At 41.3% G+C, this 136,385-nt stretch overlaps 2 protein-coding genes and 1 non-coding gene across 3 annotated transcripts; all 3 read left to right on the top strand.

Annotated features, from left to right (window-relative positions):
* Positions 1-13,154: 13,154 nt before the first annotated feature.
* On the top strand, positions 13,155-39,029 carry LOC122738176 (lipase member K-like). The gene is made up of 11 exons (XM_043980243.1): positions 13,155-13,173; positions 21,991-22,103; positions 23,346-23,463; positions 25,304-25,502; positions 26,985-27,094; positions 28,754-28,890; positions 33,334-33,480; positions 36,478-36,549; positions 37,064-37,135; positions 38,498-38,762; positions 38,857-39,029. The coding sequence occupies exons 1-11, from the start codon at positions 13,155-13,157 to the stop codon at positions 39,027-39,029; spliced, it is 1,425 nt and encodes a 474-aa protein (XP_043836178.1).
* Positions 39,030-58,171: 19,142 nt separating this feature from the next.
* On the top strand, positions 58,172-58,278 carry LOC122744839. The gene has a single exon (XR_006355181.1). It is a non-coding gene; the product is annotated as a U6 spliceosomal RNA (small nuclear RNA).
* A 23,174-nt stretch (positions 58,279-81,452) lies between these two features.
* On the top strand, positions 81,453-112,146 carry LOC122744515 (lipase member N-like). Its single transcript, XM_043990026.1, has 9 exons — positions 81,453-81,557; positions 82,042-82,159; positions 92,220-92,418; positions 94,492-94,601; positions 95,891-96,027; positions 103,512-103,658; positions 104,867-104,938; positions 107,554-107,625; positions 111,913-112,146. Exons 1-9 carry the CDS (start codon positions 81,453-81,455, stop codon positions 112,144-112,146), a joined length of 1,194 nt encoding a protein of 397 aa, XP_043845961.1.
* The last annotated feature ends 24,239 nt before the right edge of the window (positions 112,147-136,385 follow it).

Here is a 136,385-nt window from a genome sequence, read left to right as displayed (position 1 = left end):
AGGACTCAGGGGCAGCTAGGTGCACAGTGGATAAAGCACCGGCCCTGGATTCAGGAGTACCTGAGTTCAAATCGGCCTCAGTCACTTAACCCCAATTGCCCTGCAAAAAAAAAAAAAAAATATATATATAATATATATATATAATATATATATAATAGGACTCTCCCTTGGCTCCAGGATACAGTCTATTCTAAATATATAAACAGATATATACCCACAGATAGATAGATATATAAAGATTATATACACACACATATACACGTGTACACACATGTGTGTACATGTATGTGTTTATGTGCAATATATACATAGATATGTGAATGTTCCCTATGTACACACACATATACATGCACACACATATATACATATATATATATGTCTACATATCTATAGATATAGATATAGATCTGTATATCCCCCTAATTGCTTTCCTAAGTATGGTTTTAACAAAAATAACAAAATCATAGAACAGAAAGGAATACCAGGGGCTCTCTATTATCATGCACATCCTCAAAAGGATCCTGCTACAATATTACAGCTTATGGAGCCCCCGTTTTCTTCTTAATATCCTCCTCAGGGAATGGATCCACCATCTCCCCAGGCTGCATTCACTTTCAGAAGTCTTTCATCAGGAGTATCTGGGTGAAACAGCAAGTAGAGCCTTGGACCTGTGTAATTTAAGATTCTAAATGTGGATTCTAATCTGTTCCCCCAGTTTGGGGGAAACTGACTAAAAATCACTGATAAAATGAGTTTAGGTTTTTAAGGGTTTATTGGAAAATAGAAGAAAAGATTGAGAACAGAATTCTAACAGCCTGCATTCCTATGTTTCCTCAAATTTCCTGTGAAGTCTCTGCCGCCACCACCACCAAGTCCGGAAGCCAAAAGGGCTAGCGCTCTCTGCGCAGGCTCCCTTTCCTCCTTCCTGTCTCCTCCCAGACCATAGGAGGCTCCTCAAGTTGATTGGCTGGTAGCCTTGATAGACAGCACCCATGAGCAAACGTCATTTCCTGACGCCAAGGAAAAGCCACAATTCCTCTGAGGCATTTTCCTCATGGTGGAGCTTTTCCACAGCAAGTCTCTAGTAGGTGGCGTCATTCCAATCATTACAGTCCCCCCTTTTGTTCCTCAAGAAACAAAATGTTTCCTTGACGGAACAGTAAAAAGAATATAATAACTATTGCTAACTAATAATATGTGAACAACAATATAGAAAAGGAAGAGAGGAAAGTTTTGTCCAGAGGGGCGATTTTTTTTTTTTGTCCTCATGAACCAACGCTTTGACATTAGTCTTGCAAAGGGAGGGCCTCTGCATAGGGTACATGTTACAGATGATGTATATTATAACAGAAAGGAGATAGTAAAAACTAACAAAACAAAACAGTTCATATAGAGTCTCTGATTTCTCTTGTCTTCTTGAAGTGGTAAGATGTCATCAGGAGGAAACTGGATTCTGGACTCTGGTCTGGATTCTGGATTCTGGACTCTGGTCTGGAAAGCTGGATTCTCTTCTTTAACTGTTTGAATTGCTGTATTTTTTACTAAACCTTAGCATAGCATTGTCAATGATCAAATTAGTAAATTCCATTACATTCCCTTCTTTATATCCTTAGACTTCCAATAGAGGGTTGAAGTAGTTTTGCAATCAGTAACACTTTTTACCACCATGTGTCTGGATCAAAGCCAAATTTAGTATGTGTTCATGACACCTGAAAATGTTATAGAAAGGTTATCATACCATATCTTATGGTTCCGAGACAGCCAGTGATTGTGCTAGGCCACAGGTGAGTTCAACAGAGTGAGATAAAAAGATAAATAAGTTCAGTTAAATTAGGTTAAATTAGGTTAAATTGGGAGGGAGAGAGGATGAATACTGGACTGTGCCTAGTAATTGTGCTCTACATAGTCACCATCATAAGCAAACCATGGACTTACGTATACCTGTCTCTCCTTTTGTTGCACATATATTCTCTCCAGGGCCTGCATCAGAGTTCACAGCAAGTTAGTCTCTGAAATGATAAGTTTCCATATTTCTGAAATCTCATTAATTTCACCAAAGACAGTATGATGGTAAAAATGCATGCTATGCTGCATAACTGAGAATATATTAGTGATATATACTTAAAATTACAATATTTTTTTCACATCCAAAAACAACACAGCTAAAATTAGAAAGGAAGTAGGAAGTTGAAGAAAAATACCATGTAATTTCTAAAACATATAGGGAATTGATTCAGATTCATAATAATAACCATCCCTTAAACAATAAATGGTCAAAAGATATAAATAAGCACCTATCATAGGAAGAAATCTAAACTCTCAATGGATGAAAAATGCTTGAAATCACTAATAATCAGGGGGGGCAGCTAGGTGGCACAGTGGATAAAGCACCAGCCCTGGATTCAGAAGGACCTGAGTTCAAATTCGGCCTTGGACACTTGACACTTACTAGCTTTGTGACCCTGGGCAAGTCACTTAACCCCTATTGCCCCATAAAAAAAAGCAAAAAAAAAATCACTAATAATCAGAAAAATGCAAATTAAAACAACTCTGAGGTTTCATTTCACACCTATCAGATTGTAAAAGCTGACCAAAATAGGGAAATGGCAAATATTGGGGGCGGGGGGGTGGGGAGAGGAGGGAAGACTGTAGAGAGAAAAAACACACACACTAATGCACTATTGATGGAGCTGTGAACTTTGGAAATCAAGTTTGAAACTATGCCCCACATCTATTAAACTGTGCAAACCCTTTCACCCCGTGATACCACTACTAGTTCTCTACCCCCAAAGAGAACAAAGAAAAAAGAAAAGGGTCCATGTGAGCAAAAATGTTGATAGCAGTTCTTTTTGTGGTGGCAAACAATGAGGGGGTACTCATGAAGTGGGCAATAGGCAAACAAGTTATGGTATATGAATTTGATAAAAGACTTTTGTGATGTAAGAAATGATGAAGGGGATGGTTTCAGAAAAACTCATATGAATGGATTCAGAGTGAAGTAAGCAGAACCAGGGAAAGAGTGTACAGTGTATACAAAAACAATTTTGTAAGAAGAAACAACTTTGAAAGACTTAGGAACTCTGACCAAAGAAATGACCAACTGCAGTTCCAGAAGACTCATGATGAAACATGCTGCTCACATCCTGATAGAGGCAATAGGCTCAATTTGGATTGAGACTTTTTTCTTTTGGGGAATGTCCAGTGCAAGGACTTGTTTTCCATGACTATACATATGTGTGGCAGGAGTTTTGTTTTTCTTCTTTCTTCAATGTAGAGTTGGAAGGAGAGAATAGAGATCTTAGTTTGAAACTAAAATGAAATTTCATTTTAAAATATGTGTTAAATGAGGCATAGAGAGGCTGTGACTTGCCCAGGGTCACTGTGCTAGTAAGTGTCAGAGGCAGAGGTGGTTTTGAATCCTGACCTGGCTGAGTCTATGTCAAGTTGTTTATCACAAGCACTACAACCTCAGTCATTTATGGGTAGTTGCTAGTCTTTGAGCAGCTCTTTCTTTAGCTCTCTTGGAAGCCATGGCCATGGCACCACCTCATGGGACCCTTCTTCCTTTGACCTGCAGGGCTTCCTCAGAGAGTTCTAGATGAACACCACAGTTCCTCATCATCATCATGGGAAGGTCTTGCCTCTTACTAAAGGAAACTTCTATCTGCTCAAGGGGAATCGGGACAGTCAGTGGAGAAGGGGTTGTATCTGCAAATAAAGGACCAGGGTTTCAGTTCTGGCTCTGTGTACCCTTGGGTGAGTCATTGGTCCTTTCTGGCTTCAGTGTCCTTTCTAAGACAAGGGGACTAGGCTCAATGATCCATGAATCTCATCCTAGGATCTAAGAGTTTAGGATGGAAGGTGAAGGAGAGGAGTCATGAGAATTGAACTCTTCTAAGAAGGCTAAAGTGGAGACCCAAGGGGAGTCAGAGGATCCATCGCTGGAAGGAAGCTCAAAGATCTCCCCAAAGCCTTCATTTTATATAAAAGGAAACTGAGACCCAGAGGAGGGAAGGGACTTGCTTGATGTTTGCCCTAAGGCTCCCTGTAGCCCATCTAGACAGGAACAGGCTTTAGACTTTCATCTTGCTTCTTTGACTGACTTTGGGCTAGGACTTGGTACCCATAGAGTTCTCCAATATTTAAAAGCTTAAAATTATTTATTCATTCATTCATTCTGCAAGCACTTATTAAATACCTGCTGTGTACTGTGCTACATCAGGTGCTGGGGATAAAAAGACAAAAAGAGACTCTGACTTCAGTGAGCTTACATTTGACTTGAGGGATACCACATCAGATCCCAGATTTAGAGAAGAAGGGACTTTGGAAGTCACAGAGATTGGAAAGGGAAGGTGGAGCCCAGAGCTGGAATCCAAAGGCCCAAGGTAGAATATCAATAACTGCTCAAGTGATCCTTTCAAAAGAATTGTGATTGCAGTAGCAAAGGTCATTCCCATTTTGTTGATGAGTGAATCAAGGCCCAGATTGATGAAAGGCCTTTTTCCAAGGTCATACAACCAGCACCAGATCTGGCATTTGCTCTTCTGAGTAGTATACTTCCCACTAGACCCCAGCTGCTTTGGAGACGACTGTTTTATCAGTAAAATGAAAGGATGGATTAAAAAGTCTCCAGAACCCAAGACCAGGGTTAACAGTTCAGAATTTTTAAAACTTGCCAACTTTCCCCTCTGAGTGTTATTTTTTGACCTTTTAAAATTATTCCAACCCCCTCCTCTGGGGAATTTTTAGTAAGGGTTATGGGAAGGATTCGTGATTTTTTCATCATTTGACACTCGCAGTATGACAAGTCCTCCCACCCAAGTAGATCCTGTAACTCAGTAGGGAAGTCCTAGGGCTTTTTCTGAGGCTACAGAGGACAAACGATTTTCCCAGGGTCATACCACTCACAAGGGTCAGAGGTGAGATTTGAACGCAGGACTTCCTGACTTCAAACCTAGTACTCTCTCCGTTGTACCTCAGTGTTTCTATTTGAATAGTAAATTTCCCATAATCTTGCAAACCCAAACCCCAGTTTGCCAAGTAGTGGCAAAGACTTGGACACATTTGTCTCTCACTTAGCTACCTCTCACCTTTCTATATTCCCACTCTTTCCTTTTCTTTCCTCTGTTCCAGTTTCACTTCCTGCCCTCCTTTTCCCAGCTTAGTAGAAGTCACACTTATTTGCTAAACCCAACCGTAAACCATTCTTTTATTTCCACATAGTGTATGTGCATATATTTTTCAAAAAGCTTTAATCATTCCCCTTCCATAGACTGCCTCTCCTCCTGCCCAGTCTGCTCCCCTCCCCTTCTCTTTGGTTCTATTTGACTTTCAAGTTTAACCTCATTTCACCTTAACCTCATAAGCCTAGTACCTGATATGGGCAGGGAAAGGGGCAGAATCCCTAGTCTTATTCACTGATCACAAGATACACCAGGCTTCCCCTGTGGCTCCATAGTTTGGTCAGTATAGGTGAGTTATCTCTAGGCTAGAACCACTTGTTAGCAAATGCTGGTACAAGAGCAGTGGGGATGTGTGTACTTGACTCCATGTCCAAGAGTGCCCCCATTAAAGGTGTCCTCTGATACCTTGGGGCATGGAAGGGGTAACCCTGGTGTCTGCTCAGTTCTGACAAATCCTACAGAACTAAAAAGGTCTTGAGAGCAGGTCTGGTGACTGTGGGCCAAGGACCAGCCTAGTAGAGTAGACTAGTAGCCTGAAGAGGAAGCATACCATTCACTTCCTGCTCAAGAAGCAATCAACAAAATGCAAAGAAAGACATCCATTTTTGGTCATGGCCAGTGGAAGAGTTTATTTGCTGGACTACAGATGTTTGTGATCAGGATTTCATTTGGGGAGAGAGAAGCAGTGGAAGGCACAAATTATAAATACATGGAAAAATCAAGGTTTATTTTTTAAAACAGAGCGATATGTACTAGACATTGATGTCCTGAAACATTCGCAATATTTAATAAATATTTGATAAAGTGAATTGAGGCATTAAATAGCTCTCCCATATTTCCTTCCCTGTCATGAAATCCCCCCTTGTGTCTTCCTTTAGCTTAAGCCATTGCAAACTTCTTTTAAAATAAAATAGAGGGGCAGCTAGGTGGCGCAGTGGATAAAGCACTGGCCTTAGATTCAGGAGTACCTGAGTTCAAATCCAGCCTCAGATACTTGACAGTTATTAGCTGTGTGACCCATGGCAAGTCACTTAACCCTCATTGCCCCTCCAAAACAAACAAACAAACAAGCAAAATAAAATAGAGCATCTACTATCTCGAAGTGGAATAAACAACCCCAACAACCCTGAAGCTTTATACAGATTCATTTGGCAGGACTAATGGAATGGGACATAGAGTGGATAAATTTAATATAAAAGGAAGAACAATGGAAGAATGGAGAGGTCTTAGCATGTGGTGGCATTACCAGAATGGGCGAATAAGGGCAACAGCTCTGAACAGCCAGGTGCCGACATGAGGGGGCTGTGTGTGCTGGGGGGGGGGGAGGCGGGGTAGAGAAGGGAGCATGGTGTCTAAAAGGCTCATCAAACACAGACTATATGAGTTTAGAAGATAATCTGAGAAAACTCACAGAAGAATGTGCTGAAATCATCTTCTAACCAAGAACAGCTTGGAGAGTCAGAAGGAGGGAGCTGCTGTGCTGATACAGGAGTTGAGCCCAACCCCACAATCACCCTGACACAGATCCAGTCTCAGGAAGTCCTCACCAGAGAAGGAGACCCCCAGAGCCTCTGAATCAGCTGAAGCACCAATGTCGTCTGGAACTAAGCTCACAGTCTGGTGAGAGGGCTGAGCCCTGGGCAGGGGAGAGACTACAGGGGTCTATGCTGGTGCTGAGGCAGAACTTGGATTTTACACCCCTACTGAGAACCAGATGGTAGGCTCGAGTAGAAGTGGCCCAGGTGGGGGAGGGGCACGGGCTCCTCAGAGCTAACAACCACAACACACAAAGCTGGTTGATTGGCAAGTTGGTCTGGGGTCATCTAGGACCAGGAAACAGGCCGGGCGAGGGAAGAACCTGATCCTCCTTAAATCATACCACCTGGGACTTCTTAAGCTTGGGATACTGCAGCATGGAAACAGTGCCCCACTTTAAGGAGCTAAAAGTCTAGTAAAAGAAAGGCAAGATGAGCCGACAGAGAAAGGTGAGGACCATAGAAAGTTTCTTCAGTAACAAGGAAGACCAAGGGGCACCCTCAGAGGAAGATGTCAACATCAGGGCCCCTATATCTAAAGCTTCCAAGAAAAATACGAATTGGTATCAGGCCATGGAGGTGCTCAAAAAGGACTTTGAAGATAAAGTTAGAGAGGTAGAGGAAAAAATGGAAAGAGAAATGAGGGTGATGCAGGAAAGACATGAGAAAAAAGTCAACAGCTTGAAAAGTCAAATGGAAAAGGAGGTACAAAAGCTCTCTGATGAAAATAATTGCCTAAGAATTAGGATTGAACAAATGGAAGCCAGTGACTTTATGAGAAACCAAGACACAATAAAGCAAATCCAAATGAATAAAAAAATAGAGGGCAATGTGAAATATCTTCTGGGGAAAACTGCCAACCTGGAAAATAGGTCCAGGAGAGATAATTTGAAAATTATTGGTCTACCTGAAAACCATGATCAAGGAAAGAGCTTAGACACCATCTTCCAAGCTATTCTCAGGGAAAATTGCCCTGAAATTCTAGAAGAAGAAGCTAAAATAGAAATTGAAAGAATCCACTGATCACCTCCAGAAAGAGATCCCAAAAAGAAAACTCCTAGGCATATTATAGCCAAATTCCAGAGCTCTCAGGTCAAGGAGAAAATATTACAAGCTGCCAAAAAGAAAGAATTCAAGTCCTGTGGAGCCCCAGTCAGGATAGCACAAGATCTCGCAGCTTCTACATGAAAGGACCGGAGGGCATGGAATATGATATTCCAGAGGGCAAAGGAAATGGGATTACAACCAAGAATCACCTACCCAGCAAAACTCAACATTATCTTTCAGCGGAAAAAATGGGACTTTAATGCAAAAGAAGACTTTCAGATATTTGTGATGAAAAGACCTGAACTGAATGGCAAATTTGACTTTCAAATACAAGACCCTAGAGAACCATAAAAAAAAAAAAATTGGAGCTGGGGGACATAGCTGGGGTCATACAGTAGGCGACTGTCTTATGTCTGAGGCCAGGTTTTGGCTGGGATCCCCCTGGGTCCAGGGGTGATGATTTGTCCACTGTGTCACTCAGCTAGATGATAACATCTTTAGGGTTAAATTGAGGGGTGAAGGGAATTCATTGGGGGAGGGGGAAGGGCAGAAGCGAAATCCTACATGAAAGTAATAGGAAAAGGCTTATGGAATGGGGGAAGAGATGGGAGAGGAGCAGGGTAGTAAATGAATTTTACACTCATCAGAAAAGGCTCAAAGATCTTAATCAGAGCTGCCTCAAGGAGGGACTAATAGACACACCCAACTGGGTAGAGTAATCTATTTAATCTGGACAGTAAATGAGCCTAACACTCATCAAAATTGGCTCAAAGACCTCAATCTCATTAGAATTGGCTCAAAGAGGGAATAATGTACAGACTCAATTGGGTGGAGTAATCTCTATAACCCTGCAGGAAAATAGGAGGGGAAAGGGATAAAAAGAGAGGGGCAAAAGAAGGAAGGGCAGAGTGGAGTCGGGGACAGACAGAAGCAAATCCCTTTTGAAGAGTGATAGGATGAAAGAAGATGGATATTGTTCAATGAGCAATTGTGAATGACTTAACTACTCTCAGCAGTACAATGATCCAAGACAATCCCAGGGAACTAATGAGGAAGCTTACTATGCACCCCTATAGAAAGAACTGATAAAAAGAACACTTGTGGATTGTACATATATAACTTGATTGAGATCTTGTGGAGGGGGGAGGAAAGGGAAACAGGGAGGGAGAAAAATTTGGAACTCTAAATTTTATGAAAATGAATGTTGAAAACTACCCTTACATGTAACTGGAAAATAAAATAAATGTTTGTTGAAAGAAAAAAAAAATATTCAGAAATCTACCTCCCTTATACTTCTCTAAGTTGGACACCATTGTTGCCTTCATTAGAAACCAAAAAAGGGAAACCCAAAGAGCTTTTGTTCTAGACTAATAGGGAGAAAAGTAGGTGTGGGAATTAAGAAAATCAAAATTGTAATCACCAACAAACCTGCTTTATTCATTCTAACTGCCATGACTTTTTATTTAATTCTAGTTCTTTGATACAAATTTTGTCATTTAAATAATTTTAAACGCTATTGCTGAGTCAACCAGTTAATATTCCTATATAATATAAATATTTGCTGTATTATCTATCAAAAAAAGAGAAGATAATCTGACATAGCTCCCACTTCTGCCAAGATGCCTTGAGTTTTGTCAAGTAACTGACCTTCTCTGGACTTCAGGGTCTTCATCTACGATCAATCAGACATTTGTTGGGCATCTACCAAGCTAGCCACAAAGTACACAAAGCAAAAAGAGAAGTACTCCTTTCCCTCCAGAAGCTTACGGTCTATTGGAGGACATAGCTTACATGTATAGAGATATATCCAAAGCACATACAAGCAGACACCAGGTAATTTCCCAGTGTAGGGAGAAGGCACTAGCAGTGAGGGGGACGAATAAAGCAGGAAGTGTCTCATGTAGATGTCAACTCTTGGGCTGAGTCTTAATGGAAAAAAGGATTCTACAAAGTGGAGATGAGGATGGGAGTCATTGAAGGGAAGGAGAAGAGTCAGTGTAAAAATATAGGAGATAACAGGTGGAGGGTCATATATGGATACTTCTAAGGTCTTCCTTTGGAAGTCTAAGATTCATCAGTAGGAATGTCAACACGGCTAGACATGAGAGTAGGTGGAGAAGAGTCATGTGGAATGTGGAAGAATAATATTAGGGTCACACAATTTTAGATAATTGAAATTAAGCAATGCACCAGGCCTAGCTAACGTGTACTGAGCCTCAATATTTACAAGCTGCCAGTTGGCAATGAAAACAAAAGAGCCTACGTGCAAATTGGAGTGTACGCTCTAAGATATCATATGACATTAACATTCTGTCAATGTGATAAGATACGAGTCGGTTCATTTTTTCTCATAAAATTGCTCTTGTTTGAATCTTGTAATTTACATTGTTGTTTCTTCTGTTTTGAAATCCTTGAAGCTGTAGGATCCAGACTGTTCTGATTAAACATTCCCAAATGTAACTTTCATTTGTTTTCTCTTTCCCTTTCATAAACTCTCTGTCCCCAAGTTGTAACATTGTAGAATCCAACACTGTGAGGGAATTTCCAGGAGGGTTTCCATAAAGAGTATTTAAGACCCAGATTTCTTGCGTCTAACAGCCACATTGGTGGATTAGAGAAGCATCTCGATGAACAACTGTCCTAATGGAAGTCTGAATTTTAAAAATCAATCTTCTAATAAAAGATTGTTGCTGTTAGATCTACTCACTAGACACAGTGTCAAGAGGTCTCTTTATTTGCTTTGACACGGGAGCATCTTGGACTCCTGTCAGTTTCCCATAGAGTTTAGCATTGACCCAACCACCTTTTCTCCACTGAACCTCATGGATGCAGTTATCAAAGGTAAGAGAACTTCATTTAAGTCACCAGTGAAAAACTGTCTATATCTACCTTACTGTGCTCTGATTTGTTCTAGACCCATGTCTGGAAGATATTACTGCATCTGCTGGGTATACTATTTAAACAAGGAGAAGGGGTATTTTAAATTTTAATTGAACAGGATATAGAGTTAAGCACTCCTAGTCTGATAAGTTTTCACTAAAGTAGGATAAGATTAACCAGGTTTTAATATAGATAGTCAGTAAATATTCCCCTCAATTATTTGAGTTTTCCTTAACTGGTAGGAATGGAATGGAATAAGCATTTATGAAGTGCCTATTATGTGGCAGGGGCAGATAGGTGGTACAGTGGATAGAGTACTGGGCTTAGAATCAGGAAGATATCTTTAGGAGTTCAAATTCAGCCTCAGACACTTACTGACTGTGTGATCCTGGTGTGTGGGACAATTATGGATTTGAGTCAGATTAAACTCTGAGGATGGAGTATGAAGGATACCTAACCCCGCCCCCCCCCCAATAGCTAGCCTCTTGCTTTGCCTAAAAGTTAATTGCTTGTCAAATTCTCACTGTCTCCTTTAAGTTTTATTGTTGAGATAATGGACTTGGGACAGTTCTGTAAACTTTGGGGATGGGGTCTGGGAGATATCCAGTCCCCCAGTAAGTTTTATTACTTGTCACAGTTCTACCAATTAGCACTATTTACTTTACTTTTGCTTAGCTCCCACATGCCAGCTACACCTTAGTTTATGGCCTGTAATAAAAAACTCCCCTCTCACATGTCAGAATCCCAGTCCTTGTAATGATAAATTGCAGTCAGATAAGGGAGTGATTTCTGCCTCCCTCTTTCTTTGACATTCCTCAGACTTGTACCTCTTCCCCTTTTCCCCTTTGTTCTTGGACATGTCTCCATACATGGATCACGAGCTGGGTACACACCTTGGATGAGACAGGATTGGATGTTAGATTGTGAGCTCATCCACCCTAGGTGTACGTGGGGACAGTCCTTTTCAAGATTACTATAAAAACCTAGAGGATTGGGCATATCTTTGCAAGACTTCAATGTGTAATTGGGTTTTGCCCATCCTCGTGAGGGTGTAATAAATCTGTCTCTGCTTGACTTGGTGGTCTCCTCGAGTTATTTGGATAAATTGAAGCAGTTTGTCCCAAACACTGGGTAAGTCACTTAACCCTATTGTCTCAGTTCTTCATCTGTAAAGTAAGCTGGAGAAGGAAATGACAAACCACAGTATCTTTGCCAAGAAAATATGAATAGGGTCACAGAGTCAGACATGAATTAAAAATGACTGAACAAAAAGAACAACAAAAAAATATGACTGAACAGCAATTATGTGCCAGGCACTGTGCTAAGTGTTTTACAAAAATTATTTCATTTGATCCTCAAAACAACCCTGTAGGTAGGTCCTATTAGTATTCCCCCTTTTACAGATTAGAAAACTGAGGCAGACAGAATTAAAATGACTTGCTCATGGTCACATAGGCAATGTCTGAAGCTGGATTTGAACTCAGATCTTATTAAGATCCGGCACTTTATCTACTGCATCACCTATCAAGGTGCCTCAATTTCATGGTGAAAGATATCTTTCCAACCCAGTTTTCTTGCTCATAAGCAATCATGAACAAATTGAGTTCAGAAATGGGAGTTTCTGGGTATGGGACAGTACTAGTAGGAATCATGTTTTCTCTGTATCAATTAAGATTATATATTTACAAAATCATGAATGATTGACTCTTTCCAGTATGGGAATTAATGTGTCATTCCTGAAAGTCATATTTCCTTTGGTAATATAGTAAATCTGGCAACCAGATCTAAGACACCTATCAATGCTAGCCTCACCCTGTACCTCCCATATGTGAACATAATGTTTGGAAGCAAGGGAGACTAACAGAACCTTAGGATCCGATAGGAAGAGAAGTTTTCCTTACTCATTCCCTTAAAGTCTACATGTGGAGTCTGGTACTGATTCTGAGTTAAAGGTGAGGAGAAGCTCTGACTTGATTTTCTTTTTTAGCACTAGACCCTGAGAGCTTCTTTCACAGATTATACCAAGTAATATGATTCCCTCTTCACTGATTTGTTCTCTGAAAGCCTGTTCTAAATTAAGAACGATAATAATAATAATTGTATAGTAATGTATATGTGTGTGCATTTATGTATGTTTGTATGTATGTATTTGGAAGTGAAAGGCTGCCAGTTCAGGTAGGGTGGAATTTTCTCATATATGATGCTATTGCTTAACAGTGACCAGTATGAGGTAACTTTGACAGATACAATTAGTCTTTTGAAAGTGCACTTGGGACCCATTGTTCTAAAAAGTGAGGTACACATTGATGCCAAGAGGAAATTTCTCAAAGACTAGAGTCTAAATTTTGTAGTTTAAAATCTCCTGAGATAAAATAAAAGATCAATTAGAGGCCTAAAACCAGAGCCTTGGTAGTCAGTCTTAGGTATGAACAATAGCTCTGTTGTATTTGCAGTTGTTAACATCTCCAATTAATGTTTGTTTTTAGAATAGTCAGTCTGGAAAGGTAGAATGGATCCAGTGATGAAGAGTTTTAAATTCAAAACAGAGAGGTTCCTATTTGATCCTAGAGGATATAGGGAGTTTGTTGGGTAGGGGAGAGGTATGACAGGGTCAGCCCTGAGCTTTAGAAAGATCACCTGGGCAGTTCTACAGAAAATTGGTTGGAGAAGGAAGAGATTTGAGAAAAAAAGATCAATTAAGAGTATGTTGAAAAAGGCTCATCTGTGTGTGAGTAGAGAGGAGACACATAGATAAGATGTTATAGAGTCAGAAATACAAAATCCGTCAACTGAATGGATATGAAGGGTGAAAGGGAATGAAGAGTTGACAATGGTGATATCTTCAACAGAAATGTGTTTGTTTGGAAGAAAAGAGGGTTTGGGGAAAAGGCAAAGAGTTATTTCATGAAATTATTTGTATGCAACATAGCTATCAATTTGTTTTTTCTAAGTTTCAGTGGCCCTGAACAGAAAACAAATGTTGCCCATTCCTACTATATCAGATGAAGGAAGTCCCAACTCCATAAAGGCAGTGGTCACTAGTACTGTCATAGTTATAAGCTCAACTGAGGCATTTAGAAATCCTGCCCAACCTCCCCCTCTGACCTTCCATTCACTTTGTATAAATATGTATATATAGAGAGAAATAGATGTGTACATTTAGTTTTAACAATTTTTTTTTCATTTTGAGTACTTAATTCTCTCCCTCCCACCTATTGAGAGGGCAAGAATCAATAATACATATTAAATCATTCCAAGCATAGTTTCATACTAGCCAAGTTGAAAAACGAGGAGGAGGAGGAGGAGGAGGAGGAGGAGGAGGAGGAGGAGAAGAAGGAGAAGAAGAAGAAGAAGAAGAAGAAGAAGAAGAAGAAGAAGAAGAAGAAGAAGAAGAAGAAGAAGAAGAAACAAAGACAGTGAACAATTATATTTAGACTCCATTAGCTCTTTTTCTGGAGGTAGATATCAATTTTCATCATAAATTCTTCAGAATTGTCTCAGATTATTGTATTGATCAGAATAGCTAAGCCATTTCACATGTTGGTCATCATGACAATATTGTTGTTATTGTGTACAATATTCCCCTTGTTCTACTCATTTCATTTTGCATGGGTTCAGAGAAGACTTCCTAGGTTTTTTCTGCAACCATCCTGCTCATCATTTCTTGTATCACAATAGTATTCCATCACAACTATAGACTACAACTTGTTCAGCCATTCTCTAATTTAATTTTCTGTCTATTGGCCAATCTGAAAGGTATTAGATGGCATCTCAGAGTTGTTTTAATTTACATTTATCTAATCAGTAGTTGTTTAGAGCATTTTTATATGATTGTAGATAACTTTGATTTCTTCACCTGAAAACTGCCTGTTCTTATCCTTTGACCACTTATCAAATGGCGAATTAATTATGTTCGTACAAACATGGCTCCGTTCGCTATACATTTGAGAAATGAGACCTTTATCAGAGAAACTTACTGGTAAAAGGTCCCCCCCCCAGTTTTCTGCTTTCCTTCTATTTTCAGATATATGGGTTTTATTTGTACAAAACCTTTTTAATTTAATGTAACCAAAATTATCCAATTTACTTCCTGTAATGATGTCTATCCTTGTTTGGTCAGAAATTCTTCCCCATCCCTAGATTTGTCAGGTAAAATAATCCATGCTACCCTAATTTACTTATGGATCACCCCATTCTGTCTAAAGTATGTGTCCATTTTGATCTTATCTTGGCTATATGGCTGGAGATGTTGGTCAAACTGCTTTCAGTTTTCCAGCAATTTTTGTGAAATAGTGAGTTCTTGTCCCAAAAGTTTGGATCTTCTACATTATCAAACATGTATTTGTTATGGTCATTTCTACATGTGTATTGTGTACCTAATTAATTCATTCCATTGATCCACCATCAATCATCCATCATAAGTAACAGATTGTTTTGATGATCATTCTTTTGTAATAGAATTGAGACCTGCACTGCTACACCAACAGCCTTCATATTTTTTCATTGATTCCCTTGATACTTTTGACCCTCTATTCTTCAGATGTATTTTTATCATTTTTTCTAGCTCTATAAATTATTTTTGGTAATTTGATTAATATGGATAGCACTGAATAAGTAATTTAGGGTAGTAACTAATTTAGGTAGTCAAATTGTCACTTTTATTATATTGGCTTGACATACCCATGAAGAATTAATATTTCTCCACTTGTTTAGATCTGTCTTTAGTTGTGTGAAAAGTGCTTTGCAATTATAATTATAATTCATTAGTTTCCGTGGTTTATCTTGGCAGATAAATTCCCAAGTATTTTATATTATATGCAAATATTTTAATATAATTTCTCTCTCTCTCTTCTGCTGGATTTTGTTGGTAATATATAGAAATGCTGATAATTTGTGTGGGTTTGTTTATATCATGCCACTTTGCTGAAGTTGCTAATTTTTTGACTAGTTTTTTTACTCAATTTTCTAGGATCCTCAAAGTTATACCATCATATCATCTACAAAGAGTGACATTTTGATTCCTCATTACCTATTGTAATTCCTTCATTTCTATTTCTTGCTTTATTGCTATAGCATTTTAGTACAAAACTAAATAATAGTGGTGATAATGGGCATCTTGCTTCACCCCTGATCTTATGGGAAACCTTTAGCTTATCTCCTTACAAATAATACTTGCTGATGGTTTTAGATACATACCATTTTTCATTTAAGGAAAACCATTTATTTCTATACTTTCTAATGTTTTAAATAGGAATGAGTGTTATATTTGTCAAAAGTTTTTCAAAATCTATTGAGATAATCAAATTATTTTTCATTGTTACTGATATGCTCAATTATGTATAAAGCTTTTTCAAATATGAACAAAACTTGCATCCTGATATAGGTAACACCTGGTGTATGGTCTTTGTTATATATTGCTGCAACCCCCTTGCTAGCATTTTATTTTTTTAAATTGCATCGATATTTACTAAGAAAATTGGTCTGTAGTTTTCTTTTTCTGTTTTTTTTGCTCTTCCTGGTTTATGTATCAGCACCATATTTTTATCATAAAAGGTATTTTGGTAAACTCCTTCTTTTGGCCTATTTTTGCAAATAGTTTACATAGTATTGGAATTCATTGTTCTTTAATTGTTTGGTATAATTCACTGGACCTGGGAATTTTTTTTCTTAGTTCATTGATGGCTCATTCAATTTCTTTTTCTGTTATGATTACTTAAGTATTAAATTTCTTCTATTAACTTTGGCAATTTAGATTTTTGTAAATGCTTATCTATTTTATTTTTGTTGTCAGATTTATTGACATATTGTTGGGTAAAAATAGCTCCTAATTGTTTCAATTTCATTTTTATTGGTAGTGTATTCATTTTTTTTTTCATTTTTTATACATCATATTGTTTTATTCTTTTGGAAAAATAAAATTTAATGAATGACATTTTTATTTTATTTTTTTCTAAGAAGCCAGCTTCTGGTTTATTTATTAGTTCAATGAGGTTTTTTAATTTTCAATTTTATTAATCTCTCATTTTGATTTTCAAGACTTTTCAAGTGTGTGTTCAAATGAGGCTTTTTCATTTTTTCTAAGTTTTTTTTTAATTGCATACCCAATTCATCAATCTGTTCATTCTCTATTTTATTTATGAAAACATTTAGAAATATAGTTTCCCCTAAGTACTGCTTTGGCTGCATCTCACAAACTTTGCTATATTGTCTCACTGGAGTTATTCTCTTTAATGAAATTATTAGTTTATGGTTTGTTCTTTAATGCACTCATTCTTTAGGATTGTTTAATTTCCAGTTAATTCTTGATCTTGTACTTTTGACTCTATATATCGAGCAATAAAATATTGATCTATGTAATTTTATTGCATTATGATCTAAAAAAGATGCACTTAATATTTCTGCTTTTCTGTATTTGGTAAGGTTTTTTATGCCCTAATACATGGTTAGTTTTCGTTGAAGATGCCATGTACAGTTGAGAAAAAGGTACACTCCTTTCTATTTCCATTAAATTTTCTCTAGAGGTCTAACATATATAATATTTTCTAAAACTCTATTCATCTTTTTACCTTCTTTCTTATTCATTATTAATTTTTTTGGGGGGCCAGGCAATGAGGGTTAAGTGACTTGCCCCAGGGTCACACAGCTAGTAAGCATCAAGTGTCTGAGGCCAGATTTGAATTTAAGTCCTCCTGAATCCAAGGCCAGTGCTTTATCCACTGCGCCACCTAGCTGCCCCACTTTCTTATTCATTTTATGGTTAAATATATCTAGTTCTGGCGGGGGGGGTGGGGGGGAATGGACGTCCCCACACTAGTAGTTTTATGTCTATTTTCCTCCCATAACTCATTTAACTTTTCCTTTAAGAATTTGGATGCTCTGCCATATATGGTGCATATATGTGTTTTATTGACATTATTTTATTGTCTATGGTAACTTTTAGCAAAATACAGTTTCCCAGTTTATCTCTTTTAATTAGGTTAATTTTGCTTTGCTTTGTCTGAGATCATGATTATTAACCCCACCTTTTTTTTTTACATAAGCAGAAACACAATAGATTCTGTTCTAGCCTTTATTTTTACTTTGTGTCTATGTCTCTTTTGTTTCAAGTGGTTTCTTGTAAATGACATATTGTTGGATTCTGATTTCTCATCCATTCTGTTATTCACTTCCTTTTTATATGTGAGTTCATCCCATTCTCATTTATAATTATGTTTACTAAATGTATATCTTCATACATCCTATTTTCTCCTGTTCTCTCTCTCTCTCTCTCTCTCTCTCTCTCATCTCTCTCCTCTCATCACTCTGTCCCTTCTCAAAAACCTGTGTTACTTCTGACCACTGCTTCCTTTAATCTTCCCTTCCCTTCTATGAGTCTTCCCCTTCTCTTATTTCCTTCTATTCCCTATTTCCTTGTTAGGTAAGATAGAGTTCTATATCCAACTAAGTGTAGTAATGTTATTCCATCTTTGAACCAATGAGTGAGGTTTCAAACATTGCCTCACCATGACCCATTTTCCCCTCTACTGTTAAAAGTGCTTCATTTTGTACCTCTTCTTATGTAAGATAATTTCCTTCACTTTTCCCACTTCCTCCTTTTTCCAATGCATTCCTCTTTCTCACCCTTTAATTTTTTTGGAGTTTAACCCATTATAGTTAACTCACACTTATACCCTCTGTGTATGTATACTCCTTCTAACTGCCCTAATAATGAGAAAAGTTCTTAGGAATCACAGGTTATATTCCCATATAGGAATGTAAACTGTTCAACTTTGTTGCATTCCTTATGGTTTCTCTTTCATATTTACCTTTTCATGCTTCTCTAGAGTCTTGTATTTGAAGCAGATTTTCTATTCAGTTCTGGTCTTTTCATCAACAATGCTTGAAAGTCCTCTATTTCATTGAACACCCATTTTCTCCTGAAGGATTACACTAAGGTTTGCTGGGTAGTTTATTCTTGATTGTAATACAAGCTCCTTTGCCTCTCCAAAATATCATTTTCAAGCCCTCTGCTCCTTTAATGTGAAAGCTGCCAAGTCTTGTGTAATCCTGACTGTAACTCCACAATATTTGAATGATTTCTTTCTGGCTGCCTTACAATATTTTCTCCTTGACCCTAAGAGATCTGGAATTTGGGCTATACAATTCCTGGGAGTTTTCCTTTTGGGACTTTTTTCAGGAGGTGATCAGAGGATTCTTTTCACTTCTATTTTACCTTCTGTGTCCAGGTTATCAGGATACTTTTCCTTGATAAATTCTTAAAATATGATATCCAGAATCTGTTTTTTTTATTATTATGACTTTCAGGTAGTCCAATAATTCTTAAATTATCTGTTTTAATCTATTTTGCTAGTTAGTTGTTCTTCCTATAGAGAATTCACATTTTCTTCTATTTTTTCTTTCTCCTGACTTTGTTTTATTGTTTCTTGATGTCTCTTAGAGTCATCAGCTTCAACTTGCCCCATTTAATCTTTAAGGAATTATCTTTTTTAGTGAGCTTGTGTACCTATTTTTCCCACTTTTTCAATTCTGCTTTTTAAAGAGTTCTCTTTAGTTAGTTTAGTTGCCTTTTTTTTACCACTTGGGTGGCCAATTTTTGTTTGGGGTTTTTTTGATGCCACTTTGACCAAGCTGTTAAATTTCTTTTCATAATTTTCTTGCAGAACTCATTTCTTTTCCTGGGTTTTTCTTCTACCTCTCTTATTTGATTTTAAAAATCTCTTTGGGGTCTTGTGTTCAATTCATTTTTTGAGGGTTTTCTTGTATTGTTTTGACATCATCTTTTCCTGAATTTGTATTGTGATCTTCCTTGTCACAATAGTAGATTTTTATCTTCAGGTGCTTTTTTTTGTTATTGTTTGCTCATTTTTCCACCCATTTTTTTTTACTTTTAACTTTATGCTAAATTTGGACTGTGCTGATAGAGTGGAGAGGGTTTCTGTCCCAAGCTTCAGGATTTTCATGGTGCTGTTTTCAGAGCTGAGGGTCTGTAATTTTTTGGTGCTTGTAAGTTGGTATGATCCAAGAAGAAGTGAGGTCACTGCTCTCTTGTCCTGTGCTCTGGTCTTTAACTAGGACAGTACCATGCTCCCCTGCAGTCACAAGTGCTAGTTCTCTTCTGAGCCCTGTAACTGCGACTATTACCCATGCTCCTCTGCAGCTATAAGAGATATCTTCTTTCTGACTTGGAATTGGACCAGGACCCCTACTGCCTTGTGAGAGGTCACAAGTGCTTTTCTTGTCACCTGAAACTGTTATCCTGAACTATATATAGGCAATGCAATAGTTGTCCTGCCCCCATTGCCAGCAAAGGGTCCCCTGTAAATCTCTTTCAGACCAGTTGTCCAATCCCCTTGCTATCTCTGGACTCTGAGCCCCCAAAAGCTATTGTATCCATTGTGGCCCACCTCCAAGGCCCACTGCTGGTGCTACTGACACATATGCTATACTCCAGGTTTAGCCACCCACCTCACTGTCACAGATCTCTCCTGCTAACCTCCTAAGTTATCTTGGACTAGAAAAACATCTCACCCTGACCTTTTGTTGGCTCTGCCACTCCAGAATTCGATTTGAGGCATTATTTTAAAGTTATTTGGAGGGGAATTGTGTGTGAGTTCAGCTGAATTATTGCCTGTTCATCATCTTCGCTTTACCCCAATTTAAAAGTATATCTTATTCAATCTTGTCAATGTAACTGTGGACTCTTCCATCAAAGGTGAGCTCCTTACGTGCATCAGCTGTGTTTTCCTTGCCCCCCCAAATCCTCATTGTTTAGCAGAGTGCCCGGGCACTTCTGATTGATTGGTAGGGGGAAGGAGAAGAGTAAATCAAAAAGTATGACCCCCCCCCCTTTTAAAAATAAATAAAGTTAACTTAGGCAGTTTATCTAGGGCTACCTGGCTAGTAAAAAAGGACAATTAGGTAACCAGAAACCAATTCTTCAGGTACTTAGCCCAGTGCCTGTGCTAGATATATCTCTATTATCTCATATAGCTGCCCTGTCAATGAAAGGTGTGCACTCCATTTGCTGGGAAGGTGCCTTCTTCCTTTAATACTCCACAGTCACTGTAGCTATGAGTGGCCCTGTGCTGAGTGAATCAAGATTCTAGGCCTCTGGTTTGTTGTAGCTTTCTTTAGAGCATATTACTTGAAAGGGCCAAACTTGACATTGCTATTGTGAAGAACTATGGGACATCTTCCTTCCCATGGGAAACTTTGCTTCCCTGGTCAAACAATTGCCTGATTTTCTGTAACCATATCCTGTTAGTATGTTATTTGTTCCCAGATATGTTCCAACAATATCAGGCACTGTGCCTGCTTGATCAGCTGTGGGTTATCCTCGTGATTCTGTCTTCTCAAATGAATGTGAAAGGTTATTAAAAGTCTCCAGAAAATGTTAAAGCACCGGCCCTGGATTCAGGAGTACCTGAGTTCAAATCTGGCCTCAGACACTTGCCACTTACTAGCTGTGTGACCCTGGGAAAGTCACTTAACCTCCATTGCCTAAAAAAAAATAACAAAAGTCTCCAGAAAAGAACTAGACTATCCCACCCAGACTCTGTGGTCTGGGTCTTCCCCTGCAGCTTCAAGAATAAATATACATGAAATGCCAAATACCTAGTTCACACTTGAACATTTGTGAGGGATATATAAATATATCTGAATGAAATTTTATATATACATATATACATAATTACACATCTGTGTATGTACATACATACATATACATATGTGTATGTGCATGCATACATATGTATACATGTGTGTGCACACACATATATTATATATATTCATTCAAATATTTCAGGATAAAAAGTCAGGAGCTGAAGTATTTTGTAAATATTTGCTATTATTTCTATTAGGAAATGTTTCAAATTAATCCAGCTAGATGGTATTGTGAATAGAATGCTGGACCTGAAGTCAGGAAGACCTGAGTTCAAATCTAGAACAGACATTATCTTGATGTGTGACCCTGGACAAATCATTTAACCTCTATTTGTCTTAGTTTCATCAACTGCAAAATGGGGATAATAACAGCATCTATCTCGCAGGGTTGTTGTGAGGATCAAAAGCTCTTAGCATAGTGCCTGGAACATAGAAAGCATTACATCAAAGCTGATTCTCTTCCTTTCCCTTCCCCTCTACTATTATTTATTATTTTTTGCAGGCAGTGGGGGTTAAGTGACTTGCCCAGGGTCACACAGCTAGTAAGTGTCAAGTATCTGAGGGCCGGATTTGAACTCAGGTCCTCCTGACTCCGGGCTGGTGCTCTATGCACTGCAGCGCCCCCTAGCGGCCCCTGCCCTCTACTATTACTAATCTTGAATCATCCTCTATTTGTCTTTCAGGCAGACATGAAATTTGGTGGCTTTTAGCAGCTGCCTGTTGGATGATTGTTGGACCTGCTAATGGTGGCACTAAGACTAAAACCCTGCAGAATCCAGAAGCTAACATGAACATTGTAAGTCATGTTAATGAAAATGTCAAACACTCTGCAGTCCGGCTTCCAACCCCATAATCTCACTGAAATCCCTCCCAAACTCCTAGAGCTTTCCTCTTTCGGTCCATTCTCCACTCAGCTATCAAACTGACCTTCCTAAAGAGCTAGCCTGACCTCAGTAAACCTCCATAGCTCCCTATCAGCCTCAGGATCCAATATAAAATCCTCGAGCTTCTAAAACCCTTCAAAGCTTAGCCCTTTCTTGCCTATCCGGTCTTCTCAGACCTCGGTCCTCCTCCCCTTCCAAATGCTCCTTGGTCCAGTAACACTAGCCTCTGCTTCTCCTCAAATAAGACACCTCCTGTCTCTGGGTATTTCAGTGGCTGTCCCCTATGTCTGTAAAGATCTTCCCCCTTGTCTCTGCCTCCTTCATTCCCCAGTTTTCCTCAAGTCTCAATTTATATCCCACCAATTCCCCCTCCACCTTCCACTGCCCATTTATACTATATTATCTTTTCTGTATGGAGTTGTAATGTCTCCCCCAGTAAAATACGGGCTCTTTGAGAGCTGGCGCTGCTTTTTGCCTCTCTTTGTATCCTTTGCACTTAGCACAGTACTTGGCACATAGTAGGCACTTAAGAAATGCTTGTTGACTTTATCTGACTTGGTCAGGCTCTCCTGATAATTTCCTGGAATACTGAGCAAGACTTTAATTCCTTTAAGACCTTAGTTTCCTCCTCTGTAAAAATTAGGGGCTATCCAAGGTTCTTCGAGGTTTAGAGTGATGATCATACACATGATCTAAAGTTCGTTGTTTACTGCTTAGGCACCCAATGCCAACACAACTGCGTGTAGCCAGAAGCTCTGGAGAAGTGGGAATGTAAATGATTCCTGGCACATGGCTTTACCCCAACTTGGCCACTCATTACCTTGAGACCTGGGGCTAGTTGCCTCATTGCTGTTAGCCTCAGCTCCCTAATGGGACATTGTTCATGGTGTTGCTATGAAGGAAGTACTTTAGAAGCCATGAAAAGTTTCCCAGAGGCTGTCCTTACTATTTCCTGTTGTTCCTCCCTCAGCCTTTATATGACCCCTTCTCTATGCCTGGTAATGATGTTTCCTTCTCTCCTAAGGCTGGCCCAGGGTCTTCCTCTCTTGCCCCTGCTTCTTTCACTGTACGCTCCAGGAACATTTTAGGTTCTTTGCTTTAAGAAGCACCAGCCAATGGCACCAAAGTGAAAACTTTTTCTTCCTTCCATATAGAGCCAGATTATCTCCTACTGGGGCTACCCCAGTGAAGCATATGATGTTGTAACAGAAGACGGCTTCATTCTTGGGGTTTACAGGATTCCTTATGGGAAAGGACACTCTGAGACAACAGGTAGGGGGGCACCATGTTATCAAAAATTCAACACAATGAGACCTAAAATTCAGATGAGTGAATGCCTAGAATTCACCTGGGTACTGGGTAACTTGGATGTGGTGAGAAGGAAGAGTTCTGTGCCTAGCAGGAGCAGATGCTCAAACCCCAGGTCACTTACTTGTTGTGTACATGTCTCAGTATAGGTTTTAGGAAGGTTCAGAATATCAATAATTTGGGGGCAACATATGTAGTGCAGTGGACAGAGCACCGGTCCTGGATTCAGGAGGACCTGAGTTCAAATCTGGCCTCAGACCCTTGACACTTACTATCTGTGTGACCCTGGGCCAGTCACTTAACCCCAATTGCCCCACCCCCCAAAAAATCCATTGGTTTTGGGACAGCTAGGTGGCACAGTGGATAAAGCACTGGCTCTGGATTCAGGAAGACCTGAGTTCAAATCTGACCTCAGACACTTGACACTTACTAGCTGTGTGACCTTGGGCAAGTCACTTAACCCTCATTGCCCCACCAAAAAAAAAGATTATCAATAATTCAGCACAAGGAAACAGCACAAACAAGACAGTAGAGTAAGTCACCTTTATTGAGAAGACATGATATGAAGGACAATCAGGGAGAATGGTAGAAAAAGGGCTTGTTTGCTTGACTCGGAGTGGAATTGGGGGCACAAAACCATCAAAGTATACTGGGATTTTATAAGGTTCTTATCTGGGTCAAGAAGTCCAGGCATTAAGGAGAAAGAGTGAGGAGTCTGGACCTAGGGACTGGTGCTGATTCATGATAGTTGGGGTTGGTGGTGAGGGAAGACTCTTGGAAAGTTGGTCGCTGTTTGATACGATTCAAGCTACCCATAGGCAGGAAAGAGGCTTTTGGCCTTTATCCCTGGTCATACTATCTCAGGGTAGCTTAGGCAGGTCTTGCTCACGGAGTGAGATGGGGAAGCTGACTGGGGTCATTGCAGTGAGTGACCTGAGCAAATCATTGGATTTAGAAGTAGCGTGACGGGGGCAGCTAGGTGGCGCAGTGGATAGAGCACCGGCCCTGGATTCAGGAGTACCTGAGTTCAAATCCGGCCTCAGACACTTACTAGCTGTGTGACCCTGGGCAAGTCACTTAACTCCCATTGCCCTGCAAAAATTAAAAAAAAAAAAAAGAAATAGCGTGACACAGTGGGTAAGGCGCAGTGTTGGGAGTCATAAAGATCGAGGTACAGACTTTGCCTTGGACACTGGCTAGCTGTGACTCCTCATCTCGGACAAAGATTCTGAAACTCTAGGTCACAACCCCATACCGGGTAACATGACTGAATGCAGGGGTCACGAAAAGTTTGGCAACAGTAAGAAGTTACATATTCTATTCTGTGTGCCTATATACCCGGGGTCACATAAAAATTGCTTAGGCAAAAAGGGCCATGAGTAGAAAAAGTTTAAGAAGCCCTGATCTAGAAGATGAGGGGTGGTATCTAGAACACGTGGGGTGGGACCATATGACCACTAAAGTCCCTCCCAGTACTGCAAAAGAATATTTAGGCATTTAGGGGGCAGCTAGGTAGTGCAGTGGATAAAGCACCAGCCCTGGATTCAAGAGGACCTGAGTTCAAATCCAGCCTTAGACACTTGACACTTACTATCTGTGTGACTCTAGGCTAGTCACTTAACCCCTCATTGCCCCACCCATATATATATATATATATATATATATGTATATATATGTATATATATATGTGTGTGTATATATATATATATATATGCCTTTAGATTTCCTTAGGAAGCCAATGGCAGAGGAGATTTGGAAATGCTTTTTGAACTGGATTATGAGCCATATCTCCTTCATTTTGCAGTTCCGAGGCCCATTTTCTATCTGCAGCATGGCATGTTTGTGTCTGCTAGTATCTGGATAGCGAATCCACCCTACAGCAGCCTGGCCTTCACTTTGGCAGATTCAGGATGTGACGTGTGGATGGGGAATAGCCGTGGGAATGTCTGGTCTCGGAAACATGTGCACTATTCTGCGGAATCACCGGAATTCTGGGCTTTCAGGTAGAAAAGGGTTGGTCTTTGAAGATAAGATCCCACTGGGTTTCCTAAATCTATGGAAATCCACTGAGGTTTTTCTTCATTCCCTAAGGGGGACAATTATTATAATTAGTGGGTATGGGGGCAGCTAGGTGGTGCAGTGAATAGAGCACTGGCCCTGAAGTCAGGAGGACCTGAGTTCAAATCCAGCTTCAGACACTTAGCACATAACTAGCTGTGTGACCCTGGGCAAGTCACTTAACCCCAATTGCCTCACCAAAAATAAATAAATAGATAAACAAATAAACAAACAAATAAATGAATGAATGAATAAATGAGTGAATGAATGAATAAATAAATGAGTGAATGAATAAATAAATAAATAATGACTTATGAGTGGGTACGGGTCATGAGGAAAGACTTTTTTGGAGGAGAGTTTAAGAGACAGATAGAAATTCAACAGGAACAAAGGGGGAGGATGGTGATGGCAAAACTTAGCATCAACAACACTATTGATCAGGTACTACTTGGGGGGAACCTGGCCTGTTTTACACTACAGGCAGACCATGCACCACATACAGAGGATCCGTGTGGCCTGGACATGAGCAAAGGGATAGACACACCTGATGGATGCCCCCTTCTTGCCCTGTCCTGTTTGGGGTTCCCCTCACCAGGTGACAGAAGCATTGTTTTTGGCTTAGGACCTGAATGCCAAGGACCAAGACTGCACTGGCCAGTAACCTCTAGTGAAGGAATGCCCCAAATTAAGGCCAACACTTCTCCAACATGTCAGTGATAAATGGGGAAATGCTTGTTCTGAAAGCTCCATGATTAAGGACTGAGGACTGCTGGTCCTCAGAAGTTGTAGCTCTTAGTTTCTTCCATTAATCTCATCCACCATTCATTAAGTTCCCCCTTGGGCAAGTCAATACTAGGCACTGGAGGGAACTAAACAGAACACCAGGATGAATAAGGAGACCCTGCCCTCATGGAGTTTGCAGTCTAGGAGGGGCTCAGGAAATCTCTCTGAGAAACTTGAGGGCTATGAAGTAGTCCACAAACATGGACATTCAGAAAATTAAAGTGACTCCTTCACTGATATCCATCTTTCATTGTGGTGTGGAGGTCACCTTGGACTCTCAGGGGTGCTGGGAGAATATCCCTAAGACTCTGATGAACCCTACCAACCACAGAGACTCCAGAAGATGGCTATTTATTGTCTGAGGACCAGTACAACCAACTTCAACAAGTTTCATCCTTAGAAGGTGGCCTCCAGGCAATGATTTTTATTTTTTGGTTTTTGGACACAAAAAAGTATTTCATAAGACCTGGGGTGGAGGGGGTGGAGGAGATGGAGGGGGTGGAAGGTGAGGATCTGACTCAGTTCAGGGAAGGTCTATCCTGTTGGACTCATGAATTCTTGAGGTACTGAAGTGTATATGTGTATATTTCTTTTAAAATAGCAGCTACAGTCAGTGTCTGGCTTCTTTTCGCTCTCTTTTGCAGTTTTGATGAAATGGCTAAATATGACCTCGTGGCCACTTTGAACTTCATTATAAACAAAACCCAGCAGGAGAAATTGTATTATGTGGGTCACGCCCAGGGCGCCACCATTGGTATGTATAGATCAATGGGCATCAATCAAGTCAACAAGTATGAATTAAACACCTACTGTGGGCCAGGCATGTGCTAGGTGCTGGGGAAATCGATACCAAAGATGTGAGTGAAAGAGAGCGAGGGGTCCAGGGAGCCAACTGGAAGGGATGGTGGAGACTCCAATGGAAATTAACAAGTTTGGGAAAGGGTTTGTGTGGACAGATAATGAGATCTATTTGGGACACACTGAGTTGGAGATACTACGGGATAGCCAATTAAAAAGGTATGCTAAGGGGCAGCTAGATGGTGCAGTGGATAGAGCACTGGCCCTGGATTCAGGAGGGCCTGAGTTCAAAGCCGGCCTCAGACACTTAACACTTACTAGCTGTGTGACCCTGGGCAAGTCACTTAACCCCAATTGCCTCACCAAAAAAGGTATACTAGGCAGCTGTGGATGGGGCACAAAGCTCGGGTGGAGTGGCACAGATTTAGGAATCATCTGTTGAGAGATGATAATTAAATCTGATGAAGCCACCCAGAGAGAGGATTGAGAGAGAATAGGAGGGGACCCAGGACAGAGCCTTGGGAACACCCACAATTCTAGGGTGAGATAGGGATGGTGATCTGAAAGAACATGGAGAAGAAGTGGTCCGGGGGGGCAGCCAGAGAACCAGGAGACAGCATCCAGGAACAAAGGGTAGCCAGCAGGGTGAAATGCAGCAGAGCTCAAGGATGAGGCTGCAGGAAAGACCCGGGTTTGCCAAAGAAGAGCTCATTAGCACTTTGGAGAGAGCATTTTCAGGTGATTTGGTAGGTGATAAGCCAGACTGCAAAGAGCATAAGAGGCAATGAGGCTAGATCACTTTTTACCCCGAGAAGGGAAGGAGACATACAGGAAGGTAGTTTTAGGGGTGGTAAGATTGACTGCAGGTTGTTTTTCTAAAGATTGAGGAACTCTGGGAATGGTTCTTGGCCTCAGCCCTAAAGAGTAAATGTGAGGATTCCTGGCTGAAATGGGTTCTGCTTGTGACATGGAATTTGCTGCATCAAAATAAAGGAGACATGTATGGAATTGAGTTCTGGGAGCCCGATTCGTGAGGACATGAATAAGCTGAAAAGGGTCCAGAGAAGGGAGTCAGATGGGGGAGGGTTTCCAGACCAGGCCACATGAGGAGCCGAAGAAACTGAGGTGGGTCAGCCTAGAGAAAAGAGGACTTGGGGGAGGGAGAGAGTCAGCTGACAGCTGCTTTCAAGTATTTGAAGGACTGTCGTGTGGAAGGTGAGATTGGCCTTGTTTGATTTAGCTCAGGCACAGCTGGGGTGGGGGTGGGGGGGTGGAGGGACATAGTGCACAGAGCACCAGGCCTGGAGTCAGGAAGACTCACCTTCCTGAGTTCCAATCTGGCCTCAGACACTTACTAGCTATGTGACCTTGGGCAAGTCACTTCAACCTGCTTGCCTCAGTTTCCTCATCTATAAAATGAGCTGGAGAAGGACATGGCAAAGCACTCCAGAACCTTTGCCAAGAAAACCCCCAAGAGGACCACAATGAATCAGGCATGACTGAACAACACCCCCTCCTTTGGTACCCCCTTCTCTACTACCCTTGGTTTCATCCTCTGTGGGTACACCATAATTAGAAAAGGACTGCCATGAATGAATCGCTTGCTCTCCTCCAGCTTTTGCAGCATTCTCCACCAATCCAAAGCTGGCTCAGAGAATCAACATGGTTTTTGCCTTGGCGCCAGTGGTTTCAGTACAACACAGCAGGGGCCCCCTAAAGACCTTGATGTCCATTCCTCCATTCTTATTAAAGGTAAGTGAATCCTGGGATTTCCAACAATAGACCACAAAATAACCTTCACTGACATCATGCAGGGCACAGGGAAGGGCCTCAGGATGATCCATAACCCATCAATGGGAGATTTCATATTCCTTAGGACCAGCAGTTTCTTGTGAAGGTCCTGTGCTCCAACTCTCCTCACCAGTATTACAGGAACATCCATTTGAAATTGGATTTAAAATCTTAAAACTCAATTAGTCAAAAACAAAAACAAATTTAAAAAAAACTCAATTAGTCCAAACAATCTCTATCTCTCTCTCTCTCTCTCTCCCCCTCTTTCTGGTTCTCTCCCTGTCTCTCTCATAAATCCACACATATACACAAATATGTGTGTATATACGTATGTACATATATATATATATATATATATAATGTTCATCTGTTTTTATATCAGCTTCACTTCTGAACCTATCTATTCCCTACCCAGTCTCCTTCCTGTGATCCCTTACCTCCACAAGGGAGGGAAGGACACACGTTTTTAAAAATCTCTTCTGCAGGTCTGAGCTTGGTTATTATCATGACATAATGTTAAATTTTCTGACAGCCTCTCCATGTATACTGTTGCATTCACTGAGCGTAGAGTTTTCCTGGTTCTGCTTGCTTTACTCTATATCAGTCCATATTGATCTCTCCATGCTTCTCTGGATTCTCCACATTCATCATTTCTTATGATCTAGTTGTATTCTATTCCATCCATATACCCCAGTTTGGTTAGCTGTTACAAATATTTTGGTCTAACCTCATTTTCTAAATGAAGACACTGAGACCCAAAGATGAGGGGACTAGCCTAGGATGGCAGAACTCATAAGCAGCACTTCTGGGATTGGAGCCCAGACCCTCCAGTTTCATTCCAGTTCTTTCCAGGCCACCAGGCTTACCTCTTAGAGCAGTCTGAATTCTTCCCATTTTTGCAAATGGAGATGGTACTGATCTGTAATTTAGCCAAGGTTAGAATCCTAGAAGTGCCTTCATTTCAATGTCCTGCTCCCTTTTGTGTATGTGTTTTTAATAATTTTTCAATTAAGCATTTGTCATCTTAACCCCCCACCCACTTCCCCCAATGGAAAAAAAGAAAAACCCCACTTCTGTCTAATATGTGCTATGTGACTTTTGGTCCTAGAAGCTTCCTACCATAAGTCTAGTAGGGCTTGGTGAGGCAGCTGAGGATATATGCCCGGAGACTTGGCAGAAGCAACGAGACTTTCACCCTTTCTTTCATTCCCCATCCCCCCTAGACACTCTCAGGGCAGAGACTCAGCCCTACCCCAATCACAGGGAAGGTCTGGAGACAAATAGCTGCCAAGACAAGCAGCAGATCTTTTTGGTTCAGCTCTGCAGTCCCATCTTCCATTTCTATCACATCCTTGGGCTTGCAAAGCACTTTCTTCACCACCACCACTCTAGAAGGCAGCTTGGACAAGTGCATTTATTCTCACATTACAAGTGAGGACATGAAGGCTAAGACAGGCAAAGCCACTTGGCCAAGGTGACCCAGATGATAAGTGAGTCACTGAGCTGATTCTACCTCAGGTGCTCCTCAGTTGTCAAAGCCAGTGACCTTTCCACAACACCCTTGGGCTTCAGAAACAGAGGCTATGGTAACTTCCCAGCTTTCTGTGGGTCTCATTGTTTTCAGCTTCTGTAGTAACAGCTGGTGATCTGTGACCCAGCACCCTGAGTTCTGGAATTGTACAAAACTAGGTCAGTTTTGGAGGCGGCCTCCCTGAATCATTTCCTTTTGACTTACTTTACCCCCACTCAGAAATTTCCTTGGTGAACCTCAGATTATAGATGTATCTGGGCTTTCACCGATGTGAGCAAACAGTATCCCAGTTCCTATGCAAATACCCAAGGTATCAATGCTTATTGAGGATGGCATTACCTTTATTTCTCCTTCCCCCACCTCCAAATAGAATGAAAGCAAAAGACCATGAAGATTGACAATAGGTAAGAAGTTCTTGGTCCTGCAAGGTCACCAGCCTCACTCTCCTCCAGAACCATTTGGGTCCAGTGAAAAGATATACATCATGATGACTAGAGATGGCCCCAGATGTTTAAGGCAATTAAGGTTAACTTGCCCAGAGTCACAGGGCTAAAAAGTGTCTGAGGTGAGATTTGAATTCAGGTCCTTCCAACTTCAGGGCCACTGCTCTGTCCACTGCACCACCTAGCTGCCCCAGTATGCAGTAAAAGATCATTATGAAGCCTCCTTCCTCTTGGGTGAATACTACCTCTGACCAGAAGCCAGTGTAGTTCTCTGGACCCTTGGCTCCCCCTTGTGATTTTGTACTCTTCTTGTGAGGAAAATGAACTTTGATGATGCTAGAGATAACCTGAGATCATCTGGAGAGTTGTCCATTCATCCCCCAAACCCGTGGGAAGGGTCTCTATCCTCATGGCACTGCCCTTAGGGTATGGAATCTCTCCTAGAATCAAACAAACTTGTGGATTCTGGTGAGGCAATGTCCTAACATTCCACTTAAGTCCTTCTTCCCAGGAACTTGTAAAGGCCTCCAGTCTCATGGTACTGTGTTATCTGAGCTACCCTCAGCAGGGCAACACATCAGGGGTGGCCAGGAAGGCAACCTCCCTTTGGAAAGCTCTGATGATCACAATTAATTTTTTATCTATTTGTAATTTTTCCTTATATTTTTCCTCTTTGTAACTTCTGTTTATTTCTCCTAGTTTCCCCTCTGAGACCAAGCAGAGCAATTGTAATTCTTCCTTCAGACACTAGGAGACACATCTTATGTCCCACTCAGGACATCTCTTCTCGAGGTTAAAAACTGCCATTTCTTTGAACCAAGGACTGATGTATGGCATGATTTTAATGTCCTTCAATCTAACTGCCTAGTCTTTGGAAACTGACCTTTGATTTCCTCTGGAAGGGTGGAGCCCCCAAATGAATAGAATACTCCAGATCTTTTCTGATTAGACCATAAGTTGAGCTGTCCAAAAGATAAATGAAGGCTGGCTGGGGAGGCCCTGGGTTCTCCTGCACTGGGAGTCTCCATTGCAAAACTAGATGTGTTGGGGATGATTCTTACTCAGATACATATTGGACTTTGAGAGCCCTTGAGATTCCTTCCAAATCTGAGATTCTGGGGTCTTTTTGTCTATGGTTCTTGTTCATCTCTCTTGGCTTCTCATTTGCTTATTCTGGGACCTGATATATGACATAATTTTAGCTTGTTTAACACTTCTCTAGCCCCTGAAGTCTACCTAGTATTCTGGAACAATCCCAGAGGGGGCAGAATAATCCTGATGCTTCACCTCAAAATAATGAGTTAGGTGATAATTCCTCCTCCACCTGACCTACTCTCAAAGGTCTATGGCTACCACAGGTGTGGATTCTAGCTGATTGTGCAACATTTATTTCAAGGTAAAATGAGGGAGTCATGATTGATCCCTGAGTCAAAGCATAGAGATAGCCCTGCAATGGGTAGTTCCTCTGCAATGGGAATGGAATGGGGCGAGGTGGGGTGGAATGAGGTGGCCCCACCCTCATTCACTCTGTTGGGGATGCTGGGCTACCTGAAGGATCCTGGTCCATTTCTTTCCTCCTCTACCCAATTCATTCATGGTCCATGGTCATCAGGCACTGATAACCTTCAGTGGATAGAGCACTAGACACGACTGGCATAATGACACGGGCAGCCTCGGTTTCTATGTACGCAAAATGAGAGGGCTGACCAAATGATCTCTAAGGTCACTCACAAGTCAGGAGAGGCCTCTTACTTTTCTGGGGTTTGGTTCCTTCATCACGTTACAGCTTATTCTTTTAGCCTGATTCTGGGCCTTGACTGTCATTCTTCTGGTTTTAACTTCAGGGTCACCTGTCCATCAGTTCTCTAGGTACTAGAAGTACTGGGACTGATATATGTACGATGGCAGGCCTAGGCCCAGATAACATCGCTGCGTACTATGTGTGACCTGGACCAGGAGCTTACTCCTTCTGGGCCTCCATTTCCTCCTTGGTCAAATGAAGAAATTGGACTAAAGGATTGTTAAGGTCCTATGCAGTTTTAGAACCGTGGTCACGTGATTCTATGAATTTCTCCCAGCTCTACCACTTACTACCTGGGAGATGCTGGACAAGCCCTGTATCCTCTTTTCTGCTCCTTGGTTTCCTTGTGTGTAAAAAGAAGAGTTTAGTCTCAAGGTCCCTTCCAGCTCAGTATCTATGGTCCTAAGACGCTCTGATTACTTTCCAAAGTGACTACCAGGAGAGAGGATTTGGGGAATGGGAACTAAGACAGAAGAGACTGAATGAAAGGGCAAGGAGAGGGGTGGCCTAAACATATCTCCCATCTTGCATCTTTCCCATCTCAGTAGTGGGCAGTTCAGGACAGGTCCACTTGAGGGCTGCTACAGTCCCATTGCTTGTGGTTTTGTTGTTTCATCTCATTTTTCCAGGTTATCTTTGGGAGAAGGGAGCTCTTCCCAAAGTCCGCCCTGAGTCAGTTCCTTGGCAGCCAAGTGTGCAACCAGAAAGGGTTCGATCACCTCTGTACAGACTTACTCTTCCGTGCATATGGATATGACCGGGAAAACATTAACATGGTAGGTGTCCACTTTTTCCCCTAGAAATAGAGAGGAACTCCCCTGCTTTCCTTCTCACCTTTCTTAATATAATTGTTATTTTTATTTTATTGTATTGCATTTATAGAACCTTACTAAGATGCAGTGTGATATAATGGACAGAGTACTAGACTCAGTCAGGAGACCCTGAGTTCAAATCTCACCTCTGGCATTTGCAAATTATGTGACCCTGAGGAAATCATTTAACCACTTAGGTACCTCCAGACACCATTAGAAATTTCTAGGGGCAGCTAGCTGGCGCAGTGGATAGAGCACCAGCCCTGGATTCAGGAGGAACGGAGTTCAAATCTGGCCTCAGACACTTTACACTTACTAGCTGTGTGATCCTAGGGAAGTCACTTAACCCCAATTGCCTCACCAAAAAAACAAAAAAAATATAGCCAGTGGATATCTGCATTGGTGGAGGGAGTTCCCACACTGAAAATACTCCAAAGTGACAAAATGAGAGCACTTTCCAAAAATTACTATTAAGAGTTACTGGGGGGACGGCTAGATGGTGCAGTGGATAGAGCACCGGCCCTGGAGTCAGAAGTACCTGATTTCAAATCCGGCCTCAGACACTTAACACTTACTAGCTGTGTGACCCTGGGCAAGTCACTTAACCCCAATTGCCTCACTAAAAAAAAAAGAGTTACTGGGACATATACAAGGGGTCAAAGTAACACAGAGAGGAGAGAATTTACAAGACTTTAAAATTCAGAACAGTGACAAATAGTCGTGGGATTTTAGAGTTAGCAGGCACCTTTAAGATCATTTATTCCATAGACTAGAAAACTGATACACAGAGTTTAAGAGGCAGCTAGTACTCCATGAAAAGAGTAATACGTTAAGAGATTGAAGAGAAGTGAGATGGAGAGAAGCAATGAAAACAGATTAGCTTCTTCTAGAACCCTGTCTGTGAACAGGGAGGAGATAAAGGGATGATAAGCTCAAATTAAAGTGTGTGTTGTTAATTTTTTTTTTTAATAATAGGGAAGACTTGAGTGCAATTTAAGCAACGGAGAAACCAAAGGATGAAATGAGATGAAAGGTTACTAAAAATAAGCAAGCGTTAGACTACATGGTTTCTGAGGTCCCTTCTGAATCTCAAATTCTGTTATTCGCAAAGAAAACAAGCTTCCTAAGGAAGAGAAGGGACGGCATCAAAGCTACGGGTGGAGGGGCCCTCCTCAAAATGGAAGGGAAGGAGGAGAGAGTTGGAAATGATGTTGAGGAGGTCTGAGCTATAGTATTAGGGAGAACAGAGAGCTCACAACAGACTGTGAATTCTTTTTTCTTGGTGGGGAGGGTGGTCAGTGTTAAAGTATGAAGCAGGGACTTTTTTTTTTAATTAATTAATTTTTTAGTTTTAGTTTTTTAGTGAGGCAATTGGGGTTAAGTGACTTGCCCAGGGTCACACAGCTAGTAAGTGTTAAGTGTCTGAGGTTGGATTTGAACTCAGGTCCTCCTGACTCCAGGGCCGGTGCTCTATCCACTGCGCCACCTAGCTGCCCCCAGGGACTTCTTCTAATAGGAAATAATGAGGTGATGTAGGTAGTGTGAAGGAGAAAGTTAAGGTCTGGAAGAGATTCTCTGGGGAATACAACAGAGACAATTAGGAAAGAGCAGAAAGGATTCCTGTGAATCAGAGAAGGTGCCGCTGAAATTAGCTGACTCCACCAGCGGGGATGTGTGATTTCTTCTAACATTTCAGGAGCACACGCAGCCCCTCTTAATCTCTCAGGTTGAGTTCCTTACGTTTTGGGGACTCGGTTTCCCCATCTGTAAAATGAGGAATTGGCCTCATGGATATGGGTGGAAAGAAAGCTGGGTTTGGAGTTAGAAGTTCCGGGTTGAATTCCAGCTATGGCATTTAATACCTGTGTGATATTGAGTAAGTCACTTCTGAGGGGGCTGTACTTTCTCTAAGGATCTTTGCAGTTCTAAATCTGTGACTGGACAGTGATTGCTTCCCTTTGAGAGAGAAACAGACTCCAAATGCCCTCCTTGCTTCCTCTCAGTGTCAAGACCACTCCTGATCTGGGGTATACCAATAGGCATTTACTGGACCTCTCCACATCTAGCAAGGTTCGGTTCATATATGAGGCAAAAGTGACAAGGGCCCACAGGCCTTGGGGAATGACCTGTGCAAAAGCCTGAGATAAGAAATGGGAAGGTTGGGGCAGCTAGGTGGTACAGTGGATAAAGCACCGGCCCTGGATTCAGGAGGACCTGAGTTCAAATCCAGCCTCAGACACTTGACACTAGCTGTGTGACCCTGGGCAAGTCACTTAACCCCCATTACCGTACAAAAGCAAAACAAAAACAAAACAAAAACAAACAAAAAAGAAATGGGAAGGCTGTATGTGGATTCCAGAGGAGTAATTAATATCTCAGAGGGGCTGGCCAACTTTCAGGTTACCAACCTAGCCTACCAGAAGCCATTTCCTATGTGAATATCATCTTAAGTCATTTGCCCACAATGGTTTTACAGAATTTTTATCCCTACTTCACTGTTTTGCCCACATCCTATTCATGATTTGGTCCAGCCTCAGAGAAAATGACGTGGAGATTTAAATACTTCTTGACTTTGGGCAAGACCTTTTCCCCTTTTGTACCTCAGTATCCTTCTCTGTCAAATGAGGGAGTGGGTGAAGTGATGTGGCAAAAGTCCTTCCAAGCTCTAAGTGCTAGGAGTGAGAATATTTGCCCCAAAGTATCTCCATCCCTCAAAGTTCGCTTCTTTCTCAAATTGCTCCCTTTTGGAATCAAAAGATTAAGACACAACCTTCTGGAGCAGCTAGGTGGCAAAGTGGATAAAGCACCGGCCCTGGATTCAGGAGGACCTGAGTTCAAATCCGGCCTCAGACACTTGATACTTACTAGCTGTGTGACCTTGAGCAAGTCACTTAACCCTCATTGCCCCGCAAAAAAAAAAAAATTAAAAAAAAAAAAGACACAACCTTCTTTCTTTCCCAGAGCCGTCTGGACGTCTATCTGTCCCAGAGTCCTGCTGGAACCTCTGTCCAGAACATAGTCCACTGGAATCAGGTAGAAATCCAAAAATCTTTGTTATCACCAAGGTCAGGTACTTGGTCTTTAAGGACATTTTGTGAAAAGGGGGAGACCATTACTGAGGGGAGATTCATCACCCACATGTTTGGCAGAATATTAAATCAAACCCAAAGCACTGGCTGCATTCTGTCTCAGCAGCCTGGAGTATCTGGTACCCACTCTATGGATGCAGAGTAGTTCAATGTCTCACTTTAGTATTTCTTTACTATTGACTTCTCTAGGTTGCAGAAGGAAAGAGGAAAGAGCCCTGACTTTAATTCAGGGAACCAGGACTCCTATTTCATCTGATGTTTAATAGTGGGGTAACTGGCAACAAATCATTTGTCTTCCCTGAACCTCAGTTTCCTTGTGTATAAAATGAGAGAGTTGAGCTAGGTGGCTCTAAGAATGCAGATTTGGGATCCTATAGCTGGTCTACATTTCTTAATGGTGTTGACAGAAAGAATTTCTGCCTCCATGAATAAATTGTTTTCTTTTCTTTTAATTCCAGATTCTTCAGTCTTCAAAGTTCCAAGCTTATGACTGGGGAAATCCAGCTGCGAATATGGCACATTTTAACCAGGTATATCATTTAAATGTGGTTCCAATTTGTGAAAGAGCCAATCCCTCCAAAGGCCATCGATGACCAAACCTTATGCAATCTCAACAGCTAATAGCCCTCTTCTGATCCATTTCAGCCAAATCTCAATGTCTCGATGCCAGGAAGTGCAATGAAGTCATTTCCAATATTCTTCAGTTGTTTACCTGAAAGGGACCTTAGAGATTGTCTGATCCCAAACTCTCGTTTTTATATACAAAGAAACTGATGTCCAGAAAAGAACAGTGAGCTACCCAAGGTCACACAGGCAATGAACTTGATCATAGAATCATAGGTTTAGAGTTGGAAGAGACCTGGAGACTCAGGAAATCCTGCACCACCACTACCACCCCTATTTGACAGATAAGGAAACTGAGGTCCACAGTCACACAGGTAGTAAGCAATGAGCTGATATTCAAACCTGGTCTTTAGATTCCATGATGTCACTTAAGGCATGGCATAATAAGGACAGTTATAATCTACATTTAGAGAGTACTTTAAGGTTTGCTAAATGCCTTGATTTCATTTGATCCTCACAGCTCTCTTGCCAGATAGGTACTATAATCATTCTCCATTTACAGATGAGAAAACTGAGGCGGGCTAAGTGTCTGAGGCTGAATTTGAACATTGCTCATTGTGCCACCTGGTGGATCCAATGGGACATATCACCTAGATAAAAGGTCTTAGCCCCACCAGACTTCCTCTAGATTTCCAGGTATTCACCAACCAATCAACAGGGATTATAGCTAAATTACAGGGAAGGGCAGGACCTCCAGAGAATGAAAAGAGAACTAGACTTCAAGTCAGAGGATCCAAGTTCACGTGCTAGCTCCTGTACTTCATTCATTCATTTATTCATCCACTCACTCATTCATTCCTCCATTTATGTAACTGAAGAACTCTCATGTAGAAGAGGGAACAGATCATTGGGTGACTTATTTCAGTCTTTGGGCCTCAGGTAGGGGGAAGAAAACAAACATTTATTAAACATTTACTAAGTGCCAATCACTGTGCTAAGCACTTTACAATATTCTCTGGTTTGATCCTCACAACAACCCTGACTCATGTTACACTTGAGAAAAATGAGTCAGGCAGAGGAGAAGTGATTTGTTCTGGGTCACGGAGCCCGTGAGTGTCTTTCTGATCCCAGGACCAGGGCTCTTTCTACTGTGACACCTAACTGTCTCTGGCATCTCATCCCTAACATGGGGAGAACAGTACTTTCTCTTCTTACCTTTCAGGGTTATTTGTTGAGAATATCCTCTGTATACCTGAAAATGCCAAATAACTGCATTGCTCAGTGGTTCTCAAAGGTAGTAATTGGTTTTTCCTTTTAATTGCACTCAGGTGACACCACCCTTGTACAACTTGGGAGCCATCAAGGTACCAATAGCCATATGGAGCGGGGACCAAGACCGCTTTGCTTCCCCCAGGGAAGTAGAAAATTTGCTCCCCAAACTTCCCAACATTATATATCACAAGAGGATCCCATACTACAACCACATAGATTTTCTGCTGGGCCTGGATTCACCTCAGGAATTCTTCCATGAAATTCTTTACTTGATAAACCCAAACATGAAATATTACAGACCTTGTTGTTTCCTTGTGTCTGGTTGGGAGGCTTCATGGTTGGGAGTGGGGAGAGACAGGGGTGCTCCTTCTGGGTGGGGACATTCCCATCCCACTCCTCACCCTTGTTGAAACAGGGAGAAAGGAAATCAAATTTGTTAACCCCCACCATGCAGCAGGGACTGTGTTAAGCACTTTCACAAATGTTATCTTGTTTGAGTGGAAAAAGGGAGATGTTGATCTAAGTACTGCGGAGTTATTTAAGGCCCTAGAGAAGGAGGCAGCAGCTGGTGTCTATGGCCAGCAGTGACTACAATGTAGCCTGGCTGCAGAGAATGCTAGAGGCTGGAAGGAGAGGCTACCATTTCATACCTATCAGATCGGCAAATATTACCAAAAAAGGGAAATGATAAATGTTGAAGAAGATGTGGGAAAACACTCATACATTGTTGGTGGAGTTTAGGGTGTCCTTATTGGTGGGACAGAAGGGGAGACAACTGAGTGGAGGGCCTGGATCTTGGAACAGAACACCTCAGGAGACTCTATCTAGGCTCTGTTTTTTTAATTATCACCATCATCATAATAATCATCACGGCTTTCATGTAGTCCAATAATTCTTAAATGATCTCTTCTCAATCTATTTTGAGGCCAGTTGTTTTTCCTATGGTCATTATAATTTCAGAGCATTTAGCATCTGTCCTTTTGCTATTGTCCTTTCCTTCTATTTACATCATTATGGTCATTGTATATTTATCATCCTTGATCCTGCTTTTTTCACTTTGCATCAGCTTATCTAAGTATTACAGGGTATTTCAGACCATTTTTGTGGGGAGCCAAAAAGAATCTTTAGATTTTTGTGTCAGCCCCTAGGACATGTAGAAATTCAATCCTTGCTTCCCTGGAGAGAGAAGATGTGGAGTGTGAATGTAAGAAAGGAGCAGGCATGGATGTGGTCTGAGATCTGGAGATCTGGAGTCAAAGGGCAGTGAGAATAACTTGTAGAGGCAGAGAGACAAGAGTTGAATCACTACTAGGAAATCCCCAGAGCCATCTCCACCCATAAAGGTCATATGGCACTGCCTTGACTGGGGCAAAAAGCACAGGTCTGTTTGTTACTGAATTTTTTACAAAAGAGAATAGATTCAATAAAGGGGTAAAGAAGTAACCTATAGAGGGGTAGCTAGGTGGCAGAGTGGATAAAGCACCGGCCCTGAGGCCAGGAGGACCTGAGTTCAAATCCAGCCTCAGACACTTAACACTTACTAGCTGTGTGCCCTTGGGCAAGTCACTTAACCCTCATTGCCCCATAAAAAGGAGAAGGAGAAGAAGAAATCTATACTTTTCCCCCATTGGAAAAGAATTGTGTTAATATCAAAATTTCCCTGTTCCTTAGAATCCATTTGTTCTTTCTGTTTTAATTAGAACTTTAAAGCTCTTAAGCAAGCATTTGGGCTGTCAAAACCGATCTGGTTTGCATGCTGCTTTATTGTGAATGAGGAGCAGCAAAAGGAGGAACAGTACCTTGTATCTTGTCCAGAAAGAAAGGAGACAAATCATACAAATCCTCTCTGAATTTTCTTGGGGGCTCCTGAGTTATATGAAAGAGAATTCTTTTTTTTTTTTTTTTGGTGAGGCAATTGGGGTTAAGTGACTTGCCTAGGGTCACACAGCTAGTAAGTGTTAAGTGTCTAAGGTCGGATTTGAACTTAGGTACTCCTGAATCCAGGGCCAGTGCTCTATCCACTGTGCCATCTAGCTGCCCCATGAAAGAAAATTCTAATGATGGTTGTATATTATAAATTTCTCAGACCAGAGTGAAGAATACATGGATTCAATGCTGTTTTTCTCCTAGTCTACAAACATAAGCTTAAAATAGGAGTATAGCTATATGATGGGGGCTGTTTTACTCTGGTCATATGGTCATTTACTCCACTTTTCCCCAGCATGTGTAAAGAGAAATCTCTCTATAAGAGTGGAACTGAGGTCAGTGGCTAGAAAGTAGGTCACACCTGGTGGAAAACAAGGGGAGTGGCTGGATAAGTGTGGTGATGCCTATACTCTAATGATGGGGCTTCAGGAAGAAGGTATGAGAACTCCTCCCCTCTTCTAATAGTTTGTCAGAATCTTTTTCATCCTACACAAACAACCATTTGAACATAGAAACCTTTTCTTACATCTCTATGTTCTCCATATTTATCATGTTTTGCAGGATAGTAATATTCTGTGACATTTATATACTACAATTTGTTTAGCCATTCCCCAATTAATGGAATCTACTTTTTTTTCAATCCATACTGATACAAAAATTCTGTTATAAAAATTTCATTGCATGTAGGACCTTGTTTTAAAATGGCCCTCTTAAGATATATGCCTGGGGCAGCTAGGTGGTACAGTGAATAAAGCACCATCCCTGGATTCAAGAGGACCTGAGTTCAAATCTGGCCTCAGACACTTGACACTTACTAGTTGTGTGATCCTGGACAAGTCACTTAACCCTCACTGCCCTGCAAAAACCAAACCAAACCAAAACAAAAACAATAAAAAAAGATATATGCCTAATAGTGGCATCTCTGGATCAGAGTGAGGATATTTTAGTTATTCTCTTAACATAAACACAAATTGCTTTCCAGAATGGAGGGGAAAATTCACAGATCCAACAACAATGTATTGGTGTGCCTGTGTTTTCACAGTTCCTCCAACATATTTTGTCAACTCGGACAATTTAGTAGGTGTAAAATGCAACCTCTGAGTTGTTAATAAAAGATTTTCAAGTTAAATTTAGTGTAAAGAAGTGAGGCCATCCCTATCTACTAGGGCCCAGGAAGAGGAAAGCTAACAACTCTTCTATTAATTTAATCATGGTGGGCAAGCGATCAATGCTTGATTGATTCGAGCCTCTTAAGTGAGAGTTTTTGGTGTAGACTATCTGATTTTATTGTCTACACAGCTGAAGTTAATGAGATTATCTCCCATTTCTTCTTTGCTAGTCGCTACCTTTAACCTAGGCCATGACCCAAATAAGCCAGTCTACCAACCTAGCAGTAAAATGGAGATAATGATCCCTGCCCCACACAGTAGCTGTGAAGGTCAAATGAGATAACATGTCAAGTATTTTACCAACCTCAGGATATTCCATAAATGGCAGCTACCATTATTGGGGAGCAATAGAGAAAGAAGGGTGATTGCATAGGCCATAGACAGCTTATAGAGGGTTTTGAAAGCCACAGAGCAGTTCAAGTTTGTCATAATTGGCAAAGATGGGTCATTGCCGGATATAGAGGGGATCCCCTGGGGCTTCTGTGACCTGATTGAGGTAGGGTTTGTATCCCTGCATCCCTGCAGGATGGATGACAAGGAAGGAGTGATTAGAACCCGGGCTTTTTCTTTGTAATGGTTGAAGACATTAGGGCTTCCTGTTCTGGCTACACCTCTGGGCCTACTCTTCAGGGTTTGCTATCTTGTTCCAAAGTGATCGACCCTTCAGAGATGAGAACAACTTTCCACAGTCAGATGGTCACCTCCATCAGTCCTCTATAAAAGTACCTGTGAGTCTCTTGCTCGAGGAGATTGGTATCTCAGAGCCACACTCTGCCATGCCTTTCTCCCCATGAGATGTCCAAGGATTTCTCTCATGGTTTCCCTTCCCTTCCCCTTCCTCTAAATAAACTACCATCTTATTCTAACTGCTTTTGTGTGCAAGAGGGTGTAATTCTTTAAAGAGGAATTCCTAAGGACCCCAAACTCCCAACCCTTACCCCTACCCCCTTTCCCAGACCCCTATCCCTTTCCCAAACCCCTTACCCCATTTTCCCCATGACATTACCATCCCCACAACAGATGACATCTCTCAAATCTCTCTCTTCTCCTATTCTCTCTTGAATTGAGTCCTATAGGAATGAAGGACTGAACAATCTCTTTCTAGCCATGGCTGGTCAGCATCTCAACCTTAATGTATCCCAAACACAAATCATTTTCTCGTCACTACACCCTAAACCTGCCCCTTTTTCCAAGCTCCCCTATTTTGGTGGAGGACGCACTGCCTTTCCTGTCCCTAAGGTTCACAGAGTCTTTGACTTTTCCCTCTCTCTGCCCCACCCCCATACAATGAGCTGTCAAGCTCAGATAATTCTACTTGCCCACTGGCCCTTGTATTGTGTCCTTTCCTGCACTCACCCCTGAGTCATGACTCTCCTCTTTGGAGTTATCATCCATCACCTTTCCCTTGGATTTTTACAATGCCCCAATGGGTCTCTCTGCTTCCAGGTTCTCACCTGCCTAATCCACCCTCCAAATAGTAACCGAACAAGCTTCCTACACTAAAAGGAGCTGGGCTGCCATGCTCAGACATGTTCAGTGGCTTCTCATTGTTTCTAGGGTGATAGAGAGACTTGTCAGCCTGGCACCATGCTTCCCCTCCATAGCCTATTGCCAGGTCAACTTTCCATACTTATTTCAAACTGACCCACTTTTGGTCCCTGAACTCAAAGCTCCATCCCCACTCGAGTGCCTCAGCAAAGGCCATCATCTCCCAGGCTCAGAATGCGCTCCTGTGCCACCTCCATCTCCTTGTCTCCATGCTCAGCTCACATGCCACCTCTTACAGAAAATCTTTTCTGAAAGCTGAAGTGGCTTACATTTTCTCCCTCCTCCAATTACCCTGTGGGGCCTTATCTATTTATGTGTTGTCTCCCCCAAAAGATAAACTCCTCATGGGCCAGGATAGGTGTATTTTTGTCTTAGCATCCTCAGCACATAGCACCATTCCAAGAGCACAATGACCAATTAATAGGGGATAGAGAATGGACCTGCACTTCAGTTGGTGTAGGGAATTCCTTTTGAGGAGACTCCCTCTACCAATGAATGGTGACATCTTCTCTTTGGTTCCTAATTTTAGAGAGCTTAGTGTATGTAAGAATGAGCAAGTGACTTGTCCCAAGTCACAGAGTGAGAATGTATCTGAGGTAGACCTGAACCCAGACCTTCTGGGCTCTGAGACTAACTTTCTAACCGCTATGCCTTACTGTCTTTCAAGTTTAATAATAAATGTTTGTTAAAAATGAATTGAATCAGCAAAGCAAAGTCTTTAAACATTGCTTAGCTCATGGATTTAGAGATCAGAGCCCTTTCTGGGCCCTGAGGCTTTGCCCCAGTGGTTTGGCTATCCTCAGGCACAGATGGTCAAAAAAGGTAAGAAATGCAAGGGGACAGTCAATAGATTGTGGGCCCTGGAGTCAGGAGGACCTGAGTTCAAATCTGACCAGACGCTTACTTGCTGTGTGAACCTGGGCAAGTCACTTAATCCTGTTTGCCTCAGTTTCCTCATCTGTAAAATGAGCTGGAGGAGGAAAAGGCAGACCACTCCAGTATCTTTGCCAAGAAAACCCAGCTGAGGTCACAAAGAGTTGAACATGACTCATCAACACAATAAGAGAAATGCATTTTCATAATCTAAGCAACTGTCCTTTTAACACTGGATTATAGAGGTCTTGGATCTCTTCTGATCTTTGAGGACAGTTCCATGAGCTGCTATGACCAAAACTTTAATTATCTGGTGGCCAGCCCCCCCACCCTCCCACAATGGTCCCCTCAGACTTTAGCTCGGCTGGTCCTTAGGCCACAGACGCCAGGTTTGTCCTTAAACTCACCCTGGAGAGGCCTTTCCAGCTTGGATGGACCTATAGGAGCTCATACTGCTCCCCTGGCATAGCCTTTTAAAAGTCAGAGTCCCCTCCACACCACGCGTGGCAAGGACGACTTTGGGGGGTGACTAAAATAGAATAAATAAAAACACAAATCCTCTTTATTCACAAATCAACTAGAATATAAAATGAGAATTAAAGAAATAGAAAACCTCGGTACAGATTCTTGCCTTTCCCCTTCTAATCTCCATGATTTCAATTGCCTTAACTCAGGCCTAGGATGGCTTTCTGTTGTGATGAGGGAATTCCCGGATGAGGCCGCTTGCTGACCCTGTGAAAGGAGAAAGACTATGATGGGGAAGCATCTCTGGCTGTGAGCTCTTGAGGTCTTTCTGCTATCCTGATAAGAACAGAACATGCCTCCACTGTGCCAGTTGTGGAATCAAGGCTGAGAAACAAACCTCAGTCCTTGCTCTCCCCTTCATGCGACAGAATGATCACCGTCTCACCTTCTGATGTGTGAACTCTAGTTTTCCCCTCCTGATTCTGTCCAATGCCATTGTACCTGCCCAGCTTCACATCTATAAAAGGCCGTTGAAGCTGATACTCTGGGCTTTCAACCAGATGATCCTATACCCTAAACACAAATAAAATCCACTGGTCACTCTCCACCATTGATTTGGTCATTGGTAGCAGTACCAAATCAATGTGCCCCTCAGATCATTTTAAATCACAGTTACTGCCTCCCCAGGTGGGACAAAATAGTTCAGCAAGATTGCATTTTCCAGCTGAGAAATTCTCCAGTGTGTACAAAGCAGATTTTATCCAAGGAGATTTGTAGATGGGAAAAATTAACTGGCTGCAAAAAGTTGTAGCCAAATCTACAAAATGCAGAGAGAAGCTGGGGTTTTACATATCTGACTGATTGCCCCTTGTTTGTAATTACTGGGTAGTCTTTGCTATCCTTACGATGTCATTCTTGAGTGATCAGAAAGGATCTCTGTGGGGGCAGCTTGGTGGTACAGTGGGTAAAGCACCGGCCCTGGATTCAGGAATACCTGAGTTCAAATCCAACCTCAGACACTTGACACTTACCAGCTGTGTGACCCTGGGCAAGTCACTTAACCATCATTGCCCCGCAGGAAAAAAAAAAAAAAGACTTTCCTTTGACACAGTTGTACCTGTCAAAGCTAGGTTAGATGATTAAAAAAAAAAAAAGATCTCTGCCGCTAGTGATATAAACTTGACGTAAGCCTCAGTTTTCAATCCATGATCACTATGGGACCCCTCAGGTCAATAACTGGTTAAATTCTGGTCATTCTAGTTTGTGGCAATTTCCAGTCAATCCAGAAGCTAAATGATTCCTGGTCAAAACTGCCCGATATGAGAACTCTGGTCTGGTTAAACTCTGAAAAGAAAATATGGAGTAAGGGCCAACCTATGCAATCCTTGACCCCAGGAAGGATCTGTTGAAATTGAAATATAGCAAATTACTGTTTCTACTTTTTTTTTTGAGGTTTTTCCCTTTTGTTCTGATTCTTCTTTCACAAACATGAGTAATGCAATAATATGTTTAGTGTGATTGTACATTGTGAGGCCAAATTTAATATAGGGAGAGTTAATTGAGTGGCTCACCATAATATCGGGGTCCTGGAAATAATGAGGGACTTCTAGGTCCAAAACTCCTTCCCCTCTGAACTGCCTTTTTAGATATTTTTCCCAGGCCAATAAGAAAGGAGCCTCACAGCCTCTTTTCCACAAATGAATCAGGTTTTATTAATGGGAATAAAATAAACAGCAAAGGTAAAATTAATAAAATCAAAGACAAAGCAATAGGTAAAAAGAAATATGGATAGTCCTCCTAACTCTAACCTAAGTCTATACAATCGTCAAACTTGCTTCAGTTCAGCTAATTCAAAAGAGCAGGGTTCATATGTTAACTCACTGCCCGGGGTCCATAGATTTAATGGAAAACCAGCTTTGCAGCCAGGGCCCGTAGGACTTGTCTGCTCCTGCAGCTCGCACCACCAAAAAAAAGTCACTCCAGAAAAGACTGAATTCCCCTCCGCAAGCGTTGACTCTTCTTCCCCCAAAAGGGGAGGTCCTTCAAAACTGTCTGTGGAGAGTGGTTTCTCCTGCTGACATCAGCAGCACACATCACTCAGGGCAGGCCAGGTATGGCTCATCCCAATCAGTATGCCAAATTTCAATAATCTTACCACAACATATATAACCTATATCAGATTGCTTTCTGTCTTGGGGAGGGGGGGAGGGAAGGGAGGAAAGAAGAAAAATTTGAAACTGAAAATCTTATGAAAACTAATATTGAAAACTATCTTTACATTTAACTGGAAAATAATAAAATACTTTTATGATTTAAAAACTATATAGTAAATTAATTGTTGAAGCTTCATATCTAAACCATCTTTCCCTGATATCAATAATTTCTACAATTCTGATACTAAATACCTTCCAGATGAGCAAGAGCTTCCACTAACACTTTGATTAAACTTTCAGTAGGAGGTAAGTTATTAAAAGAGGCAACTGCTTCAGAACCACCTATTTGCAATTATTCTCTCCACCTTAGAAATACAGAGGCTTATTTAAATCAGGAAGCTAATTGAGAATAAGAAAAATTTAATAGGGGGGAATGTCTTCTCTACTCTATTTTATTTTGGTAAATGATTTGGCAGAATGTAATGGCTTAGGTATATTAAAAGCAAAATCACCTGAAAGAATTGGAATAGATTATGCATTTATAAGCTTTTAAGAATCTAAAAGTAAAAACTGTGCAATTAATTGGTATTATATAAGAAAACATGTTCTAATTTGCAAAAGATACATTCTGTGGAGTGAAGAAAACTAGCTTTGTAGCTAGATTGAAATGTAATTGGGAAACAAAAGAGGGGGTGAGAAAGAAGGGTAGGTAAGTCAAGGACTGAATCAAAATATTTTTTAAAAGTACAGCTTTAAAGTTTGAAGGGCTTTAATCAAGGGGTGGCAGTGGGTTTAAGAGGAGGGGTTGAGAGGAGAAAGTAAGTTTAAGGAAGATGAGATAAGAGAATGGGAGTAAAAATGGAGATTAAGTAGATGTGAAACTCAGAAGTTGGTGTCAAGCACGTGTAGATTTTTGATTGTCAAAATGGATAGGTTAATAAAATTATTTTAATGTAAAATAATTCAGTATGTCCTTTGGTTGGCAATGTTTTGTTTCACATTTCATGTTTTAAGCCCATAATTCTGTTTTATGTGATTATTATGATTTTAATTTCTTTCTATTGTGATTTTTGGAAGAAAAAATGAAGTTAGTTTGAAAAATGATACCTAGATGGTAATGCAATTGCATTATTAGAAAATGAACTCTTCTTTTGGTCTGAATACTCTGAAATTATGAATTTAAACCATAACTCATTAAAGACTGTTATAATGGTTTAAAAACTATGAAGTATATTTATAGCTGCTCTTTTTGTGGTGTCAAGGAATCGGAAATTGAGGGGATATCCTTCAATTGGGGAATGGCTGAACGAGTTGTGGTATATGAATGTAATGGAATTCTATTGTGCTGTAGGAAACAATGAGCGGGAGGAGTTCAGAGAAACCTGGAAGGACTTGCATGAACTGATGATGAGTGAGATGAGCAGAACCAGAAGAACATTATACACAGTATCATCAACATTATGTGTTGATCAACCGTGATAGACTAGATTCTTCTCACCAATCCAACAGTACAAGAAAGTTCCAAAGGACTCATGATGCAAAACAAAACAAACAAAAAAAGGGGGGGGGGTCAGCTCAGTGGTGCGGTGAATAGAGCACCGGCCCTGGAGTCAGGAGTACCTGAGTTCAAATCCGGCCTCAGACACTTAACACTTACTAGCTGTGTGACCCTAAGCAAGTCACTTAACCCCAATTGCCTCACCAAAAAAAAAAAAAAAATTACATCTTTGAGTCAACTTACTATTAACAGACCCCAGTTTTAAAGATTATTTTTTTTTGCTTTAGTGGTTAATATGAGCCACCTTAAGATATTGGATTTCTAAAAAATAAATAGATAAATAAATGAATGGATGGATGGATGGATGAATAAATAAATATAATATATTGGATTTCTGTTAATCTGGAGGCTTACACTGAAGGCTTTTCTGGGTTTTGAACATACTTGTATTCACCAGGGTGCTTTTTAAGCTAGAAAAGTCATATGAGAACCAAAGGCTTTTGGAAAGGCCTTTTTTGTACTTAATACAGAAAATAAATGTTTTTATTTATTATTATTCATGGTTAACTGTTATTGAAGCTACATGAATAAACAAGAGTACCCTGATCTAAACTAGGAGCAATAGAACTTGCTATGGGTAGTGGGCCTGTAATTTGTTTTGCTCTGAGTTTGAACTCAGGTATAACGGTTGGAAATCTTGTTATAGCAGTAGCCCCCCTTCAAGGGCAATGGCATCAGTTGCTCCAAGTGAGTACAATCTGAAAAATGCCACTGGTGGCACTGGTGGCCTCAGTTTCCTCATCTGTAAAATGAGCTAGAGAAGGAAATGGCAAACCACTCCAGTATCTTTGTTAAAAAAAAAAAAACCTCAAATGGGTCCACCAAGAGTCAGTCATGACTGAAAAGAAATTGAACAACAAACATAATATTGACTCTACTGGGGCAGCTAGGTGGTGCAGTGGATAGAGTACCAGCCCTGGAGTCAGAAGGACCTGAGTTCAAATCCAGCCTCAGACACTTGACACTTACTGGCTGTGTGACCCTGGGCAAGTCACTTAACCCCAAATACCTCACCAAAAAAAAAGAGGAAAAAATTACTGTATTGATTTGATTTTATTGATCTGAATTTGTGACCAGTAACTGTCAACTTCCTAATATGGGTGACTAAGGAAAATTAGTTCTCAGACTTGCTATCTCCTTGCTCATTGGGTTGATAGTTATATATCTACATATGAGATTACAACCATTCAGTATCACATCTTCCTGGGTGATGTTAGGATAATGTATATCCTCATAGGGAGGATAAGGTGAAAATATAATGAGATAAATATGTAAATTTTTAAAAATTTTAATGGAACAGTAAACTTCCCTTTGGGAAAAGCTACAAGATTAGATTGTTTCCACTTGAACCAAAATATATGTGTTTCCATTGAGCAAAAGAATATACTTAATAAATGTTGGAGAAGCTGTGGGAAAATTGGAACACTAATCCATTGTTGGTGAAGCTGTGAACTGATCCAACCATTCTGGAGAGCAATTTGGAATTATGCCCAAAGGTGATAAAGCTGTGCATACCCTTTGACCCAGCAATACCACTTTTGGGTCTTTTTCCCAAAGAAATCATGGAAAGGGGAAAGGGACCCACATGTACAAAAATATTTATAGCTGCTCTTTACGTGGTAGCAAGGAATTGGAAGTTGAGGGGGTGCCCATCAATTGGGGAATGGCTGGACAAGTTGTGGTGTATGAATACAATGGAATACTATTGCGCTGTAAGAAATGATGAGCAGGAGGAGTTCAGAGAAACCTGGAGGGTCTTGCGTGAGCTGATGATGAGTGAGATGAGCAGAACCAGAAGAACATTGTACACAGTATCATCAACATTGAGTGTTGATCTACTCTGATGGACTAGATTCTTCTCACCAATGCAATGGCACAGAAGAGTTCCAGGGAACTTGTGATGGAAGAGTATCTCCAAATCCAAGAAAAAAAAAGAAGAAAAAAAAAAAAGAACTGCGGAGTATAGATGCTGAATGAACCATACTATTTCTTTTGTTTTTGGTGCTGTTGTTTTTTCTATTTTGAGGTTTTTCATCATTGCTCTGATTCTTTCTCTTATAACATGATTAATGCAGAAATATGTTTAATGTTATTATGTGTATATATATATATAACCTATATCAGATTACCTGCTGTCTAGGGGAGGGGGGAGGGAGGGGAGGGAGGGAGAAAAATCTGAAATTGTAAAGCTTGTATAAACAAAAGTTGAGAACTATCTTTACATGTAATGGAAAAAAATAAAATACTTTATTAATTAAAAAAAAGAATATACTTAAAGGACTCATGGTAGCTGTTATCATATTAGCAGCCTTAAATCTTCTGCTATTGTACTAGGGAAAAACAAAAGAAAAGATCAGTTCGAGATGATAGTCCTCCATGATATATTTTTAGTTTCACCCTGGAAGTAATGGGGAATTACTGAATTTCTTTCAGGTCCAGTGGAATATTCACAGATGCTCATATATAGAGATGCCTAAATACACAGGCTTTGGATATGTTTTAGTAAGTGTTTGGATATGTTTTAATAATCGTTTATAAGATCTCACGATGGATTAAGGTTTTCACACGTGGAATTGTTCTCATTAGTTGTCAAGAAACTTTTAAATCATGATGTTTTAAAATGAAAAGATAAGGAAATCTCCCTTATACACTAGTATATCTGGAGGTACACCCATCATATGTTCTTACATTGGAAAAAGAAAAGGAAAATACGTGTAGTCTCCAGGATCACTAGAGAGCATCCAGTCAAACCATAATAGGTCAGGAAGAGCTCAATGAAAGTTCGGAAGTGTCAGTAAGATGAAGAAAAACAAAGGACTGCTCGGCTTAGTACTGTCATTCTCTACAAACAATATCTTGTTTATGGTTTTATAAGTAAAAGATAAAAACCCGGTAGTTTACTTATACAGAGAGATAATACGGACAGTAATTCAGTATTTCCTGCTTCTCATTCAGTAGAAATTGCTAATTTCCCTAAGCAAATGGCTAAAGATTATTTCTCATCCTTCCCCTAGTACATTCGACTCTGTATCAAACAAAATAGTTGAATATAGGCTCATTAAAAACAAGAAGTTTTTATGGTCACTAAAACACTTAGCTTTGGAAAAAGGTTTGCCTTGATTTATTGAAGCTCATATATTCAATGGGATGTGTTATTTAAAATTAATTACTATAAACACTAGCAATAGTTTTATCATGCCATTTACTGTGAGAAGTCCCAAAAGACCCATGTGGTCTCCCAGAGAGACAGCATGTGTTGTCAAGGACATGAGAGAGAGAGAGAGAGAGAGAGAGAGAGAGAGAGAGAGAGAGAGAGAGAGAGAGAGAGAACAAGCATATTTTCCCAGAAAGCCAAGAGAGAGAGAGAGCAAGACAGAGATTATGTGGTGTCAAAGAACCAAGAGAGACCCAGAAGGCACACCAGAAGCCCTCAGGTGGTGTTTTCCAAGGGTTTTTAGCCTCTTTTGTTAGAGGTGGGTCATACATTCATCAAAGCTAATTGGGTTATTATACATCAAATAAATATAATTGGTTAGCATCATTCAGCTCTATTGGTGGACATGATTTGAAGATGGTCTACATTAAAGTCAACTCTAGGGATGACATCAGGGAAAAGAATACAAAATCCCTCACTCAAGTTGCTCAAGGCAAAGTCCATTATCTAAGTGTTGTTTAATCCCAAAAGTCCTTCAGCAATCTAGACAAAAAAAAAAAAACTATCTCCATTCCTTTTTTCACTTGGGTTTTTCCTAGATGAGATTTGATGAAGTTTCTCAAGGAGAAGTCAACTTTCTGGAGGGAAGGAGAGAAAGGACTGATCCTGAGTCCCCCAAGAAATCAATTATTAATAATTATTTTCTTACAGCTGGTTTTTCAAAGAATTTCAGTATGTGCTAGATTGCTAGATGGTTAAATAGATGTTTATATTTATTTCAAATAATAAATTTGTATTTCATTTTTGGAGCGCTTATTAAATGGGAGATTTCTCTCTCTTTCTGAAAATATCAAGAAACAAAAGGATTTATTTCACAAAGTCAGGTCCTCATGAATTCTTGTTTAGATTCTTCCTTTAGTATGTAGATATTATTATCCATAGGGCAATAGGACACAAAGAGTTCAAGTAAACACAAAACAAACAAATGATATGTGAAGACTGAATCTCTAAAGTTTCAGATGAATTACAGGTTGCTTAATTAATGTTCTTCCTATAGCTTTGGTGTTTATGAGATTAACTCCATAATGTTTGAATTGACTTTCACCACATGAACTAATTATCAATATGATTAGGTTTTTTTAAGGCCCTAAAAACCCATACCAAATCTTATTACTAGCCAGTTTTACTAGCATTCAAAAATCTTGGAACCTGGAAAATGGATCTTCTTGAAGAAACACCTCAGTAAATCTTCCCAAGAAACAAGGTCTATTTCAGACTCCTTAGTTAAAGACACTGAGATGTTAAGTCAGGGATACACATCTCCCAGTTTGAATGAACCAAACTGAACAATTTGTAAATAGTGGTCAAAAACAGATGATTTTGACTCAAGATTTCCAAGGGTAAATGTTTTCCAGAAGCAGACAACTTCATAAAGTAGATGGTTAACCCCAAGATGACAGAATAAGAAGTTTGCTCTTTAAAAAGGACATTAACTAAATATTATAAATATGTTTTTGAGCAAACCTTTAATATTATTAAGCACCTATATTGCATTGGGGAGTCTAGAGAAGATTAAACATGAAAGTATATCTGACAGGGACATTTAGGATTGATCTCCAGAGTCAGGCTAAATTAAGAAAGTTTTGAGAAGTCCATGTCTTATAATACTCATAATTGTTATTGTATTAGCTTTGCTTTATTGTGGTTTTCAATGTTTCACAATATTTGTATATGCTTGTGGAAATGCCTGCCAGAAAACTAATATGAAGATATCCTTAAAATAAAACAATATGATATGTGAGAATATGGTTGGAAATGCATATGTGTGATCTTTGACCAAAAAGAGGACTGTGGCAAGAGAATTCCTGGTTCAGGTCTCTTGCTGATACTGTGATAAAAGAGAGATGTGATGGGAAAGAAATTCTGGCTTGGAGTTCTTGCCATCACTGTGTTTCCTCTATTTTCTATCTTCTTTCACCCTATCCCTCCTCAAAAGTGATTTGCTTCAGACTGCCCCCTCTCCCAATCTTCCCTCCCTTCTTTCACCCCTCCCTCCTTATCCCCTTCCCCTCCTACTTTCCTGCAGGGTTAGATAGATTATTCCACCCAATTGAGTGTGTATGTTATTCCCTCCTTGAGCCAACTCTTATGAGATTAAGGTCTTTGAGCTAATTCTAATGAGCGCTCCATCTCCTCTCTGAGCCTCTGCTCAAGCCATGCCCTGTGCCAATAATGCCCTCAATCATTAACTCTACCTCTCAGAATCCCTGGCTTACTTCAAACCTCATCCCAAGGGCCATCTCCTAGAAGAGTGCCTCCCACTCTCAATGACTTTGTGCCTTCATCGGTTCAGTGAAATTACAGAATATCACTCATCATCTGGAGGCAACCCCTCATGGAGGTGAACTTCTCCTCCAGCATTTGACTGAATGGGGTTTAGAGATTGGGTCTGCCTCCTGGTGATAGATTAGCTGAGGTGAAGAGCAAATCTCGTTGGAGGAGCCAGCACCTCTGTTGTCTATAATGGGAATCTGTGAGATCACTGGGGCCTCATTGTTGTATTCTCTCTCCCTTCTCATGTCTCATCAAACCTCCCATATCCCTCTCTCCCCTCACTCTCTCAGCTGAGAACCTTGTCTCATTTTTTATAGAAACATTGAAGCCATTCACTGGGAGCTCTCTCAACTCCCCTTTTTCTCATCTCCTATCACTCAGGTGCCTTCTGCCTTTATATCCTTCAGCCTAGTCTCACATAAAGTGGCCTTACTCTCTATCAAGACCAAGCAAGCCTTTGGATAGCTAGGTGGTGGAGTGGATAGTACTGGCCCTGGATTCAAGAGGACCTGAATTCAAATTCAGCCTTAGACACTTGACACTTACTAAATGTGTGACCCTGGGCAAGTCACTTAACCCTCACTGCCCTGCCAAAAAATAAAAATAAAAAGGGCCAAGCCTTCTACATGCACAAGGGATCTCATTTCATTGTCCCCTCTATCATCTGTAACCTCATACTTATCTTTAAAATCTCCCCACTTGCTGCTTCCTCACTGCCTACTAACAGGTCCTTGTCTCTCCATCTTCAAAAAATCTTCCCTTCATCTTTCCTCCCCACTATCATTGCATATTTCTCTTGCTTTTTGCAGCTAAACTCCTTGAGAAGGTCATCTGAAACAAATACCTCCAGCTTTTCTCCTCTCGGTCTCTTTGTACCTCTCTACAATCTGTCTTCAAACCTCATCATTCAACAGATTAGTCTCTCCAAAGTTACCCATGAGCTCTTACTTGCCAAATCCAGTGGCTCTTTCTAAATCTTTATCCTTCTTTATTTCTTCCCCCACCCACATTGACACCATTGGTCACCCTTTTCTCCTTGATACCCCCATTTCTCTAGGATTTGGGGACACCATTCTCTCCCAGTTCCCTTCGTATCCCTCTGACCAATTTTCTCAGTCTCCTTTGTTGGATCTTTATCCAGGTCATGCTCACTCACCTGGGCATCCTGTCACAGGATTTTGTTCTGAGCCCTCTTCTCCTTTCACTCTATACTATTTCACGTAGTGATGTCTTCAACCCCCATGGAGTTAATGATCTTATCTATGCTGATGATTCCCAAATCTACCTATTCAGCTCTAAACTCTCTACTGATCTGCCATCTTGGCTTTGCAACTGCCTATTAGACATCTTAAACTCAATTTGTCCAAAACTGAGCTCATTATCTTTCCTCTTAGCCCTTCCCCCTCTCCCTAACTTCCCTATTACCATAAAGGGTGTGGCCATCCTCCCAGGCCCTCAGGCTCACAATTTAGGCATCATCCTTGTATTCCTCCATATCCAATCTGATGACAAGGCCTGTCGGCTTCCCTTTTGTAGCATCAAGTATTGCCCCTTCTCTCTCCAGCACCTACCACTGCCCTCATTCAGGCTCTGATCTCCTCATGCTTGGACTACTTCAATCACCGGCTGATGATCCTCCCTGCCACAAGTATCTCCCCAGGCCAGTCCATCCCACATTCACCTGCCTGAAGTGCAGGTCATCTCTCTATTTGATGAACTCCAGCAGCTTCCTATTGCCCCCACAAGCAAATACAAAGTCTTCTGTTTGACATTCAAAGCCATTCATAATCAAGCCCCTGTCCACCTTTCCAGTCTCCTTGCCCCTTACCACCACCATCCCCCCCCATACACTCTGAAATCCAGTGGCACTGGCCTCCTGGCTAGTTCTCAGATAAAAGACTCCATCTCAGCTCTGGGCACTTTCTCTGGTTGTCTCCTTGCCCGGAATGCCCTCCCATTTCATCTCCTCTTACTGGCTTCCTTTAAGTCCCAAGTAAAATCTCACCTTCTATGGGAAAATTCTCCTAACCCTTCTTAACTCCAGTGTCTTCCCTCTGTCATTTCCTATTTATTCTGCATACATCTTGCTTTGTATATATTTGTTTCTTGTTGTCTCCCCCATTATATGGTCAACTCCTTGAGAGCAGGGACTGTCTTTTGCCTTTCTTTTTATCCCCATTGCTAAGGACAGTGCCTAGCACACAGTAGGTACTCAATCAATGTTTACTGACTCAGAGGCTGGGCTCCCTCTGATGGCAGCTAGGATGAGGTCCTGAATGATGACTTTATAGGAGATTGTTTATCCTAGAGCTCAGATGCCATGGAAGATGATTCCCCCAACCCCCAGATCCCCAGAAAGCTCAACATCAAAGAGTCCTTTGGATAAAGAAAGGTAAGCTCTGGAAGCTGCCATTGATCCACATCAGTAGACCTCAAAGTGAATTAGCTTATCGGTCCTTTTTCTATATTCTAACGTCTGGCTAAATTTCTTGGGTCGAAAGGAAGAAAATCCAACGATATGGTCCCGGCAAGTGTGTAGGTAGAGGGGGCCCCACAAAAGGAGAGGAGGGGCTTGCTGCCCCAGAGGTATGGGCCCCATGAGCACCACCACCACCCTCCCATAGTTTTTCCTCCTTTTCTCTATCTTGAGCTTGGCTCACTTGCACCCCCTGCTGGCTTCCTGATATCATCACCTTTTCCTCTGGTTTTCTGACAGTTTGCCTATCAGTCAGTTTAAAAAGGGTTTTACTAGGTGCCAGTGGCTGGAATTGCAAAGCCTGCTAGTGAAAACCATAGTGTTCCAGGATCATGGAAGGAGATGCATCCTTCTCTGCCCAGGTAGTGGAAACAGCCTGCCTATCTTCTAGAGGGTTCTTTGTTAAACATGCTTTATTGATGAGAAAGATGAAGCATGGCAGAGGCCTGGACTGGGAGTCAGGAAAACTTGGCCCAGATATTTCTTCTGATCCTCGCTCTCTGCGACACAGGAAAAGTCACTTGACTGGGGTCAGCAGGTTAGAGAGGATTAAAAATACTTTATCAATCAGCTCCCTAGTTGGGGTTGATTTACCCCAAATGGTGATAGTTTTCTGCCAAAAAGTATCTCCCTCTATCAGAGTTCACTTCTTTCCCAAATCTCCTCTTTCTGTAATTCAATTTGAGATTAAGACAGAGTTCCTCCCACCCCTAGAACAGCCTGGACATCTATGTATCCAGAATTCTGCAGGAACATCTGTTCAGAACATGTTTCATCAGTCACAGGGGAAGGACTGAAACCCTTCTTAGCACAAGTGTCAGCACCAAGAGAGGTCCACTTTGGAGGGGCAGCCTTTGAATGTCTGGCATTATTCCAGAGTCGTAATGCATGGGTGAGTCCAGTGGGTAAGGGAATGGGGGGGTTGTTTTGTTTTTGGGGTTTTTTAGTGAGGCAATTGGGGTTAAGTGACTTGCCCAGGGTCACACAGCTAGTAAGTGTTAAGTGTCTGAGGCTGGACTTGAACTCAGGTTTTCCTGACTCCAGGGCTGGTGCTCTATCCACTGAGCCACCTAGCTGCCCCTGGGAATAGGTTTTTAAATGTCAGAGACTGAGGGAGAAGATGGTTTGGGGGGAAGTAGAGACATCACCAAAATGGTCCCATACATCTCACACTAAGATGTAAGAGGCAGCAGCAGAGTCTAGATGGAAAACACATGATTCTGGAAGAGTGGCTGGCTGCGATGGACTCAGACTCCCCTGGAGGAGGGGTGGTTGAAAACAATTGCATAGGTAATTTTATTCACCAAGTCAACTGACAGGTGAGGCAGGTTACAGATAAGATAAATCAAAATTTTAGGCAGTTTGGTAGCCTAGTGGACAATATTGGACCTGTACTGAGTTCAAATCCTACCTTGTGCTCTTAATAGTCATGTGACTAGAGGTCCAGTCACTTCATCTCTGTGCCCCTGTTTATTCCTCTGTAAGATCAGAGAGTTGGATGTGGTTGCCTCTAGGTTCCCTTCCAGCCCTAAATCTGTAATTCTATGAAATATCTTCCCCATAATTCTGGGATCCTAAATAAAGGGACTGGGGCTGGAGAGATTGGAGTCATCCACGTGAGTGATGAGAAGCACAATCCTTACAGTGGGAGTGATCACCAAGGGAGAGAGTGTAAAGGGAGATAAGAAAGAGGCCCAGTGGGTACCTCCCCCTTTTCCCCCCTTTAGGGAGCTAAAGGAGGAGACAGAGAAGGTGAGATAACAGAAGTAAGAGATTCAGGATCACTCACAGAGATACACAAGCCAAAGGAAGAGGCTTCCAAAGGAGGTTGGTCCATAGTGTCAGATACTATATGACAGTTAGGAGACCAGAATGGAAGAAACATGAGAGGATTGGGAGACAAGTATGTCCTTGATGAACTACAAGGAAACAGCTTCCGTCCAGGGATAAATGTGATGGCAGTCAGGTCATAAGGTGCTGAGATGTCAGGAAGAGCTAAGGAAGGCGATTCACCAGGGTCAAGGCTGCTCTAGGGAGAAGGTGGGAGGAGAAGAAAAAACAGAAAGGAATTGTAGTGCTCATTTCGGCAGCACATATGCTAAAATTGGAATGATACAGAGAAGATTAGCATGGCCCCTGTACGAGGATGACACACAAATTCATGAAGCATTCTGTATTAAAAAAAAGAAAAGAAAAGAAATAATTGCAGTTTGCAGAGCTAAAAGGGACATCAGAGATCATTTCATCTGACCCATTCACTTTCTGCATGAGAAAACTGAGACCCAGAGAGGAAAAGGGACCAAGGCCACTCAGGCAGCACATGGCAGATCTGGTGTGGGAACCAAAGTCAACTGGCTGAAGACCCAGGTTCTTCCCACCACTCCCCATGCCTCCACCTGAGAAATGCGCTTCCTAGAACATTAACACAGCAGCAGGACTGAGGGGAAGACATTTTAGGGCAGGGGATACACAAACACATTTACAGGCAAAAGGCAAGGAGCCTGTAGGGAGGGATAGCATAAAGATGCAAGGGGTGTTTGTGAGAGGGGGAGGGGAAGAGAAAATGAATAATGACTGGACTAATATTCCAAGGGTAATAAGCAGAAATGGGGTGGAAGACATAGGGAGAAAATCTAGCTTCAGAGAAGGATTTTCATCAACTAGAGGATCTAAGGAGGAGACAATAGGTGAAGATTTAGGAAAGGTTTGATGTGTCTGCGTTTGTATGTATGAGTGTGTATATGTGTTTGAGTGTGAGCGTGTGTGTGAGCGTGTGTGTGTGTGTGTGTGTGTGTGTGTGTGAGTGTGTGTGTATGCATGTGTGTAAGCTGAGAGGGCTCCTATCCAATGGCTTCCATGTTCTTAGTAAAACAGTTATGGGAAGGGAATGAATAGAGTGGAGAAGGTTTGGAGCAGCCCTCGGGAGGAGGAGAGGAGGAAAAGAAAGCTGAACAGTGATGCATGAACCTGTCTCTTGTGTGGATATTGAAGAATGGGGTTTCTTGTTTCCTTCAGCATTTAAAGAAAACTCTGAGAACAGGGAAAGAATTTTGAGGCCATGCTAGCAGAAGCCAAGAGGTCTGATCCATTTGGCCAGATAAGTCAAAACATTGTCTCTCTTGGAATGTTTGGCAAAAATGCCAGAAATTGGCAGAACATTTACTCCTTCATTTAAATATTCAATCAACAAGCGTTGGTTAAGCTCTTAGTATGTGTCAGGTCCTATGGAAGGCATCAGGGACACAAACATACAAATGAAACAGTCTCTTCATTTAAGGAGATTACATTCTGAAAGGGAAGACAATATTTACATGTATGAGTTTGAACAGGATTCATTGTTCAGTCATGCCCAACTCTCCATGACCTCAATGTGTGGAGGGGGGGTCTTGGCAGAGATCCTGGAGTGGTTTGCCATTTCTTTCTCCAATTCATTTTACAAATGAAGAAACTGAGGCAAACAGGATAAAAAGACTTGTCCAGGGTTACACATCTCATAGCTTTGAACTCATGAAGATGAGTCTTCCTGACTCCAGGACCTTCACTCTATCATGGTGTATAAACTGTGTGGAGGATAGATTGGGGCAGGGAGAGACTTAAGGTAAGAAGAAGAATGAGGAGGTCCTTGAAATAATCTAGGTGAGAGATGATGGAGCCTGAACTAACATAGCAGTTGTGTAAATACAGAGAAGGGACATATGCAAATATATTGAGTGATAAAAAAGATTAGGATTTGGGGCAGCTAGGTGGTGCAGTGTATAGAGTACTGGCCCTGGAGTCAGAAGGACCTGAGTTCAAATCCAGCCTCAGACACTTGACACTTACTAGCTGTGTGACCCTGGGCAAGTCACTTAACCCTAATTGCCTCACCCCCCCCCAAAAAAGGAAAAAAAATATTAGGATTTGGCCACTGATTCAGTAAGGGGAGTGAATGAGACTGAAAAACAGAGAATGAAATCAAGGTCATAAATCTACATGACTAACAGAATATTTCTCAAAGCAGAAATAGCAAAGTTTGAATGAGGGGTGAATTTGGGAGAAAATCATGAGTTCTGTTTTGGGCATGCTAAGTTTGACCACATCCAGTTTGAAGCAGCCAGTAGAAAGTTGGTGATGTGAGATTGAAGTTCAGGAGAGAAACTGGGGCTACATGTACAGATCTGTGAATCAACTGCAAGAAAGGAGGCAGAAAAGAAGAGGGCAGGAAGAAGCCTCAGCTCTGCTTCTTCAGGTGGGACATTAACCAGCATCATCTTCATTTTTTCATGGTATTCAGAGAAAGAGTTTCCATATATACAAATAAACTTGTTCTTTCCTTTTCATTCTAGATTCTTTATTCTGGGAAGTTCCAGGCTTAGGATTGGGGAAGCCCAGCTCAGCACATGGAACATTTTAAGCAGGTATAGTTACTAAAATATAATGAAAACATTGTAAGAAATAATGGCCTTTTGTCAACGCCCAAAGGCCCCAACCAGAGGAGATTGATATAGACTGGTTGAATTAAGTGAGACTGACCCAGAGTGATTGACTTTGCTGATTAACCTACTTAAAGTTAATTAAATCAAAACCACACCTGGCTGGCCCTCAATAGGGTATTGTTCTCAGAAGCAAAGGACTTTGAACTCAACAAGAGACCACCCTCAAGTCCAGTGAACCAATGAATTTGGTTGATGCCTACCAATCAGCTTGAAGGACAGTCTCTTCCAGGGGAGGGAAGCAGCAAGTGGGAAGTGCTATTTCCTCTCTCAGTTCGCAGAGGACTTGGGAGAAGAAGGAGACCAGGTTGAACCCTTATCTCTCCTCTAGGCTAGATAAGCTATTTGGGGGTTTTCTGACACAGGTGTTCTCTTTTTCACTAATGAATTCTGGTGCTAAGGCTTCTAATTTATAAGTAAACCCTAACTAGTTTTCCCCCACACTGGGGACAGGAAAAAGGAGACCACACATTAGATTTTACTCATCACAACATGATGCGCCTAATATCTAAAAAGACCATTAATGACAAAACTTCCTATTGTAAAGAATTGATTGTTATTTGAGGTTTTTATGGCCCCATCTTTTGGCTGGAGTTTGAGGAGACCTTGCGCACACTGGCCTGGGGGCTTCACGGGTGGCATGGTGCTCCACCCATTGGTTGTAGCCATCGCCATGGCGCTGGCACCTCACATCATCACCACTCGCTGACGCCTACATGGGCCTAGCAAAATTATAATGATTGGAAGCCCAGTGAGGGCAGTCATGTGACTGTCAGAGCAGCCAGCCAATTGGCTGGGGGCTGTGTGTGGTCAGCCTGGGGTCTGCTGGGACGAAGGGAGGTTTTTCGCCATTCGAGCTTGAAGCTGGAAGGCGACAGGATGCTGCTGTGTGTTCTCAGCTGACTCCTGGGCAGTGGTGTTGTTCAGGTTGTATAATTTCTCTTTTCCCATTTTATTTCCTTTCCCTTAATCCTACTGATCCTGTTTGTGTTTTTTAAGTTCATTCTTTTTTTTTTTTTTAGTGAGGCAATTGGGGTTAAGTGTCTTGCCCAGGGTCACACAGCTAGTGTTAAGTGTCTGAGGCCGGATTTGAACTCAGGTACTCCTGACTCCAAGGCCAGTGCTCTATTCACTGTGCCACCTAGCTGCCCCTAGTTCATTCTTGTTAAATAAATCCTGCTCTGTTTTGAGGGAGGCTGTCTGTCTCCTTCCTTGCCCCAATATTGTGGTGAGCCGCCTAGCTAATACTCCCCAATTAAAAATTGGTCCCTACACTATTTCCCTAAGGTCTAGTGTCCCCTAATTCTCCCTGGATTTAGATGCATCTAAATGAGTAAGGATCATACAATGGAGAAAAGTTATCTCTAGGAGTCTTCATTTGTCTACATAATCAAAGTGTTTACATAAATGTCCATTGTAACTATTATTACCAATGAGAAGAAGATATTCCTCTGGAGAATTGCTTTCATTCCCCCATATCCCATTTTGGAATGGATATTGACAAGTTAGAGCATCCCCCATACTAGGCAATGAGTATGGTAGAGGGTCCCCAGTTCATGGCATATGAGGATCAGTTGCCTTAACTGGAGATGGGGAAGAGTCAGGGAGGAACATGACAGTTGTTTCTGAGATATTTGAAGGGCTGTCCCATGGGAGAAAGGTTAGACTTGTTTTGCTTGGCCTCAATGGCAGAACCAAGAATTAATGGGTAGAAGTTACTGTAAGTATCATCAACATTATGCGTTGATCAACTGTGATAGACTTGATTCTTCTCAGCAATACAATATAGTCCAAGATAATTCCAAAAGACTCATGATGGAAAAGATTGTCCAAATCCAGAAAAAAAAAAAAGAACTGTGGAATATGGATGCAGATTGAACCATACTATTTCTTTTGGTTTTGGTGCTGTTGTTTTTCTTTTTTTGAGGTTTTTCATTTTTGCTCTGATTCTTCTTTCACAGCAAGACTAATGCAGAAATATGTTTAATGGTATTGTGCATATATAACCTATATCAGATTACTTGCTGTCTTGGGGAGGGGAGGAGGGAGGGAAAAAATTTGAAACTAGAAATCTTGTAAAAACAAATGTTGAAAACTATCTCTACTTGTACCTGGAAAATAATAAAATACTTTTACAATTTACCAAAAAAAAAAAAAAAGATTGTAAAAAGAAGAAGAGGAAGAAGTTACTGTAAGATAGGTTTGGGCTTGATGAAAGAAGACCTCCTTGCCTTGACAGGAATCTGCAAGTCAGACAGGCCACCTCAGGAAGTATCTGGCCCTCCCTTACTGGGAGTTTTCAAATAGAAGCTGGATGAAAATATCCTTGGTAAATTGGCGGGGGCGGGGGCGGGGCTGTAGTAGTATTTAGAACCAGGAGAGGGGCCCTGCTACATTCCAGCATCCTTGATGGGAGGCTGATTTCCAAATGATTCCATTGGCCCTCAGAACAATTTCATCTTAAAAACAGAATTTTCAAAGTTAACATAAAATAAATCTAGTTTCTTGGTACCCCTTGAGTGAAACCCACTGTACAATACTTTCCCCTCAGTTTATACCAAAATTATACATTGCATATCCCTTTATAAGCATTGAAATCTCTGCTATAAAGAGATGTGCCATCATCCATTCTCATGAATCACTTCTTCTCTTAGATATGGCATACTTTGAGTATTTGAAGACTTGCTTTAATTCAGTAGAAACACTTCTTCTATAACATGCTTCTTGTTCCTCCATTAATTACATCCAGCCCACTCCTCCCCTTTACCATGGAAGGCATCATGGTGCCAATAACTTTGTGGAACAGGGAACTGGAGAACATGACCATCCCCAAAGATGGGGATGTTTTGCTCTCCAAAATCTCTAAGCTCACTTACCACAAGAGGATTCCATTGTACAGTCATTTGGGCTTTTTCCTGGGAATCAATGTGGCTCAACAAATTTACTCTGAAATATTTAAATGTAAAGACCTTGTCCTTTCCTTCCTCTAAGTCTGATGGTAGAGATACTTCAGGGCTGGGAGGCTACATTCTGATGCCATCTCTTACTCTAGTGAAGACGGTAGGAAAGGTGGCCATTGATCATAATTCCTTAGGTTATTTAGGGGCTCTAAGGAAGGACGATGCAGCTTCTATCTGTGGCCAAGGATGAGGGGCAGGCAGTCTGGCTGAAGTACATGCTAGAGTTTAAAAGGAGAGGTAGTGGCTATGGGGAGCAGCTGTTCAGAGTGTATCTATTGGTGGGAGAGAGGAGAGTAGGAGTAAGTGCAGGGCCTAGGACAGGGCACCCTAGGGGAAACCTGAGGGCAGATCAGTAGAGAGGTAGGGAGCCCCGTGTGGTCCTAGTTGTGCCTGGGCTTGTGTATGTGAGAAGGAGCTTTGGTCTGAATTCTATTACCTTCCCCACCTCCCATCTACAACCTCCCAGTACAGAGCCAGTGGTAATCAGGGTCTTCCTCATACATTGGCTCTGAATCTGGGGCCCAGCTGGGCTCTCCCCTCCTCCCCCAGGTTTGTGTTCCTGGAAGAGTCCCTGAGGTGTGACTTGGAAAATGATGGTGCAATTGATATGCACATTAGACTTCAGGGCATCCCTGTTGTCTTCGATAGAATACAGACTTTTAAGGCTCCTGGTGGGCTGACTCCTACTTCCTATCATATGACTCCCCTTTCTATAACACTCATGTCATCTACATTCTAGGAAAATCATGCCACTAGTTGTTCACCTTCTCCCTTGTCAAAGATACAGAAATCAACAGGGCTCAGAGCAGAACTGGTGCTAAGGGTGCAAAATCTGTGAATTCACGCCCCTCCTCCTTTCACCCACCATCACTCCAGAAGCAACCAGTCCATCAATAAGTGATTATTTAGCACCTACTATGTGCCAGGCACCATGTGGCTCCTGTGGGAAAGGGCTTAGAGTTGAGCAACTGCAAGCTGTGCTTGCCATATGGTCATGGTCCAAACCACATGGTGTCACTATAAGTCTTCAGGTGACTGTGTAGGGCTCTGGGAAAGACTAAAGAAGATCGCCCAGGTAGGTGCCAAAGTATGCTTTTCTTCTCATGGGGAGCCACACCACAGCAAGGGTGGGTGGGGATAGGCACATTCTAAGGCTAGGAAAGAGCAGGTTGAATTTAGCGAGAGAAAAGGATTTCACAAGAATATTAAAGTATCTTTAAAACCCTTTCATAGCACAATAATATTCTATCACCATCATATGCCACAGCTTGTTCAGCCATTCCCCAAATAATGGGCATTCTTTTGATTTCCAATTCTTAGCCACCAGAAAAAGAGCTACTAGAAATATTTTTGTACAAATGGGTCTTTTTCGGGGCAGCTAGGTGGCACAGTGGATAGAGCACCAGCCCTGGAGTCAGGAGGACCTGACTTCAAATCCAGCCTCAGACACTTGACATTTACTAGCTGTGTGACCCTGGGCAAGTCACTTAACCCCAATTGCCTCAAAAAAAAAAAAACAACAACAACAACAAATGGGTCTTTTTCTCTTTTGGGGGATGTCTTTGGGATATAAACCTAGCTGTCATATATGATGGTAATGGGATATTATTGTGCTATAAGAAATGACAAGCAGGATGATTTCAGAAAGGCCTGGAAAGACTTGTATGAACTGATGTATAGTGAAGAGAGCAGAGCCAAGAGACAGCAATATTGTTTGATGAAAAACTGGGAATGACTTAACTATTCTCAACAATACAATGATCCAAGACAATCCCAAAGGACTATTGATGAAACATACTATCCACCTCCAAAGAAAGAACTGATTTTGAATGAACAGACTGAAGCATGCTATTTTTCACTTTCTTTCATTTTTGTTTATTTTTTTCAAGTTTTCTTGTACAAAATGACTAACATGGTAATGTTTTACATCATTGCTCATATGTACCCATATGGGAAGAGATGGAGGGAAGGAGGATAAAATTTGGAACTCAAAACGATAAATAAAAATGCTTATTATTTTTTAAAACCCTTTCATCATCATTATTATAAAGTTCCTTTGTTCTTTTTTTAATGGAGTTCAGATAGAAATGGTCCCAGAATAAGTCATTATCCTGCTATTATTCTTTTATATTGTTTTTTTTGTAGATTTTTGTACAGATGGATAGAATCACTTCTCCCCCCTTTAGTTACTGAACAAAAGTCTTGAAGCACACGTTATTACTATCTAGGCTTACTGAAAGTATCCTCCATAAATCTTCAGCAGCACAGAGGATGATGGGATGATATATACCTTGCCTTGTTCTAAAAACCTTTGACCGCTCTCCTAGGGCTCTGCATCCAAAAGCTCTTATCACTTTTCTGAGTATTTGGTTTGACAATATCTATGAAAAAAAATGTTATTCCTCCTGGTTTGGATTAATTTAGCTTCTAGAAGTTACCATTTGGGACAGTCTGATTGCGGCCATGTAAATTTTTAAAGAATCAATGCGTAAATTTTTAAGAATCAATGTTATGACCAGTTGGGTCAGTGATTGTGGTTTGGCTCCAGTGTGATTTATTGAATGAGTTCTCTGGGATATTTTGAGGTCTTCATTTGTAGTATGGGGAAAGGTGCCCTTCAGAGGGTGATACAAGCTGAATCAGAGAAAAAGGATTCCAAGAGGAAAGGGAGGAGCACAGCTTTGTAGAAGATGAAGCATTCATTTCTAGTTCTAAAAAACCCAAAAAAGCCATGGAAGAGATATTCTTTGGTCATAAGCACATATCTAAAAGCACTAACTAGTATTATCTGCAATGACAAAACACAAGCAGCTTTCTGATGTAGTGCAGGGGAAAGCAAGGGAATCATTTCTTTTGATTCATTATCAAGGTTCTATAAATTCAATCTATGGCATAAAAATGAGAGAAATCAAAAGTACAATATTTTTCTAAAAGGATACAAAACTGTCCTTATTATATGTCAACTTACTTAGAAAACCTCCCTATGAGCAAAGAAATTGAAATAACTGATAGCTTCAGCAAAGTAAGAAAATGAAAAATAAATTTTTAAAATATCATTTCTATATAGTACTAAAACAATAGAAAAATGCATTGGAAATGTTTGCAAAATTTATGATACATTCAGGAGTTTGCCTACCATGAGATGATTAGTTCTTGCATAAATACACCCATAATACACTCTTTTTTTAACTTTTTTTTGGTTTTTTATTTTATCTCAACAAATATTTATTTTATTTTCCATTTACATGTAAGGGTAGTTTTCAACATTCATTTTCATAAGATTTAGAGTTCCAAATTTTTCTCCCTCCCTCCCTCCCTTTCCTCCCCCCTCCACAAGATCGCATTCAGGTTATATATGTACAATCCACAAGTGTTCTTTTTATCAGTTCTTTCTATAGCAGTGCATAGTATGCTTCCTCATTAGTTCCTTGGGATTGTCCTGGATCATTGTACTGCTGAGAGTAGTTAAGTCATTCACAATTACTCATTGAACAATGCTGCTGTCACCACGCACAATATCCTCTCAGCTCTACTCACTTCACTGTTAAGGGTTAAAATTCTAGCTAGTCTGTCTAAAATATCTAATGAGTGGTCGCCAATCAATTACAAGCTTTAGCAAGAGTTAGACTTTTAAGCATTTATTAAGGAGAATAAGAATTTGGTAAAGAGAGAGAGAAAGGCCTAGATTCCTATCTATTAAAGGGAGAGCACATTTCTAGCTCCCTTCTCCGCCAGCGTCCTCAGGAAAGAGAGCGAGAGTGAGCGCCAGTCTCTTCCTTCCTCCTTCCACTAGTCCGCGTCACTTCCTGATGCTAAAGAAAAGACTCCTGGTCTTGCCCTCAAAGACCTTCGCTCCATGGGCAGAACTCTTCTACAGTAAGTATCCAGCAGGTGGCGTTATTCCAATCGTTACATCACCATACATGGATGTTCATTAGTCTTTCAAGGTTTTTGGGGGATCATCCTGTTTGTTATTTCCTGTAGCACAAGTCCATTCCACTACAATCATATAACACAGCTTTTTCCATCATTCCTCAATTGATGGACATTCCCTTGATTCTCAATTCTTAGCCTCCACCAAGAGTTGCTATAAATATTTTTTGTACAATTTTCCCCCCTTTTCTCTTTTTCATGATTACTATTGTTAACTGTTTCCCTTCCATACTATTCCCTTCCCCATGATATTTATTCTATTATCCATCTTCTTTCATCCTTTCACTCTTCAAAAGGGATTTGCTTCTCTGTCCCCTCCCCCACTCTTCCCTTCCTTCTTTTGACCCTCTCTCTTTACCCCCTTCCCCTCCTATTTTCCTGCAGGGTTATAGAGATTACTCTACCCAATTGAGTGTGTCCATTAGTCCTTCCTAGAGCCAATTCTAATGAGATTGAGGTCTTTGAGCCAATTTTAATGAGTGTTAGGCTCATTTACTGCCCATATTAAATAGATTACTCCACCCAGTTGGGTGTGTCTATTAGTCCCTCCTTGAGGCAGCTCTGATGAGTTTAAGATCTTTGAGCCTTTTCTGATGAGTGTAAAATTCATTTACTACCCTGCTCCTCTCCCATCTCTTCCCCCACTCCATAAGCCTTTTCCTGTTACTTTCATGTAGGATTTCGCTTCTGCCCTTCCCCCTCCCCCAATGAATTCCCTTCACCCCTCAATTTAACCCTAAAGATGTTATCATCTAGCTAAGTGACATAGTGGACAAATCATCACCCCTGGACTCAGGGGGATCCCAGCCAAAACCCAGCCTCAGACACAAGACAGTCGCCCACTGTACGACCCCAGCTATGTCCCCCAGCTCCAGTTTTTTTTTTTTTTTATGGTTCTCTAGGGTCTTGTATTTGAAAGTCAAATTTGCCATTCAGTTCAGGTCTTTTCATCACAAATATCTGAAAGTCTTCTTTTGCATTAAAGGCCCATTTTTTCCACTGAAACATGATGCAGAATTTTGATGGGTAGGTGATTCTTGGTTGTAATCCCATTTCCTTTGCCCTCTGGAATATCATATTCCATGCCCTCTGGTCCTTTAATGTAGAAGCTGCTAGATCTTGTGCTATACTGACTGGGGCTCCACAGGACTTGAATTCTTTCTTTCTTTTTGGCAGCTTGCAATATTTTCTCCTTGACCTGAGAGCTCTGGAATTTGGCTATAATATTCCTAGGAGTTTTCTTTTGGGGATCTCTTTCTGGGGGTGATCGGTGGATTCTTTCAATTTCTATTTTAGCTTCTTCTTCTAGAATTTCAGGGCAATTTTCCCTGAGAATAGCTTGGAAGATGGTGTCTAAGCTCTTTCCTTGATCATGGTTTTCAGGTAGACCAATAATTTTCAAATTATCTCTCCTGGACCTATTTTCCAGGTTGGCAGTTTTTCCCAGAAGATATTTCACATTGCCCTCTATTTTTTTATTCATTTGGATTTGCTTTATTGTGTCCTGGTTTCTCATAAAGTCACTGGCTTCCATTTGTTCAGTCCTAATTCTTAGGCAATTATTTTCATCAGAGAGCTTTTGTACCTCCTTTTCCATTTGACTTTTCAAGCTGTTGACTTTTTTCTCATGTCTTTCCTGCATCACCCTCATTTCTCTTTCCATTTTTTCCTCTACCTCTCTAATTTTATCTTCAAAGTCCTTTTTGAGCACCTCTATGGCCTGAGACCAATTCATATTTTCTTGGAAGCTTTAGATATAGGGGCCCTGATGTTGACATCTTCCTCTGACGGTGCCCCTTGGTCTTCCTTGTTACTGAAGAAACTTTCTATGGTCTTCACCTTTCTCTGTCGGCTCATCTTGCCTTTCTTTTACTAGACTTTTAGTTCCTTAAAGTGGGGCACTGTTTCCAGGCTGCAGTATCCCAAGCTTAAGACGTCCCAGGTGGTATGATTTAAGGAGGATCAGGTTCTTCACTCACCTGGCCTGTTCCCTGGTCCTTAGATGACCCAAACCAACTTGCTAATCAACCAGCTTTGTGTGTTGTGGTTGTTAGCTCTGGATGAGCCTGTGCCCCTCCCCCACCTGGGCCACTTCTACTTGAGCCTACCACCTGGTTCTCAGTAGGAGTGTAAAATCCAAGTTCTGCCTTAGCCCCAGCATAGACCCCTGTAGTCTCTCCCCTACCCAGGGATCAGCCCACTCACCAGACTGTGAGCTTAGTTCAAGATGACACTGGTGCTTTAGCTGATTCAGAGGCTCTGGGGGTCTCCTTCTCTGGTGGGGACTTCCTGAGACTGGATCTCTGTCAGGGTGACTGTGGGGTTGGGCTCGACTCCTGTATCAGCACAGCAGCTCCCTCTTTCTGACCTTCCAAGCCATTCTTGGTTAGAAGATGATTTCAGTACATTCTTCTGTGAGTTTTGCTGCTCCGGGCATTTTCCTATGACCTTATTTGGATGTTTTTTGGATCGATCGTGTCATGAGTTCCGGAGCTCACTGCCTTTCCTCCACCATCTTGGCTCTGCCCGGAAAGTCCCCATACTACACTCTTTTTTAAAAATATATTTATTTTAATTATTTTTCCAATTACATGTAAAGCTATTTTTTGAGTTCTAGATTTTTGTCCCATTCTCCTTTCCCACCCCCCTCCCAAGGACAGAAAGCAATTTGATATAAGTTATATATTACAATCATGTTAAACATCACAGAAACATTTACAGAAATAGAGGAAGATAAATAATTGGAGAAAAGCTTGTTATTTATTGTTGGGATAGTCAAACATAATAAAAATGACTATATTACTTAAATTAATTTACACATTAATGTTATAGTAATCAAAATTCCATGGAGTTACTTTATAGAATTACCCCCAAATAATCCAACTTTCAAAGTTAAATAAAGGTCTTGAATCTTAAGAAAAACAGTAAGAAAAAGTAGGAATAATGAGATAAAGAGGGCATCTTGTTAGGAGATTTATGCTATATTATAAAGCTGTAATAACTAAACCTTTTGGGTGTCAGATTTGTAAAACTGGAAAGGTGGATTAGTGAAATATTAGATAAGCAAGATTAATCAACAAACATTCCTGCTACTTATTGTATGCCCTCCATACAATTAACACAACACCTCCCCTCATGCAGGGAGTTCACATGTCAATAACATGTATCTACAACTTAGAGTAAATGGAAAGTAATCTCAGAGAGAAGGCAGGAAAGGTGGAGAGGGGGAACATAAAAGCCTTGTGGAGAAGATGGTGTTTGAGCTGAGTCTCAAAGGAAGCTAATAGGTAGAGGCTGGGAAGGTGCCCATAAGATTATAAATTGCCTATATTGGTAGAGGGATTCTCCTCATATGGGAGTTCCTCATATCAATGAAACTCCTTCCCTTAGATTCCAAGGACATAAAACACAGAAAACAGGCTCTTCTATGAAACAAAATACCACGATATTCATTGCATTAGTTATTGTGGTAGCCAAAAAAAAAAAAAAAAAGATGGTGCCCATCAGTTGAGAAATTGGTGAACAAACTGTGGGATATGAACATAAAAGAATATTATTTTGTAGTAAGAAAGGACAATTGTGAGAAACTCAGCAAGATTTGTATAAGCAGATGTGGAACAAATGAAATTAAACCAGGAGAATAACATACAATAACTACAACAATGGGGGGAAGGACCACTTAAAGGCAGTTGATTTGTAATTAATGATAATGAGCAGTCTCTATCCTAGCAGACTGCTAAGACATCATTTTCATCTTCTCAGTAAGGCAACAGAGACTATGGATACAGAACCAGGTTGACATCAGAGGCATCAAAAATAAGACCAGTTGGTATGTACATCTGAAGCCAGATTAAAAAGTAATTTGGGGTTAATTTAACAAAACAAACAACAGCACAATAGAATTTAACGCTAACGTAGTTTTCTAAGTTAATTTGAAGCTGCAGCAATCCTCATGTATGGCTTAGCAGCCTCATTTCTATTGGAGTCTGACACCCCTGCCCTCCTCTGTCAGACATATTTACTGTGTCTTTTGAGTTTCCTTAAGTATTTTGTTCTGTTTTACAAGAAAGGGTTAGGTGGGAGGCTGGGGGCAGGGAGATGACATCTCAGTCGATCATTGCTGAAAGAGCACTAGACTTGGAGGCGGGAAGACCTAAGTTTGACTCCTGGGTCAGTCAGTTACTAGCAAGTCCTCTTGGCCCCAATTTCCTCATCTATAAAATAAGGTTAATAATAACACCTACCTCATAGGTTTGTTATGAAAATAAATTGAGATAATGTATGTAAATTACTTCGTAAACTTTAAAGTACTAGTTATTGTTGTTTTTATTACTATTATGGAAATAGCTTTCATGTATCAAATTAATATGAAGATTATAATTAACCAAACTTAAATGTCAAATTGCTTGTAGCCTCTGGGGGGAAGGGGAAAGGGAGAGAGGGATGGCTAGAATTTAGAACTCAGAATTTTTTTAAAAATGTTAAGAATTGTTTTAACATGTAATTGGAAGAAAATAAATATTATTTTAAAAAAGAAAACATAAATGAACCCTAAAAATAAATAAAATGAAATAACAAGGCTAGACTAGCTAGATCACCTCTAAATTTCCTTCCAGATGTGTCTTAGGACATAAACCACCTCTTTCTTTGCAGCATTTCTGGGCAACGTCCCAAGTGCATAGCTGATGCAGCATCTGTTTCAGAATTCCAGCCCCACCTGAGTTACAAGCATCAGATCTAAGAACTCCCACACAAACAAATGATCATTTAAAAGCTATCTCCCCCTTTTCTCATGTGCCCGGATATTCCCCTCGACTTTTGTTTTTCATTGAAATGTACAGCATCTTTGATTCTGATGTTTTAAAAAACTGTTGGGAACTAACTGCTGATGGGTCATGTGACCTCCATAGGACTGATCCATTCAAGAATGCCAATAATGATCCTTGCAAATAAACTTCTCGAAGCTACCATTTGAGACAGTCTGCATTGTGATCATGTTGTTGTGTCCAGCTCTTCATGAGCCTGTTTGAAGTTTCTTTGGCAAAGATCCTGGTGCCATTTCCTTCACCAGCTCATTTTACAGATGAAGAAACTGAGGCAAAAAGGGTTCAGTGACTCGCCCAGGGTCTCATAGATAGGAAGTGTTTGAGGCTGAATTTGAACTCATGAAGTTGAGTCTTCCTGACTCCAGGTCCTATCCACTGCACCACCTAGCTGTCCTTACTTTGTGATCATAGATAGCATCATCTCTGGCTTCACTTAAGATTAACAATACCTTCCATATCTAGGGTGCTTCAAGGAATGCAAAGAGCCTTCCTTCCTTCCTAGGGAAAAGTCAGTGCAACTATGATCTCCATTTTACATATGAAAAGACAGTCTCAAAGGAGGGAAAAGTCTCACTGAAAGTCATGAAGTTACAAAGTGCCAGAGCCAGGATTCGAATCTATGTCTCTACTCATGCTTGGCCCAATGCACTCTCCACACCCCATCTCTGCTTATGAACAAACTCTGTCATGACTCAGACTCTAAAAAAACAGCAACCAATGTGGGCCAGCTCCTATAGGATTCGATGGTGATTTTACTGAAATGGGAGAAATCCAGGTAGAGGGAACTAGAAGCAGATGTCAAAAGAGGTGACATCATCCCCATGAGGAAGAGGCGGGCTTGCCAAGTCAGGGCCAATGGGTGAGGCAGAGGCGGGAATGGAGAACTAGCTCCAACTTGAATTTCTGGCTACTTGTTTCACATGCCTGGGGAGGGAAAAAATAGTCACCATTTGAATCTGCCCCTCGCAAGTATTCAAACACAGGGAGATTTCCAAAGTAGAACAGCCACACATAGTGGGCCCATTGAGCAAGCAATGAGGCAGGTATGTGTCGACGATGATAATTGGATGAAATAAACAGGGTCATTTTCTGGCTTCCGATACCATGTGTTCCTTCCCTTCCTTTTTATTCCACAGAAAGTATTAAGCCTTGCCACCATCTCTAGTCTTGTCATTGCTAAGCCTGGATTTCATGGAGTGAAGCTGTTGGCACCTTCAGCTTTCAGAAACAGGTAATTATGATTCTTGTGCTTCTAGCAGACTTGCCTCTGAGTTAGACAGAAAGGGGAGCATTTCAGAAGAGCTTTGATGGCCTCATTGTCATTGATGGGAGGGGGCCCTATTAGAATTAAGAATTCAAGCTGAAAGCCTTTTAAAGGTTTACCACCTGCCACTTCTTTAGTAGACCTCCCCTTCTCTATGTTTTGGAAGATGTGGGTGACTTGGCAGGAGTGGAAGAGAAATAAACCAGATTAGGGCTCATAGGGCTCAGGATGACATCCTCCATTACAGTGGGTGACCACACAGATGTTGAGGGTACGTAATGATGACATGGTGCTTCGGAGAGTCAATGCTTTTGTCGAATTGCATCATGGACAAAGAAGTTAGTTTTTAAACATTAATGGAAATTATTCTCCTCTGGTTATAAATATTCTTAATTGCTTTTCCTGCCCCCCTTCCCCGCTGTGATCTATGCTGAATCTCACTGAGATTGATGTGAAATGATCTGCCTCAGTTTCCATAGAATTGAAAGCATGGCCTCTATTTGTCCAGGCTGGGACGGGGGTAGGGGTCGGGGCCCACAGGGGAGACAGAACTTTTAAAAAATTGTTTTAAACCTCTTCTGTTGTTGAACATGAAAGAACATGAAAGATCACTTGCAAATGTTCCCCTAGAACACAAGATTTTCACAGTTTTATTTTAAAAGATATAGAACTTGGTGATAAGCTTTATAGCTTTTTCACCCACAAGGTCATATAGAGTTTGCCTTCCATACAAGAATCATCTATTGGGCACCTATTGTATATAGAGTGCTGTGCTAAGGAATGAGGATGTGAACACCACTACTGCCAATAAACAGTCCCTGCTCTCAAGAAGCTTGTGGTTTATGATGGTGAGTGCAGAGAGAAGCGGAAGAGAACACTAACAATTAGGGGCATCAGGAGAGGCATCCTATAGCAGGTGGCATATGGCTTGAAACTTGAATGAAAGACTGGAGGTGAGGAAGGAGAAGGGGACACTGAACCTGAAGTCAACCAGACTTGGGTCCAGCTTTCATCTCAGACACTTACCACTAGTGGGATATTGGGCAAGTTGTCTCACTTCCCTGGGGGCCTCAGCTTCCTCATTGTAAAGTGAGGGGGGCTGGATTCAATGCTCTACAAGATCCCTTCAATTTCTAAATCTAACCATGATCCTTTGAAACCCAATGAGGAGACAGTTGGGCTGAAACACAGAATTCATGAAGAGGAATGACACATAATCACTTACAAAAGACAAAATGGAGTCAGATTGAAAAGACTTTAAATTCAAAGCTGAAGAACTCATATTTTATCTTAGAGACACTAGGAAGCCAGAGAAGGTTCTTGAGCCAGAGAGTGACATGTTCAGGCTTGTGCTTTACTGACAACTACGTGGTGTGGAGACGGAAGAGAGGAGACACTGGAAGTGGAAGCTAGACACCCAAATGAGGGAGTGTTTCAGTATTGCAGAATGGGTGATAAATGCCTGATATAGGGTAGGGGCTTCCCAGGTGGAGAGAAGGGAATGTATGTGAAGAAGGGTTAACAAGAACTGACCACTGCTGAGAGGATACAGGCTTCAAACCTTTGTCCAAAGCTTCCATGGAAAGACTAGCAATACTTTCACTCCAGCTCGCTTTGCCCTCTTTAGGTGCAAGATACCCCAAAGCACCAGGTATAAATGATGAGAACCTTGGTGCCCCGAGACACCTCAGGGGAAAAGAGCCTAAAGGTTGATTTTCTCAGGTTTCTCCGAGTGGTTCCTTGTAGTATCTAGCTCCAGTGATGGAGAGAAGACGAAGGCCTGTCTCTCAGTTTTCAGGATATGAGAATTATAGGGTTGTCAGTGTAGCTCTTCTCAATCATCTCATCCAACTTCCTTATGTGACAGGTGAACAACTAAGGCCAGAGAAGTTAAACGACTTGCCTCAGATCCCACAGAGAATAAGGAACACAGCCTGAGTTCCAATCTGGGTCTTTTGGCTCCAAACCAATACCATGCTGTCTCCAAGTGAGTCCTTTCCAAGGAACTGATGAGTTCAAAATTGGAAAGGGCTGGTCTGATTGAGAGCCAAGGACCCTGCTGGGGACTGAAGGCTTGTGGCTCGGGGCTGGACATATATCAAGGGATTTCTAGACAAAGGAATATCAGGAAAGACTAAAAACTTATAGCAAAATGTCTGTCTACTTTCTTGGATGATTTTCAGTACTTGACACTAGCAGGGACAGGTCCTTGATTGGTTTGGGAGTTTAATAAATGCTTGTTAAATCGAATTGAATTGGACTTCATCGAAGTGAGTTGAGTTGAATTGAATTGAGGGCTGACAGAATGCTTCCTTTCTTCTTAACAAAAGAATGTCTAGAGCAGGAAAACAGACCCTGCCATCTTCTGTGCTTTCAAAGTTTGACTGTCTATGCTCAGAGTGAGTAGAAAGATTGAGGGAATTTTCTTAATGGTGAGAACAATTTAGAAAATAATCTAAGGGGAACCAGCTCCTCTCTGACACTGCCAAAGTTTACAAAGCACATTTACTACCTGTTTTATCCCATCTGATCCACTATCCTCTGATAGAGATAAATAGAAATTCAACCAAACAGAGAGGCAACATGAAATGTACAGTGGAAAGGGTGTTAGGCTTGGCAAATCTGTGATCAAGTCCAGCCACTAATACTCCCCAGATGTATGCCCTTTAGCAAGTCACTTCTCCTCTCTGAGCCTCAGTTTCCCTCACCTGTAAAAAGGGGACAATAACATCTACAGTAAATCCTCCACAGGGATGTTGTAGGTCTCAGAGGAATAAGTCAGGTAAGGAGTTTTGCAAACCTTAAGACCAAATTATTGTTGTTTTTATTAAAACTCATATTGAGCACATGCATGTGTGTGCATGTGTGTATGTGCCATTGTGCCCAGCTATATTCTGAGCCAACTCAAATCTCCATGTCAGGAGGGCATTGGATCAAAGGATCATGGGGCTGGAGCTTCAAGGTCACCCAAAGGTCATCTGGTCCAAACTCCGCCCCCCCATTCTACAGATAAAGAAACTGAGGCTCAACCAAATGCTTCAACATTTGGGAATCAGCTAATACAGCAGTTCTCCAGGGACAAGATCTCATCTTTGAGATACCAGCACTCTTTCCCCTGGTCTGTAGTTGGATATTTTAGTCCCATAAATATTATTTCAGGAAGATTTATTTGTGAGCCAGTTTCTTTATATATATATATGGTATTTTATTTTTTCCGTTACACATAAAGATAGTTCTCAACTTTTGTTTATAGAGCCAATTTATTAAAACTTTAAAATCCTGCCACTCCTGGAAACGTGAAATGGAAAGATGTGACTGCCATTTCCCAGACCTCCCCAAACCATGCTCATGACTCAGGGGAAGAGACCTTTAGTATCCTTCATACACTTAGCCCTGCTGACTGTGGTCAGTGCATCCAGAGGGCAACAGGAAGCCCCCATTGGCTCTGAGATTGTTCACAGCCAGAATCAGAACCCCCCAGTAGCAAGACAAATGAAGACTACAGTGATCCCCTCCAGCCTAGGAGAATGCATATTCCACATTCATTCCCCTTTCTTGACATGCTGTCAGGTGAAATGAAGCAGGATTAGAGAGGAAGGGAAATCACATTCTCAAAGGGAAAAACCACTCATTCCTTTCCTTACCAGTGCCCATAGAGTGCTTTGGAAATCTGTTCTAATCCCTTTAATTCATTTCTACTTATGCCTGTGCCCCCAGCCCTCTATGCACAATGAATACTAAGGATGCACGAAAAGTAAGGTAAAACAACTAAACAAGATGACTGAGCTGGACTCACACAGATGGAGCAACTCACATTCTAGAAAAGAGCCAGGTGTTGATGTTCAGCCATATCTCTGAAGCATCCAGAGAGCTAGAGGAATCCCTTGGCAGGAGCTTGGACATAGAGTTACAGCTGTAATTGTAGGCACAAGACACCCACACAGAGCTCAGGAAACACCTCAACATCCGGATGAATAATACAAATGTGCTCCCTCCCTCAGCCAGAACCACCATTGATGGGCAGCATAGGATGGTGGACACATCACAGCGTTTGGAGGGAGGGGATCAGAACACCTTCTGTGTACATTACCTTCTTTTCGCTCACACAGACCTGGTTTGGGTCTTCATTACCTCTTGCGGGACTATTGCAGTATTCCCATATTTGGTCTCCAGGATTCAAGTTCCGCCCCCCCCCTTTAATCTACCCTCCACTCAGCTGCCAAGGTGATTTTCCTAAAACACAAATGTGTCCTTGTCCTATGCCCAGTCCCTCTCAACAAACCCCCATTACCACTAAAGTCGAATGAGAACTCCTGGGGAGCCACATTTAAAGCTCTTCACACCTGTGTCTCATGGACCATCACTCCCCTCTAAGCACTCTATGGACCAGACATACTGACATACTTGCTTTTCTGTCCATCTCCCACCTCTGTGCCCTTGTAATGACTGCCCCCCGCCCCCATGCCTGGAATGCGTTCCATCCTCTCCTCTATCTCTTGGAATCTCTGGTTTCCTTCAAGTCTGAGATCAGATCCCACTTTTGCAGGGGTCCTTGTTGATCCTCCAGCTGCTGATGCTCCCACTCAGTTACTTTGTATCCATTCCATATTTACTTATACATGTTCTCTGCCCCATCAGAATGTAGGCTCCTTGAAGCCAGGTCGTGTTTCAGTTTCATCTTTGAATTCCCAGCATTTAGAGCAGTCCATGGCCCACGGGGCTTAATGAAGGGTTATTGGTCTACTGATTGGTTGGTTAATTGCCTCTGTCATTTACTGCTTGGGTGACGTTGGCCAAATCTCATGATCCCAGGATTCCTGGGATTGCTTGGGACTGGACGTGGAGCATCTTTCACAAGGCACTTGCTCATTGATGTCATAAGATCATAGATTTAGAACTAAAATAGGCTTATGATGTCATGCAATGCAAGCTCCTCATTTTACAGATGATCAAACTGAGGCCCAGGGAGGGGAAGTACCAACAGCTTTGTCTGCTCCAAGTCTTGCATATTTGTTCTCAAGACAAGTTGGATAAAACTTTGTGGTGAGGTCAGGGCTGACTATAATGTATGCCTTTTGTCTTCCTTTCCCTTAGGAACGAGGAGTAGGTAAAAAGTAAGAGCACCAAGTTTCTCTAGTGAATTGTTTGTTAGGGACCAATTGACCTCTCCCTTCTCTTCTCCAAACTAGGCAATGAATTGAAATAGACTGGAATTAAACTCATAAAGAGAAGTCTTCCTGATTCCAAGCCTAGGACTCTATTGCCTTTAGGAGGCAAGTGTAATCATTGCCTTCCTGAGTCACACAACAGGAAGCAGAGAATCTAGGCACATTTGCTTCAGTTGTCTATCATTTTTGTGGGGGTGTCTTGGGCCAGTCATTTCTAGGAATCTCAGTTTCCTCATCGGCAGGATGTACATTATTCTTTCCTCATAGAGTTGGTATAAGATTGTAGTTGAAAAGTACTTTGGAAACGCCAGGGTGATCCATAAATGTCAGTTCTCCCCTTCACCACCACCATCATTATCTAGGCTCTAAATCTCAAAGGGACTTGGAAGCCATCAAGTCTAACCCCTTATTTTAGGGATGGGGGAACTATATCTCAGAGAAAGGGAAATCACTTGTTCAAGGTCACATACAGGTCACCTAGGCCTTTAAAATCCTGATCAGCTGAAGGTATTTGGGGCTGATCATCTCCATGTTGTCCTCAATCATCCATTTTATTTGCTTAAGGTTGTATTTCTACCTTACAGTGCTAAGCAATTGGGGGGGGAGGGGCAGCACACAAGCTAAGAAGCGGTTGACAGTTTCCTCTCTGTGCTTCATTTTCCCCTCCATATTATTTCTGAGGACCACTGGACACAAGACTCAGTGGCCCCAACCTGCTTGCCCCTTTGCTTCTTCTCCCTTTGGAATTAGAAATCATCTGGGGCAACTAGGTGCTACAGTGAATAGAGCACTAGCCTTAGAGTCAGGAGGACCTGAATTAAAATTTTACTTCAGACACTTATTAGATGTATGACCCTAGGGAAGTCACTTAACTCCCATTGCCTCCAAAAGAAAGAAATTAAATACCATATTCTAATAAAGGAGAAAAGCATGATGGAGGGGAGAAGGCTGAAGTAAGTTATGGGGGGGGGAGTTACATTGTTTAGGCATAACACATGACAAATATTATTGTTCCCTTCACTACACAATGTCAAGCATCCAGATAGAAAGTGAAAAAATGTACCCAAACTGGTTATTTCCAACCATGGTGACCGCCATTTCCTAACCTGTGCACCACTATACTTGGGACATCCAGAGAGCACTCTGGCTGTGTTCTATAGAAGCAAGCAGCTAAGGTGGCTGAAAACCATACCACATCCAAAGTCCAAAGAATTTGTATTAAAATTCTGATTTTTCCCCTTTGCTGCATCTGTGACCTTGGGCAAGTTCCTGCCTCTCTGGGGGCCTCAGTTGTCCTTTTTATAATATGGGTGGTTAAATAAAGATCACCCCTAAGGTTCATATCCTGCCCTCAATGTTTCTATTCCCAGTGTTGGCAATATCATTGGCTTGAAAATGTTCCCACTTTGTTGTATGTTATTGTTCAGTCATGTCTGACTCTTTATGACCCCATTGGGGGTTTTCCTGGCAAAGATACTGGAATGGTTGACATTTCCTTCTCTAGCTCATTTTACAGGTGAAGAAACTGAAGCAAAGTTAAGTGACTTTCTCAGTGACACATAACTAGTACCAGTCCAAGGCAAGAATTGAATTCATAAAGATGTCTTCCTGATTCCAAGCCCAGGGCTCTATCCATTGCTCCACTAATCTACCCAATAGTCCCTATACCTACTTCCTAATCTATAGGATATAATTCAAATAACAACAGTAGTTCAGTAATTCCTTAGGAATCACTTAGAGTAAACAGGGTTATAATATTTGGAAGGACATTGCTTGAGCAAACAAAAGTCATCAATTGTTCTACACAACTCTTCTTTTTTTCTTTTTTTGTGTGAGGCAATTTGGGTTAAGTGAGTTGCCTAGGGTCACACAGATAGTAAGTGTCAAGTGTCTGAGTCCAGATTTGAACTCAGGACCTCCTGAATCCAGGGCCGGTGCTCTATCCACTGTGCCACCTAGCTGCCCCAACACAACTCTTCAAAATCTAAAATTATGACCAAACCCACAAACACTGGAGGGAAAATAACTTTGCTGCCAAGGCATACCAAGTTTTAAAGGCATTAGATTTGCTGTTTATGGCAAAAATGCTGAAATCATGTTCTTCACCCCCTACTGTGCAACTTCTTGCACCTAGATAAAGGCAAACTTGAACACATTTAAGTGTCATAAGATGAAGCTTTGGGTTTCCAGGGAAGAGAGAATTCATTACAAAAGTGGTTTTGTTGGGTTTGGGTTCTAGCTCTGATACCAATTGGCACTGAAGTTGGCCTCTTGGTGTGTTAATGTGTCCCACAACTTCTAGGATGTTTCCTGATGTGTCATCAACTCAAAGAGGTTGGGAAACACTAATGTAACGAACCTGGTTGAACCACTGAGTTCAGCATACTTTATATATATATATATATATATATATATATATATATATATATATATATATATATATATATATATATATATATATATATATATATATATATATATATATATAACTGAGAGAAGTCACACTAGTTCTTGTTCAGACAAATATCTTAATAGTGCTGTTGGACAGATAAGGCTCTTCTGGCTCTCATCTCCATCTTGAGCAACATCTTCTTTCACAGTGTGTCCTTCAAAGCTTGGGTTTATTTTTTAAGGGTTCAGATTTTGCTGTACAAACCAACTTTGAAGAGCAACAATAACAACAAAGACCCTTTAATATTAATAGTCTGTGTCTTGTTCTAGGTAACCCTGAGATGTGGCTCTTTTCAGCAGTAATATATTTCACCTGTGGAATTCTAAATGCTCGAGGATCCTTTGACTCAAAATATCCTGTGGAACCTGAAGTATGGATGAATATTGTAAGTTATAGAAAGGGGAAGGAAATGCCAGGAGTGGACCTCTAGTGCATTTTCCCTCACTGGATGTTGCTGGATGGCTTTCGGTTAAGTGTGTTGCAGAGGGGATCCCTTGTCCAATGGCTTCTGAGGTCTCTGCTATCTCTGACCTCCTATGTTTGATTGACTTAGAGGTTATGGATTTGGTGATAGATTTGATTGACCATCACAATAGCCACTCAAGATTATGTACCAGGTGACAGAGGACCTGAGATTTGTGCGTGTGAAGGAAGACCCTAAACTGACAAGGTCCTATATGTTTTGAAGGTGTTGTTAGGGGGTAAAACATCAGCTTGGAAACTCAGATGCAGCCCTTCCCATGTCCCTTTGAATCCCACAGTACTGCCTAGTATGACATTAGCAAAAAAAGAATGCCCAACCTCAGAGACAGGATCCAAGAAAATGGGACCCAACTCCTGTCACTAATGCATTTTGTATTTTTGCACAGAGTGAGCTCATCACCTACCGTGGCTACCCCAGTGAGGAATATTATGTTCCAACTGAAGATGGTTACATACTCAGTGTCAATCGAATTCCCCATGGTCAAATACCTCCTGAGAGGAAAGGTATGCCTTGTTTCAGGATGGGAAGCAAGACTAGTGACTCAGTTGGGCAGGCCAAGTGAAATCAGTTTGGGAAGCCTGGACCCAGGGATGACTCAATCAATCTGCAAGTGTACAAAGACAAATGTAAAACAGTCCCTTCCCTCAAGAAATTTACAGCCTCGTCAAAGGAGGTATGAGTGTTTAGAGAAATAACTTGGTGAAAGAAGGTACTAGCAACTTGGGGTGGCGGTATTAGGGAAGATAGAGAAAGGCTAAACTGAGCTAAGGCTGTCCTCCCTTCTTTTGTGTCATTGGACTGACCAGCTCCTGACATTTAGGACAGGCTTGGCTTTAGAATAAGAAGGGACTTTAGACACTATCTCATCCAGTCCTCCCATTTTACAAATGAGAGAACTGAGCCCCAGAGAAGGGAAGGGACTTGTCCAAGGTCACACAGGAAGCAAATAGAAAAGCCAGAATTTGAATATAGATTTTCTCATTTTAAATGCTGTGTGCAAGGACACCCAGTAGTGGGACCAGAATAGATCTGTTAGGGAAGGGAGCCTGCTATAGTCAAGAGTATTGGAGTTTCATTCTGGAAACATATGAGCTCCAATCCTGCCTCTGACACATACTAGCTTTATAACCCACAGCATCACCCTGAAACTCAGTTTCTTCATCTGTAAAATGGAGGATTATATTAGCTACAATTCTCCTACTTATAAAGTACTTTGCAGACTTGAAAGATGAAATAAATGATCAATGTTATTACTATCTGCTGCTCACGTGAGCTAATTGATCAATAGCTTAGGGGGAAAAGTGAGAAATGGGACCTGGTTGTACATCAAAGTGGAGGAAATAAACCATATGAGCTTTCTTTAGAGCCAGCGATTGGGAGCAGGATGAGGGGATGGTTCTTATTTGGGAGGATGGGAGTGTCTGTTTTCTTTCCTTTGGAGAAAAGAAAGAGCCTGACTTTAAAGCTACAAAAAAACACTTGAGAGCTGCATATAAGGTGTGTGTGTTTGCATAAGGGGAAATAGGAGTGCACTGGAAGGAGATTCCATAGCCAGCCCCCCATTTTCAGGAGAAAAAGCACTAGGGCTGAGGGACAATTAAAAACAGCACATTTGAAGTAGGAGCAAGGACATAAGTAGCTGTTAATCTTACTGGGAGTGGATGACACCTCATGACCTCTGGGACCCTGGCCAAGTCTTTTAAACTCTGTATCTCATTTTACTTTTCCATAAAATGAGGAGATTGGACTCAGTGGCCTCCAGGATACCTTTGTGCTCTGGTCTTTGATGCCTGAGCTCCTGGGAAGGATTGGAAACAATCTTTAAGGGGTTAAGTGAGTGGTTTGTTCTCTCCCTCTCTGTGAGCTGTCAAAGAGGAAAACGTTAATAATAGAGAGGAGCAGGTTTGCTCAGCCCAACTGTCATTGTGACATCTGTATGGTGTAAGGATGAAGGAGACGCCTCCAAAGATGAGGCATTCTAGCTGATTTCTGGAAGGGAGGAAATTTGCTGGCTTTAGGATGCAGACGAGTCTAGGTCATTCATGGCACCCAGGATCAACAGAGATTTCACAGGGTTTCTCTGCCTCCAGAAATAGGCTTTTCACCACCTCAGAGCTGCCCAGTCATAGCATCCTGACAGGGTAGGAAAAGGAAGCCTCCCTGAAGTGTTTGCCTGGGCACTAAGGACTGAAGAAGACCAAAATACTTAGAGCCTCAGAGTTGGGAGGGGTCCTAATGGCCATCAGTTCAACCCCAGCCTGATGAAGAATAAACTCTGATAAACACCTCCCACAAGTGTTCATCCATCCTCTAGGATATATCTTTCCAGTAAAACTGAGTTCACTACCTCCTGAAGCAGTCTATTAACTTGAATTTGGGCCACTTTAATTTGGACTTCCACCATTCACGATCTTACTCCAGACTACTTTGCTAGTATTATTTCACATTATTCTCTGTCATATACCTTTATATTCATTTTTTTAGATTCAGCTACTAGGTCTTTTTTATTATTCTTTAAAGGCTTAATATAATAGACTATTAATAATTGCACCTTGATTGATTCACTAATCTTTTTATAATACTTTATTTTTTTAAATAAATTTATTATTTATTTTAAACATTCTTTTCTTTTTTAAATTTTGAGTTCCAAATTTTCTCAATCCTTCCCCCACCCAGTGAGAAAGCAAGCAAAAGGATAGCAATTAAACATGTGAAATCACATGATAGAGAAGCCATATCACAGAAAAAAGAAAAAAACAAAAAAAAAAGCAAGAAAGAAAGTTGTACTTTAATTTGCACTCTTATTTCACCAGTTCTCTATTTGGAGGTGAATAGCATTTTTTAAAAATCATGACTCCTTTCAATAATTGTGTTGACCAGATTGCCAAGTTTTGTCACAGTCGATCATTATACAATATTGCTATTACTGTGTACAGTGTTCTTTTGGTTCTGCTCACTGTACTTTGTATCAGTTCATGTAAGTCTTTCCAGATTTTTCTGAGAGCATCCTGCTCATCACTTGTCAAAGTAAATATTTCATTAGAATCATATCCCACAGGGGCAGCTAGGTAGCACAATGGATAAAGCACCAGTCCTGGATTCAAGAGCAACTGAGTTCAAATCCAACCTCAGACACTTAACACTTACTAGCTGTGTGACCCTAATCAAGTCACTTAACCCTCATTGCCCTGCAAAAAAAAAGAATCATATCCCATAACTTGTTCAACCATTCCCCAATTGATGCACATCTCAATTTCAAATTCTTTGCCCCCACAAATAGAGCTGCTAGAAATATTTTTGTACAAATAAGTCCTTTTCCCTTTTTTGATCCCATTGGCATACATATCTAGTAGTGCTATTGCCAGGTCAAAGAGTATGCATTATTTAATAGCATCATGGGCACAGGTCCAAATATTTCTCTATAATGATTGGATCAGTTTACAAGTCCACCAAGAGTACATTAGTATCCCAATTTTCTCACATCCTGTCGAACATTAATCATTTTCCTTTTCTTTCATAGTAACCAATCTGAAAGGTGTAAGGTGGTATCTCAGAGGTTGTTTTAATTTGAATTTCTCTAGTCAATAAGGATTTAGAGCATTTTTTCATATCACTATAGATAGCTTTGATTTCTTCTTCTAAAACTGCCTGTTCATATCCTTTGTCCATTTATCAACTGGGGAATGACTTGTATCCTTACACATTTTAATCAGTTCTCTATACATTTGAGAAATGAACCCTTTATCAGACTCTTGCTGGAAAACATTTTCCCTTACTAGCTGTGTGACCCTGGGCAAGTCACTTAACCCCCATCCCCTCCCATACACACACACAAAATTTCCTGTTTTCTGCTTTCCTTCTAATCTTGACTGCACTGTTCTGTTTGTGAAAATTCTTTTTTAAAAAAATTCTTTTTAATTTAATATAACCAAATTGTCTATTTTACATCTTGTAATGCTCTCAATCTTTTGTTTTGTCATACATTCTTCCCTTAACCATATATCTGACAGGTAAACTACTCCATACTCACCTAATTTGCTGATAGTATCACCCTTTACATCTAAATCATGTACCCATATTACCTTTTCTTGGTGTAAAATGTTGGTATATACCTAATTGCTGCCAGACTGTTGTCAAGTTGTCATTTCCCAGCAGGTTTGTCAAATAGTGAGTTCTTTTCTCAAAAGTCTTGCTCTTGTGGGTTTATCAAACATTAGATTAGGTTTTTTACTACCATGCATTGTGTACCTAATCTTTTCCACTGATCCACCACTCTATCTCTTAGCCAGTACCAAATTGTTTTGATGAGTACCACTTTATAATACAGTTAGACATCTGGTATGGCTAAGCCTCCTTCCTTCACTTTTTTTCCATAAATTTCCTAAGTAGTCTTGAACTTTTGTTCTTCCAGATGAATATTGCTATTATTTTTTCTAGCTCCATAAAATACTATTTTGATAGTTTGATTTGTGTGGTACTACATAAGTAAATTAATTTATGTAGAATGGTCATTTTTCTTATATTGGATTGGCTTACACATGACCAATTGATATTTTCCTAATTGTTTATATCTGGTTTTATTTGTGTGGAAAGTGTTTTGTAATTTTGTTTATACAATTCTTGGGTTTGTCTTGGCTGCCACCACTCCTGTGTCACAGACCTTTCCTTCCAACCACTTAAGTTACCTTGGGATGGAAAAATATCTCACCTTGATCTTTTCTTCACTCTGCCACTCCAGAATTTGATTTTTTTTCAATTACATGTAACATTCTTTTTACATGTAACATTCTGTTAACATGATTTGTTAAAACAATGAGTTCCAAATTCTCTACCTCTCTCCCTTTGCTCCCTCCTCATTGAAAACGCAAGAAATTTTATATAGGTTATACATGTGCTGTCATGCAAAACATATTTGCGTATTAGTCATGCTGTGAAAGAAAACCCATTGCCAACATTTTCTGGATTATGGAGAAGGCATAGAAAAACATCTAGTTCTGCTTCATGGACTACACTAAAGCCTTTGACTATGTGGATCACAGCAAAATTTGGCAAGCTCTCAAAGATACCTGAGTACCAGAGCATCTTACTTGTCTCCCGAGGAACCTGTATGCAAGCCCAGAAGCAACAGTTAGAACCAAACATGGAATGATGACTGTTTAAATATTGGGAAAAGAGTACAATGAGGTTGTATTTTTTATCATATTTGTTGAGCTTATAGGCAGAGTACATCATTTGAAATACCATGTTGGATGAATCGAAAGCAATAATTAAGGTTACCAGGAGAAATTTTTTTTAAAATCTCTGGCATGCAGACAATACCACTCTGCTGGCATGAAAGTGAAGAAGAATTAACAAGGTTCTTGATGAAGGTGAAAGAAGAGAGTGTAAAACCAGCTTACAGCTTGACATTTAAAAAAATCTAAAATCTTGGCAAATGGTCCTATCACTCCCTGGCAAATAGTGGGAGAAGAAGTGGAAGCAGTGTCAGATTTTATATTCTTGGGCTCAAAGATCACTGCAGATGGTTGAAGCCATGAAATTAAGACTCTTGCTATTTGGAAAGAATGCTATGGCAAATCTGGACTGCATACTAAAAAGCAGAGGTATCACCTTGCTAATAAAGGTCCATAGAGTCAAAGTATGGTTTTTCCAGTAGCAATGGATCGCTATGAGATTCTGACTATAAGGAAAGCTGAGTGCCACAGAATCAATGCTTTCAAATTGTGGTGCTGGAGAAGACTTCTGAAAGTCCCCTGGACAGCTAGGAGATCAAATCAATCAGTACATAAGTTAATTCAGGCTATTCATTGGAAGTTCAAATGCTGAAGCTGAAGTTTCAAATACTTTGGCCACATAATGAGAAAATGAGACTTACTGGAAAGATTGAAGGCAAAAGGAAAAGGAGATGACAGAGAATGAGATGGATAGATAACATCATGGAAACAATGAACATGAATGCGAACAGACTTCAAGGGATGATGGAGAATAGAGGGGCCTGGTGTACTATGTCATACATGAAGAGTCAGACATGACTGAAAAACTGAACAACAACAACAAAGAAAACTTATACCCCCCCCAAAAAAAAAGACCCAATAAAAAAGTCTTTTAAAAGGTATGCTTCCATCTACATTCAGAATCTATCAGTTCTTTCTCAGAAGATGGATAGCATTTTTTTATCATGAGTCCTTTGGAATTGTCTTAAATCATTGTATTACTGAGAGGAACTAAGTCTCTATCACAGCTGCTCATCGCACAATATTGCTGTTACTGTGCACCATGTTCTCCTGGTTCTGCTCACTTCACTTTGTATTGATTCATGTATTTCACCTATATATACAAAAATATCAATGACAGTTTTTTTCTGGTGCAAAGAATTAGAAATTAAGGGGATGCCCATCAATTGGGGAATGGCTTAACAAATTGTGGGATGAGATTATGATGGAATACTAATGTGCTATAAGAAGTGATGAGCAGGGGGCAGCTAGGTGGCACAGTGGATAGAGCACCAGGCCTGGAGTCAGGAGAATCTGAGTTCAAATCTGGCCTCAGACACTTGACACTTACTAGCTGTGTGACCCTGGGCAAGTCACTTAACCCAAATTGCCTCACCAAAAAAAAAAAAGTGATGAGCAGGATACTCTCAGAAAAACCTGGAAAGACTTGCATGAGCTGATGCAAAGTGAAATGTATTATACAGAAAATAACAGCAATATTGTAAGATGATCAGCTGTGAATGATAGCTGTTCTCAGAAATACAATGATCCAAGGCAACTCTCAAGGACTTATGAAAAATGTGATTCACCTCCAGAGAAATAACTGATGGTGTCTGAATACAGATTGAAGCATATTTTTAATTTATTTTTCTTAAGTTTTTATCTGGTTTTTTTTCATGTTTCTTGATGTCTGATTAGCTTCCACTTGACCAATTCAAATTTTTAAGGAATTATTTTCTTCACTGAGCTTTTGAAGCTCCTTTTCCATTTGGCCTATTCTAATTTTAAGGACTTCTCTTCAATGGACTTTTGTGCCTCTTATACCATTTGGCCTATTTTTTCAGATTTTTAATTTTTTTTAATAATGAGCATTTTTATTTAAAGTTTTGAGTTCCAAATTCTATCCCTGTTTCACTTCCTCCCCTCCCTCCTTCCTGAGGTGGTGAGCAATCAGATATAGGTTATACATGTACAATTATGTAAAACATTACCATATCACTCATTTTGTATGAGAAAACAAATAAAAGAAAAATAAAAGTGAAAAAATAGAATGCTTCAGTCTGTGTTCCATCAATATCAGTTCTTTCTTTGGAGGGGGATAGTATGCTTCATCACTTGTCCTTTGAGATTGTCTGGGGTTGTTGCATTGCTAAGAATAGTTAAGCCATTCACAGTTCTTCATCAAACAGTGCTGTCTCTGCATAACATTCCCTTTGTTCTGCTCACTTTACTATGCATCATTTCATACAAGTCTTTCCAGGCCTTTCTGAAATCATCCTCCTTGTCATTTATTATAACACAATAATATTCCATCACCACCATATACCACAGCTTGTTTAGCCATTCCCCAATTGATGGGCACTCCTTTGATTTCCAATTCTTAACCACCACAAAAAGAACTGCTAGAAATATAAATGTCTTTTTTCTATTTGGGGTGATGTCTTTGGGATATAAACCTAGCAGTGGTACTGCTGGATCAAAGGGTATACATCGTTTGATAGCCCTTTGGGCATAGTTCCAAATTGTTCTCCAGAATAGTTGGATCTGTTCACAACTCCACCAACAGTGGAATAGCATCCCAGTTTTCCCACATCCCCTCCAACATCCAATATTTTCCTTTTTTGTTGTATTTGCCACTCTGATAGGTGTGAGGTGATACCTCAGAGTTATATTAATTTGCATTTCTCTGATCAATAGTGATCCAGATGATTTTTTCATATGATCATAGATAGCTTTGGTTTCTTCATCTGAAAACTGCCTATTCATATCCTTTGACCATTTATCTATTGGGGAATTACTTGCATTTTTATAAATTTGACTCAATTCTCTATATAATTGAGAAATGAGGCCTTTATCCAAGATACTTATTTCAAAAATTCCCATTTTTCTGCTTCCCTTATAATCTTGGTTACATTAGTTTTGTTTGTGCAAAAGCTTTTTAATTTTATTTAATCAAAATCATCTATTTTATATTTTGTTCTATTTCATTTTTAAGATGTTATTTTGGGGGGGGCAGCTAAGTGGCAAAGTGGATAAAGCACTGGCCCTGGATTCAGGAGGACCTGAATTCAAATCGGGCCTCAGACATTTGATACTTACTAGCTGTGTGACCCTGGGCAAGTCACTTAACCCCCATTGCCCTGCAAAAAAGAAATGTTATTTTCTTCCATATTTTTGTGCCTCTTTTACTAAGGTGTTGGCTCTTTTTTCATGATTTTCTTGCATCATTGTCATTTCTTTTCACAATTTTTTCCGCTACCTCTATTATTTGATTTTAAAAATCTTTTTTGAACTCTTCCAAGTGCTGAGATCAATCATCATTTTTCTCTGAGGCTTTGTATGTAGCTACTATAAATTTCATTGTCTTCTGAGTTTGTGTTTTGAGCTTCCCTGTCACCATAGCAATTTTCTGACTGGGTTTTTATTTTGTTGTTTGCTCTTTTTTCCAGCCTATTTTTTTACTTTTAACTTTATGTTAAAGTTGGGCTCTGATTCTTGGGTGAAGGAGGCACTGTTCCAATGGTCAAGATTTTTGTGCTGCTATTTACAGAGTTAATTCTAGGAGTTTGTAAGTTTTCAGTTCTTCCAAGGTGTTATGATTTAAGAAGAGGTCACTGCTCTCCTGACCTGTGCTCTACTCTGTGAGTGAACTACAAGCACTCTTTTCTGACCTCGAACTTTTACCACTGTCTCATTCCTACTAGTACTGCTCCTCACTCTGGAACTGTGACCCCCCAACCACGTATTTGTGGTAAAACAGAGTCCTGCTCCCAATGCCAGGAAAGGGTCCCCTGTAAGTTCCTTCCAACCAGCTGTTTGGCTTCCTTACCATCTGTAAGCTGAGAGCTCCAGAGGCTGTCACTACTGATTCAGTCATCCCCATGGCCTGCTGCTGGTTTGCTAGGCATGGCTTGCACTGGACTGTGTTTCACTCTCACCCCGAGGAGACTGACCTTTCTTGCCATGCTAGAATTTATTTTGAGGTGTTATTTTAATGTTGTTTGGAGATAAATTGGGTAGTGTTCAGGCATGTCTTTGCCTTTACTTGGCCATCTTGGCTCTGCCTTCCAAAATTTTATTTAAAGAATTATTTTCAAAGTCATTTGGAGGGGACTGTTGGAAGAGCTCATCTGATTTCCTGCATCTACTCTGCCATTTTGGTTCCCCTTAACTTTCTTTTCATAATTTTCTTGCACCAATTCATGTCTTTCCCCAATGTTTCCTTTATCACTCTTATCTCTTTCTTTAACTCTTCCAGAAATTCTTGTGGGGCTTGGATCAAATTAGCATTTTCTTTGATGCTTTGTTGTACCTGTTTTCGTGTTGTTTTCTTCTTCTAAGTTTATGTCTTGGAATTCCTTGCCACTATAGTAGCTTTTTATGGTCGAGTTCTTTTTTTTTTGTTTGCTAATTTTTCCAGCCTATTTCTTGACTTTGAACTTTATATTAAAGTTGAGTTCTGCTCATTTAGGGGTAGGGAGGCACCACCCCAAACTTTAGGATTTTTTATGCTGCTGTTTTCAGAGCTAGTTCTGGTGGTCCACATGTTTTTGGTACTTCCAAGGTGATGTGATCTGGGGAGAGGTGTGGTCATTGCTCTACTCTTTGCTCTTGCTCTCCTATAACCACTAGCACCAGTGCTTCTATTGGTCTTAGACTGTGTCTTATGTGCACTGGCTGGAGGGCTGAATTTGGCATCAAGAGACCTGGCTTTGGATCCCACCTTGAATATTTACTGGGGGCAGGAGGTCTGACCCTGACCAAATCACCTCTCTATGAGCCTCAGTTTTCTCATTTGTAAAATGGGGATATGATTCCTTGAGCTACCTACCTCACATAGTTGTAAGGAAAAGACTTTGCCAACCTTATAGTGCCACAGGAATGTAGTTAGTTACCATAATTTACCTTTATGGAATGGAGGATGGAACTCAAAGCATGCAGAAGCCTCAGGATACTTCCTGTGTGGTTCATAATACTAATCAAGCCCTATTGTTCCACTGGGCTGTGATTTCATTCTGTGTCAGTAAAGTTACACAAGGGACAGACTTGATTGATCCTTCACTCGGGTATATTTTAAAATGTCATTTGTCCTATTGATTGAAATAAATTTGTCAATTTTTCTAGCACAACAAATCTACTTAACACCTGGGTAGCCTCAGATTAGTCACTTCCCACTTTAGGCCTCAGTTTCTTCCTATGTGGGAAAAAACACATAGTCAGATTAAATGTACACCAAAGTTCCTTTCAGACCTACAGCCTGTGTTGCTCCAAACTACTATTTGACTTTGTCAGCTGTGATAATTCTGTGTGTCTCTCTCTTGTTTTATGTCTCTGTCTCTCTCACTTTCAGGTCCAAGGCCAGTGGTGTATTTGCAACATGCCCTATTTGCAGATAATGCCTCCTGGCTCCTGAACCAGCCCAACAAGAGCCTGGGTTTTCTTCTAGCGGATGCTGGGTATGATGTATGGATGGGTAACAGCCGAGGCAACACTTGGTCCAGAAGACACAAGACCCTTTCAGTCGAGCAAGAGGAATTCTGGGCCTTCAGGTAAACTGGGATTCAGGAAAAGACCAGTGATTGGAGAGTGTCAGGGAGGTGAGAAAAGAAAAGGGAAGAAAAGGCAGCTCTTGCTGCCTCTTACCATGGGCAAGCCACCTGCCCTCTCTGGGACTCAGTTCTCCCATCTATGAAATGATTGGGATCACAGCTCTGTGTCTGAAGGGATCTCAGAGGCCATCCAATCCAATCTCATTTGTAAAATGAGAAAACCGAGGTACAGAGCTTAACTGACTACCTAAGTCCACATAGAGAATAATTGTTAGAAGTAGAATTGGAACCCAGACCTTCTAATGTACTACATTCCTCTTGAAGGTCCCTTTTAGTTCTAAATCTTAGGAGGCCAAGAGTCTCTTCTCTGTGCCTCAATTTCCTTATCTTTATATCAAGGTGGTTGAACTAGATGGCTTCTAATTTCCTTTTCACTTCTAAATTATGATCTGTAGAGTCAGAAGGTACTTGCCTCTAACCTTTACTACTTCTGTGACCTGAGTCAAGCAACTTAATCTTGAGATTTCCTCACCTGTAAAATGGGGACAATAATATTACTTAATTTACCTATCTCACAGAGCTCTTAGATGTTCAAATGAGATCATTTCCATAAAGTCCTTTGCAAATCTCAAAGCACTATAGACTGTCAACTATTATAATGAAGTTACAATAGTGCCTAGAACATACCAAGTTGGTAATAAATGCTTTTCCATTCATTCATTCATTCATTTGTTCATTCATTCATTCATTCATTCGACAATTCATTGTAGCTATAACCTTTCACACAAGGCATTTTGCTGAGCTGTCTATGAGTTCAACTAAACAGCAACAATAACAAATCCTAAAGGGCAACTGTATTTCCCAGGAAATCCCTATTTACCTGTTGGCCAGTCTCCGAGCCTACAAACAAACTGTTGTCCTTCTGATATCATAAGCTAATGCCTATGAAGGCAACATGATCTAGTGGAGAGATTGTTGACTTTGGCAGGAGAGGACCTGTGTTCAAATCCTGGCTTTCCCACTTGGTAGTTGTATAATCTTGGGCAAGTCACTTCCCCACCCTTGGTCTTTGTTTTCTCTCATGTAGAATGAAGTGGTTGGGCAATATGCTTTTTAGGGTCCCTTCTTACTCTGACATTCTCTGCTCCCATGACTTCTGACATATGAGCATTCTTCACTATACTAAATTAATTTGACTAAAACTTCACAATGTTGATCATCTTGGAATTGATTCATGGAATCATTGGTTTAGAGCTTGAAGGCACCTCAAGAGGCATCTTGTCCAACCTCCTCATTTGATAGAGGAGGAAAATGAAGCCCATCTAGGTTAGAGGATATGCCCAAAGTCATACAAGTGGCAAGAAATGAAGAAAGAATTTGAATCCAGGTCTTGTGACTCCAAATTCAATTCTTTTCTCACTGTACCATGTAGCCTTTTAAGTACACAGGGATGCTCAAATCATTGTGTCTAACCTCTTCATTTGAGAGATGAGGGAAACTCATTTGGAAGACCTGGAAAATTTGAAGTGATTCACCCTAGGTCACTTAGCTAGCTAGTCAGTGGCTGAGGCAGACTTTGAATTCAGATCTTCTGACCTATATCATCCACCTTCAGAATGTGCTTACTTGTTTGCTTGCTTTCTCACTCTTTATTTCTTTATTTATTTACTTATTCATCTCTAATTGTCTGGCTCTTTATTCATTTTCTATTTATTTATTTTCTTGTTTGTTTATTTATTTACTTATGGCATTGAAAGTTAGGAATACTGTTGTTCAGGCTAGCAATTTTGCCTTCCTTAAATAGTAACTAGTCCTCATAAATAGCTTTGGCCAAACAATTCAACCCCCAGGGCCACCCTTCTTGTGATGAGCCTCTCCTGACTCACCTAGGCTAGCTAGGACCCAGAAAGTAGACACTCACAATTTGTTATGGGTCTATCATGCTAAGGTAGCTGAATAAATGATTAAATGAAGCCTGAGTAAGCAGACCCATTGAGTTTGGTTCCAAGCAAGCATTCAGCAGTCAAATACTCTGGATTCAAACTACAACTTTGCTCTTCTTTCTTTTTCTAGTTTTGATGAAATGGGCAAGTACGACCTTCCAAGTGTGATCAACTTCATTGTACGAAAGACTGGGCAAGAGAAGCTGTATTTTGTTGGTCATTCACTAGGCACTACCATAGGTATGCTTAGAAAAGATCAAGCAAGTGTATGAAAAATAACATGGAATGTTCTTCCCACAGATCAGGATATAATGGGTGGCAGGTGTCATGGGGCACAAAAGAGGAAGCCTTAGGATCATAGACATAGAGAAGCTGGTGACCACAGGAGCTACCTGAACCAAACCCTTGATTTACAGATGCAGAAATAGGACACAGAGAAAAGTGCTCTGCCCAAGGCCATGCAGTAATTAAATGGTAGCAGAACCAAGGTCTTGCAACTACCAATCCAAGGATCTTTCAACTATGCCCTCATAGAGTTTAGACAGTCAGTGAAAAAGCATTTATTAAGTGCCCATATGGACCACGTCCTGTGCTAAGCACTTAAGCACAAAAAGAGGCAGACGACAGTCCCATTCTCGAGGAGCTCCCAATTCAATGTGGGATACAACATGGAAACACTTTGTACAAACAAGCTCAACAAGGAGATGAAAAGAAAGCATGTAAGGGAGAAGACAGTAGAGTTATGGAGGGGTTAGGAAAGATGAGATTGTAATTTGGACTTAATGGAGGCCAGAGAGGTCAGGAGACAGAGATGAGGAAAGAGAGGATTCCAAGAATTAGGGACTTGTCCTGGAAGAAACCTCAGAAGCACCTATTCTGACCTTCTGTTTTGTAGATGAAGTTATTTTTCATTCATCTTTTGGACCCTTACCCCAAGATAGCCTTTTATGAGTGTTTGTCAAATATCAATCAATACCAATATAAATATCAATAACATATTTTAAACAGAAATTTATACATTTATCAAATATACATATAAAATTTCTTTATAAGGGGAAAAAGGCATTAAAAAATAAACGAGGAAACTGAGGCAAGCAATTTACCTATGGTCCTATGTTTAGGAAGACTCTCCCACAAGCTAGCTCTGTGACCTTGAGGAAGTGAGTCCTAATCTCATTCCCTCATTCTCCTCTTCTATAAAATCTGGGGGAAAGGGACAGAGAAATGAAGGCTTCCTTTAGGAAGAAAGAATCAAAATACATCTTGAAGATGGAGAAAGACCTAGGTCTTCTAAATGACCTATGGGAAGAAAGCCCCCTTATAAAATGAGGGGATTGGGCCAGATGACTGCAGCCCCTCCCAGCTCCACACCCTCTGGATTACAGCTCATCTGCATGGTCTCCAAAGTGTAAACCCCACCCCACCCCACCCCACCCCACCCCCTTAGATCCTGGAGACCAGGTCATCTCCCTATAGACAAGGCCCCAGGGCTTCTCCCTTCAACAGGCTATCTTGTCCTCTTCTTTCAGGTTTTATTGCTTTCACCACTAGACCAGAAGTAGCCCGAAGAATCAAAATGAATTTTGTCCTGGGTCCCGTGGCTTCATTCAAATATCCCAAGAGTATCTTTGCCAGTTTTTTTTTCCTTCCTCAGTCAGTCATCAAGGTAGGCACCCCACCCCCCAACTCCCACCATATGTTTGGGAATTCCACTAAGAACCCCTAGTCTTGGAGGGTTTAAATTCTGTTAAGAACCATAAGAAGAAAATGAAAGTAAGGCAAGAGAGCTTCTGTATTGCTGCTGGCATGTGTGTATGTGTGTGGGTGTGTATATGCATACTTGTGCACATATACTGTACATGCATATGGATATGGATGTGGATGTTATGCATTGTGTAAATGTGTATTCTCTGTGCAGGGTATTTTGTTTTGTATATGTGCATGCATGTGTGCACTCATATGTTTCGCATTGTGCATTGTGTATATTATGTGTGTATACATGTGTGCATGTGTATTTTGTGTTGTGCATCATGTGTCTGTGTATTCTTTTGTGTGCGTGCATGTGTATGCACATATGTGTATATAGCATATGTATGCATGTGCATGTTTTTGCATTGTGCATATGCATGCATTGTGTGGTGTGTTATGTGTATTTTGTGTGTCTGTGCATATGTACATGTGTGTATGTGTTTGTGAAGATATGTGTTGATATGCATACATGTATATATGCATTGCACCAATGTGTATTGTATACATGTCTATTATGGGCATTGTACATGTGTATATCTGTGTGCGTCTGTACATATGTAAGTGTGTGCATGTGCATTCCACTTTGGGATTTTCAGTGGTAATGGTAGAAAAGGATAACACCATCCATCACCAACTATAAAATGGCATGTGTCCATATATACCACACACATGTACGTTTTTTCATTGTGTACATGCATGCATTTTGTATTATGTATATACGTTGTGTGCATGTGTGTTTTGCATGGTGTGCATGCATGCATTATATGTTGTATTGTGTATTGTGTGTTTAAAATGTATTTAGAAAGGATTTTGAGCAGTCCAAAACTCTCTTTTTACAAGAGGAGGTAACAAGCGTTACCTACTGGGTATTGGCACTGTGCTAAAAGCTTGGGACACAAACACAAGTCAAAAGACAGACAGAACCTGTCCTAATGGAGCTTACATTCTAATGGGGAAGACAACCCCCCAAAGGAGCTGGCAAGGAGGAGCACACTTGATGGGATGTGGTGGCCAAGTCCAGAAAGTCAGAGGCAGAGCCGGGAGGGGAATGAAGGCTGCCTGGCTTGGACACTTCCCCAATATGGAGGCCCCAGAAGGCTCTTTGGGAAGAGGGTGATGGACCAGCTGAGAGCAGTGTTTGGGGTGGAGAACTGTGTGACTGTCATCACTCCTTGAGCGTCAGAAGGCTTACAGATCTCTGTCCTCCCAATAGCTCTATGAGAGTAGATGCAGCAGGCAGCCCCAGTAAGGACTGGCCATGGCACCTAGCCCAGCCTGTGGGCATTGTCTTTGGCTTGAGTGGTGGATGTACATACACAAACAGAATGGAAGATTGGGGCCAGAATGAAATAATGAACCCTGGGTATCTTGAGCATTTGTCTGGCAACATCACATGGCATTAAGGAAAAATGAAATAGGTGTGAACCAGACTTGGAATCAGACCACTGACTTTGAATCCTGGTTCTCTTGCAAACTATGCTGTGTGCCCCTAATGAAATCATTTGCCTTCTCTGGGCCATGGCAAATGAAGAGACCAGACTAGATGACCTTGACCTCTGCTAAGTTCCACCTGTGTGGGAACCCCCAAACCTCTCTTCTTTCTGCAATCCCAATTACTGTTGAGGGCACCACCATCCTTCCAGTCACTTAGAGGTCATCCTGGACTCCTCACCACCCCTCACCCTCCATATCCAATATGGCAGCATAGTCTCTTGATTTCACCTCTGCACCATCTCTTGAATATGTTCCCCTCTCTCTTTTCAGATTGCCCCCATCCTGGTACTGACCTTCATCACCTCACACCTGGACTATTTCAATAGCTTCTAGGGGGCAGGGAGGTCCTGCCTTGCCTCAAGTCTCTCCCTACTTGGGTCCATTCTCCATTCAGAGTCCAGGTCAGACCATGTCACCCTCTCTTCAATAAACTCCAGTGGCTCCCTTTTACCTCCAAAATCAAACATTAAATTCTCCATTTGGCTTTTAAGGCCCTTCCTAACATAGCCCTCCCCCACCTTTCCATTCTCACATCTTCCTCCCCTCTGAGTCCTCTACAATCTGATGCCACTGGTCCCTAGGCTAGTCCTCAAGGAACATATGCCATTACTTGAGTCTGGGTGTTCCCTATGCCGAGAATTCTCTCCTTTCCCATTTCCTCTTCTTGGCTTCCCTGTTTCCCTTCAAGCCTCAGCTTAAATCCCACCTTCTCCAAGAAGTGCCTTCCCTTGGGTAGTTCTCCAGTTAACCCTGCTTATATCTCATTTGTATATTGTCTCCCCAGTTGGACTGTGATGTCCTCAAGGGCAGGGACTGTGCTCTGCCTTTCTTTGTATCCAGTCCCTGACATGTGGTAAATGCTCTTTGGCTAGATTCGTGTGACCATTGGCAAAACCCTCAACCTCTGGGGTCAAGACCCTCATCAGCAAACTGAGTCAGTTAGACTAGATGTTCCAAGGTTCCTTCCATCTCTGTTGATTGCCTGTGAAAAAGGTGACCTCTCAAGTTTCCTTCTAGCTCTGAGTTCTATGATCGTTTTACAGATGAGGAAACTAATGCTTAGAGAGGGCTGACTTGCCCATGACCATACAGCAAGTGTTAGAGACAGGATCTTCGGGCCTCCGGGTCTCCTGGTCCAAAACAACACTGATCATTACAAGCAGAGTCTACTGCAGTAATCCCAGGGTGCTACAATGAGAGCTTGAAACAGGGCAGGCCTCAATAAGACAAAGAAATTCCAGGTGTTATAGGCAAGTCTTCCAAGGCTCAGTGCCAGATGGGTTTTAGTTTCATTGCCTTGTTCCTCCAGCTCCAGGCTGATGATTAACATTCATAATAATCCTTAAACATGGCCTGGAAATGAACCAGTTTTCCTATCCAGACTGAAGCACACAAACAGGTGAGGCTCAAGGCAATGAATGTGCTTGGCTCTTCCAATTCCCTCCTGAACCCCCTTTTCAAACACTTCCTTCTTAAGAAGGGTGACAGGGGCCACCCACTGCAAGATCCCACCCAGCCTTGCCTTCTGTAGGCAGCACCTCCCAGCCCACAGTTTCTCTGTCCCAGCCTTCATCCTGGCTGCCTTAACTGCCCTGATCAAATTCATGCCCAATAAATGCTTGATGATTAATTCCTTACTCTGTGGGTAAGGAACAGGATGGTAGAAAGAATGCAGCCTCTGAATCCAGAGGACCTGGGTTAGAATCCTGACTTGGCTTCTTAATTTCGATGTGACTGGAATGAATCACTTGACCAGGTCCTTGGTTTCTGGATGCCTCTGATCTATTCTGGTTCGAAGCCTATAACCCCATGTACACCTTTCTGTTTTACAAGACCACAGCTAAACATTTAGTGGAAGAGAACAGAAGATCTGGGTTCAGAGGCCACCACCCCTGCTCCTTGCTACCAGTGTGACCTTGAGCAATCAAGTCCCTTCTCTCTGAGCCTCAGTGTCCTCTGCCATAAAATGAGGGAGTTCTTTTATGTTCCAATCCAAAGTCCTTCCCCTCTCTGAGCTTCACTTTCCTGTTTGTAAAATGAGGGATTTGGAGAAGATGGTCTCTAAGATCTCTTCCATCCATCCCCCCACACACACACACACATCCTCTCACATATCAATAAGGGAGTAAGGGAGGAATGGCTTCCACACTCCTTTAAAGTCATATGTGCATGTTATTCTCTTGTAAGTTAATTTTGACTGATATCTCTTTTCATGTCATCAGAATTTCTCCCAGTAACCCTCCCCCTCTCCCACCCAGAGAGCCATCCCAAATAACAAATGATATTTGTAAAGAAGAAAAAATAAGGAATATTAACCAAAATATCCTGAAAGTGTAAAATAGATATTCAATGTACCATATCCCTGGACCTGTCAAAGGATCGGGGTAGGGGTGTCTTCTCATTTCTGGACTATGATTGTTCTTTATAAGTTTGCAACATTCACTTTTGATTATTTTGTAGGAGTATTGCATGGTCGCATTGTTGTGATAATGGTCTTTACTGTTTTTTTGGCTTTGCTTAGTCTCTCTGGTGCTTTCTCACCTATTAACATCCCTCAGTTCCTGGGGTCTTCTTGCCCTAGAGCAGCCCTCTGCATCTCCAGTCCCCTCCTCCCTCCCTTCATTTTTCAGCTATCTCACCTATTTAGAATGTAAGTTCTTTGAAGGCAAAGGGCATTCTATCTTTCTTTTTGCTTGTATTTCTATCCACAGGGCTTACTACAGAGCTTGGCACATATTAAGTGACTAATAAATGCTTAGATTATATTAGATTATGTACATTTTTCCATGTTCCTCTGTATTAATTCATCATATTTGTCATATCTAATAGTTGATGAAACTTCATTAAATTTGTGTCCCACAATTCAAATAGCCATTCCCCAATCCATGGGATTGACTTTGTTTCCAGTTCTTTGCTATCACAAAAAGTTCTGATATAAATATTTTGCTATATATGGAAACTCTTCTTATAGATGGTTTTCTTGGGGTTTAAGTCCAGAAACAGATTCTCTGGGTTAAAGGGGATGAACATTTTAATCACTTTATTTTTACCATTTCAAAGCTCCACCAACAATGCATTAGTGTTCCTATATGCTCACAACCCCTCCAACATGAACAATTCTCATTTTTTATCCTCTTTATCAATTTCTGAGTATGAGGGTACATATCAGATTTTTATTTACATTTCTCTTCTTATTATTGATGTGGAGCACTCTTTCATATGGTTGTTAAGTTTGCAATTATTCTTTTGAAAATTGTTTGTTTACATTCTTTGACCATTTATCTGTTGGGGAATGACTTTTGGTTACATATATGTGTGTATGTGTGTATTAGTTGTCTATATCTTGCATGCCCTTATCAGAGGAATGTGATGCAAAGATTTTTTTCCTATTCAGTTCCTTCCTTCTTATGTATGATGCATAAATTTTGTTTTTGCAAAAGCTTTTCATTTTTTTCTTGTAATCAAAGTTACCTATTTTGTCTTTTATAATTTATTCTATCATTTATTTGGTTAAGAATATATCTCCTTTCAATAGCTATAAGGGTTCCATCAACTACTTCTTTTTCAATTTTTTGATGGCATGATCTTTAACATAAAGGTCACATACCCATTTTGAATCTATTGTGGAATATTGTTTAAGATATTGGTCCAAGCCTAAGCTCTCTCAAACTTCCTTCCAGTTTTTCTAGCAGTTTCTATCAACTAGAGCAAAACTTCTTAAACTGTGGGTTGTGACCCCATATGGGTGTTGTGAAAAATTTGGCAACAGTAAAAGGTTATGTGTACCTCTTTTTTTGCAAGGCAATGAGAATGATGTTTAAGTGACTTGCCCAGGGTCACACAGCTAGCAAGTGTCAAGTGTCTGAGGCCAAATTTTAACTCAGGTCCTCCTGATTCCAGGGCTGGTGCTTTTATCCATTACGCCACCTACCTGCCCCATATAGCTCTTTTATAGACCTATATACCTGAGGTGGTGTAAAAATTTCTCAGACAAAAATGGATCATGAGTGGGAAAAAGTTTAAGAAACCCTGGCCTAGAGAATTCTTTCCTAAGCAATTTGTTTTCTTATTTATTGAACACTGAAATGCTAAGTTTAATTCTTTATGATTTTCCTTGTTTGGTCTGTTCCATTGAGCTATTCTTTTTTGAATCAATAGCAGATGTTTTGATGACTTCTGATTTATAATATAGTTTGAGGTCTGGAAATGCTTTCATCCCTTTGCCCCCATTCATCCCTACAGTGGATGGATAGAGCACCAGGTCTGGAGTCAGGAAAACTTGAGTTCAAAACCAGCCTCAGACACTGTAAGTGTAAGCTGTGTGTTCTTGGGCAAGTCACTTAGCCTCTATTTGACTCCATTTCCTCATCTGTAAAATGGGGGTGATAATAGCACCTCCCCCACCCCAGGGTTGTTGTGGGTATCAAGTGAGATGATAATTATAAAGTACTTAGTGTAGTGTCTGGCACATAGTCAATGTGGGCTGTTATTATAATGGTTGTTGTCCTTGTTATTATTTTTCCTTAATATTCTAGAACTTTTTTTTCTCCAAATGAATTCATTTTAGCAAGGTTAAGGTTTGGTGGCTCCAACATTGCAACTATAAATTAACTTTCGTAGAATCATTGTTTTTAGTGATATCAACATGTCCCAGCCATGAGCATCGAACATTCCTTTCCTTATTCAAGTTTTTCTTTAGGAATCACTATGTAACTGAATTTATACAACTGTTTTGTGCACTTTCAGTAGATTAATACCAAAATATTTTATATATCTTCTAGTTATTGGGGATAAAATTTCCCTTTATATTATTGCCTTTGGGGTTTTTGTAATTATATAGGCAGTCAACAGGCAATAAGCATTTATTAAGAACTTATTATGTGTTAGGCACTAAGGCCTAGGGATACAAATGTGAGCAAAAAGAAAGACTGGTCTTGCCTTCAAAGAGCTTACATTCTAATTGGAGAAGATTATTCAAAAAAGAGAGCTGAAACTGAGGGGAGGGAGGAGGCTGGAGATGCAGAGGGCTGCTCTAAGATAAGGAGACCCCAGACACTGAGGTAAGAAGGCAACTGAAGCATGGTGGCAGTGTCTCGAGATAGATGAAAAAAAGAGAGAGAAAGAGACAGAAAGGAAGGAGACTATAGATCTCTCTCTACACACACACACACACACACACACACACATGCATATGCACACACGTGCAGACACACATACTCCCACACACAAGTCTATGTTTCAAAAGTCTTCATGTGGTTTAAAGCTATTAACCAAATTTTAGTTCCAGTTCTATTTTTTTTTTGAAGGGCAATTGGGGTTAAGTGACTTGCCCAGGGTCACACAGTTAGTAAGTGTTAAGTGTCTGAGGCCGGATTTGAAGTCAGGTCCTCCTGAATCCAGGGCCGGTGCTCTATCCACTGCGCCACCTAGCTGCCCCTTTTTTTTGTTTTTTGTTTGTTTGTTTGTTTTTTAGTTCCAGTTCTATTAAACTTCAATCTGCACTAAGATTTTTGGGACACCCTTTACAGTGTATCATACAACCATCCCTTTGGGCCTGTTTCTTCTGAGATCTGTAAAATGAGGGGGTTAGACTACATGGCCCCTAAGGTCTCTTGTAACTCTAAATCTACATCCCTACCCTGTCTCTCTAAGCTTCCACAACAACAACAAAATGGGGTCAATAGTCGCTGTGCTACCTGCCTCCTTCCCAGGGTTGTTGGGCAGGCTGCCATCTTTGATGTGTCTGGGGCTTGTTCTGGCTTCTATTGTTCTAGCTTGTCTTAGATCAAGCCTGGCTTTGACAAATGAATGTGACCCTGAAAGTTAAAAGTGTTCCATGATAAAAATGAGCTCCCAAGTCCAGAAGCTTGTCTGTTCTTCCAAAGCAAAATGTCTTCATGTTCACAGGCTCTGTGGGGACACAAAGGTTTCCTGTTGGAAGATTCTGCAAAGAAAACACCTTCAACGGAATTGTGCAACCGGAAAATATTCTCCTGGTTATGTTCTGGGTTTCTCTCCTTGTGGGCTGGATGTGACAGCAAAAATCTGAATGTGGTACGTAAAACCCAAGGGCCGGAAGGGGTTTGTATTTCCTTGATTGGCCTGGCTCCACCTCTGCTGCTACCTAGCTTTTAGGGCTCTATAGGCCCCATATGGCCCAGAGTCAGGCACTGACAATGAACTCTGCTCAATTCCTATATCCGTCTCCGATGTCCCAATATGTGACTTCTCCCCAGGGTTCCTGGCCAAGATGGAGAAAAGCACACAACTGGCATAGGAAGAGGAAGCAGGCCATTAACACTTTTCCCCAGGATGGGAAATGTAGAAGGTGCCACTGCATCATGTTGCCCCAAGGAGAGGGGAAACACTCCTAGTCCCTGTTCTCATTGTCTCCCTTTCCAGAGGTCACACCTCCAGCCTCCCCCTCCTCAACCCCTGTCTTTCCAGAGCACAAAAACCTGAGCATATCCCTCAGGCATGTTTGCTTCCCCCAAGTGCTACATCCCTCCTGAGCCTCCTTCCCTCCCTCCCCTCCCCCCACCTCCCCCCTCTTACTGCTTTGTTCCAGGTGCAAAATTTTCTTGGACTCTGGTTCCTCAAAGCCCCACCTCCAACATGCAGGGCTTGCTCCAGGCAGGACCCGACATACAGAACAGGAAGAGAGCTGGAAAACCCTCCCCAGTGATGAGAGTACACTTGAGCTCACCAGATCCTTCCTGTATTACAGAATTCCAGCAAAGAAGCCTGGGGGGTCCTGGTTTGGAGGCCCTGACCTCACCTACTGCAGTAATAGTCCAGAGCCCTGGAATTACAGTCAGAGGAAATGGGTTTTATCCTAGCTCCGACACCAACTAGCCATGTGAACTTGAGATCACTGAGCCCCTCTGGACTTCAGGCTCCTCCTCTATCAAATGATCAGAGGAACATTCTAACCTAGAAGCCTAGAAAGCCTTATTCTTGGGCAGCTTTTCTGGACATCAGTGTAGCTGGATTTCTCCATTGCTCCTGGTTCTGACCTCTGGCGCCAAGCAGGAAACGCTTCTCCCTCTTGTTCTCGTTGACTTCAGCCCTCACATTCCTTTCTGACTCAGTTTCCTTTTCTAAAAAATGAAGGGCTTGGACTAGATAAACTCAAAGGTAGCTTCCAGCTCTACAAGCTCAGCTCTAGGTCTTGAGATAATTGCCTTCTGCTGAATAATAATTGAGAAGCAGAGGTTTCCATTCTTTTAGATGACATTAGTTGAGTGAGCTTTTTCTTTCAGAGCCGAACTTCCATCTATTTTTCCCATTCTCCCACTGGGACATCCATACAGAACATTCTACATCTGAAACAGGTAAGAGTCACTGATCTCTAAAAAATTTCTCTCACACACACTCTCTGTCTCTCTCTGTGTGTCTCTGTCTCTGTCTGTCTCTCTCCCTTCCTCCTCTTCTCTTCTTTCCTCTTCTCACCTCTCCTCTCCCCCTCTCCCCTCCTCTCCTCCCCAACCCTCTCCCTCCCCTCCCCTCCTTTCTTCTCTTCACTTCTTTGTCTGTCTGTCTCTGTCTCTCTGTCTCTCTGCCTCTCTGTGTGTGTCTCTCTGCCTCTCTCTGTGTGTCTCTCTGTCTCTGTCTCTCTGTCTCTTTCTCTCTCTTTGTCTCTCACACTTTGTGTGTGTGTGCGTGCGCGCACGCGTGTGTGTGTGTGTGCGCGCGTGTGCTCGCGCACACATGTGTCTCCACCCCTATCCCCTCCCTCCCTCCTTTCCCTGCTGTTGGCTGGTTAGGGATGTTTGACTGTCAATGTGTTTGGCCCCCAATAAGTCTTTGAAAAGTCTTCCAGTTACTCAGGCTCATGCTGGACTCCTCACTGTCTCTCATTCCCCCCACCCACCTCCATATCCAAACTGTTGCCAAGGCTTGTTGATTTTTAGTTTCATAATGTCTCTCAAATATGCCCCCTTCTCTCCTCTGACACTGCTCCCATCTCACACCTTTTTCACAGCTATTATGATAGCTGCCAGTGAGTCTGACTGCTTCAAGTCTCTCCCTACTCCAATCCATCTTCCATTCAGCCATCAAAGTGATTTTCCTAAAGTGTAAATCTGACCATGTCACTCCCCTTTCACCACAAAATGCTGATTGATATTCAAAGTCCTTCATGGCCTTGTCCCCACCTCCCTTTCTTTCTTTTTTGGGGGGAGCAGGGCGATGAGGGTTAAGTGACTTGCCCAGGGTCACACAGCTAGTAAGTATCAAGTGTCTGAGGCCATATTTGAACTCAGGTCCTCCTGAATCCAGGGTCACTACTTTATCCACTCCGCCACCTAGCTGGCCCCCCTCTTCCCTTTTGAGTCTTCTTACACCTTATTCCCCTCCAACTCTTCCACAATGTGACACTGGCCCCCTAGATGTTGCTCACACTCTATTCCCTACTCTGGGATTTTCCAGCAGTTTCCACCATGCCTGGAATTCTCTCCCTCCTTGCTACTTCATGGTTGTTCTGGCTTACTTCAAGTCCCACCTAACCTCTCACCTCTTGCAAGAAGCTTTTCCTGACCCATTTTAATGATAGTACCTTCCCTCACTGGGTTGTCTTCCATTTACCTTGCCCATATCTCATGTGTATGCAGGAGTTTGCCTGTTGTCTCACCGATTTGAATGTGAGCTCCTTGAGAGCAGGAACTGTGTTATTGTCTTTCTTTGTACCCCAACACTTAGCATAGGACTGGGCACACAGTAGGTGCTTAATACATGCTTACTGGCTTGGCTTAATATTGTTCCTTCACATTGGGGAAGTAGTAGGGGACAGTGGAAAGAGCATTGACCTTAGAATTACAAAGACCTAGTTTTAAGCTGAGTCCATGCCCCTATTAGTTCTGGTACCTTGGACAAGTCCCTTCCCTTCACTTTGCCTTTGTCAATGAGGAGTTTGAGCAAAATGATGTTTCACATCTCTTCTAGCTCTGATCCTCCAGGAGTCTGTATTGAGTTGGTTTCTTTACTGTTCCCTGTGATAGTCTGTGTCTTTTGAATGTCAAAGAGTGCTGGTTAGGTCAACCGTCTCACCTTTTATAACCAGCTTATAACTGGAAAATGAAAAAGGCAGGATGTGGGGGCTCCTTGGTCATTCCTTTTATATTTTCCATCTGAAAAAAACCCTAGGCTGTAGAAATAGTGATCTGGCCAGTTCCTCAGCAGCACAGCATATCCTTGGCAGAAGAGGTAAGAGGGAAGCAAATGGGAGAGGAAAGCAGAAGGATATGTGGGAGAGATGGTGGCTGTGTCCAGACCTTCATTCCTTTGCCTTCCTACCAAGAGAAGTTATAGTTGTCTTCTTTCTCTCTGTCTCTCTCTGTCTCTGTCTCTGTCTCCCTCTATCTGTCTCTTTCTATGTGTCTGTCTGTGTCTCTCTTTCTCCCCTTCCATTTTCCATTTTTTCTCTTCTTTCTGTTTCCAATCACCTTTCTATATCTTCCTTATCTTTTTCTCTTTTTTTTACTCTTGTCCTCTCTTCTCTGCCTCTCTGTAGCTCTGTGTTTTACTTTGTCTCCCTTTCTGTCTCCTTTTCTTTGTGGTCTTTGATTTTTATTGGTCTCTCTTGCTCTTTTTTCTCCCCACTCCTCCTCTTCCTTCTTCTTCCTCTCCTTTTCTCCTCCTCCTTCTCCTTTTCCTTCTCCTTCCCCTCCTTCTTATTCTCTTGCTCCTTCTTCTCCTCTACCCCTATGTGTTTCTGTATGTTTCTGTCTATTTTCTGTGCATCTGTCTCTTTGTCTCTCTTCCTCCCACCATTTTCTGTGTGTGCATGAGTGCCTGTGCCTCTGTGTGCCCCCTAACACCTCCCTAAAATATGGGAAAGCTAGGTTCTTCATGAAGCACTGTTACTAGCACCTTGAGTCCCTCTGTTCTATAGAGTGCTTGCCTTTGAAGCTTTCCACATTATAATTTACCATTTGCTTGTCCGTTTCAGCTTTTCCAATCAGACGAGCTCAGAGCTTACGACTGGGGTAGCAAGGCCGAGAACATGCGTCATTACAACCAGGTTAGCTCCTCTGGAGGTCAGACAATTGTAACCCAGGGTTTTAATGTTCATCTACAGAAAGGACATATCTCAGGACCAAGGGCTGGGCTCCTCCAAGTGAATCTCCTTGTTGGTCAGGGAAATAGATTCTAATGAGCAATTAGCCCAGAGGAAAACAACCCAGACCGTTTTGTTTTGTTTTGTTTGTTTTGGGGTTTTTTTTGCTGGGCAATGAGGGTTAAGTGACTTGCCCAAGGTCACACAGCTAGTAAATATCAAGTGTCTGAGACCGGATTTGAACTGAGGTCCTCCTGAATCCAAGGCCGGTACTTTATCCACTGCACCACCTAGCTGCCCCAACCCAGACTATTTATCCTGGCTCTCCCATTGGCTGCCTCTGCCTCATTGTCCAAACTACTTATTTTCGGGTCCTCAGTTTCCTTACCTGAAAAATGGCAGGACTGTCTAGATTGGCTGATCTCTACAATCCTTTTCAGCACTAAAATTTTTATTCTAAGTCTGTTGAGCCAGATTCTCTGGCTGCTTGAAGTCCTATCCAGCATTCTATCCAGTAAGCCTCCAGGAGGTTCTGATACTTCTTGAGACAAAGAGAAGCAGTTATCCCATAGATTTCATCTAGTTGCTATCTGATTGGTCTGATAGCTGGGCTCAGGTTGGTTACCTTCTCTAGGTATTTCCTGCCATGTTTCATTTATTCCCTAGCCATCTTTTTGCCAGTCACCATGCTGTTACATGCACACTCATCCCCTTTGCAGTTCTGGAACCTTAAGAAATTCTCCACTGCCACTGCTTATAGGAAAGGTCAGCAATCCACTTCTCTATTGCCCCACTGACCATTCTGTTTACCTTCCAAACCAAAACACGCCCCTCTTTGGCCACTACTCTCCTATATGTGTTTTGGCCCCTAGCAGAAGAAAAGCTGCTTAAGGCAGGAACTGCCTTCATTTTTGTTATTTCTATGTCCAGAAATTAAAACAGTATTTGGTACACAATACTTAATAAAGGCTTTTCCACTCATTCATTCATTCACTCACTCTAAGGAAGAGAACTAATCCCATTACTGTTTCCCCTTTTTTTAAATCCTTCAACCCCAAACTTTCCTTTAAATAGCATCAGATATTTTCTAGGTGTAACTTAAGAAGTGAAAGACAACTGTTTCAGAAGGTTGAAATCTGTCTTCAATCTTCCTTCCTCTTTTTCTCCTCTTTCAACACTGACCTCCCTGGTCTTTCCTCCATAGTTACTTTGTACTCCATAATCTTCTCTGCCCCAGACAGCATTGTCCCCATTTCTTCATTGTCCCAAAAAGATTTTTGTCCTCTAGAGGGAGATTGGAAAGTAAGCATGGGGATCTAAGATGGTGGAGTAGAGGCAACAAATCAGCAGAGCTCTCCCAACATTCCCCTCCAAACAACTTTAATAATGCTCCAAATGGAATTCTGGAGCAGAGGAGCCAAGAAAAGGTCACAGTGTGACAGTTGTCCAGGCCAAAACAACTTAGGAAGTGAGAAGGAGAGGTTTGTGACACCAAGGTAGTCGTCAACCAAGAGCACAGCACAAACCAGCAGCAGTTCTTGGAGCGGGCTGAGCCAGCAGTGGTTGCAGCATCAGTAGGTCTCAGCTCAGAGATGGTAAGGGGGTCAGACAACTGGTAAGAAAGAGATTCCAGGGTACCCTCTGGTGGCACTGGGTAGAACCCTGTTATATTGCCTACACACAGTTCTGGGTCACAGTTCCTGAGTGAAGAGGAGCACTAATGCTTGTGGTCCAGGGAGTAAGACCCCTAGTCATAGTTCCAGAGTAGAGAAGCATGCTTGTGGTCACTCCTAAGGGAGTAGGAACACTGATCTCAGTTCCAAGGCAGAAAGGAGCACAGGCGCAGTTCCAGGACCAAAAGGAGAGATAGCACTTGTGGCTGTAGGGAAGCAAGGTCCCTTTCTAAGTAAAAATCAGAGCACATGCCAGAAGAGCAGTGACCACACTTCTCTTTGAGTCGTACTACTTTGGAAGCACCAAAAACTTACAGACTTTCAAAAATAAATCTGAAAATATGAGCATGAAAAACCTGAAACTTGAAACGGTACCTCCTCCACTGGTGACAAGAAGGATTAAGACACAAACTCAGAAGAAGACATCAATGTCAAAATAGCCTAATGGCAAAAGATGCATACAAATTCACTTAAGAAAAATACTCCTTAAAAAGCAGAATTGGCTAAGTGGAAAAAGAGGTCTAGAATCTCAATGAAGGAAATAATTCCTTAAAAATTAGAATTGGGCAACTGGAAGCTAATCACTCCATAAGACATCAAGAAACAATAAAACAAATTCATAAGAATAAAAAATAGAAGAAAATCTGAACTATCTCATCAGAAAAACAACAAACCTGTAAAATAGATTGATGAGAGATAATTTATGATTTACTGCACTGCCTGAAATCCATAATCAAAACAGAGCCTAGACATCACATTTTAAAAGACTATCAGGGCAGCTAGGTGGTTCAGTGGATAGAGCACCAGCCCTGGAGTCAGGAGAACCTGAGTTCAAATCTGGACTCCGACACTTGACATTTACTAGCTGTGTGACCCTGTCACTTAACCCTCATTGTCCTGCCCCCCCAAAATAGATTTAGTTAAAAGAGATAAGCAGGGAAACTACATTTTGCTAAAAGATACCATAGACAATGAAGTAATATCAATACTAAATATATATGGACCAAATGGTAGAGCATCTGAATTCTTAAAGGAAAAGTTACAGGAGAAAATAGACAATAGAACTACACTAATGGAGAACCTCAATTTTCTCCTCTCAGAACTAGATAAATCTAACCATAAAAAAACAAAGAATTATATAAACATAATTTTAGGGGGAAATATCTATGCTAAGCCTTTGGAGAAAATGAAATGGAAATAGAAAAGACTGTGACTCTTCTTCTCAGGTATACATGTCACTTGTACAAAAATTGACCATGTATTAAGACATAAAAACCTCACAAACAAATAAAAAAGAAAGCAAAAATCTTAAATACATCCTTTGTAGACCATAATGCAATAAAAATTACATTTAACAAAGAGATATGGAAATAGATTAAAAATTATTTGGAGGGGCAGCTAGGTGGCACAGTGGATAAAGCACTGACCCTGGATTCAGGAGGACCTGAGTTCAAATCCAGCCTCAGACACTTGACACTAGCTGTGTGACCCTGGGCAAGTCACTTAACCCCAATTGCCTCACCAAAAAAAAAATTAATTGGAAACTAAATAATCCTAAAAAATGAATGGTTCAAAGCAAATTATAGAAACAATAAATAACATCATTAAAGATAATGACAAAAATGCAACAACATAGCAAAACTTGTAGACTACAACCAAAGCAGGACTTAGATGAAATATATATCTCTACATGCTTTCATCAATAAAAAAGAGAGCTAGCAGATCGATGAATTAGGCATGCAATTTTTTAAATCCTAGAAAAAGAAGAAATTTTAAATCCCCAGTTAAACACCAAATTAGAAATCCTTAAACTCAAAGGAGAAATTAATAAAGTTTAAAAAACATTAAAATAATAAGTAAAACCAAAAGCTAGTTTTGTGGAAAAATAAAGTAGATAACCCATCAGTTAATTTGATTAGAAAAATAAAGAAAATCAAATTACCAATATCAAAAATGAAAAGAGTAAATGCACCAACCTGACCAAAAATCTCTCCTACAATGTCCCTGCCATATGGTCTTCCAGCCTTTGCTTAACCACCTCCTGTGCAAGGGAGATCCCAGTTACAAAGGCCTCACATTCTTTGTGTGTAGTGAAAAGAACCCTGGATTTGGAGTCAAGGAACCTGGGATCAAATTTCAGTTCTGACACTTAGGAGCTGTGTGATTTGGGGCAAATTACATACCCTCTCTGGGCTTCAGTTTCTTTATCTTTAAAATTAGGGAGTTGGACATGATGACCTCTAAGACTCTTCCTCTTGGAGCTGTATGAGCTATGACCCTAAGTGGATGCTAAGTACCTATGGAGTGGGGAGGACAGAGGCTTGGTGAAAGATGAGAAATGAAGGCAGAGTAGAATGAACATTGCTTGGTAAGTAAAGAGGCTCAAGTGCAAGAGCAAGTGATATTATGAAGTCATGGAAAGGTCTTAGAAAAGTCATTTAATTTCTCCAAGCCTCAATTTCTTCCTCTGTAAAGTTAGAGGGCCCCCTTCAGGTGCTTTCCAGTTCTAAAAATGTTCAGCTTTGGATTGCTACAATACCAACTTTCTTCTGAAAAACCCTTGTTTCCTCCTCAACAGAACATCCCCCCACTCTATGACTTGACTACCATGAAGGTGCCCACAGCCATCTGGGCTGGTGGGAAAGATCTGCTTGTTGATCCTCTTGATGTGGCCATGCTGCTCCCCAAAATCAAGAATCTCCGTTTCTATGAGATGCTGCCAGACTGGAACCACATAGACTTCATTTGGTCCCTTGACGCATCTGAACGAGTTTACAGTAAAATCCTCTCTCTAATGAGGCAGAACCTATGAAAAAGGGTCAATCATCCTGGAGGTTCAGAGCTGAGGGGTCTCTCAGAAGCACAGTCTATTAGCAAAGCGGCAGGTTTTCCTTCCCCCCCCCTCACTTCTTGGTCAGTACCCACTGGCAGAGCCCAATGCTACCCAAGCTTCCTTGACGCCCTGTGGCTTCTTTCCCCCAACTCTGAACTTTTGCTACCTTGAATCTCATGTAAAGGCTCTATGGGATACTAGAAAATCCCACCAAGTGATCAAGAAGAAGACATTTGGGGAAGGGAATGAACACTTCTATACCTCTGTGGCAGGGCTGAACTGAGTCAGGAAGATCTGGTTTAAGTCTCTACTCTGACACACTTGGCTGTGTTATCCTGGGCAAGTGACTTAACCTCTCTGTGGTCCAATCTCTAAGACTATAAAAGAGTTGCAGGATTTACACTGATAAAAGCAGTTTCCTTACTGACGGATCTCTGATGAAATCATAGCGATGGAGGGGGATGGAGAGGAGAAGAAGGAGGGGGGAAGGGAAAGGGAGAGGGAAGGAGAGGGAGGGAGGGGGAGGGAAGGAGAAAGAGGGAGAGAGAGAGAGAGAGAGAGAGAGAGAGAGAGAGAGAGAGAGAGAGAGAGAGAGAGAGAGAGGGAATGATAATACCATACATAGAGCCTACCTTTCAGAATTGTATATGACATATAAAGTGCTTTGCAAAGCTTAAAGATCTATATAAATACTAATTATTATTAAGGGAGGAAGGGAAGAGAATAAGCATTTATATAGCACTTCCCATGTGCTGGGCATTGTATAAAGAGTTTTACAAATATCTTCTCACTTGATTTTCACAACAACCCTGAAAAGTAGATGCTATTATTGTCCCTGGGTAGCACAGGGTCTCAGTGGATAGAGCTCTAGGCCTGAAGTCAGGAACTTTCATCTTCCTGAGTTCAAATTTGGCCTCAGAGACTTACTAGCTGTGTGATCCTAGGCAAATCACTTAATCATGTTTGCCTCAGTTTCCTCATGTGTAAAATTAGCTGGTAAAGGAAATGCAAACCACTCCAGGATCTCTGCCAAGAAAACATCAAATAGGGTTATAAATTCAGATGTGATTGAAAACAACCAAACCAAATTATTATCCTCATTTTACAGGTAAGGAAACTTATGGATGAGGCAAACAGCAGTCACACAGATAAATGTCTGAAGCTAGATTTGAATTCAGGTCTTCCTTCCACTGAGTCACCAGCTTAATAACAACAACAACAACAACAACAACAATAATAATAATAATAATAACATTCCATCAAAGTCAAACTCTCCTTTCCCTAGTGCTAATGATTTTTGGTTTTTAGTCACTCAGTCATATTTGACTCTTCATGACCCCATGTACTACAGTGCGCTAGGTCGTTCTATCCTTTACTGTCTCTCAAAGTCTGTTCACATTCATGTTCATTGTTTCCATGATACTGTCTACCCATCTTATCCTCAGCCATCCCCTTCTCTTTTTACCTTCAATCTTTCCCAACATTATGGTCTTTTTCAATGAGTCCTGTCTTCTCATTATGTGGCCAAAGTATTTAAGCATCAGATTCAGTATTTGACCTTCCAGTGAATAGCCTGAATTTCTTTGAGTATTGACTGCTTTGATCCCCTTGCTGTTCAAAGGGCTCTCCAAAGAAGTCTTCTCCAGCATCACAATTCAAAAGTATTCATTCTGTGGTGCTCAACTTTCCTTACAGACTCTAACAGCCATACATTGTTACTGGAACAGCCATCGCTTTGACCATACAGACCTTTGTCAACAAGGTGACATCTCTGTATTTTAGTCTGCTGTCCAGATTCGGCATCGTTTTCCTTCCAAGGAGGAAGCATCTTTCAATTTCCTGGGTGCAATTGCTGTCTGCAGTGACCTTTGAGCCAAAAGATATAAAAACTGAAACTCTTTCCATTTCTTCTCTCTCTATTTGCCAGGAAGTAATAGGATCCATTGCCAAGATCTTAGTTGTTTTTTGTTTTGTTTTGTTTTGTTATGTCAAGCTTCAAGCTGGCTTTTATTATTTCCTCTTTTCCTTCATCAAGAGGCTTCTTCTTAATTCTTCTTCACTTTCATCAGACAGGCTAGTTCGTTAACCTGATCACTTTCTAGGACAATAATTTCCTGAGGAGAGAGGTGTCCCCTTTGTTCCTTTCACAGGGACCTTGAAACAAAGCCCCCAATTCTGTTGTCTCAATCAAAGGATGACTCGGAAAGTGACCATGTCAGGCTCCAGATGAGGAGAGAATATTGCCAAGAGGGGTCATTAAGAACCATATTCCAGGCACTGAAGCCCATTGCATTGTGTACTGGAAAGAACTGGATCTGCACCCAGGAAATCCAAGCCGGGTTCCTGCCTCAGTCTTTCACCATCTGTGTGAACTTGGCCTTCAACTTCCTCATCTATAAAACAAGCCTTAGGGGCAGCTAGGTGGCACAGTGGATGAAGCACCGACTCTAGATTCAGGAGGACATGAGTTCAAATCCAGCCTCAGACACTTGACACTTACTAGCTGTGTGACCCTGGGCAAGTCACTTAACCCTCATTGCCTACAAAAACACTAAGTCTTATACTGTGCGTGCTAAAGTCATTTCTAACTTTCTGATGCCATGATGAAGACAGCACCTTGGAAATTCCTGCGAAGGTAGCCACCTCCTGTGCCTGTGGGTAGGGATGGCTCTGCCTGTCAAAAGTCCTGTAATTTGTCTTCAACAATAAACCAGTATTTCGGTTTTCACTGAAGAGTGATGATTCATAGGTTACATACCCCACTTCCCTATTTCACCATGGAATACTGGGAGGAGAACTGGATTTGGAGACAAAAGTTGTTGAGTCATTTTAATTGCTTCCAACTCTCTGTGACCCCATTTGGGGTCTTCTTGGCGAAGACACTGGAGTGCTCTGCCATTTCCTTCTCCAGCTCATTTTACAGATGAGAAAATTGAGGCAAGCAAGATAAAGGTCACACTGCTAGTAAATGTCTGAGGCCAGATTTGACCTCAGGTCCTCCTGACTCCAGAGCAATCTCTTTATCCACTGCACCTAGGACTTAGGTTCAAATGCCAACTTTGCTATTTCCTATATGATTTAAGAATGTCACTTTACTTCCTGAGACCTAAGCTTCCTCAGTGGTAATCAAGGGGTTGGACTCGGTGGTCTCTGAGGTCGCTTCCAGTTCTAGATCCATGATGCTGTGGTGCTTTTCTCCATTTGCTCTGAGGAGGGTTTCTAAGTTTCCACAATAGTTGCATGAGGGAATGAAGAAAAATCCACACTGGTGAATAACCGGAGGGTCCATGCATGTTTAACCTCCCACCTTTCTACATGCACACAAATGTTCAGCTGTGGGCAGTAATTGCCATGCTTTGAGGGGAAAACAAAGCATAGTCCTTTCTCTAGTTCCAAAAGCAAGCAAAGAGGTCCTCCTTCTCTTCCCAGAAGCCTCTGTGGATTGCCCTGGTCAGTAATGCTTCCCTGCCCATCTCTCCCCTATCTCCACCCTACTCACTCACCCCTTTCTCTGGTACCCTAGAATGTGTTTTCCTACAAGTTATTGTATTGCAGCTGTACCTGTGTAGAGTCTTGGATCTCTACTTGACTGTGACCTCCATGAGGGTAGGGCCTCTGTCACATCCCAACTCTGCTTCTCCCACACCATACACATAATGTTATAGATTATAAGTTCCTGGAAGGCAAGAACTGTTTGCTTTTTGTCTTTTGTAACGGAGGTCTGGCACCTGTGCCACATGCCTCTGGAGTGGCTACCCATGCAGACAAGGGGAGGAGACAGCTTGTGGGAGAATCGGGGCTCAATCCCATCCTCTAGCCACATGGTGAATGAGAGGCTTTTTGTCCACTCGAGCCTTCAAAGGGCTTCAATCAGCCTTGTCCACCTCTCTCTTGCCTCATCGTTGTAACTCATGAGCTCTCAATCTCCAGTGAGAGGCCATGCTGTAAGAAGAGAATTCTTCCTTCTGGTCCCCACAAAAGCAAACTTTGGTCCTTGGCCTCTGTGTTTGCCCTTTTCCATTTTAGGTAAAGATTTCTCTGAGGCGCAGAAGAGTAAGCCACAGGAATCCAGGAATAGGAATCTAGGCTTTGATGTTCAGTCACTGATGTCCTAAAGAACAAGGAGTGACCTTGAGCACTCAGACGAGGACTCATCTGGCATTGATGCCCATTTGGGTGTTAACTTATTGCAATCAGAGCTATGTGAGACAGTGCTAAGAGAGCCTGCTCCTCTCAGAGACATGGAGTGGGAGGGGAATGTTGATACATTTGACTTACTATAACTTTGAAGTAAATAGTGCCTTGTTAATTGATGTTAAGTAGTTAAGACAGTACTGGAATGCTTGTCAAAGATGCTTAACAAATAGTGGGGGAGGGGCAGCTAGGTGGCGAAGTGGATAGAGCACTGGCCCTGGAGTCAGGAGGACCTGAGTTCAAATCTGGCCTCAGACACTTAACACTTACTAGCTGTGTGACCCTAGGCAAGTCACTTAACCCCAATTGCCTCACAAAAAACCCCAAAAAAACCCAAATAACAGGGGAGCATGGGGGGGCCTCAAGCTGAGAGCAGTAGAGAAGAGACAACCCCAGGCTTTTCACAGGACCCTCCTCCCCTGAGGGGAAGATGTGGTTCGCCTGGTTCTGGTCTGGTGAGACAAAGAATACTTGCTCTCCTTTGAACCCTCATGCCTAGTAAGGGCCTGGGACAGGATAGGTACTGAACAATACTTGACTGATAAAGAGAGATTTGGACTTTTGCTTTATTAAAGGAAATCAGTCAGTGCTTGTTTCTGCTCTCTTTGGCTGAAACTGAAGAAGGCAAGTAGGAACGAAGGGCAAGGAGAAAGAGAGGTGGGGGAGAATGTGCATGGGACCAATGCACATTTCTCAGCATGATTTGACATGTGGTGGTTGGGCAATTATTAATGAGGAACAGCACAGCATTAAATAGAAGTACCCAAGCAGCTATATGATACAATGGAGAGAATGTGAGCCTGGGAGTCAGGAAGTCCTGAATTCAAATTCTGCCATTGATGATTAATACATAAATCACAGAACCACCATCAGTCTCAGATTCTTCATCTTTCAAATGGGTATAATAATATATAAAGTGCTTTGCAGGTCTTAAAGAGCTTTGTGATGCTAATTATTATTATTATCATCATTATCATCATTAACATTATTAACAATTTGCTTCATGGTCACCATTACTGAGATATCCCTCGGTGCATGGCAGGAGGTACACATAAGCTAATGGTCTATACCACACCCAAATAAGCTGGGTTTTTCCTTGGTGAATAATGCCCAGGCCTGTGGGAGGGCCCAATCCCCCTGTTGGTCTTTGATCTCTAAAACCTACCTACCTTCCATCCAATGTGAGCGTGGGTGCTGCAGTTACCACAGGTAACCCTCATGGAGTGGAGAGTATGCTGTCCCGCGTGGAAGGAGACATTGGCTTTTTTAGTCTTTGCTGACGTTGAGTTATGAGGCAGCCACAGTTAAGACACTACCCTTTTATTCATCTCAGGTTCCTCAGTTGTAAAGGAGGGGGTTAGACAGGGTAATGATCTCAGAGGTTCCTTCTAGCTCCACATTCTGAGTTTCCTAGCAGCATGAAATGAGTAGAGCCCTGGACCTGAAGGCAGATCTCCATTCAAATCTTGCCTTGGACACCTGCTAATAAAGAGATCCTGGATATGCCAATTAAACTCTTCACCCCCTTGGTTGTCTCATCAATAAAATGGGTAGGATATTCTCCTCTGCCTTCCAGGATTATGGCGAGCTTCAAAGAAGACAATGTATGTGAAATATTCTGTAAACTTTACATGGCTAAATAAATGTCACTTGCTATGATGATGGAGCAGAGGGTGCATGCATCTTAGAACCAGAAGATCTGGACTCAAGTTCTGGATCTTCCAATCAGTCAATCAATAAGCATTTTTAAAGACTTACCCTGGCTAGGCAGTGTGCTAGGTACCAGAGATATAAGAAAAAACAAAAGCAATCTCTGTCCTTGACGCATCTACATTCTAAAAAGGGGGATAAGTGAACACATATAAGCATCAATTAAATAAATTCAAGATGGTGGGGGAACAAGCAGCGTGGGTGAGGTGGGACTGTGCTCAGGAAAGGCTTCCTGAGGAATGTGGTACTTCAGCTGGGTCTAGAAGGCAAATCAGGAATGCCAAGGGGTGAAGGTGAAGAGGGAGGCCTGTGGTAAAGGGCTGTGTTTGTGGAACAGCAAAGAGACAGGACAAATGCCCGCCAAGTAGAGTTTGAGGAGGAGTGATGGGAGACTGCTAGGAAGACTGGAAAAGTAGGAAGGGGCCAAGTGGTGAAGCACTAGAAATTTCAGACAGATGAGTTGATATTTTATCCTAAAGATGATAAATAGGGAGCCAATGGTAGGCGATAAAAAGAATAAGAATGGCTCTGGGGCAGCTAGGTGGCACAGTGGATAAAGCACTGGCCCTGGATTCAGGAGGACCTGAGTTCAAATCCAGCCTCAGATACTTGACACAAGCTGTGTGACCTTGGGCAAGTCACTTAACCTTCATTGTCCTGGAAGAAGAAGAAGAAGAAGAAGAAGAAGAAGAAGAAGAAGAAGAAGAAGAAGAAGAAGAAGAAGAAGAAGAAAAGAAAGAATGGCTCACATTTATATAGCACTTTAAAATTTGCAAAGTGCTTTGCAAATGTTATCTGATTTTATTCTCACAACATTCCTGGGAAGTAGGTGCTATTATCATCCCATTTTACAGATGAGAAAATGGAGGCAGAGAGGATAAGTGACTTGCCCAGGGTCACACCACTAGACAAGTGTTTCTGATTCCAAGGTCAGCTCTCTAGTCACAGCTGCATGCTGCCTTTTCTATTATAATGATTGTGAATAATAATAACAACAACTACCTTGTACAACTGGGATAGCAAGAGAAATGGCATCGGAGCCAGACACCGGAACTGGAATGCTGGCTCTGACATTCAGTAGCCGTGCGAGTCAATCTCTTTGAGCCTCAGTTTACTGATCTGGAAAATGAGGCTAAGTATACACAACTCCTCAGGGTCTCTGTGAAACTTGGGTGTGAAAGTCCTTTGAAATTGTCCATTATTCTATGATATAAAGTATGAACCTTTCCAGAAAGGATTTCCTAGAGAAAGGGCCCAACCTCAGTCAACAACATCAGAAAATGGTTGGTCTTAGTTACCTCCTTGATAAAATCAAAGGCTGTTGGACACTAGATATTACTGCCTTCAAGTGCCAAGATTTACTGTCATTTAAGGTTTACAGGGGCAGCTAGGGGGCGCCAAAGTGCATAGAACCCCAGGTCTGGAAGACTCATTTAGCTGTGTGACCCTAGGCAAATCACTTAACCTTGTTTGCCTCATTTTCCTGTGTAAAATGTGTGTAAAATGAGCTGGAGAAGGAAATGGCAAACCACTCCAGGATCTCTGCCAAGAAAACCCCAAATGGGGTCACGGAGAGTTGGACATGACACAACATTCTCTGCTGTTATGCAACGTTAGCATTTAGCCCCTTGCGCTTCACCGTGACAGATCTGCAGGCTGCCAGGGCTGCTCTACACTCAGAGTCCAGTGACTCAGTATGTATATACAACAAGGAACAGACAAACAAGTGAAGGACAAAAGATCCGAAAACAAGTGTAGACAATTAGAACCAAACCAAATGAATAGATCTTTAAACTTGCAGAGTAGAGTTGAAGGACAGTGCCCTCTTGTGGTAGGAGTGAACTCTTCCCAAATTCCAGCCAATGGGATTCTTATATGCAGTCAGTATATAATATACCCTTCTGGCTTATTGGAAAGAAATCAGGGCTTGGAGTCAGCATCTTTTGATTCCTGGCTCTGACACTTATTTCTCTGAGCCTTGGTTCGATTCACTTGGGAATGATAATAATTCAACTTAAATTAATTCAATATGACTATGTGCCAGGCATTGTGCACTGTGGAGAACACTCATACACATAAAAGAAACACAAAATAGAAACAAGGTAAATACAGAACATTTTAGAGTTGCAGGAGCAAAACAGTAAAAGATGATGGTATCAAGACTGGCCACATGAGGGGCAGCATGTGGTTGGTGGAATCTGAAATGGTTGAGAGAACAAAGGTTTAAGTTTCTGAGCCTATCTGTTTATTAAGCAATGAATGCCATTTGTATAACATATTGGGACCAGGCGTCCTTAGCTTGGCACTGGACCCTGAATACAGAGGGAGACAGATTTTTAATGCACTAAAAAAATTCAATGAGACTGGTTAATTAAAAGAAAATGATTAGCAGGGTACAAATCAGGGCACAAATTAGGTAACCTGATTTCTAATTGAAGGAAAGAGAAGGGGCTTTCTGAGTAGGGAAAATAGATACTGGATAGGAGCAATTTCCTGAAATCAGAAAAAGAGATGTCCCACTTCCCCAAGTGTCTATATTCAATCAAAGGAACATGGAAGCAGTAACTTATTGACCAGTACAGAGCCAGTTTTCAGATGACACAAGGGCTACTTGAGACATAATTGTGAGAAAACTCCTTGCATCAATTTTCAGATCTCATTGGGTTTCTGGTCAGCATAATGTAGGTCCTTAGTTAAGGGTCTCTAAGGAGCAGGTAGAGATGGTCCAAGCTTCCCAGCCATGCAGGGCGAGGTTCAGACAATGTAATGAAAATTATAGCAAAGTAAAGTTAAAGTAATAAATTCCCATAATTTAACAAAGTTTTCTCACAAAATAGAAATTGAATTAGACCACTAATTGCATAGAAAGGGAACTGAGCTAGATCCAGAATTGAGTCATAAAATAGAGTTGGTGTGGTTCACTCAGTTCTCACAATTCCCTCAATTCTTCCTTTTGATTCATGGGGAAGGGATCAGCCCACTTCCTCCAAAGATAACTTTTCCATAAGCCAATATGTAAGGTTTTTCATATAATTATAATCAGAATTATGCAAGTCAGACTACAGAGCAAACTACTTAGAGGGCTCATAATGGACTAATTGTGGGAGGGGAGATTTATTTACATGTCAACTAGGTAACCAAGAAAATTTGGCAAACATAAACACCATGAAACAAAAGCCAAAGCTACATAACATCAAATCTCCCTGTATCCTAATAAATCATTCTCAATGTTCATTAAATCAGGAAAATTTTGAGTCCTACATTTCTCCTGTAGTCATCTGGTCCCTGAAAATATTTCCTCTTGGGCATTCTGGGATAGCTTTCACTCTCGGGACAGCTCTGAAGGGAATTCTGCTTTTCTGGTTCCAAATCAAGTTGTAGAGATTACTGGTTAATTCTGCTAAAATATGCTGGTAACAAGACAATATAGTTTAGTATAATCTCTTATTTTTTATTTTTTTTGCGGGGCAATGGGGGTTAAGTGACTTGCCCAGGGTCACACAACTAGTAAGTGTCAAGTGTCTGAGGCCGGATTTGAACTCAGGAACTCCTGAATTCAGGGCCTGTGCTTTATCCACTGCACCACCTAGCTACCCCGGTATAATCTCTTAAATTTGGTTTTCCAATAACTAATTCATGTATTGAAAATCAGCTCCAACCTTATGGTTCTGATGCTACTAACAACAGAACTATAAGAAAAACATCAAATTAGGAATCTATAATTCCCCCGAGACTTTGAAGAATTTCAGTTTTTATATACTACTTTCTGTTTCTATCTTTACCTAAACCCTACACTGATATAATTTTTTAAAAATCATAAAGGTCTAACTTGTAAAATGATCCCTTCTGTCTTTTAAATTTATCTGACAGATAAACTAAATGGAAAAAAATTCCATTTTCTTTACAATTATCAATATAATTTTCTATGTAAAATCCTTAATTCAGCTTTGAGAGCCTATTGCTAAAGCATACTCAAACCCTGAATTTCAATTCTAGATACATTTGGAAACCAAACATATAAATCTATATAGTTCTCAGAGAAAATAGTCTGATTCTGTTGCTATTCCATTTAATTAAAAAAACTTTTACATGACAAATTTACCTTATTACTTTTCACCCCTCTATTATAATCTGACAGCAAGTATGAATTAAAATCATAAGATTTTTCATACTTGTATCCTATTATTTTAATTCAGAGATGTTCTGGTATCAATCTATTAATTATTAGATTTAGTATTGTACTTACAAAACTTCTACTGCTCACCTGCCTTATTATAAAATTTTTCCACGAAAGGAAAAGGAGCAACATAGTTATAATAATGTCAACTTGTTCCCTTAAGGACACAGACTGACCTGAAATCCACCACAACAGTGGGAAATTCTCTTAAATCTGTTTGATTACAGGTGCAAGCCATATCTGACATCCAATCATGCAGTCAAAGGGTATCAAGCCAGGTTCAGGATTAACCAGGGAGGAAAATTTCCTGTTGAGAGCCTGAAGAGCTGGAAAGATGGAAAGATGGTGGTTCCCTTCATAGTCAGAGGGAAGTTTTAAAGGGAGAAGGATCTGGAGTAGAAGCAGGATAAGTTCAGTTTTGGATAGGTTGAGTAGAAGATGTCTATTGAACATCCATTCCAAGCTATCTAACAAGAAGTTGGTGAAGTGAGAATGGAGTGCTTTGGCTGGATAAGTAGGTTGAGAATCATCAACATAGGGATGATCATTGATAAGATCACCAAGTGAAGTGGTATAGTGGGAGAAGAGAAGAGGGCCTAAGACAGAGCTCTGAGGGACACCTGTGGTCAGAAGGCATGATCTGCAGTAGGATCCAGTAAAGGAGACTGAGAAGAAGCAGTCGGATAGGCAGGAGGAGAACCAAGAGAGAGGAATGTCCCAAAAAAAAAAAACAAAGAGAGTATCAAGGAGGGGTGCATGATGTAGTGTCAAAATCGACAGTGGAGTGGACAAGAATGAGCATTAAGGAAAGGTCTTTGGATTTGGTGATGAAGAGATCACTGATAATTTTTGGAGAGAACAGTTTTGGTGAAAGGTTGAGGTTGGAAGCCAGATTATAGAGTTAAGAAGACAGTGAGAGGGGCTAGAACTAGGATGTCGGGGGGGGGGTCTGTGATGAATATAAGGATAGAAGGTGATAAAAGGCAGAGATGTTGTAAGGGTAAAACTGATGAGATTTAACAAATACTTGGGTTGGTAGGGGCAGTGAGGGAGAGGGAGGGGGGAGAGAGAGACAGAGAGAGAGAGAGAGAGAGAGAGAGAGAGAGAGAGAGAGAGAGAGAGAGAGAGAGAGAGAGAGAGAGAGAGAGAGAGAGAGAGAGAGAGAGACTCCTCAGAGTGACAAACTCCAAGAGGAAGGAAGAAGAGTTCCAGGAGAAGGAATGGGTTTTTATGAGGCAAAGGACTACATCCTCCCCGAGTGTGGAATGAAGGAGGAGACAGATGGTGGTCCTGTCCTCTTCCCTGCTCATGCCGCTTCCAAAAGACTGTGGTCATTTCTGGACACCACAGTTTAGAAAGGGCCTTAATATGATAGACAGTGTCATACAGGGGTCGTATGAGCATCAGCTGAAAAGACTTGCATGGTAGGTCTGGAAAAGACTCGGGGCAGATAGCTGCCCTGAAGAACTTGATGGGCTGTCATCTGCTTATCCCCAAAAGGTAGTTAGGGGAAATAAATGGGTGTTGCAAAAAGACAGATATTGACTCGTGGTAAGGAAAAATTCCCCAACAGTAAAGTGGAATGGGCTACCTTTGGTGGTGGTGAGTTTCCCATCACTGGGGGGGGTCTTCAAGCAGAATGGGACTGCCACCTGCTGGAGATATTGCAGAGGAGACTCTTGCTCAAGTAAGATCTGTGACTTTGTACAGAACAGCTGAATTCTGCTGCATCCAGTGTCCATCTTTGTCATTCCTCTGGGTGGCCTCCACTGTGGCACCTGGGGCAATGGTCTACAAAGTGGCTCCATAAGCTTGGTCCTCATTTCTGGGCCCTGGGATAACCGCTGTTTCTGGGTTCTTCTTTGCCCATGTATCCTTGTGGCCCCAAAGCATCCTCTAAGGTGGGTAGGTGGGGACAGCGCTAGACATTAAGCAACCTGAAGAGCCACACCTAAGGGGGAAAGGGAGAAGCCTTGATTAGCGCCTGGGTTTCAGGCTCCAAGCTAGGCTAAGCGCTTTACAATTATTATCCCATTTGATCCTCACAGTAACCCTAGAAAGAAGTAAGCACTATTATCATGTCGATTTACAGTTGAGGAAGGAGACAGACAACATTGAAGTGATTTGCCCAGGGCTGCACAGTTAGTTAAGTGTCTGAGTCTGGATTTGAACTCAGGTTTTCATGACTCCAGGCCCAGGACCCTGCCTGTTGTGCCCCCTAGCTGCCTCTAGGCAGATGTTCATATGGGGTAGAGGGCTGGGGAGGAGAGTGCTTTTGCCTTAAGTCCCACAGCTAGTAAGTTTCAGAGCTGGGATTTGAACCCAAGTCCTGAGTTCAAGTCCTGTGCTCTTTCCATTGTGCCACACAGACTTACTTTATTCATGCAAAAACTGAGGTTCAGGGGCATCGGATGACTTGTCCAGGCTCACACAGCTAAGTAGCCGGTCCAGAATAGTACCTGTATCCAGGCATTTGAAAGACTGGCCCCTGGAAAGGGGATTGGTTTTATTTCTCTTGTCCCCAGAGAATAGAGCCAAGGAGCAATAGGGAGAGGATAGTTATGAAGGAGATTAAGGCGCACTGCAAGAAGCTTCTGATAACCATGAGAGGCATCCCCGGTAGAAGGCTGTCTTGGGAGGTAATGAATCTTCTGTCATTAGAGGTATTTAAGCAAAGGCTGGCTGACCACTTCTCTGGTATTTTGGAAAGGCTGGGGGTGGTGAGGGTTGTTCAGTTACTGGTTGGATGAGATGCCACTGAGGTCTCTGCCACCCTGAGTCTGCACTGTCCTACATTCCATGATGATTAATCAGTGAAGGATGCTGCAGAAAGACAGGAAGGGGCTCTTAGAGGGGGCAGTATGGCTGAGTGGAGAAAGAGCTGACCTTCTGGTCAGGACAACCTGGGTTCATGTCCTGCACAGTCTGATGCAGACTGGCTGTGTGACTCCAGGGGGATCATTGACTTTCTTAATGCCCTGAGCGCCCTTTGAAGACTAGCATTTATCAGGCTCCCTTGACAGAGGTCCTTCCCTTATGGTGCTCCCTGGACAGATGAAATTACTGGTCTGGACAAAGAGCAAAAAACAGAGAGGAAGGTAGTGGTGGCAAAGAGCTTGGGCTGAGGCAGGCTTGGAAGGGAGACAACAGGGCCCCCCATAGGGATGGAGGCAACCCCCCCCCAGGGGAGGTGTGCCACAACAATGGGATTCTGGGGGTTGGAGCGGCCCAGGGCAATGCTTGTGACACCTCTGGCTTTGGGCCCAGTGCAGAAGCATGAAGTCTGGGCAGAAACAGAGGGTGACACCCTCAGACAGGATCCTGGTGGCCCCAGCGAGTTCCTGCTGTGTCATTCAGTCCCCAGAGAGAGCGAAATAACAGGAATAATGATCGCTGTCCTTTACTTTCCTCCCACAAGGGTTTCCTATGGAAATAAATATATGCTTTTGCATATACAAATGACTGGTTGCCCAATAGGGAACCTCCCGGGCCTAAAGTCTGGGAAAGCTGCCATCTCCAGCCCCCTGGCCAAGGTGATACCTGGATGGGAGACAAGGGAGTTCTGCCTTCAGGGACTATGAGTTTTAGGGGCTGGGATTGGAGAAGAAGCACGGTGTCATGGGGGGAAAGCACAGGGTTAGGTTAAGAAGATCTGGGTTCAAATCCTGACTCTCCCTTTGTCAAATCATTAGCGAAGCCAAGTCATAAGCCTTCCTGGGCTCCAGTGGCCTTTTCCATGAAATGAGAGAATTGTACCAAGTGTTCTCTGTGAAGGCTTTTAGCTCTAAACGTATGATGCCGGGAACTTTAATAGGATCCTTCTTCTGGGAAAAGGAGATGGGAGACAAGTGGCCCAACCCTAAAACCTGCCCACGAACTCGAGGCTTCGTCCAGCCCAAGTTCAGAATCACTTGTAAAAGGCAAAGAAATGCAGAGAAAGCCTGGGGTCTAGCATTCTAAAGACAGTCATCAGTCGATGAGTATCGTCAACAAGCCCCTACTATGTGCCGGGCACCATGCTTAGCACTGAGCATGTAAAGTCAAAACCACAGTCCCTGCCCTCAAGAAGCTTCCATCATAATTGGGGAGAAAACCTACAAATTTTAGCATTTGTAGCATTTTACAAAAAGGATCACATTTGATCTTCACAACAACCCTAGAAAGAAGGTGTATTATTATCCTCATTTTTATAGTGGAGGAAACTAAGGCAACAGTGGATGTGACTTGTCCAGGGTCACACAGCTAGTAAGTGTCTGAGGGAGGATTTGAACTCAGGTTTACCCAACTCCAAGCCCAGCACTCTATGTGCTGTGGCACCTGGATGTTCATGGAGACAAATGTCTATGTACATACCTGTGGATATATACCATGTGTGTGGAACATAATCTGAGACAAGGCACTAAGGAGGGGAGGTCACTAGGAAAGGCCTCCTGCAGAAGGTGGGGTTTACGCTGAGTTATGAAAGAAGCTAGGGAAGAAAGTAGGTAATAGAGAGAGCGTACCAGGAACGGGAGATATTGAATGCAAAGGCCCAGAATTAGGGCGTGGAGACGGAGACAAGATTCGGTTTTGATATCTCTTCTTTTCCTGTCCTTTCAGACTGAGAGAGGCCTCTTCTCCAGACACCAGCAAAGTCAGGGGCTGAAAAGGCCAGAGGGATGAGTCCCACTGTCTCCAAAGTCAGTTCCTAAGTGGGTCGATACCTAAGTGTATGGGGGGAGTGGGGTGGCCAGGGGTGGCCTGCTGTCTCCACCTCTTAAGACCTCTTTTGATTGTAAAAAAATGAAATATAAAAAAATTTTGAAGCCTCTTTTGATTACTTCATCTGAAAACGTCATATCTTTTGATCATGAATGGTTTTTAGATGAAGCAATAAAAGCTATCTATAGCCATATGGTAAAAAAAAATGCTCTGACTCATTATTGATTAGAGAGATACAAATCAAACCAATTCTGAGATACTACCCCATAGCTATTAGATTGACTAATAGGACAACAGAGGAAAATGACAAATACTGGAGGGGATGTGGGAAAAATGAGACATTAATGCAATATTGGTAAAGTTGTGAACTGATCTGACCATCCTGTAGAGCAATTTGAGTCTATGCCCAAAGGTCTATAAAACCACGCATACTCTTTGGTCCAGCGATACCACTACTGGGTCTGTATCCAAAAAGAGATTTAGAAAAGGAAAAATACCTATATGTATAAAAATATCTATAGCAGTTCTTTTCTAATGGCAAAGAATTGGAAATAGAGGGGATACCCACAATTGGGGAATGGCTGAACAAGTTGTGGTATATGATTATGATGGAAAACTATTGTGCTATCAGGAATGATGAGCAAGATGCTCTCAGAAAAACCTGGGAAGACTTACATGAGCAGATTGGAAGTGAAATGTACTGTGTACAAAGTAATAGCAGTATTGTAAGATGATTGGCTATGAATGATTTAGCTATTCTCAGCAATACAATAATCCAAGACAACTATGAAGGATTTATGAAGATGGTACAGTGGATAAAGCACTGACCCTGAATTCAGGAGTACCTGAGTTCAAATCCAGCCTCAGACGCTTGACACTTAATAGCTATGTGACCCTGGGCAAGTCAGTTAACTCCCATAGCCCCACAAAAAAAAATGCTATCCATCCTCCAAAAACTGATATTGTCTGAATACAGATTGAAGCAGACTTTTTTTAACTTTATTTTTCTTGAGTGTTTTGGTCTGTTTTCTTTCACAACATAACTGACATGGAAATTTTTGTGTGACTACACATGTAACCTTTATCAAGTTGCTTGCCTTCTCAATTGGGGAAGGGGGAGGAAAGGAGAGAATTTGGAACTCAAAATTTTTAAATGAATGTTTAAAATTGTTTTTTTCATGTAATTGAGGGAAAGTAAAATACCAAATAAATTCCAAAAAAGGTGGGGGAAAACCTCTTTTGAAGCTGGACACCCTCTCTGTCTCTAGCATCTCAGTGCAAGACCCTAAGGAGTAAGAGCAAATGACCTCAAGTTCAAGGTTAGTTAGTTCCTAAAGTCTTTTATCATGCCTAGTTCTGCTGAGACCAGGAGACGATAAATAACCACAGCAGATTAAAATGCCCAATAGTAAATTGCTAATGGGAAATAGAAACTCAGAAAAGAGACTAGGGCTTGATAGATAAAACTGCATGGTAGATAATCTGCATGGAGGGAATCATTGAATCCATGGGGACTCATGACATCATCCCATAAGACAGTGTGTTGAGAGGGAAGAACCCAGGGCAGAGACTTGGGTACATGCTCCATTAGTGGGTATGCCCCTTGTGCAGATCCAGCAAAGAGCCTGAGGAATGGCTACATAAGTAGGAGGCGAACCAGGAAGAAGCAGTGTCATGAAATATCCAGAGAAAAGAGAGTGTCCATAGGGAGAGGATAATCAACAGGGTCCAAAGCTGCAGAGAGATCAAGAAGAATGACAAATGAGAATGGGCGTTTAGATTTGGAAATGGAGATACCAGAGAACTGCAGAATTTCAAAGCTATGAGGGAGGACCACAGAGGCCATCTACTATAGCTCCAACCCAAGAAAGAATGCCCTATAACCTCAAGAAGCAATAACTATAAAACACTTTTCACAAAAATAAAATCAGATCTAAACAACTGGAAAAATATTAATTGCTTATGGGTAGGCCAAGTCAACATAATAAAATTATAATCTTGCCTAAGTTAATGTATTTATTTAGTGCTATACCAATCCAACTATCTAAAAATATCTGATAGATCTACAAAAAATAATAACAAAATCCATCTGGAAGAACAAAAAGATATCAAGGGAATCAATGGGAAAAAATATGAAAGAATGTAATCTAGCTGTACCAGATCTCAAACTGTATTATAAAGTGGTAATTACCAAAAACAATCTGGTACTAGCTAAGAAATAGAGTGGTAGATCAGTGGAATAGAATAGGTAGTAAATGACTATAGTAATCTAGTATATGATAAATCCAAAGATCCAAGCTTTTGGAACAAAAACTCATTATTTGACAAAAACTGCTGGGAAAACTGAAAAAGAGTATGGGAGAAACTAGGTTTAGACCAACATCTCACAGCATATACTAAAATAAGGTCATAATGGGTGCATGATTTACACAAAAAGGATGATACCACAAGCAAATTAAGAGAGCATGGAATAGTTTATCTGTCAGATGTATGGGCAGAGGAAGAATTAAGGACAAAAGAATATAGAGAGAGCAAAACAAAAGGTAAAAATAAATCATTTTGATTATATAAAATTTAAGAGTTTTGCACAAACAAAACTAATGCAACCAAGATTACAAGGGAAGTGGAAAACTGGGGAAAAACTTTTAAAACAAGTATCTCTGATCAAGTCCTCATTTCTCAATTATATAGAGAACTGAGTCAAATTTTTAAAAATACAACTCATTCCCCAATTGATAAATGGTCAAAGGATATGAACAGATAAAGAAATCAAAGCTATTCATAATCATATGAAAAAAATGCTCTAGATCACTATTGATCAGAGAAATGCAAATTAAAACAACTCTGAGGTATCATCTCACCCCTATAGGAGTGTTTATTCAAGTTTTCTTATACAAAATGACTAATATGGTCATGTTTTGCATAAATGCACATATATGACCCATATCTGATAGCTTACTGCCTCAAGGAGGGGTGAAGGGAGGGAGGGAAGGAGGGATAAAATTTGGAACTCAAAACTATAAATAAAAATGTTTATTATTTTAAAAAATAATTTCAATACAGGGGATCTACACTGAGGCAGCCCCTGCCAATTTGGGAGGATTCCAACTAGTAGGAAGCTTTTTCTTACTGATGTAAGACATACAAGAGGCCTTGGGTTCAAATCCCACTTTTGACACCTTCTAGCTGGCCTATAAGCAAATGACTTCATTTATCTAAACTTCAGTTTCCTCAGCTATAAAATAACTTCAAAAGGCTGCTGTAAGATTCAAGTGAGTCTATATCTGGAAGAAGCTCAGCAAATGTTAAATTACTTAGAAAGGTTTGTGTTCATTAACTTTGCTCTGTAAGGCAAGAAATCTCCTAGCATGCCAAGTCACTGAGAAGCAGGAATTCCTAGAGAACGATTTCTGGGTACTGAAATGTACTTCAGATGACATCAGAACTAAAGGAAAAAGCCAGCCATTCCCTAGGTCCCCTCTCATGGTCTCTGCTTGCAATGGGAAGGCATGGGGCAGGTGGAAACAGACTGAGGTATGTTCCCCCCAACTGACGCAAGTAGAAGAAACTGTATAAAAGACATGTGGCAGAGAAGGGAGTGGGCATGGCATGTCACAAGAGGGAGAAGTCTAGTCTGAGGACCATCCTGGTGTCCAGCCTCTCATCTGGGTCCTGTCTGAAAGATTTTCGTAAAGATGTGTACAAGAGTCCCACAGAGAAGACTTGAATGGGTTGCAATCAGTACCAGTGAATGGGGGGGGGGGGGGCTTTTGCATCCTGGATCCATCCAGCAACCATTCAATAACTAGTGTCCCCATAGTTCACAGGAAGCCCAAGATCATGTGACCTGCTCTCCCTCCATTCATTGGCCAACTTCACAAAGCCTAATTAGTATTGTAATGCCTTTGGGATGAAAGAAGGCTCAACCAACATAAATGGTCATTAGTGATCATGGGAATTAGCATCCTCTGCATTTGTCCTTCCAAAATATATTATCACAGCTGTATTTTCAGCTTCAAGGGGATCCTGTAGGAATCATGACCCGACATATTTTTTTCTAATTCCGATGGACATAAACACTTCACAGTCTCAACTCTATACTTGAAGACCAGTTTCTCTGAGATATGTAAAATCATCAGATTGAGAGCTGGAAGGAATTTGAGGGATCATATAACCTATCTCCTCACTCCACAAAGTAAGAAACTGAGGTCCAAGATTGGGGCAAATGATTTATCCAGGGTCACAAGAGTAATAAAAATCCTTTGTTGGAAGTCCAGCAGCAAGAGATAGAAAGAGAAATTCCATTTAAAGTAATGGTAGATAATATAAAATACTTGGGAGTCTACTTGCCAAGACAAACCCAGGAACTCTATGAACACAACTACCAAACACTCATCACACAAATCAAATCAGTGGTAGATCAATGGAATAAGCTAGGCTCAGGAAATGCAGTAGTAAATGACACTAGTAATGTAGTGTTTGATAAACCCAAAGACTCCAGCTTCTGGGATAGGAACTCAGTATTTGACAAAAACTGCTGGGAAAACTGGAAGATAGTATGGCAGAAATTAGGCATAGACCAACATCTTACACCTTATACTAAAATAAGGTCAAAATGGATACATGATTTAGACATAAGAGGTGATACCATTAGGAGAGAAAGGAATAGTGTACCTATCAGATCTTTGGAAAGGAGAACAGTTTTTGACCAAACAAGAGATAGAGTATATTATAAAATGCAAAATGGATGATTTTGATTATATTACATTAAAAAATTTTTGTACAAACAGAAGCAATGCATCCAAAATTGTAAGGGAGGCAGAAAACTGGGAAACAATTTTTGAGGCCAGTGCTTCTGATAAAGGCCTCATTTCTAAAATATATAGGGAATTAAATCAAATTTATAAGAATCCAAGTCATTCCCCAATTGAGAAATGGTCAAAGGATATGAACAGGCAGTTTTCTGATGAAGAAACCAAAGCTATCTATTCCCATATGAAAAAATGCTCTAAATCTCTAATGATTAGAGAGATGCAAATTAAAACAACTCTGAGGTACCACCTGACACCTATCAGATTGGCTAAAATGACAAAAAAGGAAGATAATAAATGTTGGAGAGGCTGTGGGAAAATTGGAACACTAATGCATTGTTGGTGGAGCTGTGAGCTGATCCAACCATTCTGGAGAGCAATTTGGAATTATGCCCAAAGGGCAATAAAGCTGTACATACCCTTTGACCCAGCAATTCCACTTTTAGGTCTTTTGCCCAAAGAAATCATGGAAGGGGGAAAGGGACCCACATGTACAAAAATATTTATAGCTGCTCTTTACGTGGTAGCAAGGAATTGGAAGTTGAGGGGGCGCCCATCAATTGGGGAATGGCTGGACAAGTTGTGGTATATGAATACAATGGAATACTATTGTGCTGTAAGAAATGATGAGCAGGAAGAGTTCAGAGAAACCTGGAGGGTCTTACGTGAGCTGATGATGAGTGAGATGAGCAGAACCAGAAGAACATTGTACACAGTATCATCAACATTGAGTGTTGACCTACTGTGATGGACTATATTCTTCTCACCAATGCAATGGTACAGAAGAGTTCCAGGGAACTCATGATAGAAGAGGATCTCCAAATCCAAGAAAAAAAAAAAAGAAAGAAAGAACTATGGAGTATAGATGCTGATTGAACCATATTATTTCTTTTGTTTTGGGTGCTGTTTTTTTTTTCTATTTTGAGGTTTTGCATCACTGCTCTGATTTTTTCTCTTGTAACAGGATTAATGCAGAAATAGGATTAATGTTATTATGTGTATATATATGTGTATGTATATATCTATATCTATATTGTAACGATTGGAATGACGCCACCTGCTGGATACTTACTGTAGAAGAGTTCTGCCCATGAAGGGAAGGTCTTTGAGGGCAAGACCAGGAGTCAGGAAGTGACGCGGGCTAGTGGGAGGAGGAAGGAAGAGACTGGCGCTCAGTCTCGTGCTTTTTCCTGAGGACGCTGGCGGAGAAGGGAGCTAGAAATGTGCTCTCCCTTTAATAGATAGGAATCTAGGCCTTTCTCTCTCTTTACCAAATTCTTATTCTCCTTAATAAATGCTTAAAAGTCTAACTCTTGCTAAAGCTTATAATTTATTGGCGACCACTCATTAGATATTTTAGACAGACTAGCTAGAATTTTAGCCCTTAACAATATCTATATGTATAGAGATATATAGACATAACCTATATCAGATTACCTGCTGTCTAGGGGAGGGAGGGAGAAAAATCTGAAATTGTAAAGCTTGTATAAACAAAAGTTGAGAACTATCTTTACATGTAACGGAAAAAATAAAATACCTTATACATTAAAAATAAAAACAAACAAACAAAAAAATCCTTTGTTGGGGGGCAGCTAGGTGGCGCAGTGTATAGAGCACTGGCCCTGGAGTCAGGAGTACCTGATTTCAAATCCAGCCTCAGACACTTAACACTTACTAGCTGTGTGACCCTGGGCAAGTCACTTAACCCCCATTGCCTCACTAAAAAAAAAAAAAAAATCCTTTGTTGTAGCTCTGAGTTCAGATAAGTAAGTAAGAAAACTGAGACTAAGAAGGGGGATGGCGTGCCTGAGGTCACGTGGACATCAAATAGAACCCTGGGGATGTGAGGCCAGGTCCCTGAGTCCAAGTTTAAGAGTCTTTCCACAAGGTCCCTTCCAGCACATGAGAGTGCAATGCTTTCCAATAGGACGTTTCTGTCCCCAGGGCTCCCCACCCAAACACAGTGCCATTGTTCCTCATGCACAAGGTTCCGTGATAAAAGTTGCCCCCATTTTCCTTCCCTGGGGGTTTTGCAGGTGGCACAATGGAAAGCATTGTTCTGGAATTTATAGAACTTGAGTTCAAATCTCAGTTCTATCACATGGCCTGTGTGACTTTGGATATATCACTTCACCTCCATGGGCCTCAGTTTCCTTAGTTGGAAAAGGTCGAACAATATGGGCTCTGAGGATGCTTCAGCACTGCGTGTATGATCCTGTGAACAAGTAAGATGGACGGCCTCCACAGGTAGTTAGTTCTCCCACACTGGAGACCTCCAAGCAGAAGGTGGCTGACCACTGACTGGAAATGGTGTAGAGGGGATTTAGTTTGGGGTGTGAATCTGCCTAAATGGCTTCTGAAGACCCTTCTACCTCTAGATCTAGGACACACACTCCCTGAGAAGAGGATACTCTGGTCTGCAAGCTCCTTGGAGGATTTGCTAGAGATGGCAGGAAACCATCTCCTTGGACCAGCACTGGGAGGGGTAATGCTTCTCATCCTTCAAATTGTCCTAAATGTGTGTTCAGTGACTAGAAGTCATCCCCAGAATGAATAATGAGAACTCCCCTTCTCCATTCATGCCACTGTGCCCAGACCATTCTAGAGAGGCAGGCAAAGTGGCTTAGTCAGAGCACCAGCATGTTTATTATCAGTTGGGGATGGAATTGGGGCAGGTATAACAGGCCAGATCAGCAGGAGTGGGTGAGGCAGTCAGCCCTCCCTGCTAGCCTGGTTATCAGTGGAAGAATGCCCTGGGTCAGCAGCAATGATTCAATTCAATGGTCAAGTGAAGGATTCAGAGTCCAGGTACTTAGGTCCAAAGCCCAGAGCTTTCTCTTAGAGGTAGAGAGGGGGAGTGGTGGATAAAGTCCATTTAAACCCTGCCGCCGGGGCAGCTAGGTGGCACAGTGGATAGAGCACTGGCCCTGGAATTAGGAGGACCTGAGTTCAAATCTGGCTTCAGGCACTTTACACTTACTAGCTGTGTGACCTTAGGCAAGTCACTTAACCCCAATTGCCTCACAAAAAAAAAAAACACACACACACACACAAAAAAAACCTGCCACCAACACTTAGTAGCTGACCCTGGGCAAAGTAACTTTTCTTGGCCTCAACTCCTTTATCTAAGAAAATGAAAGAATTGTACTGAATGACCTCTAAGTTCCTTTCCAGCTTAGAGTCTATGATCTTACAATGTTGTTATTATTTAGTCATTTCAGTAGATATAAATGGAAATTCCTTCAGTTTGGTTCAAGACTTAAGCTACACAAGTACAAGATTCTAAAGACTTCCTTCTAGAATCATTCACTGGACAAAAATCTAGGGCTCTTAGTTGGCCACAGACTTCAGATGAGCTAATAGAGTAATCCTGAGTGATTTCTGAAGGCCAGTGTATAGTCTCATAGGTATGGGCATTCCCTCTGCCACTATCACCAGTGGAGAACCCGTCTTTAAGGCCCCCTTGTTCCTAGTCCTCCTTTTCATGCTTCCCCACAAATACACCCAAGGTACTGGGGGCTTCCTTAGGGTCTTTTCACCTTTTTTGGATGCTATAGGGGCTCTGAGGCTGCCCAGCTGTCACCCATTACTCTTCCCATGGCATCAGCTCCCCTCCTTCTCTGGTTTGCTTGATCTTGATGATGGCCTGTGCTGCTTATCACACAAATCCTTTTTGGCGATCTGTAGCTGCAATAACATTGGCTACTAAGACAGAGCTTGCACAACTTTAGTCTGCATTCATAGAAGTTCAGGCCCAAGATCTCCAGGTGGAAGAGGCTCACAGCTTTCCAGCCATATCTAGAGCACATCTCAAACCCCATTGAGAGCAATGTCTTCAGTTCACAGGACCTCAGGATCCTAGGCTTGGAGCCAGAAGACATGGGGCCATCTAGACCAATCTCTCTTTTTCACTGAAGTATAAAGTGAAAATCAAGGTCTCTGACTCCAAAACTAATGGGTTTTCACAGTTTTAACCTACAAGCTGAAAGATACTGATGAAGAAGAAATCCAGAAGGCATCCAGGATGATGGGAGACATCATTTGAAGAAATTTGGGTGGGGAGTAACCTGCAGGTGAGGCAGGCTCAAGGCACACTCGAAAATTCCCTCATTGAATTTAAAGGGTTGTTCTGTGGAAGGACACCACACTTTCACTGTTTGGCCCGAGAGGGCAGAATTAGAATGAAGGAACATGCTCTGGAAGGAATAGAGAGTGAACAGGGCTGGGGACCAGAGAGATAAGACAGGACTGACGTCCATGTTACCAACCAACTCTTGGCTTCATTCATTCTCATTACCCTGAATTTTTTAACCTTCCAAGATATCTTTATGTATCTTCATAAGTCTCAAAGTGAGATTAACTATAATTTACTTTCATAAAACGTGCCTGTATATGCCTCTATGCAGAATCTATCCACATGCCTTGTAACAAAGCCATCTAGATATGGACAGGTGAGGTTGAAATACTGTTATTCTGCCACAAGACTGAATTCCCGAATGAGCTTGACAATGTCCTTATTGCATAATGAGGTGTGTAGAGGGGTCTTTGTACACCCCACACCAAAATCACTGGTTGGTGGGAAAATGAAATCAAACATCTGGTGATGTTATTTTTCCTTCCTTCAT

This window comes from Dromiciops gliroides, chromosome 2 (assembly GCF_019393635.1).
Source record: "Dromiciops gliroides isolate mDroGli1 chromosome 2, mDroGli1.pri, whole genome shotgun sequence".
Lineage (NCBI taxonomy): Eukaryota > Metazoa > Chordata > Mammalia > Microbiotheria > Microbiotheriidae > Dromiciops > Dromiciops gliroides.
This window is presented reverse-complemented; position numbering and strand designations above follow the sequence as displayed.

What these genes read in the sequence shown, in the direction of transcription:
- LOC122738176 (XM_043980243.1), top strand. An exon ending in CCGGAATTCTGGGCTTTCAG is followed by an intron (nt 25,503 to 26,984) that starts GTAGAAAAGGGT and finishes TCTCTTTTGCAG; the next exon opens with TTTTGATGAAATGGCTAAAT. An exon ending in TTCCTCCATTCTTATTAAAG is followed by an intron (nt 28,891 to 33,333) that starts GTAAGTGAATCC and finishes TCATTTTTCCAG; the next exon opens with GTTATCTTTGGGAGAAGGGA.
- LOC122744515 (XM_043990026.1), top strand. Translation starts at nt 81,453, where the DNA reads ATGTGGCTCTTTTCAGCAGTAATATATTTCACCTGTGGAATTCTAAAT. An exon ending in GAGGAATTCTGGGCCTTCAG is followed by an intron (nt 92,419 to 94,491) that starts GTAAACTGGGAT and finishes TTCTTTTTCTAG; the next exon opens with TTTTGATGAAATGGGCAAGT. An exon ending in ACATTCTACATCTGAAACAG is followed by an intron (nt 104,939 to 107,553) that starts GTAAGAGTCACT and finishes TGTCCGTTTCAG; the next exon opens with CTTTTCCAATCAGACGAGCT.